This window comes from Sinohyriopsis cumingii, chromosome 16 (genome assembly GCF_028554795.1).
Source record: "Sinohyriopsis cumingii isolate HCF-2022 chromosome 16, ASM2855479v2, whole genome shotgun sequence".
Lineage (NCBI taxonomy): Eukaryota > Metazoa > Mollusca > Bivalvia > Unionida > Unionidae > Sinohyriopsis > Sinohyriopsis cumingii.
This window is the reverse complement of record NC_142976.1, coordinates 68194781-68338959: the sequence shown is the minus strand read 5'-3', so window position 1 is coordinate 68338959 and position 144179 is coordinate 68194781. Positions and strand designations below refer to the sequence as shown.

Sequence of the window (144179 nt, the reverse complement as noted above, 5' to 3'; positions counted from 1 at the left end):
GTCCGTAGGTGAAACTATTTCATTCAAAATCTGGCACACAAGATTTGACGATGTAAAGTTGTAAAAAGGAGTAACTAACACCACGATATGTCAGATTGTCTTCTGGCCAAGTGCACCCTTCCGTGTAGATTGTGACGATTGAGCTCATCACCTGAGTTTTCTTTGTCTCAAATGCACTCTTTTTTTCAGATCCACTTTAAAAAAAATGCGGACCTGCCTATCTTCATTCCTTCGTGAATCAATTTGTACGTCACTTGCAAACGTTATTATTAGATTAGTCTCAAACGGAATTTTTCGAATGTATCACATCACAGAAATTACCTGACAATAAATCTAGTGCAATATAAAATGGGATGCAACGCACTGGTGTGCAGATTCTTCCAAAAGAAAATATTTATAGGAAGTGGACATTTTATGTCATTTCGAGCTTAGTTTAGGTATATATTATGTGCACACTTGCAGATTCAATATTCAAGATCATTTCATGTATGTTTTTAAACAAACGATCGAACTGCATATTAACACTGAAAAGTACATTGATGGATTAAATTAAAACAGACAAATTATTAAAATATGGATCTCCATCCTGAATATATAATTCTTTATACTAATACTTTTTAGTTCTTTCAGTTCGCTTTTTTTATTTGGATATGATTTGATGAAAAACATGAATAAAACACGTTAATATTAGAAAGGTCTTTCTCATGCTGTTGACTAAATTTTCCTCCTAAAGAGACTGCACGCTATGTGTGCATGTATTTATTCCTTTCTGATATATATATATATACAGTGGCGTCACTCGGGTTGGTGTCACCCAGTGCGGTAGCTCATGGTGTCACCCCCATGGTCCTCCTTCCGTAACAGACCATACAGAATCCTTAGTAATGTCATTTTGGTGTCACCCCCTCTGATGGTGTCACCCGGTGCAGTCCGCACTCCCTGCATCCCTCTAGCGACGCCACTGTGTGCCTGCTAGTCATGTATTTAACTATGATCGGTTATCCGCTTATGAAATCCGACATGACCGAGCAGTGTGTGCTCTGTAAAATTTGCAATTTTTCATTTTGGTGTCACCCCTCTGAGATGGTGTCACCCGGTGCGGTCCGCACCCCCCGCACCCCCCTATATATATATCATATTTCTTGACCCTAGATGATCTGATAGCTTGATATGTTTGATTGTAATCAATACCATTTTTAAAAAAGGATGACTTAAAATATAAAAGGGCAATTACTCTATATGTTACTATCTTTATTTTCATTTTAATGAAGCAAATAGTCTTTTGGGGTTGTTTTCTGTGTGTAATCGTGTAGTTAACAAGTACTGGGGCTTCTGTCATTCAAGGAGTGTACTTTCGTCTTGTCTGTCAGCGGATTAAAGACATGACGAATGCTATGCTCACGATTTTTGAGAAAATAAATCATATTCCTATCGATTTCATGCAGGTATATATCGATGAAAGGTCGTTCAAGTTTGCTAGATCGGCTAAAAAGCGACTACCCCATGCCGACACCAAATGGTGTCGGCGAATTCCAACTTTTCGACAGGAAATGCGCTCTGACCCTACACCCCAACAGAAATGTCCAAATATCAAAAATGGGGTGGCAAGGGTCAGAGGAAACTCGGACTAGAACAGCCCTAAAACCGCCCCATGATCTATTAAATAATATTGAACTCATCCATCATGATGTCACGAGGATGCAGGAAAAAAAAAAAACTTATTTAATATCGCATGACACCGTTTACTGATCAGTGCATACCAAAAAAATGAATCTCGAGCGAGACGCATATCTCTGTCAAATTGTCTTTGAGATGTTGCGACTTAATCAGCATAATAATTGACCAAGCTCCATTCACACAATGAAAAGTATGTTACTTTCGTTTGAAAAGATTCTGGCTGCAAATAAACTTACAATTTTCACTGTCACTCACTGTCAAGTCGGAATATTTCATTAGTTGGAATAAAAATTGAAAGTGAAAGTTTGTAAATTTTAATCAAACCAAGTTAATTCTTTTAAATACAATTAACTGCGAATAACGAGGGATCACTCTGAACATTTTGACTCGGTAGTCGGTGTTAATGCACTTCTAAACGAGAAATCCTTTCGTGTTTATTACTTTCGAGATCACATATCGTGTATTTTATTTATGTCGGCATTCGTGCAACTGACTTTTCTCATTAAAGAAAATAAAGTATAGCTCAGGCGCTAGCAAAACGCTTATCCACAATTTCTATATAAAAGATGCCAATAAAATTAAGTCTCTGGAGAAACGTTTCACTAAATGGTCGAAATTGTTCCCAAGCCACGAGCAAACAGAATTACCAGTCTGTGATCAAAGTTCCCGAATATAATAATTTTTTTGGCAAAGTGAATTCCGCAAATCTATATACTATGTGTTCTTACCGTAAGTACGCCTGTGAATGTGTTATCTAAAATTACTCGTTTTGTAATAACTATCGTGAGAAATACTTGTAAGGTTTGGGTCTCAAATAGTTTTATATATTAAGATACTTCTGTTAGCTTCCAGCTGTTGCGATAGAGTTGACCAAGCTTAGGAAGCGCACGTTCAATTCACAATCAAAATACCATTGATGACAGTCACGGATCTGAAAGTTGGAGAAAGAAAGACTTAAGTCGTACCAGTTGAGTTGTGTAGTATGTACTTATTAATTTAAATTATCCTTGTATCTCGCTGCAATCATGCTCTTGCAAACCCTTCCTCTGAAATACTGACCCTGATTAGCCGGTATAATCCCATTGAAAACAGACATGCAATGGTACTGATTGTATAAATCCCACCGAAAACAGGCATGCAATGGTATATTAGGTATAATCCCACTGAAAACAGGCATGAATGGTATATATGGTATAAATCCCACTGAAAACAGGCATGTTGTGGTATATACATCATAATCCCACTAAAAAGAGGCATGCAGGGTTATATATGGTATAATCCCACTGAAAACAAGAATGTAATGTAGTCTTATATACGTTTAATCAACAACAATAAAACACCAGGCATTCAGTGCTATATACGGTATAATCCTAAAGAAAACAGATATCTATGCAATGGTATATGGGACATTTTCAAAAAAACTCGAAATTTATGTCACACTCATTTTTTTTTCAAGATACACAATTAGAGCATTAAAAAAATAGTTTACAAGGTATGTTAATACATATTCTAAATAGGAGCACACAAAAAAACTATACACCTACATATCTTATTGTCTCGTGATCATGATTTATATCCTCAAAATTGACATTTTTGCATGTCACAAAAACAAATTTTAATATTTGTGATAAAACTATGTTACTTAAAACATACAATTTTTAACTTTTTATAGCTCAACTATAAACTTTAACATGATTTCTTTACTTCTTTGTCACTAACATTCAAATATTATAGTATTTTTTTTTTTTTTTCAATTTCACTTTTGTCACAGAAAAAATGTCCATTGCATAACGCATACACATTTTTTTTATTTTGCATTACCCCCCTTTATGTGTTATTTCCCCTTGTACTACTTGTCACTAACTCTACTTTCATAAAGTTAAAATGGCGGGGTGATTGAGACAACAAAAGACATTTTACAAAGAAAACATTGATAAGGTAAGTCCGATTAGTGGCATATATTTTAAACATGTCCAGTAAGTAACTCATACAAATAGCATTTGCTGCAATCTTTGGAAAACAAGAAATTATTCTAATAATTGCATTTCCTGTGCAGATGTTATTAACAGAAAATTATCATTGACCTTTAAGTAGTGACGAGTAAAAATAGAAAAGCATGTGAATATGTCCATTGCATAACAGTCCATGATATAACGCCGAATATCGTTATGCAATGGACATAGTCCGTTATGCAATTGACAAATGCCGTTAGCTGATGGACATGATTCGTTATGCAATTGACAAAACATGCAACAATGAAATAAAAACATTCAGCAAAATAATACACTACCCTCACAAACATTTTTAAAGTGTTTGCGAATTAAACCAGTTTTTATTGCATTTATTCAAAGCCCTTCAAGGTTCATGTAGACTCACAGCATCATACAAAACGTCCTCGTGATGAAGTGGACAAAAATATATTGCTTATTTTAGTATGGCAGTAAAGTGGCACATCATTTATCTAAGAATGTGGTAGATTTTATATTGAAAAAAACAACGATAAAATAGTCTGTGCATTAGTTAAAAATCTGACTAATTCCTGTAACAAGACATGACAAAAAAGTGAATTTAAGGCTATATTTGGCGACATGTCCATTTGAAAAATATCTTCTTTTTATTATCCACAGATAAACCTAAAATATCATGGTTTTGACAACAAAAGAAAGACAAAGGAGGTTTCGTGAAAGATTAAAACAAGATCCAGAAAGATATGAAGAATTTAAACAGAAAATGAGACAACGGTATCATGACCAGAAAGCAGCTGGCAAAATTACCTTAATTGACACCAAATCCGAAAGAAATAAAAGAAGTCAGAGAAAATATTGGAGACAACAGAAGAGGAAACAGAGATCAAGACAGAAAGACTTGGAAAAAGAACTTACACCGCCATCTTCGCCATCTACACCCGCAAGTAAAGATCAAGAACCTCCAGCACCGTCAAGACCACAACCATCTAGACAAAAGGAACAAAGTAAACGTGAAAGAAAAAGAAAGGATGCAAAGTGCTACAGAGACAAGAACTCCCTACAAATGAAACTTGATAGTGCCAACAAAAAGCTGGCTATGTACAGGAAGAGAATACAAAGAATGAAAGATGCACTAAGTAAGGATTCACCAAAAACTAAAACAAAGAAATTACTGAGACATCTGGCAGGCAACAACTCATCGCTCAATAAAGTAAGAAGGTCCCTAGAGTTTCACTATGCTTTAATCAAACAACTTAGACTTAAATACAAGTTAAAAGAGAATAAGAAAAAGGTTAGTCATGCTGTAATTGGTAGTGTGATTCGAAAATATAAAGCCCTAAGCTATATTCGATCAGAAATTGGAATAAGGAATCCATCAAAAGATGACAGGAAGAAGAAGAAAGGAACTAAAATCAAGCGTCTGCGTGTTGATGTTCAGCAGTTTTTTGAAAGAGATGACAATTCCCGAATTACAACAGGAGTTCGTCAAACTGTAACTAAACTCAAGGATAAAAGGCAGAAACGTTTATTGCTAGATACGATTGAGAATCTTTATGAAAAGTATCGAAGGGAAGCTAAGGAAGCCATAAGTTTTACCACATTTTGGCGTCTCAAACCATTTTGGGTGAAACAAAAGACAGAAAAAGAGAGGGAGACATGTCTGTGTAAGACTTGCGAAAATCTTACTTTTATGGCCACTGCCCTGTACAAACACAAGGCAATAAAAACATTTAATATTGAAGTCCTAGTAACACAAGTGGTTTGCAATCCTAATAACAAAGACTGCATGTTTGGGAATTGTAGTAGTTGCAAGGAAAAACAAGTAGAAACAAACATCGAAGATTTCAACACTGAGATCAGTTGGAATCAGTGGAAAACAGAGAAGGAAAAGAGAACATTTAAAAACGGAGAAATAAAAGAAGTAACTGTCACGAAAAAAACCCAGGAAAATGGATCACTTGGACATCTTATGGACAGATTTCACGATGACCTATGGATAAAAGGAAGAAAGCACCTTTTCATTGTTAAAAACCAAATGAATCACTACAGAAAACTTAAGGAATCACTAGGCCCAAATGAATGTCTTCTCCACGTGGATTTTGCAGAGAATTATGTAGGAAAGATGGAAAAAGAGATTCAAAGTGTTCACTTTGGAGCTTCACAGAATCAAATAACACTACACACAGGTTATTATATCACTGGAACAATGAACAAGCTTCAATCTTTTTGTGGAATTTCAGATAGCCTCCAACATGATCCATATTCTATTTGGGCTCACTTGAATCCAGTGTTGAGTGAAATTAGAGAGAAATATCCAGAGGTAGACACTGTACACTTTTACAGTGATGGTCCAACGACACAATATAAGCAGAAGTTGAACTTTCACATTCTTAGTAATGAAATTTTTAGTTACGGCTTTACACAAGCTCAATGGAATTTTCATGCTGCAGGGCATGGCAAAGGGATACCAGACGGAATAGGGGCAGCTCTTAAGAGATCTGCAGATCAGAAAGTAAAACATGGAGCAGATATTCTTAATGCTGACAGCTTCTTAAAAGAAATGAAGACTACAAACACTTTGATACAGGTGTATCTTGTCAGAGATGTTGATATTCACAGTATGGAGGCAAAATACAAGAACCCACTGTTAACAGTTCCAGGGACAACAAAACTCCATCAGATTTTTATTGATAAACCAGATGTTATCAAATATAGAGATGTTAGTTGTGTATGTTATAAACAATGTTGCAAGGACCATCAACTTCAAACGTTCTCATTGTTACCAGGTACAAAAGCAGAAGAATCAAAAAGGGTGTTCAGCAAAGGCAAAAGTGAAACAAATCAGAAACAAGATAACAGCTTCAAGGATATACCGATTACAGATGAGAAAAAGAAACAGACTACCTTGAACGGTCGAACGAATGAGGATCTACAGGAAGTCAGAAGAAAAGAAGGAACATTTAGAAGAATTCTAAAGTCATTACAGGCTAGAGACACATTCATTAATCTGAAAAAGCAATGTGCCATAATAAAAAATCAGATTGGGTATACACATGGAACACCAAGGTCTTATCATAACTTTCAAGCTGAGCCTATTTCACAATCAATTCTACCAAACAACATTTCTGTTAATGGTGACACGGCAGTGAAGGTCAAAGCAGACGGAGATTGTCTTCCTGCGTGTGGAAGTGTTTTTGCATATGGGAACGACTTACATGTATTTGAGATGAGAACACGAATAGTAGCAGAACTGACATTAAATGAGGAATACTATCTAAATGAAACTAATCTTATCAAAGGCGAGGTAGCAAACACTGAAAAGGTTGGATCACTGATAAAAGCATATGCAATGTATTCCGAAGAATACATGCATGATGGGAAACTAACATCAGATAAAATCAGAGATATTTATGAAAGAGAAGTTCTGAAGATAACTAAAGAAAAAGTTTACATGGGAATCTGGCAAATCCATGCCCTTTCATCGGTTCTAGGAATGTCACTTCGATCTATTTACCCTGAACTTGGAAATCCAGTAGTTAGACGACATTTGAATAGAACAGTTGAACCAAGAATTAATGAGAAAAGGTCATGTGTTGGACAAATTTTTTGGACAACTACTAGATCAGACATGCAAAATCAAAACTGGATACCGAACCATTTTGTCCCCATTTTACCAGAAACCTGCAACACCAGTGTCAATGAGATTGAGAAAAAAACAGAAAGAAACACTAATGCAGAAATCAAAGAACTATATCATAAATTTTGCGAACAAACCAAATCTACTGAAGTGAGTATAGATGGTTACCTAGGAAAGTATGTTTTAATAACATACAATGACCAGTATTATCCTGGATTGGTTAATGACATTGATTTTGAATCTCAAATGGTGTTTATCGAATGTATGGTCAGAATTGGATCCAAAAACGAAAACTGCTTTTTCTGGCCAAAGAAAATTCACGACAAGAACTGGTATGAACTTGATGAGATTAGATGCATGATTTCTGAACCAGAACCTATTGAGGGTACAAACCACTTTGCGGTAAAACAGTCTGAGTGGGAAGATGCTAAAAGACCCTAAACCTGCACTTACATTTTAACTGTGTATCAAGATGTAAAGATGAAAAGAAACACTGTTTGAATTTGTATTTCTGTGTAGTTAAGATTTTTGACGTGATAAAATTAGGGTAAAATGTTAGTGTAGTTTGATAAAAGTTAGTTATGATAGTTAAAATTTGCATATTTTAAATTTTGTTTCAATGGTCATCAAGTAAGATACTTAGAGACTTTTGCCTTTATATTAATTGACCATACCAATATGTTTTTTTAGTAAATATGTTTCTTCTGTTTTGACTTTTTAATTTAAAGTTTATATTAATTCTTGACAGGATATTGTCAACTGCATAACGAGAGTGTCAATTGTATAACGGTAATGTCAATTGCATAACATGCTTAATATAACATTTTTTGCAAATTCTAACACCATTCAATGCTTGTTATCTAATTATTTAATGTTGTTTTCATCATGTGTATAACATCAATCTCTTCAAATGGGGATTGTTTATTTGTTGTTCATGTAAAATAATTTTTTTCGATTGTTTTTTAAACATTTTTTAACAATAACTACATGTTTCAACAATATAATAAGTTAGTTGAAAAAATGGAGGATAAAATAGGTGGGATATGTTTGTAATCGTATAACACATTATTTGGTTTATGGTTTTGATTACTATATTAACTCAGAAAAAAAATATAAAGATTTTTGTTATCGTTATGCAATTGACATTTTTTGTAACCTGTATTTGAATATTTTGAAAAAAAATATATTTACTGTTTGAGTTAAGGTTGCATATTTTTTATTAGTGGTATTTGATGTTGGTTTGTTTGATTGAAAAAAATAAAAAGTCTTTATCAAATAATTTATTTTTGTCCACGGCCTAGTCTGAAATTTCGCGTTTTTTTGAAAATGGCCCATATACGATATAATTCCACTGAAAATATACATGCAGTGGTATATACGGTATAATTACACTGAAAATGGCATGCAATAGTACATCTATTATAATCCCACTGAAAACAGGCATGTACGGTATTGTCCCTCTAAAAATAGGTATGTAAACGTATTTACGATACAATCCCATTGAATATAGACATGTAAGTGAATAAGGTACTATTGCACTGAAAACAGACATACAATGGCATATACGATATTATCCCACTGAATTCAGACATGCAATATCATACTGTATTATCCCACTGAAGACAGGCATCTAATGGCATATGCGGTATTATGCCACTGAATACAAAAATGCAATGATATATTGGGTATTATTCTCCCAATTAACGAAGACAAGCAATGGTATATACGGTATAATCCAACTGATTACATACATGCTCTGTCTGTGTCTCTGCGTGTGTTCTTTTATCTTATCTCAATAATTATATACAAGTGAAATAACGTATACAAGGAGGAATGGACTGCTGGCAGAATATACTTTATTTAGAAGTAGTATTTTGTATCAAAGTAAAGATGACTGAGTGAATATATAAATCCTTTGATTGGTATGTGAATACTGTATTTGTGTTTGTAGTTTAAATGTATTGGATTTAATACCATATAAATAGACGCAAATATGAAAGATGACATGTTTATATCATTAGTGTCATGTAAAGCGGCAAGAACGATACATTTGATATGAGCGATGCCAGGAACAGGTGCGAGGATGGTGTAATTGCAGAATAATATTGGATATAAATGATATCCCTCACCCAATTAGAAAACCGTTGAGGCTTAATGGCTTGCGTGCGGATTCGCGACAAGAAGAGCGAGGATTCTAATTATGCCCAGACCAGGCAGGGTCAGACGCATTCAGTTTTCTCTGGTCAAGAAATATGACCTTTCGTATTGTAATCTGTCTTTAAAGTTTAATAAATAAGTTGATTGGTCAATGTCCAACATATTAAACGAGCAGTCATTCAACTTAATAACGTTGCTGGCAGAAACAATACAACCTTTATAACCAAATCGATACACGGATATGCACATAAATCTTGTACTATAAAGAATACTTTGGTATGGCCATCGAAAACACACACATAAACACACACACACACACACACACATTCCCATTACATAAGTAAGCATGGGGGGAACATATGACATACATTAAAAATAACAGGTCTGCGTGCTTATTTTGTAAATGTTCGATATGAAAACACAAGTAAAATGTTCCAGCTGCTACCTTATCCTTTGCAATGGTTAAAGGACTGACACAGAAAGACGATGGAAATTCACGCAAATCAAGTTTTTGCCATAAAAAATAAAAATAAAATCTCCATTTTTGTAGATATAAGGAAATATGCAACTCTCGAAAATACAATGTTTCCATTTCCCTATTCAAATATGCCTTTATATCTACCTAAAACCCCGTGGATATCCTCGATGTAACGCTGATCACACACACACACACACACACACACACACACACACACATATATATATATATATATATATATATATATATATATATATATATATATATATATATATATATATATATATATATATATAAAATTATACATATGAAAGATGCAAAAATTTGGCAAAATGATACGAAATTCACAATTTTCTCCGAATTTGTTAAAATGCAGATGGCTTTAGAAGACCGTTGATATGTATGCGTAGTATGCACAAAATTAAATTAAAACAAATCTGAAAATATGAAATTCAAAGGCCGCGAGAAAAGTGGATTTGCATAAATAATAGTTAAGAAACTCCACGTTAGATATAGCCATACTCCCATAGGCAATATCTGCTTGTTACGTAACGTTTCCTGATACTTCCATACTCCCGTGAGAAATATTTATATGTTACGTAACGTTTCCTGACACTTCCATTCTCCAATGGGCAGAAATATCCGCTTGCTACGTATTGTTTCCTGATACTTCAAGCCAAATTGATATCAGAATAATAATATTTAGAGCTGTTAAGAATCACTGGCCGTAATTTACAGCTATAAGGTCATCTCAGTTATTAAAAGCCTTGACGATGAAGACAGGGAACTCAAAGTCTAAACTAGTATTTTCATTTTCAATCACTTGTTCTGAAAACACTGATACTGTTTGATCATTGGGGTAATGTATGGGGCAGTAAAACGAAACTGATTTAAAGGTAAAATACGTGTTTAAATCGTACGGCATGCTAAGTGTGAATGGTAATATCTATTAACGTTATGTACTTAAATGAAAGAAATAAGAAAAGCGCCACTGTAGGACATTTTTCCTAGTCTCTTTCTTCGGGAATAAGCAATCATTTTATAAGTAATCATTTCTTTTTAACCTGAGCGTCTGATTGATTATTCTCGGATCAGATAGTTTAGGCGAGCTAATAACTAAGTTACAGGAGTCTGTGTAAACATCATTTCCCTATATTATTATCTAAGAATTCGGCAGTAATGAGAAATTACTAGTCTTATGCTATTAAAAATAATCTAACACTTTGTACAGCTGAGAGCTATAAGATATTGGTGTGTACTGACAATCGGAAAACTTTTTTTCACATTTATTACAGTATAGTTATCATAGTGGCTGCTGAGAATGAATCTGGGATTCGATTATCCTTGCAGTGGTTCCATATTTCCCTCGTGGGGTTTCCCCAATATGCTGCCCCGTCTCCAGGACGTTAATTGGCTACATCAATCTTGCTGTCATGGTCATTCCTATAATTTAAGTTACTGTACACAGCACTGTCTTTAATTATTTGTGCACGTTTCCCTTTTATTTATTGGGGTAGGATGGGTAGAATGTTGGCATACAAATAATTATAGGTAACATTGTTAGAACTGCCCTGACTAACTACAGTACCGAAGCTTTGCATAAGAACATCAGTTTACTGTATTTAAAAAAATGGATAGAGTCAGAGACAGTATATAACGCCTGAATTTAAGTCTTGAGATAAAATTAATTATGATTTCTACAATTAAATCGTGTATGAAAAGCTGGTCTGCATATGCAAATTAGACAATAAGGCGCGTAGACGACAAAACATCCAATATCGCGAATTGAAGACTTTGGACTTCGAGACAAAAATAATTAGAGATCTAACATTTATTTTCAAATCTGGTTTTCTGTGAAATGTTTGCGAGAGAACTGAATACACGTTTGAGACTCCTTTCAGGAATTTAAATGTAAATAAATATATTGTGAGAAAAAGGGTATGCTATGACTCGTATATTTGTCAACAAAAGGAAATGTTTATTGGATAAGGACAGTTGGACATTTCGTATTTAAAAAAAAATTATTTTTTGGCTAAATATGATATTTACAGGTGCATATTCGATATGTTGTTGTTGTTGTTGTTGTTGTAGGGTTTAACGCCATTTTTCAGCACACGATAGGCTATACATGGCGGCCAGTATTAATGGTGGAGGAAGAACACGGGAAATCCCCGGAAAGAACCACCGACCCACGAGAAGCTACTGGTAAGCTTTCTCACATACCCACATTAGCCGAATCCGAGACTCGAACCTACGCAGACAGATATTCGATATGCAAAATCCTTCTATTTATGTTTCTAAAAAAATATTTGAAAACTAGTAGAACATTGGAAGCGTACAGCCGTTCTCAGCTATATTTCTGGGCAATCGTGTATCTAACAAGCATTAGAGCATCTGACATCCGGGTACTACAATTTTGGGACTTTTTTTTAAAAAGCATTATGTACTTAATGTGGTTCAGGATACATAGTTTATTCTTTATTAATGCATAGTGGTTAATTATTTATCGGCACGTCGTATTTTAAATGCATAGTGGTCAATTATTTATCGGCACGTCGTATTTTAAATGCATAGTGGTCAATTATTTATCGGCACATCGTATTTTAAATGCATAGTGGTCAATTATTTATCGGCACATCGTATTTTAAATGCATAGTGGTCAATTATTTATCGGCACATCGTATTTTAAATGCATAGTGGTCAATTATTTATCGGCTCGTCGTATTTTAAATGCATAGTGGTCAATTATTTATCGACACGTATTTTAAATGCATAGTGGTCAATTATTTATCGGCTCGTCGTATTTTAAATGCATAGTGGTCAATTATTTATCGGCACGTTATAATTTAAATGCATAGAGATTAATTAATTATTGACACTTCATATTTTAAATGCATAGAGATCAATTATTTATCGGAATGTCATATTTTAAATGCACAGAGATCAAGTAATTATCGACCTCATAACTTAAATGCATATAGATTAATTATTCATCGACACATATTTTAAATGCATAGAGATCAATTATTTATCAACATGGCATATTTTAAATGCACAGAGATTAATCAGTTATCAATGCTTTATATTTAAATGCACAAATATTACTTAATTACCGACACGTCATATTTTAAATGCATATAGATCAATTTTAAATGAATGTAGATCAATTATTTATCTACACGTCATATTTTAAATGCATAGAGATAAATTTTAAATGCATAGAGATTAATTTTTTATCAACAAGTCATAGTTTAAATGCAAAGAGATTAATTACTTAACGACAAGTCAAAATTTAAATGCATAGAGATTAATTATTTATCGAAACGTCACATTTTTAAATGACAGAATTAAACAAGATTTGAAACGATGAATTAGGATAGGAACGATTGTAAATTCTGGGACCTCGTCATAAAACAAAGAAATTATAAGCAACTGGCTTGTATGTACCTTGTCCATTGATGATTGTTGTCCAAATATGTAAACAAGAACACCATTAGAAGATACAGATCATAGCTGGTGTCGCTAAAACAAAGAGCATACGTCGTCTTCAGCTGGTAATAAAAATGGCAATAAATATACTTACATTTATTCATCTAGAATTTCCTCAGAATGTACTTTCTTGATAATTTCAATTAAAAGAATTCATAATTTCCTACCTTCTGATTCCAAACAATCATTGACAAAAAAGAAACAGGTGCAGTTTATTCAACTGCTCAAATCGCATGTACATCGTGCGGAAGGAAGGGCCCGTCCATTTAGTACGTACGCATGTAGGTGGGAGGGGGTTAACCCCAATGCTTACGCTTGCGTATGGGGGGGGGGGGGGCTACTGATAATTGTTCGTACGCATAGGAAACGGGTGGGGGGTGGGTGAAACCTCATTAATAATTTGTCTAATACGTAAACTGTTCGACTGGGTTCAGTCGGCGTTTGAATTTTAGCAGACACTAGACATACTTTTTAAAGTTAGGCAGCTTATTTCTTTGATGCAGCCAGACATTCAACGTCGGTTGACTATCTGTTTTATTAAAGACGTTAATATTATTAATCCCTGATCGTTTTTGCGTGGATTAAATATAGGCCGTTCTATAGAATCGGGGGTGGGGTGAGGTGCGTCAAGCTTACGTGCGCAAGTGGGGTTGTAAAAAAGTACGCATGTGTACAGGGAGGGGGAAGGGGTCAAGCTTTGCCAGATTTTTAGCGTACGTACTAAATGGATAGCCCCATACCCAATAAATCCAATCAGTCACAAACAGAAAAGCAGCATTTAGTTGGATCAACAGAAGAAGAAAAAACTTAATTCCAAAATGACTGGAAAAGTTGTTTCGATGCGCATTAATTAATAGTTTTTAAATAAATTTCAATTTTAAGTAGACCAAAAGGAGAATGTTTTAAACTAATGTCGAAAGCGGGACGGTGCTGTGTGGTGCTATGTGTGCATTATATTCTACTGTGTATTGATGAATCTACGTTTGAGTATTTATTTTGGCATACAGCATAAATTCAATTATTTTGTTTCTTGCGGTGTATTTTAAAATAATTAAGCCTTGGTAGAAAAACAAAATGAGTATATAATAAAAAGGTTGCTGCATTTGGGAAAAAATGAACGATTTTTTCGGACTATTACTCAACTCCTAAGGTCGTGCAGAATTATCCAGAAAAACTCGTTCACATACAAATGCAGTAACCAATAAATACACGATACTGTGTCAGCTGTACAACTCTTCCTTCATAAGATCGGCTATAAACACACTGATGATGATGATACGCGAGAATAATTTGCAATAGCAACAGCTCCATTAACTGTACCCAGGACAAAGGAACCAGGACCCTGCTCTGGCGAGTTCCATCTTTTTATATTTGGAATGGGAATTACATGCGTCTTTTTTATTTACTTGTTGAAAACTCTACTATTAATTAGGAAAATAGCGTCTATTTCCATGTTCTTTATAGCCTAAATTGAAAAAAAGATAGATATATCAAACTGTTATTAAATCCAAATTGTTTATTATTTTAATAATATTATTATCATTGCGTTCATTGTGTAGTTGTACTATACTGTTGATTTAGGTCTTTACTCATAACAAATTGTTGGTCAAAGAGCCGAGCCAAGCTAAGAACCTGTTGAAGACGAACAATAAGCATTATGATACATATATGGAAGAGTTGGGTATAACATAAGTTTTTGTACGGCGGTTCGTGTTTGTTTTTTGACAACTTTTTTGGTGGCACATTTCCTAGTGTTATTGTGAAGCCGAGTTAAATTCAAAACCCGTGTCTTTGTTACATTGCCTATGCAAATGATCATCCCTGCTGCCAGGAAATTGTAACATTTGACAAGAGATGTTTCCTTTGAATATATCTGAAGGGCATGTTTGTCACCCCTGAAACCTTCCACTTGAAGGACTTAGCTTCAGGAACATGGTAAAGACTTAGCCTCAGGAACATGGTAAAACATTTTCTAGTGTACTGCTGCAACTGCGAAAGCACGCTGAGTGGAACATTATGCTCATTCTGGATGTATCATGGATGCACTTGTTGGAGTCTCAGTGTTAGGGTCGCTTTCTTTGCCATCGTGTTTGTCCTGATTTAACATCTTCGCGTTAATATGATCCACCATTTCTTTGGGTTCGCACACATTCTGTGGCATGTGTCGTTCAAATCTGTTAATGGCTGCAGAGCAGTGATATAATTTTAGCCTGTAATTCCCAACACCACAAAATCTGCGTGAAAGTTGGTGAACGTAGTAGTTTTCGGGTTGTTGAATGTCAGAACAACGCGGTCAAGGGGTACTTTCTTCCAGTCACTCAGGCGCTTTGACGCTGTGTTCATACTTTCAGAAATGTTAATTTTAAACACCAGAGCACGGTATTAAATTTCAGTGTGTTCTAGTACCCAAAGGCGGTAAGAGGTATAAAGTGCAAAAATGGTTCCATTTCGCTAAAAAGTCTCTTTCGCGAAAAGGATCTAGCTTCTCCGAAAAGGTCTGATGATTTTTTATGTACAGTATCAATATTTCTTTTTCACAAATGTGTAGTAACTGATTTTACATAGCATTTAATATATCTTTATTTTAAAATAAAGTGTTAAATGTGGACCTTCTGTGTGATATTAGCTGTAAGGTACTGTAAAATTTCATCGTTTCGTTTGAAAGCTGTTTTTGTGTTGTTGTTTTTCTTTTTTTTACAAAGGTGTCGTTTAGTTTTTACTTGTTTGGCATTCCTTGGGTTCTTTACGCCTTGGTCCACACCTCAGAAATGGATCAATCTATAATATAAAAAAAATCATATAAACAAACAAACGTACAGTCACTTGTCATCTGAAATATGAATATAGTTTTATTCTTGCGAATATTTATTTGGGTATTATGCACACTTTGAGGAAAAATACACATATACATTTGCTTTGGTGCTCTTCTGAGGAAAGGTTGGGACATTTGCAAATTTTGGAGAGAAAAAAAACTTTCCAACCCATTGACCTGATCCGGTTCTACACCTGGTAGAATACTGCTTGCGATCTGCTTGTAGCCGCTACTCGGGTGTTGCGCTGAAGCCGTTTCTTTGTGTAACTGAATTACGGTAAAATAATCCGACATTATTTGGTACAGGTTGTGGTTGATGTTCTTTTGAAAAGGTCCTGTGGGTTTACTAACTGCGGTTGAAGAGACACTGGCTATTTTCACGGAGGATTATTCTGTCGACAATGGCTGCTGTGCCCTTGGAACTAAAATGTAGTCAATCCTAGCTTAGTAAATGGCGTTTTTGATGCCCATCGCAGGGGAAATGATCGTGTTCGATGAAATGGATTCTGCGGCGTTGTTCCGTAACAATCTTAATTCTGTAGCTTGCAACTGTTGCTTTTGCATTTGCAGTTTGAATCAAGATGCTTGGTCCTTTGGTAAATTCTGACTAGGCCATTGATAAAATAACAGACATCAAGGTGCTTGGTCCTTTGTTAAATGCTGACATAGCCCTTGATAAAATGCCAGACATAAAAGTGATTGGTCCTTTGGTGAACGCTTAGTCCTTAATAAAATCCCAGACATCAAGAGGATAGGTCTAAAATAAAAGGATGATTCAACTAATTAAAGTAATTCCTACATTTTATGGTACATTAATGACCAATAATAAACATTACACCAAAAATAATTGCAAAACTAATTGTAATTTGTTTTTTTTTGGTTTCTTTTATATCTAATTTTAAAAATGTAGAAAAGCAACAACTAGAAGATTCTATTACTTATTCTTGCCACATCAAATAAATGTTGAAAACAAAAGAAAATAAAGGAAATTTCAAAATAAATTAAATACTGATTATGTACTTTCTTTGATTATGTTTTCTTTTCTTGCATAAATTTGAAAAATGTCAGTAGAAAAATTGGGAAATGCCAGTTAAGAAAAGCGTATAAATAGGATTCTGCTTTTGAATCATTGTGAACAAGAGTCTTTGGTTTCTACAACACAACAGAAGCTTAAACTCTGATGGTAAGTTGTTGTCACCAATAAGAAGTACCATACACGAGTAGCTGGTAACTTTGAAACATATTTTACTCTAGAGCTGTTCCAAATGTTAACCTCTCTGTAAACAGAGAATGCATACCCAGTAGGCATTTATTTGTTTATGTTTACGGTCTCGGAATGACCAGTCAAAAGAACACGGTGAGACATAATATTTGTATTAACTTTATATCTATACTGAATGAATTCGAAAGATCTTCGTAAATTTATAGATTAACACAAAACTTTATATCGCTGTAAACTATACCATTTAAAATTTGCCAGTTTGTTTATGGAACTATTTAAAAAATCAACCAAACAAAATTATAATTAGTTATTTAGAACAATGACACAAATAAAAACTCAAAATATCTTCTGAAAATCATGGCTTTGAAATGTAGACAGCAGCATTTCATTGTTTTCCTTCAAGATTAAGACAAGACCAAACTTAAAGGAATTCTTCGACGAGTCATTATAATGGCTTCGTGATCGTTGCAATATATACGCATTTCAGTAGTCAAACATCAACATTGAGTGCGTAGCACCGTGTTTACATGCAATATCACCTTTGTTTTTGTTTAATTCTCTTATTTATTTAAAAATCAAAATAACGTGAAATTTTCTACAAATACCAAAAATTTCAACTTTACCCCATTTTTGTTTTTCATTATAAAATGAAACACGATATCCATATATGAAATAAATCTGTCTTGTTTGGGTTGCATTGCACAAAAAATCCTGGTCAAAATTACTGAGAACCAGGGAATAATTTCCTCTCCTATACAGTAAATAAATATGAATAAAACATCAACAAACTGGAGACAGAAACAAATACAAAATTATACTTGGTTCCACGTGTATATTTTTTATATTTGTTATCATAGCATGGTATACCTTATTGTATATTTAAGTTCCGTTACTTTACACCTGCGCAGTCAATTTAATTTTTTTTAAATGTCAATGAACAAACAAAAACATAACTGCAATAATAAACTACCAAGAATAATGTAGTTTTTATTTACTTGATTAATCTGTCACGTTCCTGTATGTTGATCTCCATTACTGTGTGTGATTTGAATTTGTAATGTAGCTTTAAAAAAAATTCAGTTATATCAGTACGATGTTTGTAGTGTGTCAGTTTATAGCACTGGGCCATCATGTCGCAGACATGTAGCATGATGTCCCACCCAGTCACATTATCCCGACACCAGGCCGACCAGTAACTAACCTCTTAATGCTGAGCACCAAGCGGGGCAGCTTTTAGTACCATTTTCATAAGTCTTTGGTATGACTCGGCTGGGGATCGAACCCACGAATTCCCGCATCCGAGGCGGACGCTCTAACCACTTGGCCACCGGAGCGTCGATCTCCTTTACTGTTTTGGGATACCACCGAACAAGATGCACGTCAAATTGTCTTTGAGATGATGTAGATGAATATATATAAACATCGACCAAGCTTCATTCACACAATGAAAATTTATTTAGCTTGGAAAGATTCTGTCTACAGATCATTTAAAATAAACAGTACTGAGCAAGAATATTTCATTATTTGGTAAATAAAAATTTAAAGTGATACGTTAAATTATTTTGAGTCAATTTTTAACCAGCCCTAGCTAATTCCATTAATATAAAGGCAGGATTAAGAATCACTCAGAACATTTTGTTGTTGGGCTGTATGTTAAAACATTTCTGATATGACAACCTTTAAGTGTTTATAATACAAGCAGATCACTTATCCTGAACGTTATTTATGTCAGCATTTTTACAAGTGACTTTTCTAAATAAAGGAAAGAAATTCTCTGCCACTGGCACAATAAGCGCAAAGTTATCCACACTATCTGTATAAAAGAAACCAATGAAATTTAAGTTTCTCAAGTAGACTTCCACCATTCTCCCTAAATGGCCAAAAACATCAGCAGATAATGAACTAATAGAATTAATAATCTATAATTAAAGTTCCTGAATATAACCGATCTTGGCAAAAATGAATTCTGCAAAAGCTACAACTTCAGGAATAGACTGAGTAGTCTACAAGTAAGCATGTATCACTCATCAATACTATCTCATGAGAAAAGCTTGCAATAAGCTACTTCTGCTATTTCTGAGCTGAAGACGACCAAGCATAGAGCATGCACCTTTAAGTTACAGCCGAAAAATCATAACGATGACAGTCAGAGATCTGAGGATTTGAGATGGGAGGAATTAATTATACCAGATAGGTTGTGTATTTTTTATTTGTTCAATTAAATTTTCCTAGCTAATGCAAGTATACTACAATTGTAAACTCTTCTGTTGAAATCTTAGCCTTATTAGCCAGGATAGACCTGGATGTGTGCCTCATGACAAAGTTGATGTCTAGTAATAATGGAGAAACACTGTAATAAAAAATACACAATAAAATATACTACCAAGACTCTAAATAGACAAGAAATGCATTGCAGTATGATTCTAAGAAAACAAATATGCAATTTAGTATGGTATTATTCCACTGAAAACAGACATGCAATGCCACATGCTATGACCCACTGAAAACAGACATGCAATGCCACTTGGTATTACCCCACTGAAAACAGACATGCAATGCCATATGGTATTACCCCATTGAATACAGATATGTAATGCCACATGGTATTACCCCACTAAAAACAGACATGCAATGCCACATGGTATTACCCCACTGAAAACTGACATCCAATGCCACATGGTATTACCCCACTGAAAACAGACATGCAATGCCACATGACATTACCCCACTGAAAACTGACATGCAATGCCATATGGTATTACTCCATTGAATATAAACATGCAATGCCACTTGCTATTACCCCACTGAATACAGACATGCAATGCCACATGATATTACTCTACTGAAAAAAGACATGCAATGCCACATGGTATTACCCCACTGAAAACAGACATGTGATGCCATATAGCATTAACCCACTGAATACAGACATGCAATGCCACACGATATTACCCCACTGAAGACAGACATGCAATGCCATATGGTATTACCTCACTGAATACAGACATGCAATGCCACATGATATTACCCTACTGAAGACAGACCTGTAATGCCACATGGTATTACCCCAAAGACAGACATGCAATACCACATATTACCTTATCGAAAATAGACACGCAATACCACGTGGTATTGCCCCAGTGAAGACAGTCATACAATACTACATATTACCCCACTGAAGACAGATATGCAATGCCACATGATATTACCCCACTGAAAACAGACATGCAATGCCACTTGGTATTACCCACACTAAAAACGGACATGTAATGCCACATGGTATTACCCCAAAGACAGACATGCAATACCACATATTACCCTATCGAAAACAGACATGCAATACCACATGGTATTACCCCAGTGAAGACGGTCATACAATGCCACATATTACCCCAATGAAGACAGACATGCAATGACACACGATATTACCCTACTGAAGACAGACATGCAATGCCACATATTACCCCACTGAATACAGACATGCAATGCCACATGATAATACCCCACTGGAGACATGCAATGCCACTTGGTATTACCCCACTAAAGACAGACATGCATTGCCACATAGTACCCCACTGAAGACAGACATGCAGTGCCACAAGATATTACCTCACTGAAAACAGACATGCAATGCCACATGATATTACCCCAATGAAGAAAGATATGCAATGCCACATGGTATTACCCCCACTGAAAACGGACATGTAATGCCACTTGGTATTACCCCACTGAAAACAGACATGTAATGCCACATGGTATTACCCCACTGAATACAGACATGCAATGCCACATATTATCCCATTGAAAGCAGACATGCAATGCCACTTGATATTACCCCAAATGAATACAGACATGCAATGCCACATGATACTACCCCCACAGAAAACAGACATACATTGCAACATGATATACTCCACTGAATACAGATAGGCAATGACACATGATATTACCCAAATGAAGATAGACATGCAATGCCACTTGGTATTACCCCACTGAAAACAGACATGCAATGCCATATGGTATTACCCCACTGAAAACAGACATGCAATGCCACATGATAATACCCCACTGAAGACAGACATGCATTGCCACATATTACCCTACTGAAGACAGACATGCAATGCCACATGATATTACCCCAATGAAGACAGACATGCATTGCCACATAGTACCCCACTGAAGACAGACATGCATTGCCACATGATATTACCTCACTGAAAACAGACATGCAATGCCACACGATATTACCCCAGTGAAGAAAGATATGCAATACCACATGTTATTACCCCACTAAGGACAGACATGCAATGTCAAATGATATAATCCCACTGAAGAGAGACATGCAATGCCACATGATATTATCCCACTGAAGACAGACATGCCATGCCACTTGGTATTACCCCCTGAAGACAGACATGCACTGCCACTTGGTATTACCCCACTGAAGACAGACATGCAATGTCACTTGGTATTAGGGGCCATCCATTTAGTACATACGTAACAATCTGGCACAGCTTGGCCCCTCCCTATACACGTGAATACTTTTTTTACACACCCCACCTTCGTACATATGCTTAACACCCCCCTTGAATTCTCCAGAATGGCCTATATTTAATCCATGCAGGAAAGATCAAGGATTAATAATATTAATGTGTTTAATAAAACAGATATTACACTGATGCTGAATGTCTGGCTGCATCAAAGAAATAAGTTGTGCAACTTTAAAATGTTGTCAAGTGTCCACTAAAATTCAAACGCTGACTGTTTTGTCAAACAGGTTACGAATTAGACAAAGTATTATCAAAGTTTCAGCCCCCCCACCTCCATTTCCTATGTGCAAGTACATTATCAGAGACATGGAATGCCACTTGGTATAACCCCATAGAAGACAGACATGGAATGCCACATGGTATTACCCGACTGAAGACAGACATGCAATGTCACATGGTATTACCCCACTGAAGACATGCAATGCCATATGGTATTACCCTACTAAATACAGACATGCAATGCCACTTGATATTACCCCACTGAAGACAGACATGCAATGCCACATGGTATTACCCCAATGCAAACAGACATGCAATGCCACATGATATTACCCCAGTGTAAACAGACATGCAATGCCATATGGCATCACCTCACTGAATACAGACATGCAATGCCACATGATATTACCCCACTGAAGACAGACATACAATGCCACATGGTATTATCCCACTGAAGAAAGATATGCAACCCACATAGTATTATCCCACTGACAACAGACATGCAATGCCACATGGTATTACTCCATCGAAAACAGACATGCAATGCCACTTGGTATTACCCCATTGAAAACAGAATGTAATACCACTTGCTATTATCCCACTGAATACAGACACGTATTGCCAAATGATATTACCCCACTGAAAACAGACATGGAATGCCACTTGGCATTACCCCACTGAAGACAGACATGCAATGCCACTTGGTATTACCCCATTGAAAACAGAATGCAATACCACTTGCTATTACCCCACTAAATACAGACACGTATTGCCAAATGATATTACCCCACTGAAAACAGACATGCAATGCCACTTGGCATAACTCAATGAAGACAGACATGCAATGCAATACACAAATGTCACTCCTAAAACAGACATGCAATATCATACGTTTAAGGTGTTCGGCATTTAAGATACAACACAGTAGCCAACCCAACCTGACCCAATCAGGATTCAAACCCGCACTCTTTTAAAGAGTAATGTATGCTAACCACAAAAAGCCATTATGGTGGCTACACTGCATTATGTTGTTGTTGTTGTATGGTTTAACTCCATTTTTCAGCACAAGATAGGCTATACATGGCAGCCAGTATAAATGGTTGAGGAAAACCCTGGAGAGAACCATTGACCCACAAGAAGCTACCAGCAAGCTTTCTCACATACCCATGTTTGTTGAAACCAAGACAGTACATTTAGAATTGGAATTCATTTGAATCACCACTGGAATTCGTTTGGAACTCAATACTTTTGGACTTGTGATAGAACTTTTAGGACTATTTGGGATTTAATTCACAATACTAATTTTTTTTTATATTTTAATTTTGTATTCTAGAGAAATAAATTGTTAAATTTTGCAAAACCTGTTGGTTGTCAGTCTTTTCTTTTACTTGGTTTAAGACCATGGTCATAACAGGGTACATCATTAACTCTCGTACCCAATTGTAGAGGCAAGCAAAAAAATTGATACTTTTCTTAAAACCATGGTGGTATACGGCTGACAAGGCCTGTGTCATACATGAAAACTACTCAACAAGCTACACATATGCCTAAAGGACTGCTTCACTCCTGACATGTAAAACCAATATCACCATTATGATTAAAAAATTGTGTGCATAAATCTTGTGCACTAAATGCTCTTATTCTTTAAGCTTTGTGTTGCCCCATCTTTTTTCAGTATTGTAGAGAACTTACCAAAAAAAAAGCCCAAAATAAAAGTCAACCTTTGTCCATTAGATTGAGAAGAAACACCTGCAATCCCCTTATTCTAAGACTGTCCAGTCCTAAAAAGGACCAGTACCAAGGCTGTAGGTTGAATGCCAAACTATACATGGTTAACATAAACAAAATATGTTCATTGGTGCTCTAGAACCTTGTAGATATGATGTTTTGTCTGTCATTATCATGGTCCCCACTATTAGAGTTGCCATGTACAGCATGATCAAGAGTATGATATTGGTACCGTCATTATCATGGTCCCCACTACTAGGGTTGCCATGTACAGCATGGTCAGGAGTATGACATTAGTATTGTCATTATCATGGTCCCCACTATTAGAGTTGCCATGTACAGCATGGTAAAGAGTATGATATTGGTACTGTCATTATAATGGTCCCCACTACTAGAGTTGCCATGTACAGCATGGTCAGGAGTATGACATTAGTATTGTCATTATCATGGTCCCCACTATTAGAGTTGCTACGTACAGCATGGTCAAGAGTATGACATTGGTATTGTCATTATCATGGTCCCCACTATTAGAGTTGCTACGTACAGCATGGTCAGGAGTATGACATTAGTATTGTCATTATCATGGTCCCCACTATTAGAGTTGCTACGTACAGCATGGTCAGGAGTATGACATTAGTATTGTCATTATCATGGTCCCCACTATTAGAGTTGCTACGTACAGCATGGTCAAGAGTATGACATTGGTATTGTCATTATCATGGTCCCCACTATTAGAGTTGTTACGTACAGCATGGTCAAGAGTATGACATTGGTATTGTCATTATCATGATCCCCACTATTAGAGTTTCTAAGTACAGCATGTATGGACATTGGTATTGTCATTGTCCCATTTTGGGATGGCTGTTGTTTTAACCTACCTCAGTTTAAGGCAACTCAACTTCCAATGTGGGCAAAAGGTAAAATCCTTAAAAATAAAAGGTACAACATGTTTTATATCAATCAATCCAATCTTTTAGCTGGAAGATCATCAAAGAAAGAATCCTATGGCAAACAGATCATCTACTTTAGTTGCCTCTTACCACCTTCTACATCCTGCGCCAGCATTGGGAATTTTTAATGACAAAATGTTAAATTGTAGCATCTCCACAAGTCTCTGTAATAATGAGCTGTAGGATCATATGCATGACAGAACCAGGATATCAAATTAGTAGATTTAAATTTTTTATCTGTAGATTGGCTTCTAAATCAGTATGATTTCTTACTGACATAAATTTTACCGGTTTTAAGGGGACTGAAAACAACATGACTGCATTTTTTGCCATATTTTCTTACTGTAATAAAACAACAAGTTTTGAATATGAATCCAATTCTGATGGCAATGTCACAATAGTAATTAATTAACGAGTCAAGGTATTGTCAATTAAATGAAAAACAATGAATTGTATTCTTGATAGAAAACTGCAAAGGCTGTTTTTATAAAATACACAAGCATTGTTAATTTTTATCATGTTTTCTGCCTGGTGTCCACTGATGACATTCATTGTGATTAATACGTTTTACAATTAACTGACACTGAATGGTTTCCTAGATTTTCCCTATGCAATGGTGTCGGCATGTGTCTGGTGATATGACTTCTTTCCTTGTATACCTTCTTAAAATCCATATTGCATGAAAGACAAGAAGAATTGTTAAACTTGTAATAATTGATAGCCATTGTTTTGTTTCTTTAAACTCTGGAAGAAAGCACATGGTTCAGCATTTTGACATCAATTCCACCAATTTCAAAAATAAAATGGATGGCCCTTATGGCTACAAGCTTACTGTAGTTAGGGACTCTTGCAAACGTTTTTGTCTTGCTCTTTGCAAATGAATACATAAAATATTACTTCTCAAGATACTTTTTATATACTAACTTCATTAAACCACAACTAGCAACACAGCTAGCTAGCAAGAACCAATTCCAAATTTAATATTTTAAGCTGTCTGTCTGATAAAACTCATCCTTCTGCTAAAGGTGACAGCTGTCAATTCAATATGGCACAGCATAAATTGTAATACAGTGATGACTAATCCAATCACAGGCAAGATGTGAATCACTAAGAAACTGCATCTGGACTGGTAGTTCTAGCATCTGGACTGGTAGTTTTGGCATCTGGACTGGTAGTTTTAGCATCTGGATTGGTAGTTTTGGTAACTGGACAAGACAGCAAGTAATCTTTCTAGTTTTTATTAAATAACATACATATACATGTTGTTATAATATCGATATTTTTCACTCAATTTTCATTGATAATTTTACCTTATATGTAAAAGTTCTTTTTCAGTCACAAAGAATGTTTCAATACGGCAAATGACAATTTTTGACCTATAGGTGTAGCATTCTCCATTTTCCTGAGGAATCAATTACTCAAAAATCAGCAAAGCAAGCTAATGCATGGAGATTAAAATCAGAATTCCAGACACCATGACTGAAATTGTTTATTTTAAAATACGAGTTTACAAGCAGGTTGTGTTACAATGAAAGAAGACTTCATAAATGGTAGAAAATTAAAATAACTGAATAGTTGGAAATATATATATATTAAGAATAAGCTGATTTGGGATTACATAATACATGTATAAATGAACAAACTGTAACTATTTTCAGATTTTTCACGATTTTTGTCTATGAATGCAATTTAATTTACATTTTTTAGCTGAAAGAAAATTGTTACATTATGACAAAGTTGCAAAGTCTACCATCCTATCTTATGGGTCAAATTATTCATTTGTGGCAGTAAAATCAACCATAATTTGTCTGATACAATAAAGCCATCATGATGTTACAATACTTGCCCAGAATATTTTGAAAATTATTGCAGAACATATTTTACAAACATGTTAAGAGTTGGTTTATCTGTGTTAATGACGAGGAATTCATGATTATTACATCTTGGCTAACGTTAGTTGTCAACAATAAAGTTCAGTTCATGACAATTATGGCATCACATTGGTCCTCAGAATTGCAGATCCAAGATAACCCTCTTCTTCCTTGTAACTGCTGCCAAATAAATAAACTCTTTCAATGTCATCACAGGTCTTTCAGTTTTAAGTTACAACTTTGGACATTTGACAGGCTGAACATAAATCAGACCTAAATCTTTTTTTAATCAGATTGCTGGATGCTAGTTTCAAGTCTAGGTCCAATATCAAGTCTAAGTTGTTGCAAGCCAGGCTGCTTCCATAAAAACAAATGAAGAAAAGGTCACCAAACATTCTCTCACATTAACAATCATGAAAACAAACTCCACCAAAATGCTGATAATTTACAGTTATTTTTTCAAATTTCTTACATTCTACATCAATACCTGTTCAAGAATCTGTAAAAGCTGACAATCACTTAACAGAATTGACAAGTACAAAACTATAAAATAAAGGTGAGAGCCAAAGAACAAGAAAACAAAATGTATAAAGAAAGAAATGTGAGGCAAGTAAAAGGGTGAGAAGTCTGCTTGTCAAAGTAAAATGGACAATGAATGGAAACGTTATGACAGTGTACCTAGCTGATATTTAAGCCATCTGTACAAACCAATTCATCATCCATGGCAGAATCCCAGTCAGCACAGCTTAGTACAGTTGTCTGGCATACTTTGCAACTGCATGTACTGGGAAAGAAACTGTACTTGAAACAATCTGTTACATATAAAAAATGCCCGACTTTCTTAGAATGTGCAGACCCCAAATTTTAACAAGAAAGATGTCAGATAAATGTAGGCTGATACGTCATCCAGACAATACACAATGTTATGTAGGTGGGTAAGATCTAATTTTATTCTCTGTGACTTGAGATTCATACACATTATGTAGAAGGGTAAGATCTAATTTTTTTCTCTGCAACTCCTTAGATGCATAGAAGTTTTGTAGGAGGGTAAGATCTAATTTTATTCTGTGACTTGAGATTCATACATATTATGTTGGAATGTAAGATCTAATTTTGTTCTCTGCGACTCCTTAGATTCATAGAAGTTTTGTAGGAGGGTAAAATCTAATTTTGTTCTCTGTGACTTGAGATTCATACACATTATGTAGGACGTTAAGATTTAATTTTATTATCTATAATTTGAGATTCATACACATTATGTAGGAGGGTCAGATCTAATTTTGTTTTCTTTGACTCCAGAGATTCATACACAATTGTATGAATGTGGGTCCAATCTAACTGTGTTCTCCATGATGTGTGAGAGTTGTATCCAAGATTTTCTATAATGGCTGTGAAGCTAATGGTGTTACTGCATCTGTTCATATTAGATTTTCCTGTGTACCTCTGTACTGTCTCAATTTTCTGTGCCTGTTCCTCATGGTTTGCTTGCCATACTGTTGCCAAGTACTCCTAGTGTGAACTGGCCATGCTGATGCATGGATTGGCTTTGGTCTCATCATTATTCATTTTGAAATATCTCCTTAAATAACCTGCATGCTGCTTGCCTTGGTGACTCTTTCTATGTCTGCTTAAGGACTGCATGTCTACTCCAAGACATTCTGTATTTCTGGACACTTCAAACACATTCCTTTCAGAGAGCACTGGTGTGTAAGTTAAGAGTCTGACCTTGTAACAAGACCACTGCATTTCTGTGGATGAAACTACATGCTCCCCCCTTGATTTTCCCACATGTCTGCTGTGTGAAAATCTGCAAATACTCTTGTTCTACATGGAAATCCTTCAGGCAAATTGTTAATGAAAAGTAATAACAGCCATAGACCCAAGACCGTACCTTGTGGAATTCCGCTCACCACTCAAACCTTGTCTGCAGTTGAACTTTCAACAACGACTTGCTGTTTACCATATTCATTTGATACCATATCTGTTTAGTTTCTTGAGCAGTCTTTGGTGTGGGACACTATCCTTTGGACGCCTCTAGGATGTTTTCTCCAGGATGATAATGTCTGTAGGCTCATGTCTAGCAATAAAGTTCAAAACTCAAAGTAAAGATGAAGTCTCACAATTTCCTGTTTGAAAGCCAGGTTTCATTGATTCAAGGTAATCAGCTCCGACGAAAGCTTTCACGTGCTAAACATAATTACAGTACTTTGTCTAAGCGACTGGAAATTTATGTACTCTTCTCTGGAAAATAAACTTTGTTCTTTGTTTCATTTAAAATCTTAAATCACAGTATTCCAAAAAATTTTGAGACTATACACTGACCAATGTTTTACTGACTCTGCATTATGTTTTCAAAGGTAATCAGTGCTGGACAAAGCTTCTGAGGTGCCCAATAAAATTACAATGCCCTGCCTGGTGACATTTTAGCTTGGGCACTAAAAATGTGCCATGCTAGTCCAAGGAAATACAGATACTTGGACGTGAACTATCACACAGCATCTTGTGTTTTACAGATATAATCAAAGTATCAACGTGGACCATACAAAAAACTCCTATACTGTGAGAGACAAGCTAACCATCGTGGCCTATGCAGCAACACATGGTAAAAGAGCTGCTGTGTTTAACAAAGGTGAGTCTTCTGTTTGAGAAATGAGAAATAATGACAGAATGAGATGAGAAATGAGAAATAACGACATAAGAGCTGCAAAAAATTGCAGATGATGAAACAAGCCAACAGAGTGACAAGTTTCTGAACGTAGACATGGAGTCTTTTAATGGGTGATGGATAGAAGATGTGGAATCTCAGTGAATCCATAATGGAGATCTGCTTTTAGGCACAACTGATAGCAAAACAGAAGTGACAACTTCAAGTTGTCTGTGAACTTGGCTTACGCATTTATGTGAATGCATGGCTGATCCATTAGTTGACAATAACAGATTTCCCAATGGCTGATCCATTAGTTGACAATTACAGATTTCCCAATGGCTGATCCATTAGTTGACAATTACAGATCTCCCAATGGCTGATCCATTAGTTGACAATTACAGATTTCCCAATGGCTGATCCATCAGTTGACAATTACAGATATCCCAATGGCTGATCTATTAGTTGACAATTACAGATTTTCCTGAAGCTCCAAGAATATTATGAGGACAGAAAAAAAATTGTATTATAGTGATTTATCATTAAACATCATAAACTATACAACTTTAACCTAAGCCAGAGAGGAAATACTAATCAGATGCTCTTGACCTTTGACCTTCCATAAATACACACTGTTAACATGAATGGGGTCACCAAAATAAACGTTAGAGAAAAACACTTTACATTTTGTAGAAAAGTGGAAAGCTTTCTTGCTTTGCTTATTTCAAGCAGAAGATTCCTCCATAGAGTGTGGAGTAATGAAAGGGGATTCTAGTTAGGTGTCAGAAGGGAAAGATGGAAGATACATTAATGACTGTAAAAAGGACCAGAGAGTTATGCCAGAAAGAGAATTCTAGTTCTGGATTGCTTCAGATGATGTCAGGGACTACAACAACAAAAAAAAACAACAAGTTTGAAATCAGACTACTCTGGGCATAGTTCCTGGGGATATGACATCAATGTTTCAACTCTTACCTGGTAGTTGACAGCATCAACAAGCCCATGACAAACTACATGTTGACAATCAACACTCATTTATTCCAACTGGAAGAATGAGGAAGTCAAGAGCACACTGACATAAGCCAGTGGGTAGTGATAGCATGGGTGGAGTTGGATCTTGGCATCATCATTCATGGCTTCAAAGAGTGCTGCATTGCAACAACAAAAATTGGGTAACACTGAGGATGAATGTAGGGGACAATGCCAAGCACCAACCCCATCTGGAGAAAGAGGACATAGACAAAATCATGATTTAATATGCAGCAACAGAGAAATAAAAGAAATGAGGACATAGTGACTTTTCAAGAGTGATGCAGGTAAAGAGTAATTTGAGGGATGTAAGGAACAGGAAAAAACTTTCATAGACAAGGCAAACCTTAAAACAATGCTTTTAAGGTTCAACCATAAAATTGAAATGATAAACTTTCACCATGCATGAATATTGTACACACATACTTTCATCAACCATTTTTTCGTTTCTTTTTTATATCGATAAAAAAAAATCAGGTGCAACATAAGAGCAGAAATAGAAAAACAATCAAGCAAAATGGGCAACTTATGTCATAGTTAAAAAAAGAAAAAAGAGCAACATGGGCGACTTTTGCCATACTATAGAAAAGAAGAAAATGAGATAAACATCAAGATTTTAAAATTATCACGTATGTTATATGGCAGAAACGAAATTGTCACCTCATTCTGGGTTAAGAATCAATGTACACATCATATGTTAATATGTATTATTTATATCACAATAACACAAATGAGAATGATTGTACACGTCGTATGTTAATATGTATTATTCATATCACAATAACACAAATGAGAATGATCGAATGATAGCTTATTCTAAAACTTGATAACATTTATCATGGATTTCTGGATTTCTATTATACAATGTTATCATCCTGGATAGTTCTGAATTTCGGCAGATGAAGATATTGTACTGAACAATATCCAGAACGTGTAAATGAATCTCTGAGTGCAACTGAAATATCTAAAATACATAAAAAAATGTACCTTGAAATTGCAATTTTTCAGTTTATTTCTATCCTCACTGATCTATATTCCCTGTAAGAACATTATATTTTGTATACATGCCATGAAAAACATGTATGGCAAATTCAATGTTAAAGTAAGTGAACATTTTTCGGCAAAGGTCAACCATGGGGTGTGACCCAGAACAAATGACTAAATGAATGAATTTCTCACTATGATGCCATAATGAAAGTACCCTATATTGGTCAAATTTTGTATTGCCATACACTGCTAATGATTAACCTAACAATCTCTTTTCTTGCACCAAATGGCTGCCACTTAAGTTTTGTGATGACAATAAAGGTTAAAAACATTCAACAATCAGGAATGAAGTCTTTGCTTAAACTATATTAGTATAAAACTTTATAACAATTAATATTTTGTTTAACTCATTAACCCCTGGCACCGTGTTGATGCATCAGGAGGTAGTAGCCTTTTTCTGAGCTCTGTAATGTCAAGGTCATGTATGATACACTAAAGTGGGTGGTATTATAGAAAGGTAGACAGATGTAGGTCTACAATGATACCAAATAATATGGACGGTCTAGTTGCACTACAAAATAAAGAGGGAAAAACCTAATTTTTTTATCTGATTTTTTCCACACAAAATTCGCCCGTCGTCGGAATTTTATTTTGTGTCTGGATTTTAGACTTTTTGGCCTTAGATCCGAGGCAGACCGGTCTGAACTGCACACAGACAGGCGAACCTTTGCAAAAAGTAGGATAAGATGGGCATTTGGAATAAAGAGTGGTCTCGATATGAAAATGATCGGTCCATTATGCAAAATAAAAAACTTTCCCCTTTGCTTTTGCGCAAGTGAAATAGCCAATGAAAAATTATGTTTCTAATACAACTAGGCATTAGGTAAACGGGAAATCTCTTGGAAGTTGATGTATTGGGATGTATTCAGCAATAGCTCCCGAAATGTGTTTCCTACTCACATTTCAGGCAAAAACCACAAAACCCTCCAGGGGTTAATGAGTTAAGATCAGTAAATGCACCAACAAGACCGTGCTGACATACATTTAATTGCAAATACACATATTTGCCTCAGTTTGCATATTTCCTATATGATTTCAAGATGTCACACAAGATACCATGTAGTGTTATAACATGGTTATAATATGTAAAAATATTAAATGGATTTATTGACCTGCTGATGTTTATAACTGGCAACATTAGACAGTGTAATACAAGCTTTCTTTCTCAAAATGATGATGAAAAAAATGAAGAGCAATGACTGTGGAAATTGAGTACTCTCTACATGATAATCTCTGGAGAGTATAATAAAGAAATCCTGAGTATATGCATTAAATGACACATGTAGAAAACACGTGTTGTTGTTGTTCTCGGGTTTAACGCCATTTTTCAGCACAAGATAGGCTATACATGGTGGCCAGTAAAACTGGTGGAGGAAGAACCCTGGAAAACCCAGGGAAGAACCACCGACCCACGAGAAGCTACTGGCAGGCTTTCCCACGTACCCACGCTAGCCGAGCCTTGGACTCGAACCCACGCAGGCAGAGGTGAGATGGCAGTGATCCGGAACGGTGAGCGCTTTAGACCACTCGGCCACTCGGGGCCCCGAAAACACATGTGTGATTGAACTGCTATATAAATACTCCAGACTATACTTATATGTCAATACAAAAATAACGTTATGATAATTAAGAGCAGGTTAAGCAATGAACATGTATATAATTTTCAATGAAAATTACAAATCTTGAGTTAATCAGTTAAAGTTGTGCACAAATCTGACCAACAGTGAATATTTTGCAGATGACGAAACAGTAATTGTATCACTGAAATTAAAATGGAATGCAGAATGCTGAATTAATACAAAGAGAAAACAGCAAGAATGTAAACAAGATGATTAATGCATTTTCAAGAAAATAGAGAATAAAACAAAGAAAGATGACTGATAGATGAAACAAGAGTCCCTCAAAAGAACTGATTCACAAACTCATTGAAAAAGTTTCCTTGAATTCAGGACCAGACTATCTCATCTTTTTAACTGCCGAGTGGGAAACCATCTCAGACACAAGATCTGTACTATTTTCATTCAAGACCAACTAGGTTTGGCTTAATTTTGTGGATATAATGCTATTTTCAGCACATGAAGAGGAACAATTTGTTAAACCCCAGGAAGACCCACCGATCCATGGGAAGCTACTGGCAAACTTTCTTACATACTCACATTGGCTGAGCCAAGACTTAAACCCACATGGACAGAGGTGAGAAGGCACTGATTGGTAAAGGAGAATATTTTAGACCACTCCAAATCTTGTAGGATTGAGATGAGACTTAAAAATTCAACCTATGGCCCAATCTGTCCTAATGAAAATGGTACAGCTTGGACAACCAATATGGCCACCACAGTGGCCATCTTGATCATTTTACTACTCTCCTCTTGAATGGATAGTCATATACAGTGGAACCCCGCTATAACGCGATGATCGGGGTCCATAAAATCGGATCGCGTTAAAAGCGGGGTCGCGTTAATGCGGGGTTTTACAATATTTAACTTTTTTTCCGAGAACATATACGTGTATACATGTACAATGATCAAAAGTCGGCTTATCATCAGATGAATATTAACTGGAATGCATTAATTAGGATATATTCAAAATAATCGATGGCTAATATATTTATAGGTTATTACTGTGCATTAAAAACATTTACTAATTTTTATTTGTTTGAACGATAATACAGATTGACCGATAATACCAGACTATCGCTATATCATGAAAAGTGTATCAACACCGTATGCTACCGTGCCGTCGTGGCACGCAGTTCATCCATAATGGATGTAATTTCATTAAAAATCGTACAGATTTAAAATATTCAATAATTTTGTAATAGTCTGAATTCGTCGTGTAAAATATAGGATGAACAAAATATTGAAACCATTTACTTGCCGTCTGATATCGTACGGTCATTGCATGCAGCTATTCCCGGGTCTACATACGGTGTCTGTACAAATTTCATACCGCTAAAATTTTATCATATGCAACAACTGCAAGAATAATTAACAATCAACGCATGATTTCAGCGTTTTTGAACTTGCTTTTCCATAACAGTAAAATATTTTTTTATACATGTATAAGCAAACAACGTACACAGATAAAGCTCGATAACTAAGTAATGAAGGCCTGCAATGGTTACGAATCACTTTTTATATAAAACAAAATTAAGCTGAACGGATGTACAATTTCATACCCTTTTAATTTACAGATAATAAAGTGGATATTATTTACTTTCAACTGTTTGTTGTTTGATCACACCGCCAAGCACAGCATACATGTTGGCGGCTTTCGTCCTTTGATGTTTATTAAATTGTGCGACTCTTGTATCAACCACAGCTTTGTCTGCTGCTTGGCTGTGATTGCAGTTAAATATCGGCTATTGTTTGAGCAACGACTGTATACAGAATTCATGGAAGACAATCACAAAGACGATTTACTGGCTTTACTCATGGATCCGTAATAAGTAACACTTCCGATAATGTTTACTTCGGCTTAACAATTCAAAAACCTGATGAAACCAGCTTTCTCTTCTAGAGTAGAATACGGAGCTTCACCACAACCTGTTCAAATTGATAAATTTCAGAAGCCAAGCGTTGTACACACTATTTCTCGTACGTTATATATATCGTATTATTTTAGAATTCATACACGATCACTTCTCCAAAATCACTTAAAGAACCTGGATAAATTGTTAAGTTCCGATCGTTTATTATTAAAAGTCATACGCGAATTCTTCCACCAAATTATAATAAACGTTTTACACACTATTTCTCGTACGTTAAACAAATATTTTCACGGTCCAATAAAAATACACGTAAATGAATTTCAAATTTCAGGAACCATGCCACGATCATATTATTTTAAAAGTCACAACTAATCTCATGCCCAAAATGAAGTTAATTTCTTGTTTTGTTTTTTTTACTTTTCTCCAAATTTTCTTTTCTCCATGTGTGAATGAATATACGAAATTTCGGGAGCCATGCTACGACCGCGTTATATCCGAATTCGCGTTATGGCGGGGCGCGTTATAGCGGGTTTCCACTGTACCATCATTCTGCTAGAGTCAATGTTGTTTTACTGATTATCCTGATAAATTGCACAGATCCAGACCTGCTGGCAAATTATGCGATGGCATATATAGATCTCTGTAGTTTGCAGTTGGATGTGACTTAAATGTTGGAATATATTATGATAAATACACACATACAAAAGCTATCTGATGATGAACAGTTCAACAGAGATGCTGCCAGGATTTCTTCTAAAGGAGGGCACTCCCCCTTGTCACCAAAATAAGGGGCGGGTAGTCAGATAAGGTGGGGGGTGAAGGAAACTGCCATAGTTCAATATTTACCTAATACTTCAATATCCATATCTCTTTCTTCTTGCTCCACTCTGTTAGAACTCTGCTGAAATCAAAATCTTTAAAAGATGTTGCATCTAATTGCATAAGCAACAATTTCTTGATTGTTTAGGAGCTTAATCTTTTCCTTTTCTGTGTATGAACATTGCCCTGTACTGAAACCTGCCCTCCCCCCTTTCAGTCTCAGAGAGGACATGTACATAGCTAGCTTAACCAGCTAGATCTAGTTGGGGAACAGTTCTTTATGGTTGTTATGTACAATTTTCTACAACTCAGATGTATTATCTTTTGAATACTTTGCTCCAAAATAAAAGTGTTCACTAACACATTATTGAATCAGTAGTTTACTGACTGCTATGCCCAATTTCTAATGTTCCCTAATGGAGTATTAGGGTTTGGAGTCCATCAATGCGTCTGCTTTTTCAGACAGAGGTATTTTGATCAAATACATATCTCTGTTTCATTTTCTGTTCTGATTTATTCAGTTTATCTTAAACTGAATAGGGCTATACAGTTCTACAGTCCAAGATCCTGAAGGGCTATTTGAGCAAATCAATGAAAACTGCACTCTACTTTGAAATTTTCTGTATTCTAAATACACTCTGATATCTGCATTTTGAACATTTAATTTCGAAATACTCTTAAAATGGGGTTGACCAGCATACCATCTATTTCTGTCCATCCAGTATGTACACCATTTTTGCGCTCAAAATCATTCATTGTTAACTATATCCAATCCAATTCATTGTTAACTATGTCTCAGCTCCAATATTCTTATATACTTCATAACTTTAAAAGTTACTGTCATCAACACTATCATCAGGCAGTATCTGCCAAACGAAATCGTCATATAAAATGAATGATGCTGGAAATCAGCAATTTGGGGTTTTCTAGGTGGCCTGTATTTTAAACACAAATTTGTAAAACTTCCTTGCTGCAAGGTTCAAACTATGACAGAATGCTTGCTCCTCGCACAAACGAGTCAATCAAATTTAGTTTAACAACAATTCATGTCACGCTGAAGAACCCTGATGACAGGAAAGTTGCCTGACTGAAAAAGTATGCATGTCATGACAAGCACTATGATACCTCTACTGACATGACTCGTGTTGCGACAAGCATTTTAAGGGTGAACAGTTAATTAAAATTGTATACTAAGTAGAATACGTTTTCATATGCGCAACTTTATAGCTCTAATGCCATGATTAATCATAAATTTCACCGTTCTTCCAATCTAACTAAAGGTTGAAAGGAAGGAAATGATTGGTTCAAAACACCATCTGACATAAATCGTTCTTTTAAATAATTGAAATGTTTGGTTTAAACGATGTTCAAATATTCAGTTTAGAATTGAGAGGTGCCACCACAATTCAGTCATTGAAGTCACTCATAATTCTGTTCTTTTTGGGAATGCTTCCATTAGTGACTAATAACATCATTCTCAGGTGGTGGACAAACTGATCTGAGAGGGAATGAAGAGAGACAGAATCTCTTTGTTTTAAAAAGTGGATCTTTGTAGAAAAGCATTAATTAGATACAAGTAAGGCTCAGGTAAATATGTGGAATATCTGAACTTGGATGAAGACAAACACAGCTGTTGCTGATTTCCATATTAATTGGCATATGACATGAGCTTGTAAAAAATATTTTATGTCAATTGTGCCCCTATATACTTGTAAATGTTACCGTATCACATATGGATGGGCAACCATATCCAACATAGCATGGTGCTGACTTATGTTTACAATGGTGACATCATCGAATCTTGTGTTTCATCTTTCAACCAAAATTGGTTGCTCCATGACATCGCCAATGAACACTGGATTAATTTGTACACATGAAAAATGGCTGGGTTTCCCAGTTTAAGGGAGAAACTACATTACTTATAATTTAATGAAGCATAGATGTTATCTGGTTTAATGGAACCCAAAAATGTTTAGGACCAATAACTTTAAGTATTAAGTATTATTCAGATGATTTGGCATGTACGACTTTTTGCACATAACAACAGCATTGGGGGTTTAAACTATTCTGTGCGAGTTCAAATGCTCTCCAAATGCATGAATTTACTCAAGATTTTGTACAACTACTGTATTTGCAGGCCTATAAGTCGATGCGGAACATAAGTCGAATCAGCCAATTTGGCAAACTTTCCATCCTTTATCCTTATATAAGTCTATGCTGAGTAAAAGACAAGGCCAGATCAACACCTCTGATTGTGTTTTTTACTTTCTTCTACACAGCATCGCAATTTTTATCCTACCTGTAACTCAGTAACCTTTCCAGTCAGGATCATTAAATGTAACTAAAAATACCTAATTTGTTTCACAAGAAGTATTTTAATTGTATTATGTATTTTTAGCTATGTATAGTGATATTGACCTGAAAATTTGTTGAGTTACAGATAGGATAAAACTTGCAATGCTCTGTGGAATTCAATTACAATAACTTCCGGTTTCGTAAATATCAAAAGTATTACTGTATGCAATTTCAGATTACCTGCAATAGGGAAATTACATCATTAATACTAAAATGCATTTTCAGGCAGGGGAAGTGGAGGGGAAGAGAGATACAGAGAGAAGAATGCAATAGTTATTACCATATAGTCTCCATTATGTTAAATCCCAAGATCTGCATGCTGTCTAATTAATTTGCAAGTATAATGACCTCTTCATTCCCAACAATTAAGATTTTGTTCAAAGTGCATGTACTCTTCTTGTACTCAGGCAGCAATTGTTTTTGATCTTTGCTCATGCTAGATGTAGTTTAAATTGGTGTCAGTTCTGTCAGCAAGTTCAAAAATGTCACTGGCTGTGAAATTTACAATGTAACCACCTGGCATTTCCTTTAACTATATGGTACAGTATTCATAATACCCATGGGTAGCCTCATTTCCCTATTAGTAGCCTCGCTAATCTGATGTGGTCTGCAGAATCCTGACCTCAAACAGGTGTTATCTTGGAATGACTGAATACAGCCATAGCATATTTAATTAGCATGTAAATGCCACTACAAACCCATGTGATTCTTTTAATAATGGAAGTGGAAACAAATTTCGAAGGAATTGCTTAACTAGTGGCATTAACTGATAATTGAATATGGTAATGCACTTGAACACAAGTAAAATCAGTCATCAGGTAGTGAACAATACAGATTTACAATCATGAAGACATCTATGTCTGTCTGTCTCTCTCATTGTGGCATACAGATTATTTGATCATTAGGTGCAAGAAGAAAATTGTGATGGAATATGTCTTTGTCATGGTTATTCATCTTCTAACTTGTAAATTCTAATGCACATATATGTAATTAAATTTAAACAACGTATATTACAAAAAACGTACATTACAAGTGCATGCTGCTTTAGCACAATTACATTTGATCTATGTTAATTTTTAATACGACAATCATGTAATTGTTTAAAATACTAAATGTGGGATCCAATATTTGTTCATACACAATCTCTTCCCCGAAATAAAATATTTTTTACACATTATTTTTCGTACTCTTGGAGAATTATTTTCCATATGATAAAGCGATTTGGATGACATAATCCATATATAAGTTGATCTGGAGTATAAGATGAAGCTAAGATTTTCTGGTTTAAAAGTAGTGTCTTATAGGCCTGCAAATATGGTAGTTAATTGCCCTGGCAGCATCTCTGGGTTAATGTACGGGTTTTAAATTTAAAAAATGAACACAAGTTTAAACTAAGTCTTACTCCATTGACCCAAATTATTCAGCCAAAGACAAAAGTGAAAGATGAGTTCCAGAGGAGAAGAATGTCTCTAGATAAGATGGCACAGCTCTTCTTCTGTTTATGAATCCCCTTCATCATGTCCTGAAGCAGCAGCCACATCCCCTCTGTTACCTTCACCATTCCCAGAGGCAGCTGCTGTAGCTTCCATATTCTCGTCCACCTCCATTTTATCATCCTCATCCCCCTTCTCCAGCAACTTTCTCTTTCTAATGACCGTTACCTCAGCTTCGCTCTCAATGCCTGCCACTTCATCTGAACCAAAGCTCACCATAATGACTTGGGTTCCAACACGGCTTGGGTACAAAGTAATTTCTGCCTTCACCTTCTCACCAGGCTTTATCAACTTCCTAAAATAACATTACAGTGTTTTTATTTAAATTTTGCCCTTGTTAGCAGTGCTAAAATTGATCAAAAGATCAGATTTTGTTTTAGTCACAAGTGCTAAGTACATTTTTTTATTTGTAAATAATTAAGACTCTGAATGCTCCACCTGTTAACTTCTACAGACATCATGGTTTGAAAAAAGCCTTATTAAAAAGGACATCTCTTAATGGAGGATATCTGCCCATAAGGAACACTTCAATATTTCTTCCATGAAAATATACTTTGTCTTGTACACTGTGGATAATGCCTAATTTTAATTTGAAATATTCTGGTTCACTCCACGGGAACATTGTTGCAAAATGAAACCAGTGAACCTTCTTTTGGATAATTCCCTTACTGCTACAATGGATATGTTTTGCTTAGAATGTATAAAGACCATTTAGAATATGTGAAAAAAGTATAGCTACAAAGCCAATGGCATTATTACATAGTGATGAACCTTGCCTTAAAAGTCTAGTTACAGATAAACGATAATCATTACATACACAAGCAAGAATACTGTGAACAATACATTATACAGCCAAGTTGTGTTAATAGTACTCTACACAGACGACTAAATTTGTGTGCAGAAATCATTTTCTTCTTGCAGACACTAAGATCTTGACCTGTGACCTCAAAATTTTTAGGTTTCATCTTTACCACATGGGCCAATTATCCACAAAGTTTGGTTCACATAATGTTTTTGTTTCTGTGTGGATACCGGTTTCCTTCTTTAAGTCACAATGACCTTGACCTTTGAGGCCCAATCTGCAGGCATTTTCCTTACCTCAAATGCAAGCCAATGTGTGGCCCAGGTATGTGATGATTAGCCAATGTTACTGTGACCTTTTTTAAGCCAATATTAGGAAGCTTCTTATTTACACAAAGTTTAGTAATTATAAATGGTGGAATTATTGCATAAATAAGATTTCTACTTCAGACAATGACCTTGACCTTTCACCCAAAATCAAGAGGGTTTTTCCTTGAAGTGAAGGCCTTCTACAAAATTTGGTTACTGTAGATCAGGGGTCTCAAACTCAAACCATCCTGAGGGCTGCATGAAGGCATTTTCAATGGCCCAAGGGCCACATCACCTTTGTTATCTCTCCTTACACCTTGTGATGCCAATCATTTTGTGGTCCACAGGATATGGCTTAGGCTGTGTGTTTGAGACCCCTGCTGTAGATGGTGAAGACCTTGAATTATTGTACAGAAACCATTTTCTCTTTCAGTTACAGTCACCTTGAACTTTAACCTCCAAATCAATAGGGTTCTTTTTTACCCCAACTGCAAGCCAGCCACTATGTCTTATAAGTGTAGCTAGTCAAGAACTTGATTCATAGTGTAGATACAAAATTGTTAACAGACAGATGAATGGACATTATAACATAATACTTATAGTAGGTATACAAAAACTGCAATTTCATACTTCTGAATAGATAATTTGTGAAAAATACAGATTCTTGGTAAAAATGATCCCGTTTATGATGGACAAAACTGTTGTGTACACTGACCACTTTCAAAAGACAGGTTTTGTATATTGCTTCGAGATATAAATGATTCTGTTATTTCATGCTTTCAATAGGTATTTGCAATTCATTTCTCCAAACTGTTTTAATTGATCTATACATAATTAGGCCAATTTTGCAATACACAAGCTTTTATTTTATAACACTATTTTCTCTGTATGTAATGTTTTTATTACATATATATAAATATATAAACACTCACATATGCAGGCCTCAGATATTAAGATAAAATTATGGGGACTATATAAGGCAAATATTCTAGACTATTTGGAAATTGTTTATAATTTTATAGGCAAATCATTATTAAATACAGGAATAAATATGTGCTCATGTTACCAACAGAATACAACTTTTACAAGTTATTCAACACATACACTAGCCAATATGAATAGCGCAATGTAATAAACTAATAATTAACAAGTTATTCAACACATACACTAGCCAATATGAATAGCACAATGTAATAAAATAATAATTTAAATACATATAATCCATTAGAGCTATTTTTATATAGCATCCATTAGGATGAACCATTCAGTGTCCATTTGTCCCTTTTTTTGTTTATAAAAAAATGTAGGAAAATGTGACATGTTCACTAAACTGGTCAAATTGGTATGATTTTGAATGAGTGCTTAGGATGACCTTGTAAGCTGCACTTCTTCTGGCCATGCAACTGGCCTTGCAATTTACTACAGCAATAGTATTAATTACCAAACTGAAAGTTTAGATTCAGCTGGATTCAACACATTCTATTTAACTTAAATGAATTAGTCTTTCCAAACATGTTTAGTTAACAAACAGGCGTCCTTTGAGGGGACCGATGCTCGACATACTAAAAAGAATTTCCAGAAAATCAAGATAAGACCATTTCTTCTTTAACTGCTTATTGCTGAAACCATCTTTGATATTCTTGAACAACAAGACTTTCAAATCAGCCAATCATTTAGGACATATGATCAATACCGTTTTCATTTAAGTTGTTGTTGTTGTTGTTGTCGAGGGGTTTAGCGCCATTTTTCAGCACACAATAGGCTATACATGGCGGCCAGTATAATGGTGGAGGAAGAACCCGGGAAAGAACCACCGACCCACGAGAAGCTACTGGCAAGTTTTCTCACATACCAACATTGGCTGAATCTGAGACTCAAACCGGCGCAGACAGAGGTGAGATGGCAGTGATCCGTAATGGAGAGCACTTTAAACCACTCAGCCACTCGGGGCCCCTTTTCATTTAAGACCTGTAGAAAACTCTGGTGAAATCCCCATGATGATATGACCACTCATAATTAGTCTTTTGTGACTTTTAAAATATTAGGTGTAGCAATAACAAAACTTCAAGATGGTGCCAAGGAGACCACACTGCATGCCACATCAGCACATTTTTTTTTAATTTAAAACCAACCAAACATCACAAGAAGTCTTCTGGTTAAAACCCAATTCTGATGTGACTAAGAACAGTATCAGTAACATTTTCAAGATGGCTGCTATAGTGGATACCAAATTGTCATAGTTTTTATTAAGGACAAACAATGCATCATAACAAGTCTTCTGGTGAAGACCATATGCTGACGTACCATTCCATTCAGGAGGAGTATCAATTCCAAATTTTCAAGATGGCTGAAATTGTGGCCATGTTAGCCGTTGAATTGGCACCATTTTCATTTAAAACCATCCAAACATCATAAAAGTCTTCTCATGAAAATCACATTTTGATATAAACATACATTCGGTAAAGCTGCAATAAGATGGTGGCCATATTGTATGTCCAAACAAAACTGTTTTCATATAGCATCAACTATGCATCATATGAAAACTGCATGTGGATATGACATTCCATTCTGAAGGACTAGTGACAAGATGGCTGCCATAGTGTCCATACTGGATGTCAGACGGGCATCATTTTCATTTAGGATCAACTAGACATCATAGTCTTTTGGTGAATACTCTATGGTGACATGACCATCCATTCACAAGTTGTAGAAATAACAAGATTTTCAAAAAGGTTTAAGAGTGAGAGATAGTAAACTTGAGCAAATGGACAACAGACATCGGGCCATTCCATAAGTTCTTCTGGTCCATCTCCTGGAGATAAACAAAACTGAGTTGCCAGCCAATTTATCCTCAAGGAATTTTAAGATTCTAAGATTTCTCATTTACTTGAGTCTATTCACAACTGCCTTATATGCTTAACCAAATTTAATGCCATCTTTATCTGCCCTTGGTTTTCTTCCATTTACATACCTATTACAATTCCACTCAGTGGCCTACTACCAGATAAATGCAATAGCGGGACTAATTTTATCCCATATGCACACTTAGTCTTATTTTTCTTGTAGGGAAGGAAGAAAGCTATGAAATATGGTACATGCAATAGTGGGAAAATGGAAATCGTTGACACATGACTGTATAAATGTTCAATGCTGGATTATACAAATGTTTAACACCCAGATCTTTATCATGGTTCACACAGAAGACTTACTTTGTGTGGATAGTGGTTGCCTTGACAACATATGAACCCTCTACATGGAAAACTCCATTATGTAGACTGCGACTTGTCTGGTTTTTGAACTTCACAATGGCTGTGGATTTTACCATAAGACCAATTTTTTCTGGAACCTTAAAAGGCAGCAAAATTTAAAAAAAATCAAACTACTTTGAAATCTTCTAAGAATCATTTAAAATATTTGATAGCAAGTATAAATATTTTCATGAAGACAGTACAATCATGTTCATAAAATATAAATACATTTGTGCAATAGATCTTGAATATTGATAGTCTTTACAAACCAAATAGAGAAAGGTATTTCTTTGCAAAAATACAAATTAATAAGACACCAAAAAAAAAGATCTGAAGAGAAGTCAGGATGAAAAACCCTTTCCAGTGCAACTGGACCAGAGAGTAGTATGAAAACCCAACCCATTCCACTGTGACTGGAGCAGATGGTAGGATCAAAAACCCATTCCACTGCAACTGAACCAGACAGTAGGATGAAAACTCAACCCATTCCACTGTGACTGAAGCAGATGGTAGGATGAAAATCCCATTCCACTGCAACTGGACCAGACAGTAGTATGAAAACCCAACCCATTCCACTGTGACTGGAGCAGATGGTAGGATGAAAAACCCATTCCACTGCAACTGAACCAGACAGTAGGATGAAAACCCAACCCATTCCACTGTGACTGGAGCAGATGGTAGAATGAAAAACCCATTCCACTGCAACTGAACCAGATGGTAGGATGAAAAACCCATTCCACTGTGACTGGACCAGATGGTAGGAGCAGAACTCAACCCTTTCCATTGCGACTGGATCAAATGGTAGGATCAAAACCCAACTCTTTCCACTGTGACTAGACCAGATGGAAGGATCAAAACCCAACCCTTTCCTATGCGACTGGACCAGATGGTAGGATCTAATTCCAGCCTTTTCCACTGCGACTGGACCTGATGGTAGGATTCAAAACCCAACCCTTTCCATTGCAAACTGGACCAGATGGTAGGATTAAAACCCAACCCTTTCCAATGCAACTGGACTAGATGCTAAGATTAAAACCCAACCCTTTCCAATGCAACTGGACTAGATGGGAGGATTCAAAACCCAAACCTTTCCATTGCAAACTGGACCAGATGGTAGGATTAAAACCCAACCATTTCCAATGCAACTGGACTAGATGCTAAGATTAAAACCCAACCCTTTCCAATCCAACTGGACTGGATGGTAGGATCAAAACCCAACCCTTTCCAATGCAACTGGACTAGATGGTAGGATTAAAACCCAATCCTTTCCAATGCAACTGGAACAGATACTAAGATTAAAACCCAACCCTTTCGAATGCAAATGGACCAGCAGCACATTAAGTACTCTATGCCTATGGCTCCTGCCCATACCACTCGCCTCATGCAATGTGCAGAAGACTGCATTGGGCCTATGCTACTATCCCAAACCCACAGGAGGTCTGTCTTAAATTTAAAAAAACTTTTAAATAAAAAAAAATTAAATGCAAAGTAAGAACAGAGGTCATCCATGCTATATTAAATGACATCTGACAAAATGGATATAAAAAAAAGGTAATTACCACACAGAAATGTTCAGATTTTTACACTGCATACAATATTGTTCTATATAAAGTGCATACTTAACTTTTTAAAAAACACAGACCCAGATCTACCATTACTTAATGCTCTGACATATCAGGGTCTACAGTGATTGCCAGAAATCTAACCAACAAATTAAAAACAACCAACACTAAATATTGCTTCTGGGTCTGACTAAAAACAATCAAATCAAGCAGAATTTATTGAGCACACAGGAGAAACCATTTTGTTTAGCTGACTGCTAAGATCGCTACGATCATATACAATTTCCACAAGAACAGTATGTAAAGAAATTTCAGCGCAATAAAAGAAAGTAGGATAGAGGTTTGCCAATTCTCTCTATATTGCGCATGTTGCAAAATCAGACAATTTCACCCTATACCTCAATCTCTCAGAAGTATGTAACATCTGTAAAGTGCCCCCCATCAGATAGGTTATGTAGAACTAATACATTTGGTGCAGAAACCATTATCTTCTTTTAGTCACAATGAACTCAATCTCTAAGCTTTTGACAACAAAACCAACAGGTTTCTTCTGTACCCTAAGTGCAGAAATGGTACACTATAGAGAACTTGAGTTATTGTGCAGAAATGTGGGGTTTTTTTTCTTTATCAGTCAGTGAACTTGACCTATTTTCCCTTGACCTATTTTCCCCAAATTAAATAGGCTTCTTCCTTACTTTTAAGTGCAAGCAAACCATGAAGTCTTGTCAGGTACATGAAGTAGCACTAAGTTTGTGAGTAGACATTTTTCTTCTATTAGTGACTTTGATCTTGACCTTTTAATCACAAAAGTGATTTCTGCCTTACTCCAAGTACAATTCATGCACAGATTGGGAACTATAGAGATGCAGACCTACAGTTATTGTGAAGAAAAAAACATTTTTCTTTAAGTCAGTGACCTTGACCACTGATCTCTTGAACCCCAAATCATCAGTGTTCTTCCTTTCTGAAAGAGTACATCAATCCACAAAGTTTGGTAACTTTAACTGGAGGACAACTGAAGTTATTGTGCAAATATGAAATTGTTAACAGACATACCTTATGGTGCGTGACTTAAAAATCAAACATATGAAAAGTGTGATAAAAATGGCAGTAGTACTAGGTTTTGAAACAATGTTCATTATAATTCATTATATGAATTAAATACAATGTTCATTATAATTCATTATATGAATCAAATACAATGTTCATTATAATTCATTATATGAATTAAATACAACTTTTACACATCTTCAGTGGTAAAAGGGAATTAAAATGAATCCAATCTCTCTTCTGAAACATCTTATTATTATGAAGGCATAGAATGTAAAATAATAACAACCACAACAACAACAACAATAATAATAATGATGATAATAATAATAATAATAATAATAATAATAATAATAGTAATAATCACAGTTCATCTAACCTGAAGTACATTTCCCATGGGTATTTTATTGGTTTCTAATTAAATTACATGATATTTTATATTTCTGCAAAGTGAAGGACTACAAACCTTGATCTCTAACTTTGGTCGTTTGAGTGAAAATGCTTCCTGGGCAGTAAACATGTCATTGGTATCCAACACTTGACAGGCCAAGAAGATCTTAAAATCTCCCTGACTGTTCATAACAGACTCATATTCCTCTGTGGTGATGGTCATCATTACCTTTGCCTCTGTGGGAGCAAAGTAGAAAAAAATATTACCGACACTCATTACGGTTTAGCAGAGAAAAAAAGTCATAAATATATAATCATACCAGGTGGTTGCAATCATGGTTTAATTCTTTTTGTTTAAAAATATTTTTTCCCAGCACAAAAGGTTACATACGGTTGCTAATATATTTGATGAAGGCAAATCCCAGGAAGACCCAAGGAAGAACCACCAACCCACATGAAGCAACTAGCAGGCTTATTTACATACCTACTTTGTAAAGCTGTGAATCGAACCCACATGGTTAGATGTTAGGAATCTGTAAAGGCAAGTGATTTAGACCACTCTGCTTCCAACCACGATTCAATTATGGAAAAAGAAACTCAGTGGCAAGCAGTATGTGCATATCATGTTTTGGTTATTTAACACCACTGTCTATTCCCTAAGCCTTTTAAATTGGTTATTTAACACCACTGTCTATTCCCATAAGCATTTTAAACTGGTTATTTAACACCACTGTCTATTCCCACAAGCATTTTAAACTGATTATTTAACACCAGTGTTTATTCCAATAAGCTTTTTAAATTATAGTTCTTTACATTGGTGATTCTTACATTGGGGTGATCACAAAGAGTAAATTTTGAAAGGGACATAATTTTTCATGCTGCAAATTTTATTCAAGGAAAAACGTAGTTTTTGGGGGAGAATAAAACTAATTTTAATTATGTAATACGTACTTGTTACTGTTATTATTAAGCTTTACCTTACTGCATGGAAAAAAATTGTCTGTTAGATGCACCAACTTCCTGTACTAGAGATTTCTTAGAACACATCTGTCAACTCAGACTAATCTGCATCATCAGCAAGTGCTCTAAAGAGCATCATCATTCTTTCCTGGGCATGTGGCTAATGGGGTGGGAGGAGGGCATCCAATACTGACAGGTAAGTAGTACAGTGTGACCCTGCTATAGCACGCTACGTTAATGCGAATTTGGATATTACGCAATGTGTTGCTTATCATTTTGGGGAAGAGATCGTGTATGAATAATACAAGACGATCGTGGCCTGGCTAATGAAATTTTATATGTATTTTTCTAGTACACGAAAAAGTATTTTCTTTTCCTTCTTAAAAGTAAGAAGAAGAAAAAATGCTTAAAATGTTTATTCTGGGATCGCGTAGGTCTTCGCCAATGTCGCAAACTTGGATTGTTTTTCCTTATTGGCTGCAAAACATACTATGTGGCTTTTTTATTTGTTGGCGACATTGTTGGCTATTTAACCTTTTATATACAACCATTGGTTTGGAGTGCAGAAATTCAGAGGCCCCATGAAAGGAAGCCGCAAACTGGATATAAAATGCAATGAAATTTATCAATTGTTACATAAACAAATTCTTTGTCCATACTGACAAACCATCTAAACAGTGCACTGATATATCATAATCCGCTTATCTTGACATCTAGCATGACTTCTGTATGTTGTGAAATATCCGATTTTTTGTTGTTGACATTTCTGGTAACAGAGATCAACCGGACGAGGCATTGTTTCGTAATATATCTTTCATCGGATTTTAATCCGCTCGCTAGTAATTAATATATTTACAAAGACTGACATTTGTATGTGGATGGTAAGTAAAATTCCTCTTCGTTTCACTCAGAATTAAGTTCTTCAGAACGCTCATGTTTTCTGTAATAATCCCTGTCATCAGAACACCTGCGTCTCTATTGTCCGTTGACCCTTTGTTAATTTTCAGACGCATGCGAGGAAGGCAGCATCACACTGCTACCACAAATGTAAAAGTTTTTTTTAAAAATATTACAAATCTTACTTATTGGTTTATTCAGTAGGCACTGAGGGACAGTAACTAGAATAGTCTAAACAATGGCCAATTCCTTTTTAAAAATGTATCCAGATAAAATAGTTTGTTGAAATTTTGAAGGAAACAGATTACCTTTGAAGCACCGACTGTTATGAAAACGTGCTCAGCAAATGGAAAAAATACCAGTCTCAATCATGCAATACAATTATTTGATGTTGCCACCACAATAAGAAATGGGCATTCGTTTGGTTCTCCAAAGCTGTCCTTTAGCGGTGACTTCAATAGCGCATGCAGCCTTCATCAAAGAAAGCCGACTACAATCTTTCAATAACAGCAAAGAACTTTTCTTCAAAGGAAGTCAGTACCAAACTTAAATAAAAGTGATGGAATTTGATGGATTTTAGCATTTTCCAACGTGACTGGAACACGTTAACTGTGCTGTGAAAATTTCCTTTTTGTAGGGAAAAAGTTTATGCCGGCAGCTTAAAATGCAAACTAACTTTTACCGACTTGGAACGTTCTTTAAAGTAAATGTGCTTCGTCATTCATGTTTTTCCATTGAATTCAGACCAATATGACCTGTTACAAAATTAATATTTTAAAGCTGTGTGTGCATATTTTCGATGGAATCACTTGTATTGTGGATTCAATGTATATGATGAGGTTCGCAGGTGAGTACACGGTCTTGATACTCTATTCATGCTATACATTAGACATGTATATGTAAACAGGATTCACATATATGTACCAATTCATGGTTCTCTAAATAAAGTAAACTATAATATTATTATGTCTTCTCTGTTTTCACTACAGGTGTATTTCTCATTTAATATGCATCAATTCAAGATGGTAACTTTGCCGACGAAGCACATATTTTACAGCCCGCATTTATTACCCACACCTCCCCCCCAATTTTTTTTTTGTTGGGGGGGGGACATTTTCTTCAGCTAACTGACTTGGTTGCATATAACACGGTTTGGTATATAATGCGGTCAGGTTTTATGGCTCCCAACTACCGTGTTATAGCGGGTCACACTGTACATCATTAAAATTATTTTTATCCCGCAAAACACGACATTTAATATCAGTTACAGGTTACCTGTCATTATTATTATTAAGCTCAATTTGTCAATAAGGAGGGTGGCTTATGTAATTTGAGAAGTAAAATGTGGACAAATTATTCACCTTCTAATACAAGCCATCGACTGCAGTTATATGCAGAAGTTGTTTGGGTCACAGACGGTGCAGAAAAAATTGGAGCTAGGAGAAAATAATGAAGGTAAAAGGCAGAAAAGGTTGTGTTTAAATGTAGCCTTCATAATATAATCCGAAGATGAATGGTTGAAATATGTCCAGGAAGAAGCAATAGCCCTGATTTCCTGGGGTTTGATCTTCATAAATGTCTAGTCTCCTGTTGTGAGAGAGGCATAAACTCTTTTGATGATGAGCAAAATCCATCAAGATACAACTGATGCTGAAATATCAGCTGAACCCCCCAAGGAAAGAAAAATCCCTTTCCTACCCTTTCTTCTCCCTTTAACCAAATATAATCCAAGGGTCCTAACTATTCAAAGAAGTCTATCCTGATCATCTCCAGATGCGACTTGGACTGAAGATTTTAAATTGGGATGGAAATACGGAATTTTTGGCAAGGAAACCAAGCTGACATAACTGGGGAAATTGAGTCATAATTCCCACAGAAGCATAAACATTCTTCCTCAATTGATAAAGCATGTAATTAGCTTCTTCTCAGAGCTGATTCAACGGCAGAAGTTTTTAAGTGTAAGATGTTCAAAAGAAGTCTCAGTCAAAGGTTCATAAGGTGTTTTTGTCAATGTACATTGAGACACTGGTCTTTGCCGCTTGAAATACTTTGCAAAAACAAAAAAATACAGGATCTGAACCAATGACCTTTTGGAAACTTTAAGAGTGTTCAAAAGAGCATCCCTATTTTATTGCAGAGGCTGAACAAGATATCTCATCAAAAATGAAAAGAAGAAAATCTGCTACAGCAGCAAGAGAGGTCAGCAACAGTTTCCTTGTACACCTATCACAAATTTTCCATTCTGTAGCCACAGAGGTGCAGTCAGGATGATCTGAGCAGTGGTAGTCTGATCTTTTGCAATACTCGTGGATCAGTCAGAATGGTGAGAATGCATAAGCCAAGTCAATACCAGTTGAGACTGAAGGCATCCACTGCCTAGGCTGCTTGATCTGGGACTGTGGAGATGTAAAATGCAAGCTTGTTGTTGAATTTTGTCGCAAACAATTCCACAACAAGTATCTCCCATAGACTGAACAAAGACTCTGCAACGGCTTGATGAAGAGACCATTCTGTGAAGATTCCTTGCCCGTTCTGGACAGACTGTCTGCCAGAATTTTTTTTAGTCCTTGTAATGTGATAAACTCTGAGTGTAATCCCTTCTGACTGTGCCCAATGAAGAAGGTTCCCGACTTCCACATGAATTGAAGGAACATGGCTAATTCCTTGTTGTCTGCAGTATGCAGCCACTGATGTAAGGCAATTATGATGCAATGCCCTTGACGTGTTCTACACATCCTTTTAGGGCAAGGAACACAGCTTTCGTTTCTAAACTGTTTATGTCGAGGAGACTGTCTTCCTGTGTCCAATAGCCATGGAGAAGTACTCCTTCTGGCTCTAAATGAGCTTGCCAGCATGAATCGTATGCACTGGTGTACAGATGGGAGTGAGGTTCTGGAGCATGCAGGGGACTCCTCTACAAAACATATCTTGATTGTACCACCACTTGGTACTGAAATGTTGATCTTACAGAAACTTGAACTGAGAAGTGATCCCTCTTCGGTTTCCAAACTGCCAACAGAAGAATCTGAAGAGAATATAAATGAAGCCTTCCTAGGGATTCCAGGTCTGACATGAAATTCAAGGCTCCCAGAAAGAAGAGACACAAATAAGCTGACAATGAAGTCTTGGTCTGTAACATTTTTAAAAGTCCCATGATTCTCTGGGGGAACACAAATCTGGCTCAGCCATTTTGCAACTCCACTAGCCATCAAAGAGTGAGAAAGTAGCAGCAAGTCCGGTCTGGACATAGCTCCCAACAATTTCTCTAAACAAGAGAAAAGGTTACTTGAACACTTTGGTTTTGGACACATCAAGGGAAAGAAAACAGTAGACTTTGTTATGAGCCATGTCAAATGACCAAGTCTTCTCATCCTCAACCATGTGAGATAATGATGGCAAAAAATCTGGAGAACTTCGAAGGATAGGGTATACCCTATCCTTTAGAATTTTAGTAAATTCTTGAGAATCAACTGGAATAACCAAGTCATCATCTTCCTCTTCCAAAGCTTTGTTGGAAACTGGAGAAATGTAGCCTGAATGATTCCTCAGCAGGGAAGGCTAAGATGTAGGGACATATCTATTCTGCATATCAGAATGGGAAGCAACAGAATTGTCCTCAAATGGTGTTATGACAGGAGAACAAGAATTCTTCTCATCTCTCGGATTAACCCTCACCTTTCTAGATGATCTCTTCTGGAGAACTTGTGATGGTCATTGGACCTTATCACTTGTATCTGCAGGAGGCAACATCCAAAGTAGAGGTAGTTCTCTTCCTCAAGGAGGGAAGCTCCACATACCAAAAAATTGAAAGGAAACATGGAAAATGAAAGGACATCAGTTCGATTTCCTAGCCTGGTCAGTCTGTAAGACAACTAGGTAATGTAGTGAAAGGGGTGTATTCAAACCTATGCCTAGAGCTAGACCTAGATTCGACATGTCTTGCAGACCTATACCCAGATTTGAGAAAACCTCCATCAGAACTAGGTGAGTTAAACAGATAAACCTCTTGGGTTTACATGATTTGCTCTTTGCATAACCTCAGATACTATGGAGATCTTGTCCCTCCCCCAAACAGGAGACACAATGGTTATCCATATTTGTAATAAACACATGGGGCATTAATCTATTTGTGTACATTTTTTACACTTTAAACATATTAAGTAAACGTCCCATGGGCTTTTCCTATGCCCACACATATCAAGTGTTTAAGACAACTTAAAAATAAAGGTTCTGAAAGAAGAAAATTAGTCTGACAAAATAATGGAAAGATGATATAATAACTGTTGCATCAGCCTCATTATATCTCTAAATATAGTTCTTTGAACTGAAGAATTCTGAGTTTATATGCTTTATTTTGTTATGATTCAAATTACATCTAAACACCACTGTAAACTATTCCAGACTGACACAAGGAAAATGAATAATTCTGTTGATAACACATTTATATAACAACCAACACAATAAAATGACAAGAATGTAAACTAAACATTCTAAGTTTCTACAACAAAAAAGAGATCTTGAACTGAAATGTCAGTAAACAACCAATATACAATTTACAAAATTGACAAAAAGTCAGTACACACCAAAACTACATCCTCAAAGTCAAGCACACAAAATAAATTAAATATACATTTAACAGTAGAAGTCTGATAACTAGACAAGTGATCACTGATACGTTTGAAAGGTGATACTTTTATTACAAGAAGTCAACTGAAATAAAGCACCACGTTTAAAAGCAGAAGCTTGATAACTGAGTGATAATTGTCTGAAATAAATAACTGAAATAAAATTACTGATCAAATGATAACAAGACTAAGCTGTCTGTCTCATATTGTAGTTGTTGGGAGGAGTTGGACTCTGCATTGCATCTTCTTCTTTATCTCTCTCTCTCTCTCCTCTTTTGTTTCCACCTGATCTGTTGCAGTTTAATTTTACATATCTCCCATTTTCAGTGACTGCTTAGAAGCTGCTATCTCAATTTTGTGATTTGTTCTATGGTTTCATTTTTTAACTATCTGTGTAAATCCATTAATATACATGTAGCTAAGTACATCTTTGCCAATAACGGCAATTTAAGATCAATTCATCTCCTTCATCTGGGCATACTTGTCAAGAGAACAATATTTCACCAAGAGATGTGTGTCTCAAGAGAATCATATTTTACCAAGACATGCTTGTTAAGAGAACCTTATTTTACCAAGACATGCTTGTCAAGAGAACCATATTCTACCAAGACATGCTTGTCAAGAGAACCATGTTTTGCCAAGACATGATTGTCAAGAGAACAATGTTTTGCCAAGACATCATTGTCAAGAGAACCATGTTTTACAAAGATACGCTCGTCAAGAAAACAATGTTTTACCAAGACATGTTTGTTAAGAGAACATTATCTTACCATGACATGCTTGTCAAGAGAACAATGTTTAGCCAAGACATGCTTGTCTAGAGAACAATATTTTGCCAAGACATGCTTGTCAAGAGAATCATGTTTTGCCAAGACATGATTGTCAAGAGAACCATGTTTTATCAAGACATGCTTGTCAACAGAACAATGTTTAGCCAAGACATGCTTGTCAAGAGAACAATGTTTTGCCAAGACATGATTGTCAAGAGAACAATCTTTAGCCAAGACATGCTTGTCAAGAGAACCATGTTTTACCGAGACATGCTTGTCAAGAGAACCATATTTTACCAAGACTGCTTGTCAAGAGAACAATTTTTAGCCAAGACATGCTTATCAAGAGAACAATGTTTTTCCAAGACATGCTTGTTAAGAGAACCATGTTTTACCAAGACATGCTTGTTAAGAGAACCATGTTTTACCAAAACATGCTTGTCAAGAGAACCATATTTTATCTAGACATGCTTGTCAAGAGAACAATGTTAAGCCAAGACATGCTTGTCAAGAGTAATGTTTTGCCAAGACATTCTTGTCAAGAGAATCATATTTTACCAAGACAAGCTTACATGGTTGTCAAGAGAACAATGTTTAGCCAAGACATGCTTGTCAAAAGAACAATGTTTTACCAAGACATGATTGTCAAGAGAACCATATTTTATCAAGACATGCTTGTTAAGAGAACCTTATTTTACCAAGACATGCTTGTCAAGAGAACAATGTTTAGCCAAGACATGCTTGTCTAGAGAACAATGTTTTGCCAAGACATGCCTATCAAGAGAACAATGTTTTGCCAAGACATGATTGTCAAGAGAACAATGTTTTACCAAGACATGTGTCTCAAGAGAACCATATTTTACCAAGGCATGCTTGTTAAGAGAGCCTTATTTTACCAAGACATGCTTGTCAAGAGAACAATGTTTTGCCAAGACATGCTTGTCTAGAGAACAATGTTTTGCCAAGACATGCTTGTCAAGAGAACAATGTTTTACCAAGACATGCTTGTTAAGAGAACCTTATTTTACCAAGACATGCTTGTCAAGAGAACAATGTTTAGCCAAGACATGCTTGTCAAGAGAACAATGTTTAGCCAAGACATGCTTGTCTAGAGAACAATGTTTTGCCAAGACATGCTTATCAAGAGAACAATGTTTAGCCAAGACATGCTTGTCTAGAGAACAATGTTTTGCCAAGACATGCTTATCAAGAGAACAATGTTTAGCCAAGACATGCTTGTCTAGAGAACAATGTTTTGCCAAGACATGCTTATCAAGAGAACAATGTTTTACTAAGACATGTGTCTCAACAGAACCATATTTTACCAAGACATGCTGCTCAGGAGAACCATATTTTATGAAGACATGCTTGTCAAGAGAACAATGTTTTACCAAGACATGCTTGTCAAGAGAACCATGTTTTACCAAGACATGCTTGTCAAGAGAACCATATTTTATGAAGACATGCTTGTCAAGAGAACAATGTTTTACCAAGACATGCTTGTCAAGAGAACCATGTTTTACCAAGACATGCTTGTCAAGAGAACAATGTTTTACCAAGACATGCTTGTCAAGAGAACCATGTTTTACCAAGACATGCTTGTCAAGAGAACAATGTTTTACCAAGACATGCTTGTCAAGAGAACCATGTTTTACCAAGACATGCTTGTCAAGAGAACAATGTTTTGCCAAGACATGCTTATCAAGAGAACAATGTTTTACTAAGACATGTGTCTCAACAGAACCATATTTTACCAAGACATGCTGCTCAGGAGAACCATATTTTATGAAGACATGCTTGTCAAGAGAACAATGTTTTACCAAGACATGCTTGTCAAGAGAACCATGTTTTACCAAGACATGCTTGTCAAGAGAACCATGTTTTACCAAGACATGCTTGTCAAGAGAACCATATTTTATGAAGACATGCTTGTCAAGAGAACAATGTTTTACCAAGACATGCTTGTCAAGAGAACCATGTTTTACCAAGACATGCTTGTCAAGAGAACAATGTTTTACCAAGACATGCTTGTCAAGAGAACCATGTTTTACCAAGACATGCTTGTCAAGAGAACAATGTTTTACCAAGACATGCTTGTCAAGAGAACCATGTTTTACCAAGACATGCTTGTCAAGAGAACAATGTTTTGCCAAGACATGCTTGTCAAGAGAACAATGTTTTACTAAGACATGTGTCTCAACAGAACCTTATTTTACCAAGACATGCTGCTCAGGAGAACCATATTTTATGAAGACATGCTTATCAAGAGAACAATGTTTTACCAAGACATGCTTATCAAGAGAACCATATTTTACCAAGACATGCTTAAGAAGAAAACCAAATTTTACAATGAGAATATAATGATGCATTTCTAAAATACTGGCTGATGTGAAACTTCTTCATCCAATATTTGGTGTTATTTTCTTGGCTGAGGCTTGCATGTATCATGAAAATATTACTATTTATTTATATGTGCAAAATTAACAGATAACTAATGATACACAACATTTTCATTTGACATTTAGCTGATAAAGAAATCACTAGTTCATAATATTCTCTTTTTGGTGATACAGAGTTAGAAAGGACATACTCATACCACTATATTCACCATGGATACACCTCTTTCCCATGCTGAATAATACATGCAACTAGAAACCAGTCCAGACAAACTTCACATTCGGCAAACATAATGGCAATTCACAATGTTGGATTTCCTGAGTAATGTCACACAGACTCATGGCAAAACTGTTTTAAATGTAGATGACCATGGGAAATATTTTAACATGTACATATAATATCTTGCTAACTTTGAATGCATCAATTTGAAACTTTCACACACTATATAAATCATTATAGTTAATAATTCAGAAGTAAGTGAAATGGGGGTCTCAGGTCTACCTTAAAAACAGGCAGGCCTATAAAACTTTCTTAAGTAAAAGAAGTCTCAAAATTAACATATGTTGCAGTTGATTCTTGTTCTTATGACAAACCTCAGAAAAACTCAAGAAGCAGTCTACAATCAAATTTGTTTATAACCTTCACTAACTGTACCATATTTCAGCACTGAATTCTGGGTTTATTTTGTTTGCACACAAACAGATATACAGAGGAGTAAATACAGAAACCTTTCTTGTGCAGTTGGAGTAAAGACTAGTGTTCACTTTAAGATTACCTTTATCAGCTGGAAGATCTATTTCTGTAGTTTCTCCCTTGACTCGAGTCCCAGCAACACCAGTGTAGTACATGCTGGTTACAGTGAGTGTCACTTTGATTTTGCAATCCTTACTAAGAAGGTTTTCTACCAACACACCCACTTCAACGTCTTCTCCAACCATTTTGTCGTTTGGCAATATTAGCTTGAATTTCACCTCCTGTTCCTGGCTCTTTTTGTAGATGTTGTTTTTGCGACGTGTGCTAAAACGGTTGACAAATTCCACCACCTTCCTCTCATTCTCAGAACCTGAAAGATAAATATGATGATCAGAAGCTAAGAGATCAATGGACCCTGAATACATTCAATAAGGTAAGCCGAACATGGCTGTTTTGAATATCTGGTTCTTAGAACTATTGGAGGGCAAGTGAAATCAAAGTTAAATATCATGAAAAGTAGCTCACCATGCAAAACTAATCAATAATGGATTCACATGCTGAAGAGTTTGCAAGGAAAGGTAACTTGACAGCAGCTTTAAGTATGGAGACTTGGCTTACAGTCTTGTCAACCTGGAATATTTTTACAAGCACTCTATAAGCATTTTATTGACAATAATCAATGAACTGACTTACACAAATGTAAAATGGTGCTTTATTTAAAAATTCTTATGTCCATAACAAAAGTCTGAACAATTTGGCTACAGTTAAAGGTTGTTGCCTGCCAATTTTGTTTTCTAAAGTTAACATAACCAAACTGACTTTCACCCAAAAAGTGCAAAACTATTACTGAACGTGGACGGTTTCATGATAACCTGGTACAAACATCACCAAACAATACAAAATTGCTGCTATTGAAAGCAGCCTGTGTCAAGATAACATAGCCCAATCACCCAAACTGTACAAAACTAATGCTATTGAATGCATCCTATGTCAAGATGACACAGTCCAAACATTACGTAAAAAACACGTCTAATGAATGCCACTTGTGTTGAGATGACAGTCTGAACACCACCCAAACTGTACAAAACTAATGCTATTGAATGCATCCTATGTCAAGATGACACAGTCCAAACATTATGTAAAAAACACGTCTAATGAATGCCACTTGTGTTGAGATGACAGTCTGAACACCACCCAAACTGTGCAAAACAGCTCATTTTGAATACAATCTGTGACAAGATGACAGTCTGAACACCACCCTAACAGTGCAAAACTACTCGCATGAAATACAACCTGCGACAAGACAAGAAAGTCTGAATATAACCCAAACAGTGCAAACTTCTCATATTAACTGGTGTCAAGATAACATCATTTAAATACAACCCAAACACTGCAGTGAATGCAGCCCGTGTCAAGGCAACTGCGCCTGTACGTCTGTATAAAGATGATGCTATAACAAAGGATTTTTCAAGTTTTAATTGGTTCGTGGTGTAGTGGGTATACAAGGCCACTTTCTAAACAGCATAACTGATCTCAACTTTTCAATCTAGAGTACTGAAAATGGCGTTAGATGCAATTCGACCACTTGGATAGGTCAGTTAGAGAGGATAAATGACAAGGTAATGGGTGAGGAATGCAGCAGCTGAGGTACTGTTACTTATCAGATCTTTTAAGTTAAGTGGTATACATGCCTGACCATATTGATGAGAAGCCTACTTTAAATCTAGCCATCAGGTATATTATATGACCCTTCCCATTACTCATGACAATGAACAACGATGCCATTATAGCACACATTTGTTTTCTTTTGAGACATATTTATTTAATTTCCTCTCACAATTACATGAATCTAATATAATTTCACTTTTCAATATGTAAACATTAAACAATAATGTAACTTCATTTTTGCAACCAAAATAATGGATGATGCAACTATTTTAATTTCATAAAAAGTAAAAGCCATCAGGTAATTAAGCAACCAAACATTATTAACCAGAGTGTAATCAATAATTACACTGCTCACTTCAATTTTCAATTGTCTCCAGTAGCTATTGTAAACATTATCATGCACAAAATTCAGATAAGCGTGATCTTGGCCTTTTTTCTAATCTTTTATCTCAACATTTAAACCTTCAAGCATTTAAATTTTGAACTTTTTATTGGCACAATATAGCCAGTATTGTGCTGACATTGTGAAAACTTCCTACCTCTCATTCCACTCACCCATGCACACCCCCATCACCTACCAACCTACTGTGATTGGGCAAAACAGACATTGAAGAATAAAAAGCCATTATTTTCTACCATATCAAAATAGATGTTGTTGTTGTTGTTATTGTAGGGTTTAACGCCATTTTTCAGCACACGATAGGCTATACATGGTGGCCAGTATTAATGGTGGAGGAAGAACCCGGGAAATCCCTGGAAAGAACCACCGACCCTCGAGAAAAAATAAATGTAATAAAGTTGATGAAAAAGATATTCAAGCTGTTTTTTTGTCTTCATTTTTCTAAAATCATTATTCTTAGAATCTGTTTGAAGAGCTATTAGCATTCTTTAACTCTAGAAGCCAGGTTCTACAGGCTGAAAGTCTGGCACTTCAAGGAACCCTGGACTGACAGCCAGCAAGCACATACTTTATGTATGAATAAATTACTTTGATTAACAACCCTGCAGGTGAGGCCTCAGATGAAAAGAATGCAGCATGCAGTCCATTCATTATGCAATACACAGTTAACCTGCTGTGGGTAGGATATCACAATACACAATGTTAAGTCCTTAATACGGAAAGGTACAAATTTTCAGATCTATTCCCAATTCCAACTGATTGGCCATAATTGGTCTTCTCTAGAATATTTGAAGCAATTTGATCATGAGCACAAATACTTGACATATGTTAGTAAAGTATAAAAATACAGGTCACTGTGACTGTCTTTGGTTTTAAGGATACTGTAGTAGTGGAGATGCAATTAAAATATCAAGTTTCATGACTAGAACATAAACAGCACTGAAAAAATGAACTTTTAACACAAAATTTAAAAAATAGTCACTGAGCATTAAATATAGGTCACAGACTCCTCCTCTGGTAAATAGAATGCAGAATTTATCAAGATGCATGCACTCATGACATTGACCTAGAATCCATATAACATGCCAAGATTTCATGTGGTCATAAGCTAGTAAAAGATTAAATATAGGTCACAATGAGCTTCTCTTGCATGTGTGTGGTTGTAACTGAGATGCACATCATTAATTTCACCATTCTAGCGTAATCAGTGTATGCAAAATGAAACCCAAAACTTGACACAAAACAGTGAAGTGAAAATATGGTAAATATGGACCTACTACTTATTGTTGCTGTTTGGGGTTTAACGCCATTTTTCAGTGCATGGCAACCAGTATTACTGGTGGAAGAAGACCCTAGGAAAAACCAACGACCCAATTGGAAGCTACTGACCAGCTTTCTTGCATACATCACACTGATCAAGCCCAAGACCTGAACCTACTACTTAAATGATGGGGTAGTGCTCATCAAGATATATTCCATAATTTTATGATTTGTATATAATAGTATGAACAGAGGATTCCAAAAACCTATGTGGTCATGAGCTGAATAAAACAACTAAACTAGGACAGAAAAATGTGAAATATAGGTAACAGTGACCTTTTCTGTCATGGATGTAACACTAACAGAGGTGAACTCAATCACATAGTTTAATAATTCTGTCATGAACTGAGCCAGACAAATAAACTTAAACCATGAAATACAACCAAAATGAGTGAAGCAAGAAATATAGGTCACAATGACTCTATTTGTTATAATGGCGTAGTATCAATATGCAACCTCTCACCAAGTTTCATGATTTGAGGTATAACATTATTTATACAGTGTGCATAAACATGAGCTAAATGAAAAAAACTTTACCAAGAATGTACAACAGATGTACATATACAAATTTAGCCCCTCATCCCCTACCCTGGTGGTGGTGGGGGGGGTAGGTGCTTTGAAACCCACTCCAAAATGTTGCATTGGATCTAGGAAAATAGAATGGTTGACATTCAGTGAAGGTGTACGTATGTATATGCTTTTATCTGTGTGGATGCTTGTGATTGAGGCTACTTTGTCGAGATAAGCTAAAAACTAAATACATGATTCTAAATGCTTTAAAGTATAAAACTGAGGGTAATAAAAAATAAAAGTAAAAAGTATGAGTGGGAAATATATGATGTACAGATGATCATCCAGTGAATGAAACCTTTTAGATGAAAAGTTTATTTTATGGAACAGTCCATACCAACTCCTATTGCTTTTCAGCAGCTGGACTAAAATCCTGTGAAATGATTTGAAACCTAATATTGTATTTGCTTATACAAAATATGAACCCAGCTGCAAACATCACAGACCTGGCCCTATACTCTCCAAACATTTTGAGCAGAACTAGAGCTCAAATATCATCCGTCATAGATTGTCCAAGTTCCTTACAGTAGATATCAGGCAATGCCAAGTATTCTCCAAACATCTGGAGCAGAACTCAAGCTCCAAAACCCCCAAATATCATCCACCATAGATTGTCCAAGTACTTTACATTGGATACCAAATTCTGAGCAGAATTCAAGCTCAAACACCCCCAAATATCATCATCATAAATTTTCTGAGTTCTCTACAGTGGATTTAAGGCAAGGCATTGGATTCTCCAAACCATTCAAGCTAAAAATCACAAAATAAGATAAGATACTTTGGGCGCACCTGTCATGAAAAATATGGCAGTCTATTAATGACACTAATTTTAAGAAAAATCTGAAATTGATTTAAGCATTTTTCTAATTAAAGATTGTTGAAAACTTGGGAGTTATTCACTCAGAGCAGAGCTTGAGTGTTACCTGCTCACAAAGTTTTGAGAATGTAGGTCCACAGATCTGCCATCCCATAATAGTCCAGCAGATCTGGTGAATGTTCTTAGTTAAAAATTCAAGTATATGGCATAGCCCCTGATCTGACGGCATATATGCAACAGCAGATCTGGGTCTGTGCTACTATCAGGTAAGTGAATTATTATACATAGTAGTTATAGAAAGTATTTAGATTTGCTTACCATCCTGATATTTATAATCCCATGTTAGATCATGTCTTTCATCTGATCCTACAGCTTTGGTGCTGATTCTTTTACCAACTGAGTACTTGTCAATACCCAACACCTCCATAGATCCATCTTTGTTCACCTAATGTAAAGCAATATACAGGCAATATGTACATTTTTTTAGTATATATAAGGAAATATTTCACAAGTGGAAACACTGTATTGCTATGAGTGGCAAAGCCACCAGCAACAATATAAAACGTTTCCACCTCACATGTAATTTAGTTACATCTATTAAAAACAGATGTTCTTTTTAGAAAATTTTAAGGCTAAAATTTTCCATTCACAGAATTTGTTTATTGATTCTTTGTCAATGTGACTAATGACTGTTAAACTACATCAATAAAAGGTTCTGAAATTTTAATTTTAGGACAACAACTTGTTACAAATTTAGACTGTACATACAATGCTTTAGATTTGTCAACTAATGAATGTGAATGAAGAGATTTGTATTTTTTTTATATGCATTCTTGTGTGGATTGATAAAGTGAATATTGCTGGCAGGAAGTCAAAGGTCAAATAGGTTTCAGAGAATAACATCATCTAACAACAGATCTCTGAATGATTTTGAGTTGACTTATAAGAATTTTGTTTTTTTTAATTTTTGTTTATTCTAAATTCAGACATAAATTTTTGTGTTGGCAAGCTTGCATTCTATTTCCTTAACAGATACTGCCACTGTGGTGTTATTATTTCTCTCCAACTGATTTGTTTCAATATCTTATAATGAAATAATAAAATTTTATTTCAACAGTATAAAGTAAAATCTGTTAGTGGACACTGTTGGGACCAGTAATTATGTCAGCTTCTGGAGGTACCAAGTACAAAACTTGTATATTAGTATTAAGCACCCTTACCAAAATATGCTGCTAGTCTGTACAGATGGTCAGGTTACATAGGGTCCAGTTTAGGAAAGTTTCATTGAATATATATAGCATATTTTCTTTTCCTTATAAGCCTGAATATATTTTTCTCATGTGAAAATATTATATTGAAAACAATATGAAAATTATCTTGCCAATAAGTGTCTACATTTCACACTAGAGTATATAATAAATAAAATTCTGAACACTGTTCAGTTGTAAAGAGACACAAACACAGGCCTGTGTTGCAATATCCTGTCCATTCCTAGTGCAAGAGTGTAATTTGGTCTTTGGTATTCATTTGTTAAATATCAACAAGATACCTGCTTTATAAATGGTACTTTTTCTTTAAAAAAATGAACCTACTTACATATGAAATACCACAAGTGATCAATCCTTGGCCCACTACTCTTTTCTCAATTTCATAAACGATCTGCCACTGAAAATATTTCATCTACCAACCTATATGCAGCTGATGACACTTTTAGCATCTGATTTCAAACAGCTAAAGTCAGACTCAGAGGTCTCCCTATAGATACCCTTACTTAGAACTGATTACTGGTATAAGAAAAATGGCATGAGAGGTAAACATGGACATAACTTAAGTATTAATGATTACTAACCAACAATATGGCACAAAGCTGGAAAATAATGATTTGAATCTAAAGTTGAAGGAACAGTTTATTTATGACAAAATAAAGAGGTGTTGGTTAACATCAATCTGCAATGGAATGAAAATATTAAAATCATATGTCATAAAGTCAATTCATGTCTGTGGTTATTAACCCTTTACCTCATGCAAGTGCCTTTGGATGCCTCTACTCCATTCGCATACAAGCGCCTTTGGATGCCGCTACCCAATTCGTATACAGTGCCTTTTGATTCCTGCTGTAAACACAGCCATTTTGAGAGAGTTTTTGTAGTGCCACCTTTGGGGACAACCCCCTATTAGATACTACATTCACTGCTGTGAATGACCATTACGTCAGACCACGTGGTGGCTGTTTATGCTCTGGTTGAAATCTGCTATTTAAAGTAACTGGGTCATATTCTCCACTCTCCAAAATGGAAGTCGCGGATTTTGTTCAGTACTTACAGAGTTTTCACAATTAGAATCACAACTATGAAAGCTTCAATAACTTAGGTAAAGGCTCTGATATTGATGTAGGCAGCAATTAGTTTTTATAAATTATCAAATTCAGATGACTTAGTTATGCAGACATAGACAAAAAACTTATAAATTTCGAGTATGAGAAATGGCAGCAATGGTTGGTCACGTGGCTTGACTGGCTTGACGGTGAACAAGTTCTCTCAAGATTTTAAAGCACATAAAACATTCTTCCATGAAAAATAATTACACAGCTATAATAATTGAACTTTACTCTTAAATTTTTCCACACATAATAGATGTGTACCAAAAATGTAAAATGGTTAAAATTGCTGTTAAACAACGTACACTACATTGCCTAACAGTTAACAGGCAGGCCTATTCGTATGGAGTCGAATCAGTAATAGGTGTTCTATTAATAGTGCGCTGCACTTTGTAACTATGCTCTGAGAGGTAAAGGGTTAAATAAAGAGGTTATTATTATTATTATTATCATTATTGGATTATATTATGTGTGATCAGCAGAAATTCAGAGATGGTTTAAAGATATTAATGTGTTATGGTTGAATTATACTCAAGAGCTTATGCAACATGAAGCAATTAGAACTACTTGGATTCTTTCAGTAGAGTTAATTGACTTCAATGTTTAAAGTTTGTCAAGACGGTTTATACGGTGTGTGATCATAAGTAATTTGGAAAGGATTAAAAGCAGTAGTGGCTTATGGCTGGATTAGTCATTACTATAGGACTCAGGTGACATCAAAGGCTTGGTTTCAATCTGGCCTTTAATGTTTGTCTTGTTAGCATCAATTTCTAAATGCCAATGTCTAAATAACCAAAATAACACATGAAATTCAATGACATGGAAACAGTTGCTTTTTTCAGTGGCTGGAATGATGTTCAAGGGTCATGAATATACATTCTACCATTCCTGTCAAGCTGATTTTAAGAAGAACTTTCCAAATTCAACAAGAATAGCACCAATCATGAGCAGTTCTGGTAGGCAGTCAGCAGCGTGTATCTACCCACTGTCAGAAAACAATTTAAACTTTTCAGAGGACACAGCAGAACTAACATTGGCACATTCCACTGCAAAAATTGAAAAGACATTTGTTATTCATTCTGCATTCCACATTCATTTTACAAAGATGGGTTCACCAGTTTCATGGTGTTAATTAAAAGGAAATATTCAATTTCTATAATCCACTTAGATTTATTTTCAACCATTTCACAGAGATGCCAACCCATAAGCATGCTTATCTGGAATCTCATTGTCAATTTGTGGGGAATCCACGCAGCCCTAGATTCTATATGAATGGATAACATGTTAAAAGTATCCAACTTCTATCCAATCAACTGTATCCTCCTGTGAGCATATATGCACCTGTAAAAAGTGAGTAAAAATAACTGACGAGTCCACTAAGAAATAAACAGTGAATCCATTCCTCCAATCCAGACCCTTGAATTCCTTCAACATTTTTGATCAATACAATAACCATAAACATTAACTTTCCCCACATATTAGTTCATCTTTCTCTTTTCTTCATCTCTGCTACCATTTTTCACCTATTTACCATCCAACCAACTGGTTTCTTGCTATGTACATAATTTTTAATAATGTTCTATGTACTGGTTGATCACGCTGGAGGTGAAGCACCTTTCTCCTTACCTGTATAAACATAGAAACTCCTGTTCAATGTTTATAACCAAAAATTGTGATTTCCTCAAATTCTGTCAATAAAATTCAGAATGTAGAATTTTCACACAAAATTCATAATAATTCTGCACAATCTTGAATAAATGACATCTTTATCTCTGTGACCAATAAGTGTCAAAAAGGGAGAAAAACAAAGAACAGAACTAACCCGCCATTGGACACGATCCCCATTGACTTCTGCAAAGACAAAGCCTACATCATAGTTGAGGTATACATGTCCCTCTTTGACAGCTTTCACAGAGGCAGGTCCACACCTCATCACATCTGAAATAATTTAATCACATAAGGAATATAGGAATACAAAATAAATAATAACTAGTAAAGCAAATATATTTAAGGTGAATCAGAGTTGCTATACTTGAACATATGTACACATAAACAAACCAAGCAACATCAATTAATAAATCAATGCTATGTATGATGGAAGAATATATCAGAGCTGATGACAAACATTTCATGCTCTAATTACAACTATGCTATCAATAGGCACACTGCAAAGGGTCCTGCTCCACATTCTGATTACAGCTAGATTAGCAACAGATACACTGCAAAGGGTCCTGCTCCACATTCTGATTACAGCTAGATTAGCAATAGGTATACTGCAAAGGGTCCTGCTCCACATTCTGATTACAGCTAGATTAGCAATAGATACACTGCAAAGGGTCCTGCTCCACATTCTAATTACAGCTAGATTAGCAATAGATACACTAAAAAGGGTCCTGCTCCACATTCTGATTACAGCTAGATTAGAAATAGGTACACTGCAAAGGGACCTGCTCCACATTCTAATTACAGCTAGATTAGCAATAGGTACACTGCAAAGGGTCCTGCTCACTACAATTTTACGTGATAGAGCTTTGAACATATAAACCTGTGATGGGAAACAAAGTTAGTAGCATGAGCATTTAGAGGGCCATTACTCCTAAGAAAGCAGGGAATGCATTTCATTCAAAGTCTCATCAGTATTAGAGATGCTAACCCTCAGCTGTGGAAAATTGTAATCATAAGCCCAAATATGTGATCCCTAGCATATATAACATGGGATGTCATGCTAAAAACATTTTTACTTCCAAAACCAGATATGGTCACATTTTTTTAAAAAAAAAAAGATTTTCAGTATTAAAAAATCTTCACAATTTCAGTATTGGTCCATAACAACTAGTATGCATAGAGCAAACAGTCCTATCTGGAACTGATGTAAAACTATTCTATTCAGCAGTTTCAATAGCTAAAATTAAAATTCAAAAAGGTATGGTATCTACACGCCAAATAACACTTCTGTGAAAATAATCCAGTGATTTTGATTTACGACATAGAATAATAGTAGTATCAGGACAATACACAGATGCAATATGTACACAACTTTCTTCCTGAAATTTATCATTTTTCCCAGGGAAATACATGGGTGTGGATTATACTTGTATGTGGGTTATAATTTTCCCAGGGAAATACATGGGTGTGGATTATACCTGTATGCAGGTTATAATTTTCCCAGGGAAATACATGGGTGTGGATTATACTTGTATGCGGGTTATAATTTTCCCAGGGAAATACATGGGTGTGGGTTATACTTGTATGTGGGTTATAATTTTCCCAGGGAAATACATGGGTGTGAATTATACTTGAATGTGGGTTATAATTTTCCCAGGGAAATACATGGGTGTGGATTATACTTGTATGTGGGTTATATACGCAAAAATACATTAGTGGATATTTTAAAAATTGAAGGGGAAAAAATAACTCCATTAAAACTGAATCTGAAAAGACAAACCCTTTCAAAGGTACTCCTAGATGTATTATGCAATTAAAATGCCAAATGGCACCCAATTATGTTTAAAGGTTGTTGAATGACGGTGGCTGAAAGAAGTGTGAATGGGCAAAGAGACAGATACATGGACAGTAAAAGTGATCAAATAGGACTACTGCAACTTAATGTTGGGGCCCTAATACAATTTCAAGCATTTTACTTTTGAATTAAGCTAATGATTGATCAATATGTGCATATACAGTGGTCCCCTCTTAAACAGCCACCCCTTCTACACTAGGAAAGTGGTTGTATAAGACAAGTGGACTTTCCAGAGAGGGGGCTATACAGTGCGACCCTGCTATAATGTGCCACGTTTTAACGCGAATTTGGATATAATGAGGTTGTGGCATGGCTCCAGAAATTTCATATATTCATTTGCACATGAAATGTTGTGGGTTTTTTTTAAGTATGTGAAATAGTGTATAAAAAAATGTGTTTATCACTTTGGGAAAAGATCGTGTATGAATTCGAATATAATATGACTGTGGTGTGGTTCCTGAAATTTTAAATACATGTACATGTATGTTTCTTGTACCCGGAAAAATATATTTTTTGAAGTATGTGAAATAGTGTATAAAAAAATTATTATCATGTTGGGGAAGAGATCGTGTATGAATTAGAATATAATATGATCATGGTGTGGTTCCTGGAATTTTAAATACATGTGTATTTTTCTCCAACCCGGATTTTGTTTTTTTTTAAAGTTCGAGAAATAGTGTGTAAAATGTTTATTATCATTTGGGGGAAGAGTTTGCGTATGAATTCAAATACAATATGATCATAGGCTGGCTTCTGAAATTTAATAATTTCACCAGGTTCTTGAAGTGTTATGCCAAAATAACCATTATTAGAAATGTTACTTATTGTTGATCCATGAGTAAAGCCAATCAGATGTCTTTGTGATTGTCTTCAATTTATTCTGTACACAATTGTTACTCAAACAATAGCTGACATAAGTTTCTTCTTTAATTTTTTACACAACCAAGCAGCAGAAAATGCAGTGGTTGATAAAAGATTCTCACAATTTAATAAACATCAAAAGCGAAAGCTGCCAACATGTTTGCTGGGCTTGGCTGTGTTATTAGACGCAATCAGTTGACCAGTAAATAATGTCCACTTTATTAGCTGAAAATTGAAAGGGTATAAAATTGTACATGCTTTCAGCTTAAAAATCTTTATAAAAGTATCTTTCAAAAGATTCTTTTGATATTCACAAAGTCTCAAGTAAAAGTTATATGCACACCGAAAGGTTGTGTTGTTTGTTAATTATTCTTGATGTAGTAGTTCAAATGAATGGTGCACAATTGTTAATTATTGGGAATTTCCAATGGATAAAGGTACATGGAAACGCATGATACAATTTTACCAGTATGACATTTGTACAGACACAGTTCATAGACCCTGGAACGTAATGAACCATACATGTGCTTCATCTTTCTTGACCTAAATTTGCTGTTAATTTTTCCCTCTGAATTTAGACACATAATGATCTGTGACAAAATTAATGAATAGTTTAAATATGTATGCAAATTTTGCATTGGAATTACATGTATTATGGATTAAATGCATGCCACGATGGTACAATAACAGATGGTAAGTAAACAGTGTTAATACTATGATCATGCTATATATTAGATGCTGAATTCAGACACAATGATCTGTGACAAAATTACTGAATATTTTAAATATACGTACAATTTCACAATGGAATTACATGCATTATGGATGAATTGCCTGCCACGACGGCACGATAGTAAATGGCGCTGATAACCTATTCATGACATACATTGGACAGGAATAAACGTATATGTGATAATGCATTGTTCTCTGAAAAAAGTAAAATACTGTAAAACCCTGCATTAACATGACCCTGCTATTATCACGATCCAATTTTGTGGACCCCAATTACTGTGTTATAGCAGGGTTCCACTGTATTTATGAGATGTACATGTATGTATATGTATGTGTATATAGTAAGAAATCTACATATAACTTAAAGCAGTTAATATCTTCATTTAAAACAGGCATTCATTAATATAATGTTCTTATTGTCTCAAAAACAGACTTATTTCAAGGTAACAAATTAACAGTTCTTAAATTCTCAGCATGAAAATATGTGAGCTGGGTATTGTTGGCATGTGCATTGCAAAACCATTCAAAAACATTATTTAAATTTTGGTACATACATTAAACTGTCTCCAGTGCTGTCAAGCTGAACAACTTTTATTTTTCCTTCTTGAGTATTATTTCACAGCTTAGGTAATGACTTGTTAAAGTTTTGCAACAATTTATTCCTATGTTGCTAATTTAATTATGTAGATGAAATTTTTGTAGACAAAATTCCTTGTTTATCAAGGATGTGATACACGTACTGTCACATGATTCTGATGGTCTTTGTCTGGTACCCTGTTTTGTTCAAGGTTAATTTCTCTGTGTGTATTAATCCCACAAAATCTATATTTATATAATGCTGACCATGTTATGGTCTTGACAATTACGTCTGGTTGTAATAAAACAAAAAAGAAAAACTATATGAAGCCCAAAACTCTATCAAAACATTGGTGACCCCATTTTCTCTAAACATCAGCGTTAATAACACTAACCTTAGTGGTACATATACTTTAGCCAAAACTTCTTTGACTAACGAAAACCTGACATCTTTAAACAGACATTGGGAAAGATAATTGGATTACTTACCATACTATATGAATCAAATATTGGTTCTGGACACATATTAATAATAAAATGTGGCTACATCAGATGGGTAAATGTTACATTTTTGCACTTATATGTTGTCTGTTGGTCACGTTAGAGGAGTGTCCTTTCTTGCAGGGTACTTTTGAGCACAAACTCCTCGGTGCCAAGGGATTCTGGTTGTAAAAAGCAGGTGGCCACTGATTAGGGGAACCGTTCATGAGGAGGACCAATGTAAAATATTCTTAAGAAATAATATTAGATGTTAACTGGAATTAGAATAGGCCAAATAAGCCTTCCTGTACATCATAAAAGGTGACTAATATAGGCCTCCTTTTACACTTGGATTTCTCTTATGTCCAAATTAGAAGGTCTTTGAGTTTTTAAAGACCAATTTTTTCTAGTAAAATATGTTTCTTTAATAATACTTACTAAATTATAATACCTTAGGAGAATTACAACTACCGCGCCTATCTAGCCCTTCTAGGGCTAAACTTTACAGCTAAATAGCTAAATCATTTGCCCACCTAGGTGGCAGTTCAAGTGATTTTCTCTTGATACAAGGACAGGTGCCAAACTGAATATTTAAATTACTACTGGAATATATCTGTATGGAGTCTGGCACAGACAGACAGACAAATGCAACCATAACATGACACAGTCTACCTTTTAGGAGGTGTATTCAAATTAGACTTTGTATTTTAGGGATGTTTAATGCATTTTTAGGGATATCCAAATTTGTAACTTTAAAGCCAGTTATGTGCTAATGTGCCATTAGACTCAATACACATGAAATGATGAAATTTATCTTGCCTTCACTGGTTTCTTGTGGTGTAGCATCATGAACCTGCCAGCCATCATACCCACTGGGCAAATCCAGCCTCCGGAACCAGGACTCGTTCCAAACATGAAAATTCCTAATTGATGATAAAAATATTGTGACAATAACATTATGTTCTTAACTTTATGTGTCCTCAAAGGTCAGCAGTATTGGCCAAAAGTCTAGTTGCATTTGCCCAAGGTAACACAGAGGGCCTATATAATTAGACAAAGGCCATTACATTCATATAGACCCCGTATAAATGCCCTGACTAATAATAATAATAATAATAATATTAACAAATAATAAATAATAATAACAGCCTTCATTTACAAAAGGTGACATATGAGCTAACAACTGGATTATGTTTTGGCCCTACAATTAAAACAAATATATTGATTTGTATGAAATCACCACGGTTAACATCTACTGTGAAAAAGAATAAAACTTTAACTGCTACAGAAGTTGATACATGTTATGCCAGGTAACCAAATGTTATACCTGGTTACCCAGCAACCCAGTGCAAATGTCTGTCATAAAATCTGGATTGCTCATTAAAATATTTGCAGACATGATTCTCAAAAGCTGAAACATAAAGTGCTAGTTTCATATCATGATGCAAACTGTTCCATAAAAATGTACTGCTGTAAATAAAATATTTCTTAAAATAATCTGTCTGAAGGTTTGTCATAAATAAATCATTCTTTTCACGCAACTATATACTCCTTGCACTAATGTTCCATGCAAAACTTGAAAGTAAAATGAGACTTGTGACCAAATTATTCAAGAACTTGAAGGTGAGATCAGCTTTCCTAAAAATAACATTATATATCAATGACATAATAATGTATCGATCATGTTATCATGTTAGTGACATGATAATCTAATCGTCACGTCACTGTATCAATAACATAATAATTTAATCATGACATAGTATCAATGATATAAGAATTTATTATTACACCTCTTCCTTGATAATTTGCGCACAATGTGGTCCTAGACCGCACTATAAACAAGGGGCGTGAGTTATCGAGGGACCTCCATAACAACGTGAAATTATGCCATCCTCACTGGACATCAAGAAAACCACCAAGGGGGGGAGTCTGTTTAATAGTTTAATACTCATTTTAAAATCGTGTTGTGAATAATTGGGAATAAAGTGCTTTATCTATCGAAGTTATTCATTTTTTTGTATAAAACACCCCATTTATTTTCAAGATGCCAAACCACTGAGAGACTGTTAACTTTATTCCAACTGGTTTCAACAATCTTTCCCATGTATGCAAAAACACTGTGTATCACATCACTGCTTTATGTTGTTGAGTAGTCTGGTTCACTGATCCCTATGTTGCTTGCTTTGCTCTCTACTATTGTGGAATGCAACGCAAGAATCATAACAATGAAGGAACCAGACTATTTTCTAATTCAAATTCAAACAAGGTTCCTTTCATTACAAAAACACACTAAAAAACGGAACATAGTTCATGAAACAGCCTTCAAAGTCAAAACTTTTTTAAAAAATTGTTCTATTTGTACAATACTGATGCCATGATTTCATTACAATTAATAGTGAAATTTCTCAACCGTGAGGAAATCTCAGAGTGCCAGTTCAGGAATTACAAAATGACCACAAACTCTGAAACTAGCTTCTCATCAATAAAATGTACATGCGAACCAGAACTTTATTTCGAGTATTCATTTCGTTTGGTTGTCTTTCTATCTTTTCACATGTGAACGAGTATGCTAATTTAAGGTGGTTTAATTATGATACATTCACAAAAGAAGTATGTGTTCAATTGATCACTTGAAATGAGCTGACCTGACGCTACTGGGTCTACTGCTCTTATACAGATTGGATTTGCCAAAAATTTAACTTTTCATTTATTCCTCCTCCCTCTTTATTTGACATAAAAGACGTTAATTAGGTTCTCACAGAAATGCTCGCAGACATAGCTGTTAGGATAGATTCATATATTTCACGTTTGAATACAACTGGGTACATTGTATTTACAATCATTACACTTAAACCGAATCAAAAGATAGAACTAATACTAAAATTTCACTTGATAGGAAAACAAAACTTATTAATTTGGTATTTATTTACAGAATTGCTGCCTCAAGTAGGCATTAGAGGCGTTTTTATTGATCAAATTTCATCCATACTGTTTTTTATGCTGTACCAAGAATTATGTTTGGAATTTTTTTAAAACAAAATACTTGACTTCTTGTGAAAAGTTGATAATTTCATAACACTGACTCATATTTCAAGGTCATATAAACCATTCTCAGTGATAGAATGAGTGATATATCAAGGTGTCAGTCACCAAATTTATCTTGATTTTCTTCATTTTCAACAAAAAGGGGTCAATTATTTGGTACTTTCTAGTATAACAAAAATGGATCCATGACTGACCCTGTGTTATAAGCAGGTTTGTGAGCTATCAAGGCGCATGTTATCGAGGGAGTAGAGTATTATATAAATGACATAATCTAGTGATCATGCCATTTTTGTGAAGGACAGATTATAATAATTGATTAGAGATTATACTAACTTTGTATGACAGACAATAATCTAATGATCATGCCATCATATCAATGACATGAAAATCTAATGATCATGACATATCAATGACATGATAATCTTATGATCATGACATGATAATATAATGATTACTTCATTACATCAAGGACATCATTTAATGATACTTTCATACCAATGATGCAATAATCTAATGATCATAACATCACATCAATGACAAAATATTCTAATGATCACAACATTTTGTCAACAACATAATAATCTAATGATCATGTCATTATATCAACAAGTGTGGGTGTGTGTGAGTGATTTGGATTTTTTAAAATAGCTTTAACAATTTTAGTCCTATCGCTACAATATCTGCAATGTGGCAATTTATAGTGATGTCTAGCACTGGGGCATCATGCCGCAGACATGTGGCATCATGTCCCACCCAGTCATATTATCCTGATACTTGGCCAACTAGTCCTAACACTAATTTCTGATTGCTGAACTCCTATCGAGGTAGCTGCTAGTACTTTTTTATAAGTCTTTGGCATGACTCCCATGGGGTTTGAATCCTTGACCTCCCACATCTGAGGCAGATGCTCTAACCACTAGGCCACTGGAGCAGTCCATTTTATCAATGACATAATAATACAATGATCACACAATTTTATCAATGACAAAATAGTTTAATGATCACATTATATCAGTGACATGATTATTTAGTGATTATGATATAAAATCAATGACATAATAATGTAATGATCATATCATTTTATCAATAACATAACAATAACAGCATCATAACACTAAAATACAAATCTAATCATGACATAATTATCTTATGATCATGACAACATATCAGTGACAATAATCTAATGATCACATTATCATATCAATGATCTAATCTAATGATCAAGAGATCAATGACACAATAATCCAATGATCACATTATCATATCAATGATCTAATCTAATGATCAAGAGATCAATGACACAATAATCCAATGATCACATTATCATATCAATCATCTAATCTAATCAAGACATCAATGACACAATAATCGAATGATCATGAAAATTTCATGTAGAACTGGCATAATAATTGTGTAGGATGGAGACAATAATCTAATACTCATGTCATCATATCAATGACATAATAATCTGATAATCATGACATTACATCATAATTTAATGATCATGCCATCATATCAATGACATAATAATCTAATAATCATGCCATCACATAATTTAATGATCATGCCATCCTATCAAAGACAATAATCTAATAATCATGACATATCAATGACATGCTAATCTAATGATCATGACAACATATCAATGACATACTAATCTAATGATCATGACATCATATCAATGACATAATAATCTAATGATCACGACATCGTATCAATGACATAATAATCTAATGATCATGACATCATATGAATGACATAATCTAATGTTTATATCATGATATCAATTACATGTGAATCTAATAATCACATCAATTTAAGCTGCATAGTAAAGGATAATATTACAAAGGCAGACAGCCCTGAGCCTTTTAAACTGGACTGTTTATCTGAATTCCTAATTATCAGAATGATAATCTTGGGAAACAGTTTTCCTAATTTATCCAGATTCAACTATAAAAGTGGTGGGAATAAATACTGAAAATTCCTGATATAACAAAGTCCATGAATGATTTCTAAAAATAGCTAAGTTACATCAAACATTTTGATTTAAATAATGTATAGTATTATATAAAATACTGTAAGGGACTTTGCAATTTGCTTTGTAACATCCAACATTTTGTTACATCCAATGTTGTTATAAATGGAGTCTACTGTTTGTATATTTGTATGCAATGTTATATATTACTTAAATCATACCAGACAGAATCATCCAAGTAGTTTACAGGAAACCCATCTTCATCCCAATGCCTATCTATTGTCATACTGCAGTCCGTGTCATGGGCTGATTCAAAGTTGGTTATGGAACGAGTGGGGATTCCCATGGTTCTCAACACTGGAAAGAGATAAAAGAAGTGACCCAAGTGGGCCTAACATTGCTCTCCTGGTTGACATGTGCCTGATGGCCAAACGATTGTGAAAAAATCTGGGTCAGTAGGGTACTTTCTGTATAAATTTCTCCAATGTGGATTCCATGTTATAAAAATAACTGCCTGAAGGATTTCATTTACATTACCCGATATTAAATGGCCTATATGCTTTGCATCAAAGTTGGTCAAACTCAGTTCAAAGTTTTTTTTGTAGTAAGTTGTGTACATCCTTTTCCACCTTTAGTAACTGCAGCCATATCTGATGGCTTAATAGCATTATTTGTATAGATTCGAAGGGCATACAAGCTAGGACACTTTATGTCATTGTATAGATTTGAAGGGCATCCAAGCTAGGATACTTTTTGTCACATTCGTATATACAGATTTGAAGGGCATACAAGCTAGGATACTTTTTGTCACATTTGTATATAGATTTGAAGGGCATACAAGCTAGGATACTTTTGTCACTGTTATATAGATTCTAAGGGCATACAAGCTAGGACACTTTTTGTCACTGTTATACAGATCTGAAGGGCATACAAGCTAGGATACTTTTTGTCACATTTGTATATAGATTTGAAGGGCATACAAGCTAGGATACTTTTTGTCACATTTGTATATAGATTTGAACGGCACACAAGCTAGGATACATTTTGTCAAATTTGTATAGATTTGAAGAGCATACAAGCTAGGATACTTTTTGTCACATTTGTATAGATTCGAAGGGCATACAAGCTTGGATACTTTTTGTCACATTGGTTAAAATTGTTTAGTGGTTATTTAGAGGCAAATTGTTAAAGGTTTTTCTAGTTTTATAGTAATATATACCATAGTTCATTTCTACCAATTTAACAATCATTAGTGCCTAAATGTTTTCTGTAAAATTTGGCCTAAATTGGAGGTAATTTTTTAAAGAGTCGTTCATAGGATTTTCAATTTTTAATAATGGTGGCCATGTCTTAATACTGAATCAGCATCATTTGTAAAATCTGGAAGCCCTTGTACCAGAATTTTATCAGACTTGGTCAAATTCGGCCAAGCTGTTTCTTAGAAGTAGCTGTGAACTCTTTTATTTTAAAAATGGCATCAAATCAGCATCATTTTCACAAATGTAAATGACCTTCATGCCAGAATGCTTTCTGTCAGGTTTTGTCAAATTCTATTCAGTGATTTTGGAGACACTGTTTAAAGGTTTTTCTTCTTGTAATAACAGCAATCACATTAAATTTTGTAAAAATGTTAAAGTTCTTTGAAGCAGGATCTTTTCTGTCAAGCTTGGTCAAATTCAACCCAGCAGTTTTTGTCATTTAAACATTTTTCTAGTTTTAGTAATGGTAGCCATATTTGATGATAGATGAATATGGAAAGGCCTTTAGGCCAGAATAATGATACTCTATTCTGAGTATTGTTGAAACTGGTTTTTATGCTTGTGAGAAGTTGGTTGAAAATAACAATTGCTGAGAGTATTTCTTTCTTTTGGCAATGAATGCTAAATTTGATGTCAGATTTGGAGAGGAAAAAATGAAACATTTTCATGCAAGAGTGGTGTCTGTCAGTCTGATAAAATTCCATTCAGCATCTCATTATTACATTTGGTTGAAATTAGTCTGATGAGTTTCAAAAAGCTGAAGATCAGAATTGTTGTTAAATACCAGACAATGCAGGATGCACAATGTAAGAAGAGCCATACTGCAAGATCACTTGGCTTTACACCAAGATAAACTAAACCTTATCAAATAAATTAATAAACTTACTGCAAGAATGAATGATTTTACTACTTTATATATTTAAAATGATCACAGTTCAAATGGATCATCAACATGTGAATGACCTTTCATTTTACAATATATATGGTCTGGTAGTTATGTGTAATGATGCACACAAATTGACAGGACCTGATAACCTAAACATTAGTAAAAATTATCAGCAGAAAGACAGACAGACAGATAGACAATTACAGCAAGATAGATGACTACATAATTATATGTATCATAAACAGTTTACTACAAATATTACAAAATTATACTGGTTAGGTTCTTTTTTAAACAATCAATATCTTAATACTATAGAAATGTTATCAGCAAAAAGCACGTAATTTAATGCTAGGCAGGTTTCTTTATCCGTAAGAAACACTACTGCTACTGGTGAAGATGAAAAATAATTGTTTTTATATGAAAGAGCAGGTGAAGAAAATAGATGATCAAAGTTTGTTGAAGATTACGGTCACTTTGCATATTGATGGCTGGTTTGCACTACTGTTTCTCACAACTTGTAACAGAGTCCCACTAGTGACTGACATTCTACTGGGTGAGAAGAACTTTATGACAATTCAAGACCAATTCTTCCTTTTCAGTGACAAGTTCACCGACAAGTGTTGAAACCATCTGATATTCCTCAGCAATAACAAGATTTATAAATCAGCTGCTGTGATTGGCATGCTGGATGTAAGATGTTCAAACATTTTCATTTTGGACCAAGTAGACATCATTAGCAGTCTTTTAATAAAAACCCCAAAATCAATATGACCATTCATTCAGGGGTACTAGTAGTCATATAAAGATTTTCAAGACAGCCATTATGGCAGCCACACTGAACCCATCAGGTATTGTATGAAGTCTAATGACGAAAAAAACATGCTGATATAACCATCCATTTGGAAGAAACTGAGATAGCACTATTCTGAAGATGGTAATCATGGTGACTATATTGAATCATTTTAATTTTGGACCAATCAAACACCACAGAAATTTTCCCGATGCAAATCCCCATGTCAAAATGACTATCCATTCAAGAGGAGTAGTGATAACAAGGTTGACATCATGGTGGCCATATTAGATGTTGTTTTGCACCATTCTAATTTAGAAGACAGTATTAGAAGTCTTCTAGTGAAAACCCTGTGTTGATATAATTTGCATTTTGAAGGAATAACAAGATCATCAAGATGGCTGATATGGTAGTCATACTGGATATTAGATGTACACCAATCCATCTAGGACCAACTAAGAAGTCTTCTGGTGAAAGAAAAATGTCAATAGGACCAGCCATAATAAGATTTTCCAGGCAGCCATTGTGGTGGCCATATTGGAAGTCAGACTGGCACCATTTTTATTTATGATCAACTAAAATCATATTAAGTCTTTCAGTGAAACCCCATGATGATATCACCATCTATTCAGTGGGAGTAGCAGTAACAAGATTCTCAAGATGGCTGCAGTGGCAGCCATACTGGATGTGTGAACAGCACCATTTTCAATTAGGACCAACCAGACATCACAAAATTCTAGTGAAATTCCCATGTCAATATTGCTTGTGCAGGAGGAGTAGGGATAATGAGATTTCTAGTTGGCTATTGTGGTGGTCATATAAGACATCAGATTGGCTTAATTTTCATTTAGAACCAACTAGACCTTATGAAACCTTTCCTTGAAAATCCCATTCTGATGTGACCATTCATACAGAGGGGGCCCCAAGTGGCCAAGTGGTCTGAAGCGCTCTCCGTTACAGATCACTGCCATCTCACCACTGTCTGCGTGGGTTCGAGTCTCGATTCAGCCAATGTGGGTATGTGAGAAAGCTTGCCAGTAGCTTCTCGTGGGTTGGTGGTTCTTTCTGGGGTTTTCCCCTGGTTCTTCCTCCACCATTAATACTGGCCGCCATGTATAGCCTATTGTGTGCTGAAAAATGGCGTTAAACCCTACAACAACAACCATTCATACAGAAGTAGTGATTACAAGATTGTCTGGATGGCTGTTGTCATAACCATCAGATCATCACTATTTTCATTTAATAATAATTTTCATTTCATTTAGAACCAACTAGATATCACAAGTTCTGGTGAAAACCCCATGTTCATATGACTTCAGTTCAGGAGAAAAATAAAAAGAATTTCAAAATGGCTCATGTAATGGCCATATTGGATGCCAGATTGGCACCATTTTCATTTAGGTCCAACCAGACTTCATAAGAAGACTTCTAGTGAAACCCCATGCTGATATGGCCATCAATTCCATAGAATAACAAGATTTTCAACATGGCCACTGTGGCAACCATATCAGACATCACAACTTGCACCACTTTTATTTAGAACCTATTAGACCATGGAATGAATGTGAGCAGACTTTCCTGGCAATATTCCAAGTAGTTTAGGTGGAGTATAGTGATAACAAATTTATGCTAACAGACAGCCAATGCTGGATGAAAAACCATCTCTTAACTCTTCTGGCCTATAACCAGTACAGCTAAAAACAAATTCCAAAGTTTGATAAATATAAATAATGAGTTGTTAGTGAGAAGCTCAAAAAAATACCTGTTCAGTGTTCTGAGTCATTTTAAAGAAATACTGAATGATTACATTGATCCAGTGTTTGTGTCTGACTTGCATTCATGCAGATGCAAATGAACTGGAACATGGAGACCATTCTTAAGAAATGATCAATAATACTCAGGAAAGTAGGTTGCTGTGAACCAGTAAAATTATGTCATACACCCTGACTGCAAGCTGCACCCATACAGTGACTTCATCTCAATCAGTGTATTGAAATAAAAAGTTACAGCCCATTTGGAGAGCAAATGGACAACACTGATGCATGGACTGATGAAATGAGAAAGCAAATCTTACAAAGAGTATATGGCAACTTCCACTTAAAGAGACAGGTATCATTATTTTCAAAATTATGCTAAAGGAGCTTATTAGATTTCATTCTCATCATGAAAGTCCTTACATGTTGTAACAATGCCAGAAAACACCCAACATTGGCCAAATTGGACTGGTTTTCCGGTGTTGTGAAACTGCTCCAAAATAGCCACACTGCCAGTCCACTCCCAGGGTTTGGTGGTACCCTTGGGGTATTCATTGGTCCAACGCCCCTCCAATACTCCATCCTCATCCATACTGTTGGCCTGAAAAACAAGGAATCATGAAATTTTTCACTTCTAGCCATGTACTTTTTCTTCATCATGCCAGACCCAATTTATGATGCATTTTCAATCTTTTGGTAATCTATGTAAGTAGTCTGCAACATTTAGTCCAAACAGATAAGAAAATAATGTTTTCTTAACCCTTTAGCTACTACAGCTGTTGTGCAGTTTCACTACTGCTGAGTGCTATCATATCAGTTACTGAGACTACTGAGACTGGTTGCTAGGCTGAGCATCATCAAGGCTGACTTCAGAAGCTGACAATGATAACATGGTTACATTTATATTCATTATTTCATTATTTTTTGGAGGATTTCAGTAAAATAAAAAACACGTTACCTTGTATAGTGTTTGTTATTCATAAATTTCCACTTTATATTACAAAGTTGAGAGTGGTACCTCTCAAAACAGTCATTATCCACACATAAATGACGATGTATATTCCAAAATATGCCCACATCTCTGTGATGCTGATTTCATACCATTTCAACCTCAGGTCTTACCTTTGGTTCCTCCATTTTCTTGACATAAACGTTTGTTTCTTTCACAAGCTTTTCCACCAGTCATTCAGGGAAAAACTTGAGAAAATATCGTTCTCACTGCTTAGTCCAAGCTTGATTGTTGAACCAACATGATAATCAAAATCACTGATCTCGAACACGGTGAGGTCATAACTCCATTGTGCAACTGAGATTATGTCCCCTTGTCATCCGATTAAAAATCACTTGCATCTGGTATTGAAATGGGACTAATATCAATATCCGATCCATTTTCTATGAATGAACCATTAAAACTCTTTGATATCACTTGCTGTGAACCCTTTAAAGTTGCTCATATCTGAATCGGAATCCATCTTTGTTTAACTCAACTACACGTGTTTCGTAAAGTGCAGAAAATCCCTGACAGTGTGTCTAAATTTAACCTCTCGGCTTTCACACTTGTATCAAAATGTTGAGTAAACAGTTCTCTCATTGGTTATGATAATCAAAAATATGTAAACTTCTGTACTTTCAACCAATCAACGTTTAGTTATCATAGCAGTCCATCTGCATAGATGCAACACTGGGGTTTCGAATACTACTAAACTTTACGCACATAGCGACACCGGGGTAGTAAACTAGGCTTATCAACACTGCATAATATGCATCAGTAGGATTCAGGAGCTATTTACAGGTGACAAGGTAGTCGTAGCTAAAGGGTTAAGCACCATACATCTGGTGATTTTGTGAACCTGGCAAGAAAATCATAAAACTTGGATCTTGAGTCTTGACTGAGTTTCCATTATCAGCCAATCAGAAATGACCATTCAAATATGAGATCATTTGTGATTGGTCGCAACAAGATTTCGTGCTCAGGAGTTTTATATTTTACAGTTACTTGCAGTTACTAAAAAAATATTGTTTTGATTTTCCCCACAATCTATTTCTTCTCACAAATGAAGTGATAAGTATGGAAACATTTAATAAACTCTGACATGCATTTAAACCTGTCCAAATGACCCCCTTTAAATAGAGTGGTCAAATAGTCTAAATTGCCATTTGAATATGCCTAAGCAAATTTTCAAAATAAATGTTGTGTATACAACGGTAACCCGATTTCTGCACCAGGTGCTTCCCTAACAAAATAATGTCAGTGACAACTCTGCTTGTGCAAAATTAAATTTTACTTCATGTGGAAGGTGTTTTTCTATTTAGATTTTTAACATAGCAAATAAAAATCATATCGATATGATGTCTGCACTGTGGCAGCATACAGTAATGTCTAGCACTGGGACATCATGCCACAGACATGTAGTATGATGTCCCAACCATTCACATATTCACATTATCCCAACACCAGGCTGACCAGTCCTAAAACTATCCTCTTAATGCTGAGCAGCTAGCGAGGCAGCTGTTAGTACCATTTTTATAATTAATTATAATGCTTTGGTATGACTTGGCAGCCGAGGCGGAGACTCTAACCACTAGACCAATGGAGCCGTCTCATGTGGAAGGCATTGCTTATATAACTGCATCTAATAGGAATCAATATGTACAAACAATTCTTATTTTGCTATTTATTATGTACTCATTGTACTCCAGTCAAAAGGGAGGCAGATCATATAGGCAGTTATGATTAGGGTAGAGGACTAAGAAATTTGTTTGCTGGATGGTGGGAAAAGTTGTGTTGTTGTAGCAAAAATTGGGGTCATCTTTATTGCCAGTGGAACAGGTGTTACAGTAGTTCAATATCTCCATCTATATGCCTGTAAAGTAAAGCTCTCTCAGATGAAAAAAATTCATCTTTGAGGAGAGGTACAAGTTACATTTCTACTACACTCCAAACAAAACTTGTCTGTCAATCCTGGCAAAGTTAGTTTCTAGCAATAGCCACTTATGAGTTCATTTCTTTCCCTATTCATCACACACCACCCACAAAAGTCAAATGTCTTATGATCTTGGCAAGTTAAGCAACATGTTAATCCACTTATTGTTTGAAGTGTCAAACATCTGTTTCAAAGACTAATTATACAAGCTGGCAGAACAAAGAATCAGGCCTTTTTACAGTCCTATGTAAGATGTCAACTAGTAGTGGAGTTATTGTTTTATTGTGTGTAAAACAAAGATCAGTGATATTTCAATGAGTCAGTCAAACTTTTAATTTGTAGGAGGGATCTCAAAGAGTCAGTAAAGCTTTTGATTTGAAAGTGGATATCAAAGAGTCAGTCATACTTTTAATTGGAAGGATGAATTTCAAAGAGTCATTAATACTTTTAATTTGAAGGATGGATTTCAAAGAGTGATACTTTTAATCGTAACGATGGATTTCAAAGAGTGAGACTTTTAATTGTTGGGATGGATTTCAAAGAGTCAGTTATACTTTTAATTGGTAGATGAATTTCAAAGATTCAGTGATACTTTTAATTGGTAGGATGGATTTCAAAAAGTCAGTCAAACTTTTAATTGGTGGAATGGATTTCAAAGATTCAGTGATTTTTTTAACTGTAGGATGGATTTCAAAGAGTCAGTGATATTTTTAATTTGTACAATGGATTTCAAAGAAGCAAACTTTTAATTGGTAGGATGGATTTCAAAGAGTCAAACTTTTAATTGGTAGAATGAATTAAGAGCACAATATAGTACTCTTCTGCAGAAACATTAGTTTGGGGAAAACAACATATATATGTATTTTACAATTTTTTAAAATAGTGCAGATAAAAAATCAGCTGATAACACAATAATAATATATTGAAAACTTCAACTACTATTACTAGTATTACTAATGATAATGGCACATTCTATTTGTTCAAAAACCAGGTCTGTGCATACAAAAGTCACAGGTGTACAAAGGTCAGCAAGGCCTTTCCCATGGGTTACTACTACTGACTGGTCTGAATGTTATTAAAAAAAGAATATTCTTCCAAGCAAATATATCTGAGAAACGTTTATAGAATACTCTGAAGCCAGGAATTTGAAATACTGTGTGCACATACCAAAGCAGATATTGTCCTGACAATGGTCACAACACTAGCTCGAGCAACATCAGTCAGCTCTGCCTTGTCAAGAAGATCTAGTGCCACTTGAAGACAGGGATTCTCAAACTGAAACGAAACAAATCACATTAAATATTTATGCTAGAAGTCTCTCAGTTAAACAAATATATCCTACAGATTTTCTTCCACAAAGATCTGTACCTTTTATCTCATAGTATTTCATGTTTACAGCTAAAAAGGTTTAACTTCCTCTTGTATTGTTTGCAATTCTTTGCTTTTACGTTTTAGCGGGGCACTGGGTGGCTGAGTGATCTAAAGTACATGCCTTTACCAATCACTGCCATCTCATCTTTCTTTGCATTAGTTAAAGTCTTGGACTCTTCATCCACCAGTTATATTGACCAACATGTATAGGCTACATGCTGAAAATGCTTTAAACCCACAAGAACAACATTTTGAGAAATTTACTGGCACCAAATGGCCATTATTGTGCTGATGACATTGTCTGAACTTTTTGTTTTTGGCCAAAAACAGGAATAATGTCATACTGCCTGTGGCAACATCAGTTAGAATGTGTATAATAGAATACATTATAGGATACTTTCTGCATCGTGTGGGTACTTCAAACTTGGGAAATACAAAAGTCACAAGATGGACTGTTGCTCTCATGGTCAACATGGTTAAATGATGTCTGCTCAAAATCTGAAACATTTTTATTTGAAGCAATACGATTTTCAAGGCAACTGCCATGTCAGTTGTTTTGGATATTTTCTGTAATAAGGATTAAATTATTAGTTCCCTTTAAAACTTGATATTTACTGTAAACTACGAAGAGAAACAGTGTCACAAACGGACACACACCAGGACACAATCTGTAATAGGGATCTTTCAATGTGAAAGTCTGAAATAGAATCAACTGACAAGCCTGGCTGATAATTCTCAGCAAAGGGTAGCTCAGTTATACTGACTGTACAAGAAATATGCATAAATTGACAGACAAAATGATTAATAGCGTAAAGACAATCACAGTGGGCTCCCACATTTCAATGCAGATTTATAATCATGGGGACATATGTGAAACTGGACTTTACTACATATATACATTTACCATATACATAAGACACCTGCATCATTTAAAATGGAGACTTCAAACTCTGGAAATAAAATTTGGAGAAATTTACCAACAAGTTTCTGAAGATGCATTCTCACCGCTGAGAAATATTGGAAAGGCAAAGTTTTGAAATTCTGTCCTTGCAAAAAGACATAAAAAGCCTTTTCTAACCTCAAATGTGTCTGGTGGCCATCTGGGTCACAGACATTGACCCACCAGATTCAGTTCTTGCCTCTGTAAAGTTAGATCATGGAGATAAGAGCCCAAGAAGATTCACTGTACATGACAGCAAGCAGGTTCCATAATGTCTTTGATCAAAACATTACCTTCAAACATAAGGCTTGCAAAGATCACTCTAATAATATGAGCTGAAATCTTCATGGGGCATATCAGACCTCTGAAACTTTACGGGGCATATCAGACCTTTGAAATCTTCACGGGGCATGTCAGACCTCTGAAACTTCACGGGGCATATCAGACCTCTGAAACTTCACAGGGCATATCAGACCTCTGAAACTTCACGGGGCATATCAGACCTCTAAAACTTCATGGGGCATATCAGACCTCTGAAACTTCATGGGGCATATCAGACCTTTGAAACCTCATGGGGCATATCAGACCTCTGAAACTTCATGGGGCATATCAGACCTTTGAAACTTCATGGGGCATATCAGACCTTTGAAACTTCACAGGGCACATCAGACCTTTGAAAACTTCACGGTGCATATCAGACCTTTGAAATCTTCACAGGGCATATCAGACCTTTGAAACTTCAGGGGGCATATCAGACCTTTGAAATCTTCACGGGGCATATCAGACCTTTGAAATCTTCATGGGGCATATCAGACCTCTGAAACTTCACGGGGCATATCAGACCTTTGAAACTTCAAAGTACATCAAGCATATTACATGTACTTACTTTCAGATATGATGCTAGAGCTTGAGGAGTTGTAGACTATTTCCAGACCTTCACTGCATTATGTATATTTCATTTGTATTGTTTGTTGGATTTTCTTAATGATTATATGTTATTTATATTTGTAATCTGTGACTGACCTTAGTACAAACTCAAGTCCACTCTGTACCTGACCAAGGGCAATGATTCTGTTTACAACATAATACATGGCTAATATTTCTTCAAGTCTAGATTAAATATTAGGATCATTATCAATGATCGTAAATATGTTTACCTTAATCGGAGTCTAAGACATTCGTAAAAACCTGGTGTACTTAATGTTTGCCAAGTTCTTTATTATCATTTTAGTAACAGACTTTATCTTGATGACAACTTAGAATGTTCTTGAAACGAACTTTTAACCCTCATCCTGGTTATATATTTGTGTTGGATTTTTATATAATGTTGTTTACTTGAGAAATTACTCATTCTTGCCTTACCATCTTGAAGCAGAAACAGTCTTATCGACTATTGTATTCAGTTTTTGATTTGGGTGGAATTATTTATTCAAATTATTATTCACTGGAGATACGAAGTGCTCATCAATAATATTCTTGGACTGCAGGACATTTTTGGACTATATTATTGTGATACTTCCAAAAACATTTAGTACATCATTACAGGTCACTGGCACAGTACCACATTCGAGACTACAAGCAAATCAACAAAATAAATATAGAAAACTTTGAAAATCACTGAAATTCAATTGGAACTTCATACATTAGGACTTCAAGTAGAGCTTTTATGACTATTGGAGATTTAATTCAAAATAATCTAAGTTCTTTATAAATTTACATTTTGTATACTAGGGAAATAAATTATTTGTTGAATTTTACTGAACCTGTTGGTTTTGGCATTTTTCTGTCACTTAAATCAAGACCTTAGAGTTGTAACAGTTGTCAATGCTCTTCAAGTAATGGTCTCTTGAGAGGACAGACAAGGTCTCTTGATGTACTGGTAAAAGAAGAGAAACTGTAAGTCCATTCTTTGAATGCCCACTGATGGCATCCTATTCTGAGTTACAAAACCTTGTTGTGCAATTAGGAGCATAAAACTGTCTGATCTGAACTGAAGATAGTTTGGATCCATTGAACAAGCATACAACTAACTCATTCTGCATGCCAAAGCTAAAGCTATCAGAAGACATGTCTTGTATGGTATAAGGTTCAGGGAGGTACTTGCTAAATGCTTGATCTCATGTGACTTGTGCCTCATCAAACCCATGGAAGATTTAATTTAGGAAGCATAGTTAGAGAATTTGGTCTATTAAAGCAAAAATTGGCTAGCATATCTTTATGATGGCCAATATCTCCTCTGACATGATGCCTTGCACATCATGGACTGGTAGCCTTTGATAGTATTCAAAGCTAACTCTTATTCCTCAAAATGCCCATGAAAAAGTAACCCAACTGTGGGAATGAGGCACTGAGAGAGATGATGCAGTTGACTAAAAACTAGCTACTTTTCCTTGAAAGGTGTCAGTAGAGGGCCTTCTAGACTGTGATATTCTCTTTACAACTATGACAGAAAACACTGATCCATGCACACAGACTAGGCCTACACACTTCATAGTCTCATAGAGAGACAAACAATATAACACCTTGACTGGAATTCTCTATCCAAAATCCCAACAACGATTATATTAATCAGACGGATACTCAGACTATACACATTACTGGCCACAAAAATCCCAACTCTCTCAACTACTACAGAAAAAAATCTATGTTTGGACTGAGACAAGTAAATCATGATTCTCAGAATTAACAGTATGTAGAGTTGGTGTAAAAACCCAGTGTGGTCATGAGCTAAATGCAAGAACTGAGCCTAAAACAAAACAATTAGAAATGTAGGTCTCAGTGAATGTTTTCAGTAGCAAGATGTCATACTAACATTGGTGCATACAATCATCTTGTCATGTCAGTGAAGCATGAAATATGGGTCACAGAAACCAATGTCTGAAACGAGTAAGACTCGTCAAGATGCATATCCTTACCAGGTTACATAAAATAAGTTGTTTTTGATTGGTTATTTTACCTGTGTATGTGCAAACTGGTGAAAAACAAAACTGTATTATATCTTATTGGGCCTAACATTTTTGCCTCCAGGCTACCTTAATCTCCAACTCACCCTACTTTTGGCAATGGTTCATCTTTCTATGTTCTGGCTGGAGTGGTCTGCTTTAGATCTAACAAGAGAGAGCGTAAAAGCCAGATACAAATTCCAGGAACTGGCAATTATTTGTCCAGAAAAGTACCTGGTCTCCAAAATTCATCTTTTTCATCTTAATTTTTAAATTCAAGTACAATGTCAACATTATTTGGCATCATGTAAACTACCTCTTTCCTCTTTATTCAAATGTCACCAGCTTGGTCTATCATGGATTGTGACATGTCACAGACCTCGGCATGAAGGTACCAACCTCATGATGCATGCATATGACATTCTGGTTCAATTAGGTAATGGTCGAGAGTTCATTATGAATTATACTGTTCTATATTAAACAATACATACTCATTATGACAACCAAAATCAAACACACCTGTCCAAAATTCCATGGCCTTCCTCTGTGATCGTCTTTGTTTCCAACCCATATTCTTCCTATGTGATTCAAGACATACTCAAATCTCTCCCGTTCATTGTCCATATATACCACATCATCTGAAATATAGCAAGAATAGTCACTTGAAACAACCTCTGTGGCCTGTTTTCTATGTGCACCCAAGTTTCCCACCAAGAATATTCACCCACCAGCAAGGCCAAGGTGGCCCAAGTATAGCTTGTCAGAACCTTTAATCCCTGTAATGTAATTTCTTTAATATATTTGGTAATATTTTTCAGCTTGTGAGTTTTGTTTCAGCATAATTTTATAAAGTTATAAAGGCATGTTTATGAGCCCCATTTTTTGAATCCATAAAAGGTGCTTTCTAGATATGAGGCATTCAATTAAATTTCACATGGGTTGAAGTTGACTTAAATATGCCATCTAATTTAAGAATGTAATGTAACACAAGAATATCACAAGTCATAATCATTTAATGAATTTATTACAACTCAGATCCAGTCTGAGAGGTACAGGTTTTAACCTGGCCAAATCATACCAAAGACATAAAAAAATGGTACTAGCAGTTGCATCGCTAGGTGCTCAGCATTAAGAGGTTAGTGTAAGGTCTGGTCAGCCTGCTGTCAGGATAATATGACTGGGTGGGACATGATGCTACATGTCTGCAGCATAATGCCCAGTGCTAGACATCACTATAAACTGCCACACTGCAGACATCGTAGTGATATGACTGAAAAGTGTTAAAGCAACGTTAAAAATCCAAATCACACACACATACTACAACTCAGGCATAATAATTTGGATTAAATATAGGAATTTAAAGCTGAGATTTTGTTTTGGCCAAAATACCATAATCAAAGGCAAAGGATCTTAAACCTTTATAAATCTTATGAAGACAATTAAGATAAAGGCCCTTCATCTGTGAATCTAATGCCTGACAACATATAAAGAAATGGTCAAAGAAACCCCAAATAGTGAATTTCAATGAATGTCTTGAAGTTGAAGCAAATGATTACTGTTAAAAGATCCGCATTTTATTAAAATAATCTCAAGCATCGTTTCCAATAACTACCTTTAGTTTTTAACCCAACTTTTCTCATCTTGTATCATTAGGCCAAAAGAAAAATGCACTGGTTATAAAATTAGAGTAGGTAGGTTATTTTTTTAAAGACTATATATATATATATATATATATATATATATATATATATATATATATATTAATTATAATGATTAGGTTATATAATGTACTAAGTGCTTCAAGTACTAGGCTAAACCAGCTCAATTAGATGCACAAATAACTTTTGGAATGTTTCTTAATTATAACATTTTATTTTCTGTATTTTTTATTAGACTCTCTATGTATATATATATATATATATATAAATAAATAAATCAAATATACTAAGCACTGCAAATACTGGGCTAAACCAGTTCAAATAAATGCACAAATGAATTTCGGGAACAAATTTTTAACCATGAGGGGAAAATGTGCCAGGGTTAGCAACGAAAAACAGACAGTTGGCCAACTAGAAACACACACATTTTTACTTGCCTTAATTCCCCAATAATTTCTGTTCTCAATTTCTAGGACCACAGAACTATAAAGGCTGATGACCAAAAATATAAAATGGTACTAAATTTTCATGTAGTTTACAACTGCTATTTGCAATTTAAATGGGCAAAAAAATCGGCCACATAAAAATGTAAATTTATTACTGGCTGTAATTAAAATACCTTTTTTAACCAAAAGATACCTGTGCACAATTCCAGAATTGGTTTTGATAATAACCTTGATTCTCTATTAGGCTGACAATATCTGGAATACATATTTTAACCACAGCTAGGGTCTATTTGGGGACACAAGATTAAAAAGCTCCATCCTACATTCAGAAAAATTCTCCTTTTTGTTTTTCAAACTTCCACTTCTAGAACAGACTTGGCATTGCAAATAGGAAACCATATATTCTCGGGAGGTCATGAATTTAAGATAAAGAATAATTAGCTCAGTTATTTGCCAATTCAAGTTACCATCCATCTAATATGACTGAAAATAAGGTAACAAGGGTTTTATTAAAACTGGTAATTTACTGTTTTATCATTGTCACTTAATTTACATCACTTTAGTTTAGTTCACTGCACAAGAGAATCAATTATAATTTGAGTTCACATAATTAACGCTCTGTTTTGGTGTTTAAATGTGTTATCTGGACAAAAAGCAATGAAACTCTCTACAATTCTCTCCAATGGGTCTTAAACAGTGCCACTCTTTAGGAAACCAAAGTTATTGTTCTAGGGTTTAACGCCATTTTTCAGCACAAGATAGGCTATACATGGCAACCAGTATAACTGGTGGAGGAAGAACCCTGGAAAACCCAGGTAAGAACCACCAACCCACGAGAAGCTACTGGCAGGCTTTCCCACGTACCCACACTAGCCGAGCCTTGGACTCGAACCCACGCAGACAGAGGTGAGATGGCAGTGATCAGGAACGGTGAGCGCTTTAGACCACTCGGCCACTCGGGGCCCCGAAACCAAAGTTAAGATAAGCAATGATGGGTCATGACTTGTCTAAATGATTATGTGAAATGTTTGACATCCACATTCTTTAGTGTCTTGTAATTACAAGGAACATCACATGTAAGGATGTGCAGTAGATCAACAAGGGCTATAGCTCTGTCCAAAATGGAAGATAAAACAGCCCATAAAAGGTACATCTAGAGCTATAAATTGTTATGAGTCTATGCTCTTAAAATATGTAACAAAAAAGAGTGAAGACAACAAGCTTTGTAAAATGTAACAAATAATTTATTTCCCTAAAATACTGAGTGAAAAATAAGAAAAAAGAACTTATGGTACTACAAATTAAGTACATAAATAATCCAAGATATACAAGTACGAGTCATATAAATGATAAGTTCTAAGTGAATCTCAGTTCAAGTCCTGATGAAATTCAAGATGGAAGGCGATGACGTCAGGAATAACCTACAAAGTGCTGTAGTGTCCACAGTTCCTTGTTGAATCACACAAATATTATTCCAGTTTCGAACTCAGTATAAATTCCAATGAATGTCTTTTGTCCAAGAATTATATCAGAACACTTTTGTATTAATAGGGAAAATAATCACTTGAATTCAATAATTTGAAGAAAATACAATTCAGCCTGAACAGATCACAAAACAACTCAAAATGCACAACTTAACATATCCAAATTTAGAGCCTGACTGACAAACCTTTATCAGAACATCAGTTATATGACTGATTGCGAAGCAAAATACATCCCCGGATGAGGGTCAAGGTATTTATTTCAAGACATAAATAGAAGTTTGTTAACATATGAAACGAGGTAAATATCACATACTCCAAGTATGACCTTGACACAACTAAATGATTCTTACTCTGAAAAAGAATTTAAATATAAAAAAAATTGTTTACCACAACTGTCACTGATTTTGGAACAAGGTCAGCAATTAGATACAATGTCTAATTTCCCCATAGAAGATAATGAAGCTATTTTTAGTTGTTTACATAAATATTTTTTTACAAAAGTCAATCAGGTCAAAAAGAACTGAACTAAATTCTGGAGAAGGTCAAGTCCAGTAAACAATGTTACATTACAATAGCATGTAATGGAATTTTAAAAAATTTAAAACAAACAGACAAACAATTAAATTAAATATATATAACAGAATATATGTTTACAACCAATTACATCAGAATATACTGAATGGTTCTTGAGCTATGTTGATTACTGGCAACATAACCTTGCAAAGTTATGAAGTTGATCAACAAGGGAAATAACTCTTTCCGACATTGGAGTAGACTGGACAATTCACATAAAAGGGGGTCTTGGTGACAATATTCTTACCAAATTCCATAATGATTATCTTGAATGGTTCCTGAGTATATTAACTCCTAGCAACAATTCCAAGTTTCCAGATGAAGTCAAGAATCTGCTTGAAAAGAGCCACAACTCTGTACGAATTGGTGTAGTCACCTGAACACCATAAAATGAAAGCAGACCTGCCAACTCTCTGTGCTGGTTATAAGAAGGAAACTGAATGAACCAATGGATTAATTATGCTTTGAGAAGTGAATCAGCCAAACTAAAGGTCATTTCTTTCAATTTCTGTGCAATCAATGTGTAACAAGATAATATATGCACTGCAAGTGAACACTGGAGCTAAATGTTTTCAAATTGATGCCCAAAAGGAAAGGTACCATTCAACTGCCATGTATCATGATATCAGCAATTAAGTGGATGGCCTTGCTGTAAGACAGCACACTGAAGGGATGGCAGGCTGCATTCTAAAAAAAGTAGGACACCATATGGAGTGGGGAAGGCAGGTCATGGTGACACACAGAAATAGGATAGGGATAACAATGTCTGTTCTTTAAGCATATTCTCCCTTCACCAAGTAAATTTACAAAATGTAACTGGTAAAGCATAAATGTCTCTTGGTAAATTCACATCTATCCTGCAAAGACTGGAGGAAACTGCTGGCTGTGTATATAATAACTTTCTTTAACAAATAAGTTTAATCTGGGCTACAAGCATATATTCCAACAAGTCTGTATCCCTCATACTTGCATCATTAGTAATTTACTGCATTAACATGTTATCGACAAAAAGTATCTAAGCAGAGTGGCTATATAACTGTCTCTAAACATTAATAGCAAACTTCTGAATGAAATAAGCAGTAAAATATGAATGAAATAAGTTGTAAAATATGAATGAAATAAGCAATAAAACATAAATGAAAGCAGTAAAATATGAATGAAATAAGTGATAAAATAATCAAAAACTCTAATATCTAGCATTTAAAAAACTTTCTGGTACTGAAGAATACTTGCCTTTGCACCATGGATTGAAAATAAGGTAGAAAAGTGCATCACTCTCAAATCGAGTAAAATCTTCACTTTTACCCTCCAGTTTAGTCTCGATAAATGTTGCATAGGTCCCAATAATGTCATCAGGCTCGGTATTAACGGTAAAGAATACACTAGGACCTTCAACCTTTGTGACCTGGACCGACCAGTCTCCGGTGGCATCTTTGGTTATCGTTTGGTCCTTCACATTTATTAGGATTCTCATCAATGTCCCTTTGCTCTCCTGGGGACGAGCACCTAGGGAAGTGAAAATAACCTTTTATATTTTAACATAGCTACCCTTTAATACTTGAAGTTATAGTGAAAGCCTCTTCAATCCAACTTTGCTCCCCCCCCAACTTTGAGTGTGTGTGTGTGTGTGTGTATGTGTGTGTGTGATATTTTTTAATGTAGCTTTAACAATTTTTCAGTCATACTGATATGATGTCTGCAGTGTGGCAGTTTATAGTGATGTATCACACTGATGCATCATGCCAAAGACAAGTAGCATCATATCCCACCCCATCATATTATCCTAACACCAGGCAGACCAGTCCTAACACTAACCTCTTAATGCCAAGTGCTAAGTGAGTCAGCTGGTAGTACCATTTTTATGTCTTTGGCATGACTTGGCAGTGGTTCCAACCAACATCCTCCAGCATCCGAGGTGGATGCTCTAAAAAATTAGGCCACCAGAGTGGTTCACTAGGATTAATAAGGACTCTTTTAACATACTGGTTCTAAATAGACTTAGGCCACTAGAGTGGTTCACTGGGATTAATAAGGACTCTCTTAACATACTGATTCTAAATCTAGCAGAGAAAGTCATTTTCTACAGAGCTGTTCTCAGATACTGAATAGAGAAAATATATTACTAAATGTAATTTACTCCTTGGAAAACCAACACACATATGACTGGCATTTATTTAGAATATGCTACATGCATATATACTACAGATGAATTTAGTGTTCAGATTCATAGTTTTACACTTGTGCTATCAACACTGGTTTCATATTTAACCTTGATCAAAAATGAAACAATGTATTCATTATTTTAATAACAGTCTAATATAACTTACTTTGAAGTCTTTCACCTGAACTTAGTGTATTGATCTCTGCTGCTGATACTGACAGGACACATTTACCCTAAGATGTGGGGTTTAAAAAAAACAAAACATGGAACCTACTTCAACTTGTGGGATAAAAATAACTTTTAAGAACTTCCCATATTTCCAGTGTTATGTATATTTAATTTATGTTATGTGTTTTGACCTTTATCAGGGATTGAGGATAAAGTTTTGGTTGTCATGGCTGAGGTTTGTGTCTAATTGATTTTTGTCATTGTTTTAAAAAGATGTTCACTTATTTTCAAGTTTAAGGCTCTACCTTTTTTATGAATTAGTGTAATTTTTCCACTTAAAATAACATAACATCCTGGGCATTCTATCATGTCTTAGGTCGAGTGAAATTAGTGGATGTGATAAACAAAATTATTCATTTCTTCTTTAAACTAAGTCTGAGGAATCATTTACTGTTGTGTTCAGATATTATTTGAGATGAATCATTTATTTAAATCATTTATTGGAATTAAAATGAGTGCATTGATTATTTGGACCAAAATACTACTTTGTGAATTCATTTAAAGACACTATTGATTATAGCACTGTGAAATAAAAGACTATTGGTATATCAGCACATTCAAGATTACTGGTATTCATTCTGAATATTTTATAGTTTTGGCCTTGTGATAGGACATTTAGGATTTTTTGGGATTTAGTTGACAGTGCATTAAGTGTCTTTTGAATTTTCACTTTATAGATTAGGGAATTAAATTATTTGTATAATTTTACTAAACTTAATGGTTTTGCTTCTTCTCAGTTACAAAGTTTAAGACCACAGAGTCATAGAACTATTAGTGTTTAAGGAAAACTGAAGGCAACTTTTATGTGTATATTAACTATTTACAAATCCATAGCTGTCATTTCTGCTGGGTTCAATCAGCTGATTTTAATTTAACTGACTGTGTATTCATATTTCTTCAACATTCTCCAGATTTTATCTTCACCAAAGGCAAGTGTTCCCTAACAAACTATTTAATGATAAAAACAGAAAGATGAACTATACATTCTTGAATGTATAAAACAATGAAACTGATTTATCAGAAAAGTTGACCTCACCAAAGTAAACAAGATGGGGAAAAAAGCAATACAATCCACACAAAAAAAATTCAGGGTTTAGTCCAAGCATTTTGAACTAAAACAAACTTGAAAAAAATGACAAGAAAACAGCTCTAGCCCTGGACATCATAGAGCACATTTCCCCGTAAGTTCATCCTGGATCAAAAACAGTAGTAACAGACCTTGACAGTTGTGAAATAAAGGGTTGATAGATACAAATATTACAGACAGTTATATAACTGAAGAATGTGCGTACATGCCAACCCCTGAGAGGTTGAAGTGTAATTATTTATATTATAAGTAGCAAAACAAGGTAATTTTTGGTGTAAAAAGTGTAATCTAATATTACATACTGAATTACTGTATGTAGGAAAAAGATAATTTTTATTTTTGCTACTAACCTGGTAATACAGCTGGTCAATATTTCTATCACAAAGGACAAACTCCATATGGATTAGAACCAGAATACAAACACAAAATCTACTGAAAAATTCTTTATATTCAGCACTCACTTTAACTTGTCTTTATGCGTAACTTTCGATGTATGATTATGAACTGGGATTTATGATCATATGCTCTGAGTGCAGTATTACTCTCATATTCTTCCTTTAAAGTTTGTGAAGTGGTGTTGATTTGTCTTTTTTTCTGATTTGACATGTTATGAAGTTTGAAATGATACATCTGCGTGATCATTTTCCTTCATATAACATCCAAAACTCACACCGTAAAGAATTTAACTGAACATCTGGCACCATTTTCTTTAGAAGTATAGACTTGTCCACTATCTAACTAGCTTATCAATATAACGAATCTCTGAGGCAAAGTTCATATCTGAAGAAACCGTTGTTTTCTTGGAATGGGTCGTATATACAGTAGCTATAAATAGCAAATAAGGAAAGTACTCACACTATTTTTAATCATCTGTCATTTTTTTTTAAAGAATATTCTAAAATTCATATGAGTGGAATTAAAGAGATGATAATAAAAATGACAAAATCAACTTTTTATTGTTTTATTTTTATTTTATTTTTTAATGTACCAAAACAGTGTAATCCATATACAGCAAGCATAAAATGTGATTTGGTGAAAACAAGGTAATGATTATGCCAAAAGCATAATGGTTGGCATGTATGGAATGTGGTACATATAAATTCCTAAGTTCTGGCAAGATGACTCAGTACAAAATTTACATAACAAAGATTTATGAAATGAATAGGACCTTTTTCTCAATCTCCCTCAGGTTTTGGGACTTGCGTGCAAGCAAGTACCTGGCAAACTTGAACTTACTTGAGCCAAATTTCATCTTGTCCCTGACATCAGGCAACTGGTTTTACAAAGCTCTTGTTTAACTGCTTAAAATTTAAATTGTCTACTTTGTTTGACATTTGTGAAGTTTCCCACACTGTGCATCGTCTTAAAATATTTGGTGTAGCAAGTTGGATGCACTGTACACAAGTAAATATATTTACTTCATAGTCTTGTTAATTGTCTCTATATTATTTGACATATTCATTCACTATCACCAACATTTAATATCATTTAAACATCTCACAATAAACCAAAATCTGGGAACTTCTTAAAATAGCTCCCAAAAATGATAAACATTTCCTGCAATGAAAGTACAGGTAAATCTGACCCATACTTTGAAATAACATGAAACTGTGAACTGCATAGAATGCATTCATGCTACTGATGCACAGTGTTCATATCGGTTATTGATCAAGTTTACTAAACACCATCTGGGTAGAACAGCTTTTTATTTTCATCTTGGTTATTGATCAAGTGCACTACACAACATCAGGGTGGAACAGGTTTTTATTTTCATCTGGAATCAGGTCACAATTAGTACTTCCAGTTCAGTACCCATACATGTAGTTCTAGTCTATTTTTGGAACATTGTTTCCTCTCTCATTTTGGTGGTCATAGAAGAGTTTTATTTATGCATTTTTGGTAGGGATTTAAAGGTAATTGTTTATTCTTGAGAATATGAGCTCAGGGTGTGGTTGTCCGTGTGTATTTCAGCGACAGTGCACAGTGAGTAATAAGGCCTTGGTGATGATCCAGAAATGAAATCTGTGTTCTGTTTACATACTGCTCTGTTGACAGTCTAGCATCTCAAAAAAGAGCAGATCAACCTTTGACAAGAACTTCACTGTGAAGTCATCTTTGAAGGTATTTTAGATTAACATATGATTTGTATTGATTGTCACACAGTGGAAAGGTCAGTACTAAGAAACAAATGTAGAGAACATATAGTAAAATTAATCGTGTTCTATGGCCTGTCAGTGCAGTATTTAAGTGAAGTTTAAATTGGTATAAAATCTTTATTAATGATAGACACATGAAATTTGAATATGTTACGTATATTCACTTTGAAAATATAAGAATGAAACTTTTTTAAAAAATAATTTTTATTTTAAAAATTTAAATGAAATTTTAAAAAAAATAAAAAAATAAAAACTTTTTTCCCCAAAAATGCACATATATAATATTTTTTGGGAATGATATTAAATCATATCAGTATGTATATATTCCTAGACCATACACAAGCTCCAATGTTGGATATTTGTCAAATTTTGTCAGAGAAAATATCTTTGTAAGTCAAAATGAGACCTTCATTTAAAATACACGAAGACAAAACTCTATTTTGTATTGGGCGGCCCTGAGTGGCTGAGTGGTCTAAAGGGCTGTCCATTACGGATCACTACCATCTCACCTCTGTCTGCGTGGGTTCGAGTCTCGGATTCTGCCAACGTGGGTATGTGAGAAAGCTTGCCAGTAGCTTCTCGTGGGTCAGTGGTTCCTTCCAGGGTTTTCCCGGGTTCTTCCTCCATCATTAATACTGGCCGCCATGTATAGCCTATCGTGTGCTGAAAAATGGCGTTAAACCCTACAACAACAACAACAAGTACTATTTTGTATTGGTCATTCAAACTATTTATTAGGGGTCCAAGCAGTTAATTTATGTGTTTATGATGGGGTCACTTCCTGAGTAACACATATATGCTTGCATAGCCTTCAGAAATTGTTTATAAACATAGTTATAAGGTATTTAGTGAGAGGACGGAGATTAAAACTTTATACTAGATCCTACTCAAGTTCTCTACTAAATCATTTTAAACTGTCCGAGAATGACATACAAGTCAAAGGGATACAATATACTTTTTCCAGGTATGTTTACCCTTGGATGTAAGTAAACAGCAATATGATGCAAGTTGAACACAAAATGCATTCCATTTTAATGTTCGGTTTGCTTAAGATATTGATTGGCGTAGTGCAGCATTGTGGCTTACATGATGTTATGGGAATTCTAATGATCCATCTTGTTTTATGCATTATTAATTACTAATAATATTTGTTAATTGACACTCTAAAGATTACATAAGAAATATTCAAACAGGTTATTTGAATTTAACTTTGTACAACTGATCTTAACATGGTTACATATCCCACATGAACAAATATCCATCCATTTTAGAATGTTTGGGATCAAAAGTTCACATTCAGTACATCATATAGGCTGACATTGTACCTATAGTGAATCTGTAAGGCACATTTCTGGCTGTGTGCACTGAATACATCCCAAAATGTTATTTTCATCATTAAAAATATGCCTATGTATGGTAGCATATTTAAATTTAGTACTTTGCCAGAGTGCGGTATTGTATCATCAGCTGATATCTGATTCTATTGAATCACTGAGCTTAATAATTAGTAACCAACACTTAAATATACACTATAAATGTTCAAACAGATCATTTGAATTATGTTTGCACATTTGATCTTAACAAGTACATTGTATATGTCCAGCATATGCAAATTTCCATCTTTGTTAACAAGTTTTGGGGATCAGAATTTCACATTTAGTTGATGATATAAGGTTTATTGGTACCTATAGTTGATCTGTGGCCACATTTGGCTGTATTCACTTGCAATATCCAAAATTGTTATTTCCCTCATGAATAAGACTGCTTATAATAATATATTTTAATTTAGTACATTGTCGCTTGACTTTCCTGTATACTGGTATGTACTAATGTTTGAACCAATGATCAAACCTCACCGCCCCAACATTGCCTTATACTTTATGATACATAGTCTACCTGCTGAGTTATTTGATCTGTAAATGGCTAAATATGCTTATTGAAACCTCATATATATTTAGGATGAATTTATCACTTTAATACATGGCCATTGCTTCACATTTCTGAATGTCACTCTGTCAAGTTTAATATTTTTCCTATGTTTGCAACCTTAATGTTTATTTTTAAATTACCATATCTAACACATTTTAACTTCATTTACCTACATCTTACTGTTTTCTAGAATTAAGTGAAACATGTTATATCTATTTAGGTCTAGCCTGGTATCTGGAACAAAGTGTTAGAGTTGGATCAGCTTGGAAGCTCTCCAGTAGCCCAGTGGTGATAGCGAGGTTTCATAAGGACATGTGCAATGTACTGCTGTAAGTGACCAAGATTAGTTCATATCACCACACTGATATATAGCGCCTCAAAGACATGGCTTAGGTCTTCATGACAGAGATTTGCACCATTTTTCAGTAAGGTATAGCCTCCCTAGAAACTGTATTTTCCTATCCCAATGTCGCCTTTTGTAGTTATCGACATTGAAATGGAATGCATTTTTGCTATAAAACATGGTAGTGGTCCCATCAGAATTTTAAATCTGAGTGCACTATTAGTTATACAAACAAATGCCTAAGAACCCGACACAATAAATGTGGAACATGGCACCTGTCATTGTTTCTTTAGTGTGTACACCTATATGCATCTCAACATGTATATTGCAGCTTGCTGCCAAAATCACTTTGAGCTATGTCGCTTCACTACCCCTGGGAAACATGTCATCAGTTGTACAGACCCAAACTACCATTTGTTTTAAATACCATTCATTAGTCAACCTTGCTGTTTAAAATTTGTCAAACTGAGTTTTAAAACTTGTATGAAAATTTAATTTTTCAATAAAATGTAGTTTTTAAAATTTAAATGTTTATTTAAATTTCCATTAAAATTTAATTTATCAATATTTTTTAATTTTAAACAAACTTTCAGGCAGGCCTTATCTTGAATTACAATTAGGTTTTGACTGCATTGAAAAACTCCTATAATTAAGGAAGATATAGAAAGTTTAGTTTTGGTTTCTCAAGAGCACTTGGACCAAAACTTCCACCCTGTGGAACACCAGCACTATACACTTTCTGGCAGATGTCACATGCCTTGTTTGCAAGGAAATTCAAAAAGACTTCATGTATAAGTTGAAATAAGTGTGACATGCAAATATAAAAGTCTGACTAAAATTGGCCAAAATATTTTTGGCCTTTCAGGAATCAGGTCACAATTAGTACTTCCAGTTCAGTACCCATACATGTAGTTCTAGTCTATTTTTGGAACATTTTTTTCTCTCTCATTTTGCTGGTCATAGAAGAGTTTTATTTATGCATTTTTGGTAGGAATTTAAAGGTAATTGTTTATTCTTGAGAATATGAGCTCAGGGTGTGGTTTTCCATGTGTATTTCAGTGACAGTGCACAGTGAGTAATAAGGCCTTGGTGATGATCCAGAAGCGAAATCTGTGTTCTGTTTACATGCTGCACTGTTGACAGTCTAGCATCTCAACAAAGAGCAGGTCAACCTTTGATAAGAACTTCACCATGAAGTCATCTTTGAAGGTATTTTAGATTAACATATGATTTGTATTGATTGTCAAACAGTGGAAAGGTCAGTTCTGAGAAACAAATGTAAAGAACATGTAGTAAAATTAATTGTGTTCTATGGCCATCTTGGTTACTGATCAAGTGCACTATACAACATCAGGGTGGAACAGGTTCTGACCAGCTAGAAAGTATAGGTCTGACTGTAAGATAATGATAGTGAGAAGATTCTGAGCACGATTATTACAACATGGTCAAATAATGAGACATGCAATTCACATTTATTGCATGTGCAATAATACAGTGTGACTTCGCTATAGCACAGTAGCTGGAAGCCATAAAACCTGACCTTGTTATAGGCCAAACTGTGTTATAAGCAACCAGGTCAGTTAGCTGAAGAAAATAATGTATGTACCCCAAAAAACTGCTGGGGGGGTATGTAATAAATGTGGGCAGTTAAATACATGCATCATTGGCACAGTTACCATCTTAAATCGATGCATATTAAATGAGAAATATAACTGTAGTGAAAACAGAGAAGGCATATATAATAGTTTACTTTATTTAGAGAACCACGAATTGGTACATATACGTGAATACTATTTATATATACATGTCTAATGTATAACATGAATAGAGTATCAACACCATGTGCTCACCTGCGAATCTCATCATATACCATGAATCCACAATACAAGTGATTCCATCGAAAATATGCACACACACAGATTAAATATTTCAATAATTTTGTGACAGGTCATAGTGGTCTGAATTCAGTGGAAAACATAACACAATCATGTTACAAATGTCATGAAGCACATTTACTTTTCATTACGTCCCAAGTCGGTAAAAGTTAGTTTGCGTTGTAAGCTGCCGTTGGTAGCATTGGTAAACATAAACTTTTTCCCTGCGAAAAGGACACTTTCATGCCACAGTTAACGTGTGTCACAGAATTAGGCAAAAAAATAACTTGGTTTTGCCTTAGAACTATTTGACTATTTTTCGTTGTACATGCGTACAACGTTATGTAGGGTGAATGTTTTTCCAGGTAAGCGACTGTATTAACATGTACCTCGCCGGGAATTACTTGCGACAAAGGGACATGAATAACATGATATGCACAGGTATTTTACCCTGACTTTTGCTCACTCTCCTATGGATTTAAGTAAGATCAATTTCTAAACCGACACTGGTCGTTTTGGATCACGTCAAGGAGTGTACGCTCTCCTTTGTTCTCCAGCCATAGGGGTAAGTGTTAAATTTACATTTCATTTGATATGCAAAGCTTATTCGGTTTGTAATGTCTTATTACGTAATAATGCATTTATTACAACGCAGATCTGAACTTTGAATTACAAGTCACTATTAGAGGTTAATGTATTAGCATATGTCTAGAGATTTTACAGAAACTATTATTATGACCAATTTGGTTTTATTGTAGCTGATTGTGACTGTCACTGTGATTGTGATTGTGACTAGGGCTGACTAGAGCTGACTAGAGTTTATTAGAGATGTCAAGAGCTATCTGAAGCTGTTTAGAGCTGTCTGGAGTTTCCAGAGTATTTAAGGCTGCGTGCTGTCGATACATATGTATGTACATATGTCTGTGCCATGAACGTAGATGTAGCTAATTCAAAAGGGGGCTGTATGCTGTTTGTACGTGTATACATATGACTGTACATGTGGTGGATCCCTAAAGGATGCGAGCGGCCGATAAGAGTGTGGGCCAACCCAAGGAATCGTGCGACTGTACAAGGGGTCTAGAAGCATACGTTTGGTTCAATTATTGTTCCAATTGCATTTTTATGTTCATAAGATTATTTTGAATCTTAGTTGTGTTCATAAGATTATTTTGAATCTTAGTTGTGTTCATAAGATTATTTTGAATCTTAGTTATCTTAATTGGAGTTCATATTTGAGATTATGTGAATCTCTTTTGAATCTTAGTTATCTTAATTGGAGTTCATATTTGAGATTACGTGAATCTCTCTTGTAGTGTATAATACTGTTTGAAGCGTATCTGCAGTCCATGAGGTTTCTTGGATCTGTACTTCATATTGATTTCATATTTTTGGTTTATTTTCAATGTGTGAATGTTGTGTAGAGTGATTGGGTCAATCGTATGTTGAGAGCGTGAGAGAATCATTGCATTTTTACATCATATATTTTTCTTTATTAATTCAATTCATAAATTTCCATCTTTCTCACATTGTGTTTGTCTTATTCATTTAGTCCAAAAACCCACTCGGTTTCTATTCTGCGACGTGTTCCAGTCATGATTGAAAATGCAAAAGTCCATCAGATTCCATTTTATTTAAGTTTGGTACTGACTTCCTTTGAAGAAAAGTTCTTTGTTTTTATTGAAGATTGTAGTTGGCTTTCTTTGATGAAGGGTACATGTGTTATTGAAGTGACAGCTAAAGGCCAGCTTTGGAGAACCAAACAAATGCCCATTTCTTATTGTGACAGCAACATCAAATAACTGTACATGTACTGCATGACTGAGACTGATTTTTTTTCCCATTTGCTGAGCACATTTTCATAACAATCAGTGCTTCAAAGGTAATCTGTTTCCTTTGAAATTTCAGCAAACTATTTTATCTGGGTACATTTTTAAAAAGGAATTGGCTGTCGTTCGGACTAGTCTAGTTACTGTTCCTCCCTGCATATTGAATAAAGCAATAAGCAAGATGTGATTTTTTTATATTTTTTTAATTGTTTTTTTTCTACATTTGTGGTAGCAGCGTAATGCTGCCTTCCATGCATGCGTCAGAAATTTAGTAAAGGGACAACAGATACAAGTGTTCTGGTCAGATGACAGGGATTATAACAGAAAATGTGAGTGTTCTGAAGGATTTAACTCTGAGTGAATAGTAGAGGAATTCACTTACCATCCACATACAAATGCCAGTCGTTGTAAATATATTACTTACTAGCGATCAGCCGAAAACCCAACGAAAGATAGATTACGAGATAATGTCTCATCCAGGTGATCTCCGTTACCAGAAATGTCAACAACAAAAAAGTGGATATCTCACAACATACAGTACTCATGCTAGATGTCAAGATAAGCGGATTATGATATAACAATGCACTATTTAGATGGTTTGTCAATATGGACAAAGAATTTGTTTATGTTGTTGTTGTTGTTTTTAGGTTTAACGGCATTTTTCAGCACAAGATAGGCTATACATGGCGGCCAGTATTAATGTTGGAGTAAGAACCTGGGAAAACACCGGAAAGAACCACCGACCCACGAGAAGCTACTGGCAAGCTTTCTCACCTACCAACATAGGCCGAACCTGTGACTTGAACCCACGCAGAATTTGTTTATGTAACAATAGATACATTTCAGAACATTTTATATCCAGTTTGCAGCTTCCTTTCATGGGGGCCTCTGAATTTCTCCATTCCAAACCAATGGTTGTATATACAAGTTTAAACAGCCAACAATGTTGCCATTAAAAAAATCGCCAGATGGTTTATTTTGCTGCCAATAAGGAAAAAAATCCAAGTTTGCAACATTTCCAAAGTCCTACGCGATCCCAGAACAAACATTTTATATGTTATTTTTCTTACTTTTAAGAAGAAAAACTACTTATCTGTGTACAAGAAAAGTACTTATCAAATTTCAGGAGCCAGGCCACAATCCTCTTGTAATATTTATAAGCGATCTCTTCCCCAAAATGATAATAAACTTTTTACATTTTTTATGTACTTTTAAGGAAGAATTGTTTTTCATGTGTGAGAAAAATACATGTATATGACATTTTAGGAGCCACGTCATCACGACCGTGTTATATCTGAATTTGTGTTATAATGGAGGGTGCTATAGCAGGGTCACACTGTATCATTAATGCACTATAGTGGTATTGGAGATGTGTATTTTGCCACTCTGACCAAACAGTTGGGTGGTGGGTGCACTTTTGCCAAAAAGTTAGTACCAGTAGTGTGTTTTGGCACTCTGACCAAACTGTAATGGAAGTATTTTGGCACCCTGACCAAACAGTAATGGGAGTGTTTTGGCACTCTGGTCAGACAGATGTATGATTTGGCATTCTGAAGAAACAGTTATGAGTGCATTTGTTCACTCAAATCAGATAGGAGGGTCTTTAAGCACTCTGATTGACCAAACATTTAAAAAATAATTTAGTACTCTGACCAAACAGTTAGGGGTATGCTCTGGCACTCTGACCAAACAGTTAGGGGTATGTTCTGGCACTCTGACCAAACAGTTAAGTGTGTGTTCTGGCACTCTGACCAAACAGTTAGGGGTATGTTCTGGCACTCTGACCAAACAGTTAGGGGTGTGTTCTGGCACTCTGACCAAACAGTTAAGTGTATGTTCTGGCACTCTGACCAAACAATTAGGGGTGTGTTCTGGCACTCTGACCAAACAGTTAGGGGTGTGTTCTGGCACTCTGACCAAACAGTTAAGTGTATGTTCTGGCACTCTGACCAAACAGTTAAGTGTATGTTCTGGTACTCTGACTAAACAGTTAGGGGTATGTTCTGGCACTCTGACCAAACAGTTAGGGGTATGTTCTGGCACTCTGACCAAACAGTTAGGGGTATGTTCTGGCACTCTGACCAAACAGTTAAGTGTATGTTCTGGCACTCTGACCAAACAGTTAGGGGTGTGTTCTGGCACTCTGACCAAACAGTTAGGGGTGTGTTCTGGCACTCTGACCAAACAGTTAAGTGTATGTTCTGGCACTCTGACCAAACAGTTAAGTGTTATGTTCTGGTACTCTGACTAAACAGTTAGGGGTATGTTCTGGTGCTCTGACCAAACAGTTAGGGTTATGTTCTGGCACTCTGACCAAACAGTTAGGGGTATGTTCTGGCACTCTGACCAAACAGTTAGGGGTATGTTCTGGCACTCTGACCAAACAGTCAGGGGTATGTTCTGGCACTCTGACCAAACAGTTAGGGGTGTGTTCTGGCACTCTGACCAAACAGTTAGGGGTGTGTTCTGGCACTCTGACCAAACAGTTAGGGGTATGTTCTGGCACTCTGACCAAACAGTTAAGTGTATGTTCTGGCACTCTGACCAAACAGTTAGGGGTGTGTTCTGGCACTCTGACCAAACAGTTAGGGGGGTGTTCTGGCACTCTGACTGACCAGATATTTAAGGGTGTGTTCTGGTGCTCTAACCAAACAGTTACAGGTGTCTTCTGGCAATCTGACCAAACTGCCTGCATGTATTATGTCACTCTGACTAACATTTACGGGGGTTGGAAGGAATACTGGCAGTCTGACCAAACAGTTACAAGTTATTTTTGAAATCTGAACAAACAGTTAGGGGTGAATTTTGGAACTCTAATGAAACAGTTAGTTGGAGTGTTTTATAAGGGACCAAACAGTTGTGGGAGATTGGGGAGGTTGGAATGCTGATCAAGCAGTTTGGGTTGTGTTTTGAAACAGATTAATCATTTACAGGGGATGGGGAGTGGGGAGGTTAAGAATTCTGACCAAACATTATTCATTATTAGGAAGTATGTTTTGGAACTGTGACCAAAATAGTTAGGAGTTTGTTTTCGAATGTAAGTTAAATGGAAATATACACTTCATTCACATGAGAAAATGTAAAATGAGGAACAAACATGTCAATCCACAGCTTTTGCTATCTTGCTTCAATTCATGGATAACTCAATATATCAGCATCCTATGTCATACGTAGCTAAAATAAAATTATACCCATAGGTCTGAAAATGAAAGTCTGATCATACCTGTTGTAAACTGGACATAAATTATGTCCTCCTCTTGGTTTATGTCCCTGTCAAATGTAACTGACAGAGTAAACCCCTGGCCACGTCGCACAATCAAACTTTCCAGTTCATATTCATCTGTGTGATGACTCTTCCTATTTTCCTCCAAGTGATAGTCGATAGACTCCACCTGTAAGGCCTCACCTGCAATGGTAGCAGAATCATTGCTCATCACAATGTTCAGATGTAACAGAACTGCATATAAAAAAGGTTGAAATTGTGTTTAAAGATCACACAGGGGACAAGATGGAAGCATTCACTATGAACAGGGTCTTTATAAAATAGATACATTAAGTGTATAGATAGGTTGCGTTGACTAATTTTGCATTCTATGCAAAAAAATAATGAATCCAGACTGAACTAGTAGTATGGTGAGCAATTTGTTCCTGTAAATATACCCCTGCCTCTGCTACATCCCTTAGTTAAAACAAGATGGAAATGAGTCTATAGTTATAAAAACTGCATAATTTTAAAAAATAATAGTGTGAGTGAAAAAAAATTGCTATTGTTGTTGTGGGTTTAATGCCATTTTTCAGCACACAATATGCTATGTATGGTGACCAGGAAGAATCCGGGAAAAGCACTGACCCATGGGAAGCTACTGGCAAGCCTTCTCACATACCCACATTGACTGAACCCAAGACTCGAACAAACACGAATGTAGGGGAATGCTTTAGACTGTTCGGCCACCTTGTCAGTTAAAGAGAGCAATAATTCACACAAAATCATTCAAACACAAACATTCTGTAAACATGGCAACCATAATATGTACCAAGTTTTAGAGCAACTAAAAAATCAAAGTATTGATAATACTGATGGCCTGGAAGATTACGGAAATGAGGTATAATAAATAGGATCAAAGGAATTTTAAAAAATTGAAATACTGATAATCCCATTCCTTTGTATGATCATAAGAAAATAAAAATATCCCTTTAAAATCATGTAATCTGAATTTTAAATGTTTAAGTCTTTTCTTCTCAAAACATGAGCCCCATAAAGGGATTTTATGCTATACAAGCCACAATGAATTTCCAGGAATTTAATATCAGATCATTTCTTTCTTTATACTGTTGTGCGTTAGAACCATCTATCACAGTGATATTCTTCAGCAATAACAAGATTTTCAAATCAGATTGGCACCATTTTCCTTGACAACCAAGAAGATATAAGACTTCTCATGGAAACCCTATGCTAACATGACTTTCTGTTTCTTTGAAATAATAAGATTTTTAAGATGGCTGTTATGTTAGCCATATCTGATATGAGTGACCCCATTTCCATTTATGACCAAAAACTAGACATAATAAAAAGTCTTTTGGTGAAGGCAAAATATCAATATGACCAGCCAGGATTCTAGGTCTATAAAGTGATAACAAGATTTTCATGATGATGGTGTGGCAGCCATATTGAAAGTCATGTCAGCAATAGTTTCATTCACAACCAGCTAGACATCGTAAGAAGCCTTTCAGTGAAAATCCCATGCTCACATGACAATTCATTCAGGATAAGTGAAAACAAGATTTTCAAGATGACCAATGTGGTGGCCATTTTGGCTATGCTATCTGAGCAGCACCATTTGTACTTAGAGCCAAGTAGACATCATTAAGAAGCCATTCATTATAAATCCAAGGAATATAAAACCAGAATGAGTAATGGTAACTACATTTTCAACATGGCCATATGCACCATTTTCATTTAGGACCAGCTAGACATAATATGATAATAGGAAGTATTCTGATGAAAACCCATGACAATATTGCTTTCTCTTCAGGAGGAGTAGCTTTGTCTACAAGAACTGATATGGTGCTCATATTGGACATCAGATTGCCACCATCTTCATTTTGAACCCATGGGACATCATAAAAAGTTTTTTTTTAGTGTTAACCCCGCCCCCCATGATCATTCATTCAGAATGAAAAGCAATAGCAAGATTTTGAGCCCCTATCACATATACCTTCTTCCACAAGTATATCTGCCCCTGGTGGCAGAGTGTTTCAAGGTGCTCAGCTTTACCAATCTCACCCTTGTCTGCATCATGGGTTCAAGCCTCAGGATTAGCCAAATTAGTAGTCTCCCTTGAATCTATTGTATCTTCACAGGGCTTCCCTCGCCCCCCCCCCCCCCCCCCCCCGAGTTCTTCATTCATCAATTTACTGGTCACCATCTATAGCCTATCAAGTGCTGAAAAATGGTGTTAAACCCACAAAAACCAAACCAAACCTAAACCAAACTACAAGTTTATCTGGTGTTGATGTAGTATTTGTCCACTGAATAATACTGGTTCCTGTTTCTTACCTGGCTGTTTTCAGTTTGAAGATCTATTATGGAAAGATGGAATAATGTATAAGACTGGTTCCTGATTCATACCTAGCTATTTTTAATTTGAACATTCAGGAGAACAGTCACTGTCTTACATGTTCTCACATTTCACATGGCCATGCATCTGATTTATAGGAAGTCTTTTGCAGTGTGTATGGAATAGTCTGTGTTACATTCAACTGAGGATTCTGATCTGTCAAAATTCAATTAGATGTGATAAATTCAGAAATTTCACCTTTATTGCTAGGGGACAAATTCTGACTACCGTATTTGCCAGCCTATAAGGCGATACTTTTTGACCAGAAAATCTTAGCTTTGTCTTATACTCCGAATCAACTTATATATGGATTATGTCATTCAAACTGCTTTATCATATTTTCGTATGGAAAATAATTCTCCAAGAGGACAAAAAATAATGTGCAAAACATTTTCATTTTGGGGAAGAGATCATGTTGGAACAAATATAGGATTCCACGGTGAGTATTTCAAACAATTACAAGATCGTCAGTATTAAAAATTAACACAGATCAATGTAATTGCACTAAAGCAGCATGCAACAGTAATGTACACTGTTTGTAATATATGTTGTTTAAATTTAATTACATACATGTGCATTAGACTTTACAAGTTAGAAGATGAATAACCTTGACAAAGACATATTCCATCACAATTTTCTTCTTGCACCTAATGATCAAATAATCTGTATGCCCCATTGAGAGAGAGACAGACAGAAATGTCTTCACCATTGTAAATCTGTTGTTCACTTATATGATGACTGATTTTACTTGTGTACAAGTGCAGTACCATATTCCATTATCAATTAATACATGTTAAGCAATTCCTTCAAATTTTTGTTTCCACTTCAATCACATAGCTATGTAGTGGTATTTCTTTTTTTTTATCTTCTGTTTAATGGACCCATCATTTTCATATCGAAACCACTCTTTATTCCAAATGCCCACCTTATCCTACTTTTTGCAAAGGTTCACCTGTCTGTGTGCAACTCAGACCAGAAATCAGATTCCGACCACGGAGAATTTTGGTGAGAAAAAAAAATGGGTTAAAAAAATTAGGTTTTTCCCTCTGTATTTTGTAGTGCAACTAGAACGTCCAGATTATTTGGTATCATTGTGCTGTATCTGTCTACCTTTTAATAATAACACCCACTTTAGTGTATCATACATGACCTTAATGCTACAGAGCTCGGCAGTAGGCTACTATCTCCTGCCATGTAAACACAGCGCCAGGGGTTAATGAGTTAAATATGCTATGGCTGTATTCAGTCATTCCAAGATAACACTTGTTTTAGGTCAAGATTATGCAGATCAGATCAGATTAGCGAGGCTACTAATAGGGAAATGAGGTTACCCATGGGTACCGGTATTATGAATGCCATACCACAGTACTGTCCAAACTTTCTGACACCATGGGCCGCTGAAAAATGTTTTTCTTGAAGCAAAGGGCCGCATCAGAAAACTGAAAAGCAACGAATATATAGCTGCTTGAGCTCTGGCGGGCCATTTAAAATCAGCCCGTGGGCTGTGGGTTGGACAGCACTGCCATACCACATAGTTAAGAAAATGCCAGGTGGTTACTATTGTAAATTTCTCAGCCAGTGACATTTTTGAACTTGCCCATGGAACCGACGGCAGTTTAAAGTACATCTAGCATCAGCAAAGATAAAAAAACAGTTGCTGCCTAAGTACAGGAAGAATACATGCACTTTAAACAAAATCTTAATTGTTGGGAATGGAGAGGTTGCAATGAAAATTAGACAGCATGCAAAATGGTCATTCTTGGGATTTAACCTAACTGAGACTATATGGATGTAACTATTGTGAATATTTAAACCCTGAAGGAGTATGGTATGTATTTTCATAGTTTACATTGACTGTTTCATTTATTAATGTTTCCTCTCTTTGACAAAAGCTTCAGCAACACAGGGGCAATAAGTTTAAAAAAAGAACAAAAAATCCACAAAAAGCTAATCTCTCGCTCTCTCTCTCTTATATCAGACCATATTTGATTTTGATCACAAGGTGCAAAAAAAAGAAAAATGTGATGGAATACATATGCATCCTTCTCTCCGTATCTCTCCCCCCCACCCAAAAAATGCATTTTAGTGTTAATGATGCAATTCCCCTATTGCTGGTAATCTGAAATAGCATACAGTGATACTTTTAGTATTTATGAAACTGGAAGTTATTATAATTTAATTCCATACAGCATCACAAGCTTCATCCTATCTGTAACTTGATAAATTTTTGAGTCAACTTCATTATAAGATGCTAAAATTAAATAATACATTTAAAATACTTCTTGTGAAATAAATTAGGAACTTTTAGTTACATTTATGATCCTGACTGGACAGTTTACTGAGTTACAGGTAGGATAAAATTTGCGATGCTGTGTGGAACGAAGTGAAAAACACAATCCGAGGTTTTGATCTGGCCTTGTCTTATACTCAGCATCGACTTATATAAGGATGAAGGATAGAAAATTTGCCAAATTTTCTGATTCAACTTATACTCCACATCGACTTATAGGCTGGCAAATACGGTAGTTGTAATAAAACCAGACTAAATGGGAGACTGAAACATTTCCAAGAATCTCTAGTATACTATAGTATAATGCCTCCACTTTGCTTTATACATGTACAAGGATGGACAGATACAAGGAAACAATATAATTTGTGCGCTACAACTTCTATCCTGGTGCAAAGAGTTTTAAAAAATGGCACACTGTATATACTCCGACTGCAAACTGCATAGACGCAGATAAGCTGTCACATAATGCACCTGCAGATCTAGCTTTGTGCAATTTGTTAGGAGTAATCAGTAGAATAAACAACATAGACCCTAATCTGCAGGCACATTATGCTACGGAAGATCAGTAACTGCTGTTTATAATTTGGATCAACTTATACATGAGTACATATGGTATCTAAAAACCAAGGATATATAACAAGCCCTGGCAGGCAGGCAAAAAGTAACAAGCCCTGGCAGGCAAGCAAAAAATGATAAAGGAAAAGTAAAGAATAACTTACCAATTACATCTACTTTGAGGACTTTATTTTTGTCTCTGAAGTCCTCATCTGAAATATTGTTTCTTCTGCCCTCTATTTCCCGACCAAGTTTCTTGTCTCGCTTCACTCGACTCCTGTCATGATGTACAAGGATGACATGAACATACAATATGTATCATAAATAGAAAAACTGTGAAAACATAAAACCTATCTAAAGTTTCAAAATATATTCATTCATTTAATAAACTTAAAACAGCAAATACATGCTCTATTAGTGGACCAGTCTACATGCAGTTCCAACAAGATGGGTTAGTATCACTCATGATGGTCCCTGCTTTCACTGCCAAAATTCAAAAATGTTCTTGTCTGAATTCACTATAATTCTTATATTTCTGTCCAAGAATATTACCAAACGCCTTTGTAATTTCAGTGAATAATGATCTGAATAAATAATTCCACAAAAATGAAACAGTGAACACAACAATAAGACTGATTCTGCTCAAAACATTTTAAGGCAAGAATCTTTAAACAACATTATATAAAAAGCCATGATACCTAGGATGTAGGTCATCTCCTTGATAAAACATTCAAAGCTGTCAACAAGTTTAGGAATTTCGAAGTGAAAATCTGATGTCCTCAACTCAGATGCAAATAAATACTGTTACCTCCATTGATAATGATCTGAATATTTAATCCACACTCATAGAGAACTATTAGCTATGTATTATATTATGTACAAAATAAATCTCCCTGGTCAGGTACACAGTGAACTTGATCCTGGACAAGATCAAGTAAAAAATACAAATGTATATAACATATAATCATTTCAGAAAAGCCAACAAATAATACAAATTAAATATACATCAGCTGCCACAATGAGCAAACCAGCTGGTGAAGGTGGATTATTCTGTATAGGTATGGAATCCACCTCTATAGTAATTCAATCTCGTTCCTAAGGAAGGCATACTCCATTTACCTGAATGTTGAGTTCCAGACCTAGATGACCAAAATTCTGAAATGGTGCAAGGTTAGAGATGTCCTTGCTGACCAGGAGACTGAATGAAAGGAGAGTAACAAGTAATATCATATTTTGCTCCAAGATATAACTTGACTGCTGTTTTGTAGGTGAATTACAGGAACCTCATGGAAGCCTTATGAGTGGGGACATGACACTGATTACTCAGTCTTCCCAAAAACAGGATTTAGATTCTGTTGATGCATTCCATCATCAACCAAAGAATGAAAGAGTTGTCTTAATGTGCTGAGGGTGATGACCAAGTGCAGAGTGCCAAGTCTGTAGCTGAAGGAACACATGGCAAAGGAGGAGGAATGTTGAATGTGATACCAAGTACCCTGGATAATACTTGTCAGGTTCATATGTCAGCTTAGCAAGTCTTTCTAAATCAGCAGCAAAAGGCTGGAGCTTTCCCTCTACTGGGATCTGTGATAAGGCAGGTGTGGAGGTAATATCATCTGAGATATGGAGGGTCTTGTGGAGAGAAACAATGGCAAAATGATCGCCCTCCCATTGCCTCCTGTCCACTTTAGTTCAGGAGAACTATGGTTTCTGACAGTTGGAAATTTGCTAAAATTGCTTCCAAGTGGCCTGTGCTCTGTAATCTTTTGTTGATTACCTTGCAAGTCCCTCCTCGGTAGCTGAGACTGAGAGAGGGAAAATAAGCATCCTTGCAGATTCCATCATTGTGATCATTAAAGAGGAGATTAAATGATTAAGGATGCGAATATAGCATGGCCTTATAATGGTTTTTAAGAAAGGTAGAGAGCATTGCATCTTGTTCCACCAGTTCTGAGTTCATAGCTGCTGTTACAGCCATGGCCAGTATGTTGGGCCTCTACATTTGAGAGGTGGGCCATTCTAAAAAGATGGCTTCCATGCATGTTAGTTATATTTGGGGTGAGAAAATGCTAAGTGTGACCTGCCTATTGAAAGATCACCATATCTACTAGATCCAAAACTGATCCCATGATCATGGCGTTTTAAGTGTTGTTTATCCAAATAGAAAACTAGCATGTGGGGCTTGCAGAACCAGTGACAACAATTTGAAGGAAGATGTCTGCAAGAAAAAGCATATGTATATGCTTGGTACTTGCAACTGCCAAATGTAAGCAGTCCAAAATGTCACTTTCAGATTGTGAAAGGAATTGAAAGTAGATTCTTCCATAGTCGATGATCACCTGATCATAGATGTACAAAATGTAAACCAGGCTCGTGTCATAGAGAAAAGAGGACAGAACTCCAATGGCAGTGGGTAGAAAAACTTCTTCTGTCTCAGCCTGAAAGGCTGAGTCTTCACACATCATAGTAACTCAATCCAGGCCTGAAAGGCTGAATCTTCACACATCATAGTAACTCAATCCAGGCCTGAAAGGCTGAATCTTCACACATCATAGTAACTCAATCCAGGCCTGAAAGACTGAATCTTCACACATCATAGTAACTCCAATCTAGGCCTGAAAGGCTGAATCTTCACACATCATAGTAACTCAATCCAGGCCTGAAAGGCTGAATCTTCACATATCATAGTAACTCAATCCAGGCCTGAAAGGCTGAATCTTCACACATCATAGTAACTCCAATCCAGGCCTGAAAGGATGAATCTTCACACATCATAGTAACTCAATCCAGGCCTGAAAGGCTGAATCTTCACATCAAAGTAACTCAATCCAGGCCTCAAAGGCTGAATCTTCACACATCATAGTAAGATCTTATAACAACGATGGAACTTAAGAGCAGGTTTAGTTGTTCTTGGATAAAGGTAGTGAAACCGATTTTTCTTGTGTTACAGCTGGATTAAAATGCAGATGATGGCAGCTCACTTCACTTGAAGCACATCATTAGTTATATCCCATTACTTCCAAATTCTTACCAAGCTGAGGCTCCCTTTGGGTGGCAAAGGCTTGAGGATGAGTGAAGAAACTGAGATATCAAGCTGGACATCGTACACCTTAAGTCTCTAGCAGCACTATGCAGGTTAGATTGATCCGTGAGAGTGCCTGCATGAACTGGACATAGTCTACAAGATGTGTCTAGCAGCACTATGCAGGTTAGACTGATCCATGAGAGTATCTTTATAAAATGAACATTATCTACAGGATGTGCCTAGCAGCGTTATGTGAGTTAGAATGATCCATGAGAGTGCCTATAAAAATCGGACATCATTCGAAGGAAGTGCCTAGCAGCACTATGTGGGTTAGAATGCTGTACAACTGGGTTCATGAAATGGGTTCTTGGGTACAGAGGCACTATGCTGGGCATCATATGAAAGACATAGAACTGGACAAAGTTTGTTCTGGTAGCTGATACTATAGGATTGATTGTGGTTGTGGCCACCAGAGACTGGAGGTACATGGCAATCCAGTTGTGAAGGAACATGACCATCTTGGCTGGCAAGAGTTTGTACAGTTCTTGGGATTAGGACAAAGTACACATAGCCGGTCAGATTTTCTGATATGCAAGATGGTAACTGTATGGATGTTGTTACTCTCTATTTCACTGTGCACTAAATGATAAGGTTTCCTACCACTGCATACAGGCTCATGATGCCTTCGTCCCTAAAAGTATCAGGTTCTGCACCTTCCCTGTTTGTACCCACAGAATTGCCACCCAATGACTTCTGTCTGTAACATGCCAGTCTGACATGTATTCAAAACATGGCAATGAAAGTAAGCTTCAGAATACCTCTCATGCATTTTTGGAACTCCATGTAACACAGTGGGGATGGTGAGAGAACAGAGAGGATTAACAAAAAAACCTCCACCATCACATTATTGTGCCCAAAATAAACAATAAAATTACAGCTATCAAAAACAGGAAATATAAATGCTGCTGAAAAAATTCAAACTGTACATGAAACAAAAAATAAATTTTATTATATCTTATTGATATTTTTTATTGAAATGTCAGTGATATTACAATCACAAAATATCCCTATATTATCAGAATTTTGACAAACTCTGTGAAATTTCAATCACAAATTCCCACTGATATTTTCAGAAATGCTGGCAGTCAGTGAAATTTCAATGACAAACTTTCACTGATATATGTATTTTCAGAAATTTTGGTAAAATCTCCTAAAATACCATAATTTTTGTGAAAAAGGACATTTGAGTGAATGTCAAAAAATCACTGATTTTGCTGAAATTTCAGTCACATTTTCACTAGGGCATGATTTTTGTGGAGCATATTTCAATAGGAAGCCAAAAACAATTACTTTTTAGAGCAAACATCAGATTAAGCCCAAAATCCACCTTGCACCAAATTGTCTAAGTCCAAAGATTCATCTATGCTTGAACTACCAGATATCAATTTTCTGATCATGTTTACATTTCCTTTACTTTTTTGGTCATGTCTTTGTCTGTTTTTAAACATCTGTGGAAATAAATTAAAGAAAACTGACATGCATGTGTTTCTTCAAATTTACATGAGTATATATTCATCCTTCCACATAGCTACACTGAGATATACATGTACTCTAACTCCCACCAATATTTCTATTTGAATCAGATAGTTTAGGTTATTAATTCTTCATTTTTCCATGATGCTATAATACATGAGCCTGCTTTCCATATAGAACAAAGTGCTTATGGATTAAAGCTGCAACTTTATTCCATATGGAATTTTGACTTGCTGTGAAGTACTTATGGAATTTATATGGAATAAATTGTCTGATTCCATAAGTTTTTCACTCCATATCTCTTCCATATGGATTCCTGAAGTATTCCATATGGAATCCATGAAAAATTTCTGTACAGGTATTCATGTTTTGTATTTCATAAACTTCTTAAAGTTTTCATGAACATAATTAAAGTTCAATCCCAATCTGTAAAGGCGAGTGAACCACTTTGCCACCCAGGGCCCCTTCATAAATGCAGTCATTGTTGGAGATGGCATGATGTATCAGCGGTCTTGCTACCAGGCGAAGTGGGCAACTAAGTCACCTAAAAAATGAAAACTTTGCATTCTTCTGTCAGGAAAGCAAAAATGATTTCACCCCGTGATTTCAGACGTACATTGAGTGACAGTAGTTTATGACTTTTGAGATGCTCCCCCACACAAGCCAAGCAGTGCTGAGTTGTGTTGAACTTACAGCCAAAGGCAAAATGTACTGAATGTTGATACCAACTGTGCCAACAACTGCGTCAACAAGCATACTCTTGCACATTCAAAGGCATGTTTTAACAGCTGACTAATCATTAACCCTTTCCCAAGCAAGTAATCACTAACCGATTTCTACATTAGTTACCATTTCGTTATTAAAACATGTGACAAAAAAGTTTAACCAAAAATGTCATCATGTAGGTCAGAAATGTATAGGACAATGCTTTTGTTGTGGAATTAGTGTAAGGTCAAGGCTGTTTTCCAACATCTCTCATTTTTGTGAAAATACATACATAAGCAGTGAAACAAATACTATTTAAACAATGCATGGCATTACTACAAGTATGCAGGCAAATAATAAAACTATAAATTTTGCAATCCTACAAGTGGATTGTTGTAACAAAGCCAAGAAGTGGCTATATTAAGAAAATGCCTTTCTAAAAATAGACACACTCACAAGTCATAATGCATAGCATCATATTTGTTCCTTGGGGTTTTTAATTCATATGGCCAAATACACTGCACATATCTCTCCATCCAAACATACACCTGTATGTGCCAGTACACTGCATATGAAAATTATAATTTTTATACCAAATGTGTTTATAATAAACATATAACAAAATTTTCTACTTAGAATATAGATATTTTGCATTTCTTGCTTAGTTCCCAGTTCTCCCAGTTCAGCTCTCACTTATTCCTACTTGGTCCAAAAGAAGTCACTTCTCCCTATAAAACAAAAGTCAGGTCTAGCTTGACCCCTGATATGTGCCATGGATGGCAGCAAAGAATGAAGAGTGGGCAGGATTGGAGGAGGGGCATATGCAACAATGGTCATGGCAAACCACTGCAGTTGTTCAACTTAATATATATATATTTTTAAACATTTTCAACTTGGTTTAATTTTCATGCCATTAAAACATTTTTCTTTTAACTTTTACAAGATCTGATATTGGTTTCGACTTGAGGATTTATAAATCTAACAAAATTTAAACTTCAGTGTAATTGTGTTTCAATACAAGTAATTCATTAATTGAACGGAATTAATACCGGGTGTCCTTAAACGAAGACCGATGTAACTCTTGTCAAACCAACACACCGTCAAGACTTAACTCTCTTCATTCATATCAAAATAGACTTCAACTTTATTGTTGCATGTTTGATAGTTATTCGAATAAATGTTGTTTGCTAATGCTTAATGGTTATTATACGAAGATCAAACGCAACTTCCCAGCTAAAAACAGGTATATATTCTCATTAATCTCTAATTACTCGTTACATACGAACTCGTGTCCCCACGGGAGCCTCACAACACAACAGAAAGCCCCTTTGATGTGATGGCGTCCTTCTGTAAATACATAAATTTCAAGGAACAGTTCGAGCAGGCCTTAATGACATCGTATAATTGCTGTGACTCTAATTAGTGATAAGCAAACTGTTAATGGCCGAGCTAACTCAACATATTACTTATTGAAAATAAGTTTATATTTTTATTTGTTTCTTTTTCGGGGGGGGGGGTCGGAGTATATTCATTAAAAGAAACCGCCAAGAATTACCAATTTCTTCAAGTTGAACTCGGCTAAATTTTGATTCGTAAACTAAGGTCTAAATAAGCTAGCAATGAAAGTAATATCATAAAACTGCAACAGTGCATATACCACTGGACTATGGCCCTAGCGTCCACTTCCTATGTCTTTAAGTGTTTACTAAGTTACCGAAACCGGATTATACAATGAAAAACAAACAAAACACCAAACAATTGGTACACGTGGACTTACGAAGTAGCTCTCAAATTATAGTGATGTCTCGGCCGTTTCGGGGGCTGTACAGTGTCCCCCTCCCCGGATCGCCTCCCTCTTGTTCTTGTCATTATCGTCCTGCTCAGCAGCTACCGCACGCACACAGCGCGCGCCAAATTAAGATAAACGCATCAACCGTGAATTTTAATTCATGTCCGTTGGGGTGCAAAACGGGAACTATTTAGCTGACTTGGTTGAGCGCATCGACACAAGCTCCACAGCATACGGTATGGAGATTGGCGCCGAAAATAACAAACTGATGACAAAGAACACTAGCGGCATCAGTGCAGAAATAAAGGTCAGTGGACAGAAGCTGGAAAGAGTCACAGGCTTCAAGTACTTTGGATCAGTTATCACAGATGAGGACTCTAAACCATGACTACTTTGCTGGATTGCCCAGACAACAGCAGCAATGACAAAGCTGAGACCAGTATGGAAAGATACCAACATTACTTTTAATTCCAAAATAAGGCTGATGCGCTCGATTGTCATATCCATCTTTATGTATGCTTGTGAAACATGGACACTCACATCAGATCTACAAAGAAGGATTCAAACCTTCGAAACGAGATGCTACCGCAAGATCTCTGGTATCTCATACATTGACCATGTAACCAACGAAGAAGTCCACAACAGGAAGGTGAAGTCTCTCAAAGAAAAGCTGCAATAAGTATAGGCCAGAGTCAGCACTCACCTAAAGAGACAGCAATAAGCAACCGTTGGGTTGTTGAGGGATATGTTGATAAAATCAAATTAGGTTTCTTCAATAAAATCAGCAGAGCTAATGGTTCAAAGCATGGAAAATTGTGTTCAGCAGAAGAATCCTTGATTTCCTGATACATAGGTGTGAGAGCATTGGTTTTGTTTGAGACTTATATGGTGTTAGTAGTGAATGGGGACACCCTAGGGACTAGGGGACTTCCATGTTAAAAAGGTATATCCACTCTGGGGACTATGTAAAATTTAACATAGGAGAAAAAAATATCCACTCTGGGGACTATGTAATTTAACATGAGAGAAAAAAAATATCCATTCTAGGGACAAGGGGAATTTAACATGGGAATAGAGTGTGGGTCTATCTAGGGACAAGGGGAAATGGAACAGGGTCGGGACCCTATTTTAATACGGTCCCGACCTGATGGGTCTATGGAAAGGGAACAGGTGAAAACTGAAACAGGGAGGGGTCTCTATTTTTTTATTTTTAAAAATGAAAAAATAAAAATAAAATAAAAATGGGCTAGGCAATTGAAAGTCAAGATCTTTTCGAGACCTATGAGTGGCCCTGAAAAGGGCTTTTGGGTTTATATATGCCCTTAACATAAAGGGCATCTGTGACTTCTTCTTGTCCTTAGGCTTCGTCTAATGGTAGGACCATACACTAACACTCTTTCGAGACATCCTTGCCTCTCCACGTAAATCCTACGTATCCATAGGCTTGTGGCTGTCCTATGGACAACTGTCCATTTGGATCGGACATACATCGGTATGTCCGTCCTGAACATCATTGTTGACACAAGGGTGGAAGATTCAACGTCAGTCCACATGCTGAGGCGCCGAGAACAGATGAATCAATGCAGTGAACTGCGCTTATTTACAGGGAGGGGAAGGATTTAAACGGATTGAGTTCATTGACCAATCCAAACACGCGTTACAAAAATTCAGCCAGCCCGCATCCAATCCGAAGAGAGCAGTCTGTGACGTCACGTGGTCTATATAGATTCGCAAGACCCTGTGCGCTGTCAATTCATGCGACAGTTATTCAACATAACGGAAACTCAGAAAACGATCAATTGGGGTGCACCAGCAGTGGAGACCACCCAAGGGAACCCGGACTTACTTTCAGAAGAGGTGAATTGGGATTTTGTGGATTTTCTTACCTCGCAAGAATTTGTTCCGGAACCTTCGTCACCTTCTTCATTACCGCAAGTGGAGAATTTTAGACAGAGACAGAAAGAAGAATTGGAGAAATTTATACAACAGCAAAAGGAAGCGGAACAAGCTTTTCTCCTACAGCAACAACAACAAGTAGATGAGGTAAGAAAAAAACAAGAAGAAGAAGAAGCAGCAGCAAAGAAACAAAGGTGTGAAAATCAAACGGTCACGGTACTGTTAGACATTTTAGCGGAGTTAAGAAGTCTGGAACAAATGTATCAGACTTCTTTATTGCGACCGAAGAGAATACGACCTTCCCGAGCTAAACACTGCAACCCTGTGACTAAGCCTACCGTACCACCCTTAGTGATTTCAACCAAATCATCATCATCATCAACAGTACGGAGTCCAGAAGTAGGCCATGGCCGTGGCAAAGGCTTAAGACAGTTAAAGTTGATTGCTTAAACTCACCCCTACACCAAAAAAGGCCCTTTTCAGGGCCACCCACGTCTCTCGAAAAGAGATAGACTTTCAATTGTCAACATCCATTCAAACTCAAAAAAAAAAAAAAAACCATTTTACCCCTTATAGTACGTGTCTGTGTATATGAGTGCGTGAGTGTAGCTTTTTATTTTAAAATCAAAACTCAAAGACACTTACCTTTTTATACCTAATTTATTCTTTTATAAATATTTACAATCCAATTCACAATTCAAAACATAACACTTTGAAATGTTCATACATTTCTTCTGTCTCATTGTTCACTCTCTCTGTTTTTTGAATTTCTTCACAGTCACAGTCTTTTCCTCCTCTTCCTCCTCACTTTCTTCCCTTCTTCTTTTCTTTTCCTGTTTCTTTTTCTTCACCTGTTTGTTTTCTTCCTTTTCTTCCTCTTCTTCCTATGAAGAATCACTCTCTTCTTCTGACTCTTCTTGTTTCTTTTTTGGGCAATCTGGAGACCAATGTCCTTTTACTTGACAATGATAACAGGTATCTTGACTTTTGTCTCTTTTAACCCCTTTTTTTTCTATTCTGACGGTCTGGACACTCTGAAGACCAATGCCCTTTCTTCTGACAGATATAGCAAGTATCTTCACTTTTATCTCGAAAGGAAGGAGAGTAGTCCGTCTGCTGGTCTGAAGAAAATTTTCTAATGACCCCTCGCAACGCTCTGATGAAACGTTCCATCTGGGTAGTCTCTTCCATCGTTGTGCTCGGTTTGAGAGTGAAATGAATAGTGAAAGGACAAGACACATACCCTTTATATACACTGGTCTGCCATGACTATAAATTAGTCCATGGTGTTTAAATTTTAGTCATTTGACTTTTTGCTATCAAGATGAAACGATCCAATTCATTTGAGAAGAAAGAAGAAGAAAGTAAGAGGCAGAAACGTGATCTAAGGCCTCGTTCCAGAGCTGAAGTCTTAGCACAAATTCATGCCAGTGATTTTGAAGAGGACATGAGTGAACCAGAATCCGAACCCTCTAAACAAAGTTCACCACCCTTAGTTAACCCTGAAAAATACTATTCCATTCGAGAGACAGAAAAGCGCTCCTCTTGAAAATTTAGAACCACGGCTTACAAATACACGGTGAAGTTTAAAGATTTCAAGTCCGACGTACCCTTAGAGAAAGCAGAAGGGTTCATCACCGGGGTGTGGGATTCTTTGCTTACCAGACGCAAGCGACAATGTCAACCCAAAGAAGACGATCGCTTGAGACTTTCCATACAACACGACGGTTTGAAATCCCCTGTTTGGATCGAGTTTAGCAGCCCTGCAGAATTGACCGCTTCCAAAGTCATGGACAAGATTCAACACGTACAACAATCCAATGACCAGTTTGACATCACCGATGGAAAAGCCACACTGGACATGACCCACGTCTCTCCTCCTCAAGGGACTGGCGGCAAAAAGGTCTTATTGGTGGACGGCCTTCGCAACACCAAAACAAGCCTCGTCCGAATTAACAACCCTCAAGACCAGATGTGTTTAGCCAGGGCTATCGTGGTGGGACGAACCTATGCCAACAAGAACGACACGGCAGAATGGAAAAGAGATGGGAGAACATCCGAAAATCGAACCGAGCCAAACAACGAAACGAAGCAGAACTTCTGTTAAAACAAATAGGCCTGTCCAAAGACTCACCCTGTGGCATTCCTGAGATGCAAAAATTGCAAGATACCCTAGTTCCACGATACACCTTGAAAGTGCACCCTCAAGAAGTGGGTGGGCCTCTGTTGTTCCGAGGCCAATATTTTAAGGACGGAAAATACATTCACCTTTATCATCACGACGAACATTTCGATACCATTACCACTATCACTGGATTCCTGGGATGCAAATATTACTGTGAGAAATGTGACCGTGGTTATAATAATCGAGAACAACACAAACATTGTGGATCTAAATGCTCAGGATGTTTGGCCTCTCAACCCTGTCTGGACGAAGGACAAGAACCAGTGCATTGTCCAGCTTGTCAGCGCACGTTTGTCAGTCCTACCTGTTACCAACAACATCTGAAGATGCAAGGTTCACAGAAGAAATGCGCTTGTCAACTGCTGAGATTGTGCCTCACGTGTGGACAAGGCATACGTACCAATAGTGCAGGTGTCAAACTCAATCGCTCAGCGGGCCAAAACTCAAATCACACGTAAGGCTGCGGGCCGAACAGGATAAAGATTCAACAAGCGGAAAATTAAACCTTTCTTTAAACATTAATATAAATTAAAACAGAAAAATGTTTTAATAATGAAAAATCATTGGCATACCCATTTTCGCTCTTGTGCCAATTTGTCAGAGCTTGATGTTTGGCAAGGCTGCTATTTAGGGAATTTGATTTGCACTTTATATCGCAGGGCCATTAAAAATATTTTTGCCTAAAATTCTCTCTCGGGCCGGATATAATTGTACGCCGGGCCTGATGTGGCCCGCGGGCCTTGAGTTTGACACATGTGCAATAGTGCCAAGGCACACGTATGTTCAGGAAAGAAAAAATGTCACATTTGTCACCACATCGTGGACTTGGAACGCCAATGTTACGTGCAAACATACCAACCCCAACAAGAGGAAGATGACGGTCACAAGAAGAAGAAGAAAGGCAATTTCATCTTTTTCGATTTCGAATGCATGCAAGAGACTGGCATTCACATTCCTAATTTCTGCGTGGCTCATTGAGCGTGCGAGAAGTGTATTCAAGAAGCTATCTTCAGTTATTGCCCTCACTGCAGCAAAATTCCTGGAGGGCGTGAAAAAATCTTTAGAGGACCAATGACGCTACACGACTTTGCCAAATGGGTCTTAGACCCCATCGACAAGACATGGAGCAAAGAGGACATTGAACGTTACGGAGATTGTCATCGTCATGCCACGGTGATGGCTCACAATTTCTCCGGATACGATGGACAGTTTCTTCTCAGATACTATACGGAACAAGGCACCGAGCGTCCTAAAGTCACTTTGAACGGAGCCAAAATCATTTTCATGCAAGTGGGACAAGTACAGTTTAAAGATTCGATGAGCTCCTTGGCCATGCCTTTGAGCCGAATACCTAAAACATTTGGAATGACAGAAATGGCTAAAGGGTATTTTCCTCACTTTTTCAATACCGAAGCTAATCAACACGCCGTTCTACCCCATTTACCTGAGGCTCACTATTACGACCCCGACAACATGCGTACCGAACAACGAGACGCTTTCTACGCTAGGTACCAGGCTCACGCCTCGGACCCTTTCGACTTTCAGGAAGAAATGTTAAAGTATTGTCGTTCCGACGTGGACATTTTACGACGTTGCTGTGGAAAATTTCGAGAACTGTTCATGGAACACGGAGGGGTCGATCCTTTGAAAGAAGCTTGCACCATTGCCAAAGCGTGTTCCTTAGTGTACCGCCAACGATTCATGACTGAAAACACCGTGGCTGTCATCAGTCCTCAAACGACCAACTATGTCAAACGTCAATACTCGGTCAAAGCCCTACGCTGGTTACATTACTTGTTCGACAAGGAAGACAAGTGGATTCAGCATGCCCGCAGCGGAGGGGGCGAAAAGACCATCGGAACGCATTCGGTCGATGGCTGGGACTTAGAAAACCCCAAGATCGTGTACGAGTTTAACGGTTGCTTATTTCACGGATGCCCCGTCTGTTACCCTGATCGTAGCACTAAAAATCAGTTTTTACAACGAACCATGGAAGACTTGTACCAGGCCACTTGTCAGCGACGCCTAAAGTTAGAACAGGAAGGATACCAAGTGGTGTAAATGTGGGAGCACGAATACGATCTCCGTTTGAAAATCGATCCCGAGTTTAAACGCCTCGTGGAAAGCTACCAGTTCATGGACCCCCTTAACCCGAGTGATAGTTTGTACGGAGGAAGGACCAATGCCACCTGTTTGCTGTACCAAGCCGACGAAGAGAAAGGAGAAGAAATCAAATACTTGGACGTGTGTTCGCTGTATCCCTACGTGTGCAAATATTGTCGCTTTCCTGCAGGACACCCGCAATTGTTCACGGAACAAATCGACCTGAAAAACATTCAACAATACGAAGGCTTGATCAAGGGCAAAGTTTTGCCTCCCACGAACCTATACCATCCCTTCTTACCTCACCATTGTCAAGGCAAACTGATGTTTCCTTTGTGTCGTACTTGTGCGGAAACGTGCAACCAAGATCAACCTTGTCAGCACACCCAGGAAGAACGGGCCTTGTCGGGGACGTGGGACAGCGTAGAATTGTTCAAAGCTTTGGACATGGGATACCAATTGTTAGAAGTGTACGAAATTTGTCACTTTCCCAAGACACAACAATACCACAAGGGTAACCCCACGCAGAAAGGCATTTTCGCAGACTACGTGGATGCCTTTTTGAAACTGAAGCAAGAAGCCAGTGGCTATCCTTCCTGGTGAGACACTCTCGAAGATCAAAAGACATTCAAAGAGAAATACTGTGCACAAGAAGGCATCTCTTTAGACCACATCGAGAAAAACGAAGGCAGGCGATCGTTTGCCAAAGTGTCGTTAAATTGCTTGTGGGGAAAAATGGTACAACGACCGTGTTTACCCAAGGCGGAATATTTGACCGAACCTTCCCGCTACTTCCAGATGATTCACGACAAAACCAAATTCATGAAACACGTGGACGTCGTTCGCGAGGATTTGATCTTGGTCAATTACGAAGAAGATCTGGACTTTGTACAAGACGACCCCTTTGGAAATGTCATCATTGCGGCTTACGTGACAGCTCATGCTCGCTTAAAATTGTACGAAGCTTTAGAACTGTTAGGGGAACGTGTCCTGTACTTTGACACGGACAGTTGCATTTACATCCATCACCCGAGTCAACAGCACCCTGACATCGAAGGAGACCGTTTAGGAGCCTGGACAGACGAGCATCCCGACGACAAGATTCTAAGTTTCGTCAGTGGCGGTCCAAAAAATTACGGCTACGAATACCGGGACAAACAAGGAGAAGCGCACACGACGTGCAAAGTGAAAGGATTGACTCTGAATTATCGTACCAGTCGTGTGGTCAACATTCGGGTATTGAAAGGAGCCTTGCAATCTGGAGAGGATGAACACTTAAAGTGACCACCTATCAACCTAACAAGATTGTACGTTTACCCACTCACCACATCGTCAGTCGACCCTTGGAAAAAGTCTATCAAATCGTGTACCAGAAGCGAGTGCGACTTCCCAATCATTTCACCTTACCGTATTGGTCTGTATATAAAAAGGAACCCTAGGCAAGATAGATAGTTCATTGTGACTACCAAGACCAAGCGAACAAGATGAATACTTTCAGAGAAACACAAAACAAGTTCAGAAAGGCACAATTCAAGTTTGGGGCTTCTGAAGTGGAATGCGATTGTGAGCCTTGCGATGGGAACGATGCTGTGCGCTGTGACCTTAGCGATGCCGTAAAGCATCATGGGAACTTTGTTCTCACTACCCCTATCATGGAAAGTGATGCTGCGCGTATCAAACCTGAGAGATACGAAAGCGATGCCGTTCGTCCTCTTGGACATTTTACTGGGTTTCGTTTTAAAGGTGGATGTTCACCTTCACGTCTACCTCCCTACGGATGTCACCCAGCCCTGAGCAAACTCCTGTCCATGTCACCCAACCCTCATCGAAACGAACCTGTGAAAGACGAATATTCGTTTCCTGTGCGTTTGTCGGAATACTGCGACTTTGAAAATCGTCTTCAATCGTTCAAAGGAAAATGGCCTAAGTATCTGGGAGGACCGATCCCCGAAGAATTAGCCAGAGCCGGATTTTTCTACTTGGGCGAAGGGGATAAAGTCATGTGCTTCAGTTGCGGTGTGTCACTTCACCACTGGGACCACAAGATTCGGCCTACCTAGAACATGCTCGTTGGTCACCGAATTGTCATTACTTACCCTTAGTGGGACCGAGATATTAAAGTAACTTACCATGTCGTTGAAGAAGAAACAAGATTGGCTAGGAGTCAAATGTTGGACATCGCCGAGGCCAGTATTTAAACTTCATTTCAAAAACGATATTGAATCATTACCTAAAGAACTGCAAGAGAAGATTTACAAGGAAGTTTGGCAGGGGTTTGCCAGAGTGAAATCTCAATGGGTGACTGTAGAACTTTTGTGCCGAGAAATTCACAAGAGGAAAGTGAAAAAAGTCAACCAGTGTGTTAGATTTCTCTGAGTCAAGTGTGCATTCGTCCTATTATATCACTCTAGACCGTTTACATCAAAAGAGTTCAATGAGATTCTTGGACGTTACCCTGAATGGCAGTGGTCAGAAATTACTCACTATGTGGATTACTTTTGCTCTAGGAGAAGATTGTGAATTGTACGGACTGACCTATTCATGGATACTTTACAAGAGAACATTCGTGCTTTGCCTGTGGAGTTGAGAGAACGCATTTACCGAGAGCTGGTCAAAATACAAGTCAAACGTAAAGAACAATTGCATCCGTTACATCACCAGATCTTTAACCACTGGTACCTCAATGGTATAAGAGGACTGATTCGTCAGAAATTGTTTCAGTGGTCAGACCTTGTTCAACACTTTCAGTTTGTGAATGAACTAAATGTTCGTAATTTTGGTTACTTCGAGATTCATCTAGTGCAACGCATTGAGGAAGACCAGTTAAAGGATTACCAACATATTTTACGTGGAATCTATTTAGAGGAAGAGGAAACTTCTAAACAAACTTTGAAGTTTAGGTTACAGTATGCAAGATTTAGATTCCCCACTGGAGAACGAAGATCTCTGGCTAATAAGTACGTGTATTGCTTCCGAAACAAAGAGACTATAAAATCAGGAATCCATGCCACGGCTTATGTCACAAGTGATTGAACAGATTCCGTGGAAGGAACTCAATGACCATATTCAAACCGTGGATCATTACCATCAATTATTACAAGAACTGTATCCAATCAATTTGGGACGACGCATAGTGTGTGTCTTAGTGACTTGTTTTCTGGGATTTCGCTTGCCAGCCGATTCCTTGTGGACTCTTTACGATTAGTACTTACCACCCAATGGCCTTAAATGGTCACGAAAGACTCCTTTTGCTCAAAGCCTTGCGTTTTCATCTGGATACTTCTCGTCCTCTACGGGAAAAAAAGATTCGTCAACATTTAGCTACCCAAGACGTGTATGACGATGTGTGTGTAGCTTGTGACTTACACCCCCATTGGACAGATGTCCGTGCCTGGAAAGAATGGGATTTTGAGGCTTGGACCCAAGAAGTGGCCCAGTATGCACGAGAGTTGTTCAAGGAAAAAAGTCCCTTTTCAACCTGTGTTAGTGACAGTGCCAGAAGAAGAACTCGTCACCCAGGACAGGACTGTCGTGGACATGCCTGAAAGACCCTTTCGGGAGGACACTTGTGTGACCTTACCCCCTATAGAACTGGTCAGAACATTACCCAAAACATGTTGTACAGACACTTGTTTTTATTCCACGTTAATGGTTTTCATGTGCCCTTTATCATTGTATTTAAGCCTTTGGCTTTTATGTATTTTTGTCTTTCGTATTCATGTTTAAAACATTCAATAAACGTGTCCTGAAAAAAAGTATATAAACTCTTGTCTTGTCTGTTTTCGTGTCACAAGTGACATTCCTGACACTATGGCTACCTCTGCTCCCTCTTCCTCCACTGTCAAAGTCATCGACGAACACTTAGATCGTGCCAGTTGGGAAGCTTTGTATCTTCGCCATCCCTTTAACATGCTCATTGCTGGACCTAGCGGTTCAATCAAAACCGAATTCGTCAAACGTTTGATCGAACATAAACATCATTTGATCGATCGACCACCTCAACGCATCGTGTGGTGTTACAAAGAGTGGCAATCGGCGTACAGCCTCTTGCGAGAAAGTCAAGGTGATTCCATCGTGTTTGTGGAAGGCATTCCTAAAGAAGACGACGGCATCGTCTCTGACTCCCGTCAAACCCATTTGGTCATTTTCGACGACATGTTAGGAGAAGACGAAGAAGAAATTAAACTGTGGTTTACGCGCAAAGGGCATCACCGTAATGCCAGTGTCGTTTACATCACCCAAAATTTGTTTCAACAAAGTAAAGCCCATCGCACCATCAGTCTCAATGCGCATTACGTGGTCTTGTTTAAAAGCCCTCGAGATAAATCGCAAGTGCAAGTCTTAGCCAAACAGTTAGGAACGCCTTGGCTGACTCAGGCGTACGACGATGCCACTCAAACTCCACACGCCTATTTACTCGCCGATTTGAAACCTACGACCCCCGATGATTTGCGATTTCGTACCCACTTTTTTCACCACTGTTGCCAAGACGGAGGGCCTGTCCTGTACACGTCTCCGTCCTCGACTTCATTTCACTCAACAAAAAAATCTATAAAAACCTCAGACACTTTTCGTCTGTCTCACACACAGTTTGAACATGACGTCCCTTCAGTCGCATCTTCCCGTCAAATTGATTCGTGCCTTGTATGGCATCAGTCGAGAAAAAAATCCACAAATACGGGCTCGTGTCTTAGAATCATACTCAAAGAAGTCTTACGATGGTTCACGGTGACGGCACGTCAATTACTCCAAGGGATCATTCAGATTCCTCATCAAACCAAACGCTTTTTTGATCGAAACAAAGTCGCTTTGACCCAACTGGCCGATCCTCGCATCGACACTCAAACCAAAAAACAAATCATTTTGAAACCTGGAGGGAGCGGTACTCTTGGAGGGGTCATCATTCGCTCTCTCTTAAGATGGGATCCTAATGCTCCCAAACTTCTCCCCAAGAAAAAAGTCAAACGAAGCTCCAAGAAGAAGAAAGAGAGCCACGGTGTCAAGGCCAAGTCCCCAAGGAGACCCGTGTCTCCAAGAACTTCTCCAGTGGCGGGACCCTCCTCTTACCAGTCACCACCCCGGAAAAAGAAAAGCCCCCAGAAAAAGAAACAGAGAAAAAGTCCCCAGAAAAAGAAAAGTCCACAGAAAAAAACTAGTCGCAAGAGAGGCACTTCGGCCAGGACGCAACCTTACACTCGCAAACCACGATCTGCAAAGGCGGTGACCGCGTCTCCGGTAGCCTCAGGTTCATTCACTTCCCCGTTTATGTCACCAAGAACTGAAGAGTACTTGGAGACGTTGATTACACCAAGAACTTCTCCGTTGATAACAACAAGAACTTCCCCAGTGGCAGGACCTTCCAATTTAGTGGCAGTGGCCGCTGCTCACAAAGTACCTTCTCCCAAAATCAAAGTTCAAGAAAGATCGGGCATGTTACAAAGTTTACTGGATTTGTCCAAGCAAGAACTGGTTCGATTTAGTCCATTACGTACCCCTGCACGACGTGTCATGCCTGTCCTGAAGTTGATACGCCGTAAGACAACAATTGGCGACGCGTTCCAGTATAAAAAAAAGCCTGTGACCGAGTAGGGGTGTCAGTGTTTTTGGTGCTGAAGCCTCAAAGATGTCACCCTTCAGAACAGAAAACATCCCTCTTCTAAACAACCCCAAGGAAAGAAAAGGAAAGGACTGCCTCCTCGTTTAGTCAAACATGGGGACATGTTATCTGTCCTGTCCAAAGCTTCTCCACCCCTACGAAAAAAACTCATTCAATCAGCCTCCAATGAGGTCATCGATACCGTGTGCGAATGTTGTTTGAACGTTTTGATAGGCACGATCCCTTTGTCCAAACACCAGAAACAATGCTTAGGCAAACATCGTCACGTTCTTCGCCAAATGGTTCAAAAGAAAATCCCTATTCGTCAAAAGAAGAAGATGTTGGTCCAACGTGGAGGAATTTTACCCCTCTTGTTAGGCCCATTGCTGAAAGGAGTCTTGGGAACCATGTCGGGAGGACTGGTGGGAGCAAGATGAAAACGCCCTCTGGAGTCCCAAGATCTCAGAATCGACCCTTGACAGCCCATGGAAGGACGAAAACTAGCTTTAGTACCTTACAAACGATGGATGGAATACCATCGTTGGCAAGAACAACGCACCCTGCATTTACCTCCCAATCCCCATTTGAGTGAGATGTCCCAGTTACAACACGAATTCCAGTCCTTGATGGATCGCCAAGATTTGTCCGAAACAGAAAAATCGCAAAAGCACGGTCAACTCTTGCAACGACTGCAGCTCTTTCACCAGAAAGCCTCAGACGAAACAACGCTTCCCACTCTGAAAGATTTTAAGACCTTGATGAAAAGTCCAGCACCATCACCACTACCAGTGACCAAGACAGAAAAAGGAGAAGAAGAAGAAGAAGGGTTTCAAACTCCACCAGAAAAAGTACGCAAGTTAACAACACCACCTACCTCCAGAATTGGATGGATTAAAAAGATTATGACCACCCCTTCTTCATCACAAGAGAAAAAGAAAGTGAAGACAGAAGTGAAGACAGAAGTGAAACAAGAACCGATATTCCCTGTTCAGACATCCTCCTCCTCGACACCTATTGCGGGTCGCAAACGCAAAGCATTGCAATCCAAGAAAATACCCAAAGAGAAAAAGAGTAGCATCCTCCAAGAGTGGGTGTCTTATTAACAAACAAACACAAAAAATGGAAAAAGTGTCAGCCAACATTTACTACGATCCTTCCCATCCTGCAGGTTACGCTGGAGTTCAAAAATTGTATCGTGCTGGCAAAACTCGACTGAAAAGTCTCCGTTTACCTCAAGTGCAACGATGGTTACAAGAACAAGCTACCTACACTTTACACAAACCCATTCGACGCAAGTTTTCCAGAAGTCGCACCCGAGTAGAAGGCATCGATCATCAATGGCAAGCCGATTTAGCAGATGTCTCTCATTTGGCCAGCTACAATCGTGGCTACAAATATTTGTTTTGTGTCATCGACGTCGTTTCCAAATTTGCCTGGGTCGTACCCTTGACTTCCAAATCGAGCAGTGAGTTAGTGCGAGCCCTGCAACGAGCGTTGAAACAACGTGGTCGTCACCCTCTTCGATGGCAAACAGACAAGGGCACCGAATTTCTGAACCAAGCTTTCCAAAAAGAATTAAAGAAACGTGACATTCATTTTTTTACCACCGAGAATCCTGAAACCAAAGCCAGCATCGTGGAACGTTTTCAACGCACTTTGAAAGAACGCATGTGGAAATAATTTACGCATCACCACACTCTGAAGTACATAGACATCTTACCGCACCTGGTGCAAGCGTACAACCAATCTTACCATCGAAGCATCGGACGTGCCCCGCAAGAAGTGACTCCCGAGAACGAAGTGTTGGTGTTTGAGCGCCTGTTTGGTACGTTCCCGACGAGGGCTGCCCCCAAGAAAAGTGGAGTGTTGACCGTAGGAGATTGGGTGCGCATTGGCAAAACCAAACGCACTTTCGACAAAGGTTAGTTACCTAACTGGACGACCGAATTGTTTCGTGTCACTGGACGAGTGCATGGTCGTCATCCTGCCGTCTATAATTTGGAAGACATGAACGGAGAAGTGCTCAAAGGAACGTTTTACTTACCCAAGTTACAACGTGTCACCAAAAAAGAAGACGACGTGTACGACATCGAAAGCATTCTCGAACGCAGAACCCGTAAAGTGGGCAAACGACGTGTCAAAGAAGTCAAAGTACGTTGGAAAGGGTATCCACCCAGTTTTGATTCTTGGATCGACGCTTCGCAAGTCATCGACTATAAAAAGAAGTGACCATCATGCCCTTTCACACAGACGCAGCTACGTCGACCACTCCTTCACCTAGTTCTTCTCTGCAAGATTTATAAAAACAACCTTTGTGGGTGTGGTGTGGAGAACGTGTGCCAAAAACGCAAATTGTCTTTTTCTGCCAAATTAATAGATGTAATAGACGTGTTAGATTCACACTGGCTTTTCTGTCAGGACAGTGATACTCTGCTTCACATCCTTTGGGGGTAAAAGAGTGAAAAGCTTTGACATTATGGATTACTTAACATGACAAAAAGTCACGTGTCTGGTGGCAGAATGATTAGAATCAATGTGCAGAAGAATAAACGAACTTGAACACGATATATAACAGTATGCTTGTGGATTATATTAATTCAATGGACCCATTTAATTTTTTACAACCATCCACAGTATTCACAGCTGTTACATTGCTGGTGTTCTGAGGGACAGCCAACATGAAAATTGATTTAAAATGTGCAAGTCAATTGTAAATAATTACAATTTTCGTTTGCATGTTATTTTCGATCGTAGTTCCTTTTTTATAATTTCTTTTCCAGCGAGTTTTCTCGCTCATGTGTTTTTATATTGTGTGTTTTCCTTCAAGTTTTCTACTGTATTTTGTACCTTATATCTTTATATTTTGCATACATACATACGTACATACACCACTGTGTGCCTTATACCTATTTCATGTATATGACAGCTTCATGTTTAACATACCTTACTAGTTTATAACAACAATATTTCAAATCAAATATACGGTATATTGGAAATATTAAATATATACGTATGTCTGAACTATTGTATGGTCTTTAAAAATATTTCTTTTGAAAATAATGCATATTTTGGGATATTTCCTTCCCTTTCCATGCATGTTTGATATCAATAAGAATGAGGTACAAAATATAATTTTAACGCGGAGGACTAATAACACTCATTGTACTTTTTGAAATATATTTAGTGTGTAATGTATTCATTAATGTCACTTTAATGTTTCTGTTATTATTATATTATAATGAAAACAACTGAATGAAATCTCTTTTGCAGAGGAAATAAAGTCATGCATATTTACATGCATACATACATCCATACATACATACATACATACATACATACATACATACTGCTGAGACAAAAAGATATAATCAACATGAAGCACGGAGTTAGACTTGCAACACTAAATTGCCACAGTATGCAACATCTACAAAGATTAAAATAAACAAAGGAATACAACAAGCATAAAAATAATGCACACGTAAACTAAATTGCACTAAAAGGTAATTTCTTATATACTGGTAAACAAAACCCGAAACAAACTAACAGCAAAATTAAAGCAATTGTATCATATTAGAAAAGGCTTGTAGAAAGTAGGCGTGTACAATAAGAAAGCAAGTAAACATAAATAAGGATATAATTTCATACAGATCCATAGCTACTCAGACATCGCTGCATTAAAGGTGCATCCGCTGCCCGCATAATTGTTTTCGGAGGTGTGAGACATGTAGTGGTCACCTAATAAGTGTCAGACCCGGCTCTGGGCAAGGCGAACGAGGCAACCGCCTTTGGTCTTGCGTTTTCAGGCAACGCAGTTTTTTGTTTGGGGCCCGCGCTCATCGCTTGCTGCTTTGGGACCCGCATGCTGCCTTGGGACCAGCACATCGTAGGGCCAGGCCATTCAAGTTACGGATGCAGGCCAAAACATGTTTAGAGGTGAAACAGTGCCCCTATGTGCGAGCGCCCCTGCAGCATTCTCTTAAATATATCGACAGGCCCTGCATTGCATCATTCACCTTTTCAAATAGAAATTAATCGTTTAGAATTCATTGTAACTATTGGCATAACAGCCTTAATCTGGCAAGGAATTCCACAGCTCAACGTTTGATACCATACTTTGTTGTCCTGCTTCCTGATATATCAGTCATGTCTTGGTTTGGTTTGTTGTTGAGGTAGGGGATATGTGAAGGAGAATTAACAAAATCTTTAAGATGATCATTGTCTACTGTCCCAAAAAAATCATCAGAAAAAAGTCTTGAAGATTTCTCAGAGAAACATTGCTAGCCAAAATTTGTCTTTTCGGTACAAAAGCTGATTTTCGTATTTTAACCGGGACGCATATTCGTCACAATGCAATTAATGCACCGTGTGTAGTTCCCCTTTTAAATTGATTGATTAATTTGCAGATTGCATTGTTTTAAATTTAAATTAACCATCATCACGATCGCGTAGAATGCAGAAACACAAGTGGCATTTTGACGAAGTGATTGGAGAGTCTTCTGTCAACTGGTTTAGGGACAGCCAGTTGAATGGAAGGGGGTGGGGTGGGGTAGTGGTTAGGCGATCGGGGGCGCCGTCAGAAGGACTCATAAGGTTGCAGAAAAAAGGGCAAAACATAAGCAGGCCGAGCCCCCCCCCCCACCACCACCACCACCACAACCCAAGGCACTTTCTCAACTGTATATTTCCAGATTTTTTTTTTTTTATGCCGCTCTTATTGGTTGTTTTATCATTTATGCCGATGAATATTTGTGTGGACTTATTCATTTGCGATCTCTCCTTTTTGAAATTTTGCTGTTAACTAGAAACAAGAAATTAATAGTGAAGATCCAAAGATAAGTGTCATGAAGCTTAATTTTTTCAGCAATTATGTCAGTGTCTCTTAAAAATTTGTTTAAAAAAAAATTCTCTGCAGTTTGTGCCGCGCTGTTAACATACGCATATTCACCTAAGTAGATCAGTAAACTTTGGTTCTGTTTTGTTTGAACCGTGAAGCCATGACAAATAATCTCTTGATGTAGTTTTGATATTACTGATCGTTGTTCTCTATTTCCATAGTTTGCACATTAAGTACAGTTTGTAGAAAATTCTGTTTTGTTGATGAGGCACTTTACGTATGTGCTTTGCCAACTTCATATTGTTTTGTTTGTTTGTATGTTTGTTTGTAATGAATTAAACTTACGAGATAGGGATCTGTCATCTAACCTCTTGTACTTTGTTCGTTGAAAGAGTAGAATTTATTTGTGGAATAAATACGGACAACCAATTTCATATTATTAAGCATTAGCATGAATGCTGTTGGAGACACCATGTTTTTATTTATCTAGAAATATCAGGGTATTGATGATAACATTTCCGTCGGTACTTTCTTACTGATGCCTTTGTGCATTTGGTATTCTGACTTGGGCAGCTTTGTTTGTAGGTGGCTTTGGAACTTTCACAACACAGTGGCATTGTTAGAGTAAGACTTTCTAACGCGATTCTGCAAAGACATCAGCTGATAAAAATTTCAGCAACAGAAACTGGATCACAGTTTAAAGCCGCGATCTAATAAAAAAACCCACAATATTTGCAATGGGAGCAGCAATGGTTATTGACAATATTCCAATCTCCGCCACATCGGTGCACCAGGACACGGCTGTTAGTGCGGTGTCAGCACCGCCCATCACGTTTATTGTGCGCTTGAACATTTAGTTGTAGATCATGTCACTCAATGATCAGCATCTGCCCTTAGGGAAGGTATCAGCCTTAAGTGACCCTTTTCAAGGCTGAAAAAATATATATTATGTATTAGCTTGCTTCGAATTATTGACAGTATAATTTCCCTATGAGCCGCGTGAGATGAAACTTTAATTGACTTGACTTGGAGGACTGTGTACTTCCCCTACAGAAACGCATCTCTAACAAGTCGTGGCTTATGGGCAAGCGGATTGTGATGCGAAAGAAGAGTTAGATCCCGTAACGTCACCACTTCCGGTAATGACACGGTTCTCAACACTTTGCCAACATTCTCAAAATTATCACTTTTACCGAGCCTTTTGTTTGCAAGTTTACTGCCGTGAGGTGGGGTTTATTTGATCAATTATTGTGATGCAGTAGAACTCGTCTTTTTTTAATTAAAACTCTGTTTTTCTGTTGGTGAGATGAGTGATAGAGGACCCTGCATACTCCGACGGAAAGATTATCGACTAAGGCGATTTGCTAAATACAACGTTTTCATTTAGGTAGCAATCGTGCGAAGGTTGTTCTTTCGGCTCTTATTCTGACGCCCAAAGCAAAATTTACCGTAGCTGGACGCGGGTTGGCTTAGTGTGTTCTGAATAGCATCAGTGCTCGATATCCATCTCTTTTGCATGTCTCGTTCCACCCCAATCTAAGTCAATGTGTCAACTCAAGGATGTGCATATACTGTTGCATCAGTTGTTTGTATTCCTTGTAGATGTCGTGCACTTTCTGTGCTATCTGCACCAATATCTCAGGAAACTTAGGCGGCACCAAGGATACCCGCTCTTTGCCTCTATTTGGTCGCTCCACTATAGTTTTGTTGTAAGCTGCAAATAGCGCATATTATAACTGCGAAAACTGATGACAGTAAGAATGACTGAAAATCCCGATGCTTGTGCGTTAACGTTGATGCCCTCACGCCAGATGAAATTTCCAGAGGGAAAGGTAGACGAAACACGTCATGTGCCCTTATGACTCTGTTTGGAATCGTTTTCCACACTCAACTATCATAATTTTCATGTAAGTTAACGAAGTAAAAAATTTCGCCTGGGACGGCGATAGTGTCATAGTTGTTGATGAGGGTAAACCTATCACGGCTTTTTAAAAAAGAATGTTTTGCGTTGAATCTCAGCAATAGTAAATGAATGTATGTAATCCCGCTGACCCATGTGAGACTGTCGGCTGTCAACTTCGGGTAATTCGAGGCAGCACTAGCGGCCAGTTTGAAGCGTCTGCAGCGGTATTATTAATCGTGGGCGATGTCCCGTATACACTTGCAGCGCGGTTACTGAAAACGCCAGGACCTCGTAGATTCAAAGTGTGCAAACAATGTTTTAATCTCTGGGATAATAATGCACGTCAGCTTATTATCCATAATTGTCTTTCGACTAAAATGCGCATCGAGGGCTCTTCGATCCACTCTTCTCGTACTCTGTTCTGGTGTGGGTTTTCACGGGATACTACTGTATGCATTTTATCAAAAGACTCTCCACCAGAGGTGCAAGTCAGGTATGCCGTACCATTAAGACATTTATTGCCAGTACGACCATTATCGTAAAGACAGGGTGGAGTGGGAGTCTGTACCGTCCCCGTAAGAGTTAAAATCTATATGTACCTCTGCTCGCCACCCACGGGAATGGCTTGATGCAGGTTACTGTTGTTTTTTCCATCAAGAATACTCCCATCTGTGTTTATATGATCGACGTGGACTTAAAAGCTGGTATTCGTTAATAAACGTTGGGGCACTGGATGCCGCATGCGTGCCAGCTTTGTAGAATCGGGTTAATTCAAATCTAAATATGGGTTTAAGCGAGGCAAAAGCTCGGCGAAAACCAGAGCCTTGGCACGATGTATGACTAGGGTCTCGACCTCAGCGGCATGCCAGTCGGTGATTGTGTTTGGGACTCCAGTGTGTATGCATTTTATCACTCAAGGAAATACAAAGTTAATTGCTTTTCGCAGGCTCGCGGGGTTAAAAATGACTTTGTATATTTCATGCTGGACAAGTCGAAATGATTTACTAGAGGTGGGGTAGAGCATTTCAACGACAGCATTCGTAGGTACGTTGAGAGAATCCTTGACTTGCAAACGCAAATAAAAACAGACTCCTGGGGGATGAGATTCTGTAAGACCATTCATGCACAAAAAACCAAAACATTTCCTTCCAAACGTAAAAGATAGTATCAGCCGCACAGAAAACATTCGTATGTCGATGGATCAGTATAAGAAACTGCTTGGTTATGCCAGAAGTAGCTAGATCACGTTAGTCGCTGCGCTGCGACCTATACATAGTGCAAGTAACATTGAAATGAATAGCCAATACTATACGGGTTATTACTACAAACAGCTTATGGCAGATAGCGGTATATTGCCTGCCACCAACCCCAATGCTAATTTGCATGCTCGCCAGCATAAATGACCAAACAGGAGAAATTCACACTACAACAACCACAGCTAAAGCGGCTTGAAGAGGTTGGTTTTCACCAGCCCTAGCCCGCCCAGCAAATAGTTAACAATACACAAAAAATACAATCACCCAAAATAAACCCAAAACCATGATGCCAACAAAACAACCCTAGTTGTGGATCATGGTGCGCTTAAGCTTATGTACATTGGTTTATCCACTAATAAAACGACGAACGTCTGTCCTATAGTTTTTTTTCTTCTTCTTTTTGCGATAGTTACTGTAAGAACATAGAACATGCAAATAATTTTTGATGGTCTCCCGAATATCAGTAAATTGTTTGCAACGTGCCCCTCAAATATCGTTGGCGATCTTTCGTAAATTCCAGATAGACTATGTTGTCTCGTATATCTAGGCTCTTCGCTTAGTCTTCTGTTTCGGTCAGCATTTTCCAATCTACAGTTAGGCGTTCGTCGAGCCCTACGGCCCTCGCAAGGACAAGCGACCAAGGTACGGTTGAAGTGTCTTCTTAAGGTCAAACATGTCTCGTTTAGCAGGCTGTTCGATTCCTGTGCCGCCTCTTGTTTAAGTGCTGTGTCGTTGAATCCCGACTCAGTAAAGAACTTCTTCATACTTTGGCAAGTAGCTTATCCTCTTTGAGCTCTATCTCATGGAGAAACTGAGAGCCCAGGCCACCTAGTATGGATGGTGTGAAGAATGTACTCGGGTCTCTTTCTTTTTGTTAGTATAATCAGCATCGCACCCACTTTAATGCTAGGGCGACATATTTATTCGCTTTGAAACTAAACCTGCTGATGTATTCGTTAGCAAAACAATTTGTTTTGCGGTAAGCATCATTCTTGGCGACGCTCAAGTCCACTTTGGCATATATTTTTGATTCCATCAAATTGGTACTTCATCGCCGTTGGTCTAAGATGTGGTTTCCGTATTTCGTTTTGTTCATTGGCTTCAATAGTAAGTGTAGTTTCATCTTCTTTGGGCAGAACATCTTTACTACTGCAAAATTCTTTCTTCGGCAGTGTTTTAAAAACACTCGTGCAACACAACGACCAATCTTGACATGTTAAGGGAAGGACACGTGAACTTCAATAGTACTATACTTTAGCATGACTCATTAAAGAAACAAACTCGACCAATTTTGCACTCTTCGCTGCTTTTGGAGTAAAGGGAATCAGAAGCACCCTTGTGACTAATAAGCCGAGCATCTTTGACCAAAAGTAGCTGCTTGTAGTTGCATCTCCAAACATTTGCAGCAACGATGTTTCACTAGCCTGCACTGCTAGCCTGGCATTTACTATCCAATAGTATACAGGATGGCAGCTAGCTTCATACATTCAGTGAACGTAAACACTAGTTTGCTCACTAAATCACACTGGTAGTTACTGAGCCAATTCTGGGATGCTCATGGTCTCAGTAGTCACTATGAAACTCCTCAGTATACTTGATGTCAATTTCAAAGATGTAGCCCTTGAGTGAGTCTGCTGCCATCAATCCGACTGTTTCGAGTGTGGGAGGGTTGACCCACTTAAAACCACCATTTGGTAGACTCTGCATCATAGTCCTTGTATAGAGGCTGTTGTGTAGAAGGTTTATCCAGCTGTTTGCCTTTGCACTGTCATAGTATGAAGACATTGTGTTGTTTAAGTTTGCACGATGCCATCTAATCACTGAAATGCCACAATTGGTACTCTTCTCAATAAATAAGTACATGTTGTCTGTCAGCAGTTTGAGCTTGGTACCTGTGATCTTTAGTTGGGTGCCCCAGTTAATTCTCAGTTCACTGTAGTAATGAACAGTAGATTTTGAGCAAATTGTTGCAGAATGCCTCATAGGATGTCTTCCAGCTGAAGCACAACTGTCTTGAACTATATAGTTCATGGTTGTTGCCCATATTTTGGCAGCCAAATGTCTTCCACATGCTCTAAACCTGTTCAATCTTTTCAGATATCCTGTTAGCTACCAGCATTTCCAGGCTGCTATTCATAAGCTTGAGACTGCAATAAACTGCAGCTGCATTAGTGAATAGTGCTGATTTTTTCTGATGAAGTTGTTCCAAAGCCTGATACGGTGCTTGTCATCAGCAGGCATCTGGCATGTTTTGTTGGGGTTATTTTCTGGGTACAACTACTCATTTACATTACATGCTTTGTGGGCAGCACCACAGTACTTTCCAGTACTATGGCAGTGGCCTTGTTCCCAATTATTACCTAGCTCATTGCCACAATGCTTACTGGAAGGCCTTGTGGACATCTCCATCCATTAAAATCTCAGCTTGATAACAAAGCTCCTTTCAAATATTCTGCTCATGATCAAAACACTGGATGAAAGTGGCAACATTATCTTTGCCACACTATAACACTGACTTCATTGAAAAGTAGTTGCTGTACAAAACTATGAAGAAAAAAAGCCACATGGGACCTTGTCAGTAATATTGTGTGTATTGCTTTTTTTGGATTGTTGTTAGAGCTTTCGTCTGTTAAGTTTAGTTGCACAGGCTGTACATCTGGTGGTGTTGCTTTTAAAATGCTAAAATGTTGTTTGCTGACTAACATAATGTCAGCTGGGGCATTGTACAAAAGAAATGAACACAACACCCTCGGGTCATGTCTTTTTTTTAGTGTCAACGATACAAGACAAAAGAAAAACTGGAAACAAAAACAACAATGAAACAGAAAAATACTTAAATATACAATACTACAAACAAGACAAATACGATACACAACCTGCATGCCAGTATTTCAATTCATAGCAACAAGATGACATAAAAAATGATAACTTACCAGATATGAAGACCTAAACATTCAGATATAACAATTCTCAAAAACTGTATTCGTTACCATAGTAGTAGACACAATGAATAAGATGTTGTTCGTCCAGAGACAATACGACAAGCGCCTAGTGCCTTTTTTAAGTGCCTAGGACTTGATGTTATTGTCCCGTTCATGCGCCTCATGCACTGATCGATCGGTCACTCACTCACTCATGCCTTCACTCATGACAAACACACACCTGGGTCACAACAATAACACACACTAGGGCTGTTCACTTTTGCCACAGTAGTCTTTCATGATGGCTTCCAATAGGTTGGCCAGGCCAGAAATTTGGAGATACTGGCAGCAGATGTGCTTTTCGTTGTGTTTGATGTATCTCACCAGGCAGCTTTTTTAATCAATATATAGTGACTTTATTGTTCATGAATCCTCAGCAAAAGATCTAATGGATATTCCCTCATTTTAAGCAACTGTAATGGAAGGGTAATGGCATTCAAACTTGCCAAGATCATCTTCAAAGGGAAGTCTTTGACGGCAAAGTGGAGTTTACCCAAGTGCTGTCTGTACTCACCTGGCTGATCAATATAATCATGGGCCATATGTAGCTTAAATAAATAATAATAATATTAATAATAATAATAATGAGGACTTTGTATAGCGCCTAATCTTTAGAAGCTCTAAGAACTTTACAACATTAGACAACACCTATAACATTAAAAAAAAACATATATAATGATATTATTACAAAAAACAAACACCATGAAATTTAAAAAAAATAAAAATAAAAAACATGCTGAAATATTTAAGGTAGGGAACATTATTAGGTCTTTAAGTTTGTTCTTGCAGTCAAAATAGGTGAGTTTTAAGAGCACTCTTGAATGGGATCATTGTGTCTTTGTGTCTAAGTTCAGTAGGCAATTCATTCCACGATGGCCTAATCAGAGTAGAGGTTGTTTTTTTCTTCACAATAATAACAGACTGTGGTGGTATGTACTTGGGTGTTAGAATGTAGCTCCATACATGAAACAGGCGGTGCTGCAACATGTCAGTGTCCCACTCTTGTCATTGGATAAATACCCATCCAGACCCATTCTGCATGTATTCTTCACTGTACCTTAGTATGGCGGCATTAATTTGGGCAATCAACTACTCGATTTCATCAACGTGCATTGCAATGATGGCAACTTCCCTGAAATAAGCCATCACTTTAATGGTGCTTTCTGTCACTAAGCACTTGATTTTATTAAAATGCGCAAACCACATGTCTATCATGTGTTGTAACCAGAACAGCACAAGTTCATAAAAATATAAATGATCCACATAAATATTTACTATCAATAGAGAGAACCAGACTGCTTTGATCTAAATGTATTTTTTTATAGGGTGAACCAAAATGCTTTGATCTAAATGTATTTTTTATAGGGAGAACCAGACTACTTTGATCTAAAAACCAAAATGCTTTGATCTAAATGTATTTTTATAGGGAGAACCAAAATGCTTTGATCTAAATGTATTTTTTATAGGGAGAACCAGACTGCTTTGATCTAAATGTATTTTTTTATAGGGAGAACCAGACTACTTTGATCTAAAAACCAAAATGCTTTGATCTAAATGTATTTTTTATAGGGAGAACCAAAATGCTTTGATCTAAATGTATTT

At 36.6% G+C, this 144179-nt stretch overlaps 1 protein-coding gene across 1 annotated transcript; it reads right to left on the bottom strand.

Moving 5' to 3' along the window:
- Positions 1–26359: 26359 nt before the first annotated feature.
- Positions 26360–119971, bottom strand: LOC149780723 (protein-glutamine gamma-glutamyltransferase E-like). The gene is made up of 15 exons (XM_089937775.1): positions 119812–119971; positions 112936–113048; positions 107532–107714; positions 93938–94210; positions 89063–89181; positions 84458–84565; positions 80790–80967; positions 75899–76034; positions 71477–71580; positions 66311–66426; positions 62430–62556; positions 57419–57706; positions 47071–47231; positions 43954–44090; positions 26360–39929 (listed from the first exon to the last, which is right to left on the bottom strand). The coding sequence occupies exons 1-15, from the start codon at positions 119901–119903 to the stop codon at positions 39641–39643; spliced, it is 2424 nt and encodes an 807-aa protein (XP_089793901.1). The 5' UTR covers positions 119904–119971; the 3' UTR covers positions 26360–39640.
- Positions 119972–144179: the final 24208 nt, after the last annotated feature.

Excerpts from the sequence above, each read along its gene's own strand:
- LOC149780723 (XM_089937775.1), bottom strand. The coding sequence starts at position 119,903 with ATGACAAGAACAAGAGGGAGGCGATCCGGGGAGGGGGACACTGTACAG. Across the intron at positions 113,049-119,811 it reads TATAATTTGAGAGCTACTTC|GAGTCGAGTGAAGCGAGACA; the intron begins GTAAGTCCACGT and ends ACATCATGACAG. Across the intron at positions 80,968-84,457 it reads TCAGGACAATATCTGCTTTG|GCCAACAGTATGGATGAGGA; the intron begins GTATGTGCACAC and ends CTTGTTTTTCAG.